The sequence below is a fragment of the Urocitellus parryii genome, chromosome 2 (assembly GCF_045843805.1).
Source record: "Urocitellus parryii isolate mUroPar1 chromosome 2, mUroPar1.hap1, whole genome shotgun sequence".
NCBI lineage: Eukaryota > Metazoa > Chordata > Mammalia > Rodentia > Sciuridae > Urocitellus > Urocitellus parryii.
The window spans coordinates 188596621-188740799 of NC_135532.1; the positions used below are offsets into that span (position 1 = coordinate 188596621).

Sequence of the window (144179 nt, forward strand, 5' to 3'; positions counted from 1 at the left end):
TAACCCCTCTTCAAAATTTTTCTCTGCTTTCTTTTTTCCCTAATAGCATTCATCACCCTAGCTTTGTATGATGTTGCTATTAATTGTTAATAAAAATATTGTTAATGCTTTTATGTCTCCTTTATTTATATTCCCCACTGAGCACCATGCTCCAGATACATGTAGCTTCAGATGTATACCATTGCCATAATCTGCTAACTTGCTTCTCCACCCTAGCTGTTAATATGGTATTCTATTCTATTTACATGCTGCCACCAAATTACTCTTTATAGAGAGCAATACGGAAATCACTCCTTGGTTCAGAAAACTGTTGTAAAATCTCAATGCTTAAATGTAAAGTTCCAACTCTCTCTGGCCCTAGTTCACCTCTTGACATTTTGTCTACTACTTACCTTCCTCACTATACTCCTGCCACCTGCCTGTCACCTCTCCTGCTGCAAAGTTTCTCCTCTACAGAAGAAAGAAGCAAATGTTTTCATTAAAGATCAGATCATAAATATTTGAGGCTTTATAGGGCATGAAGTCTGTCACAACTACTCAAGCCTGATCTATTCAGACAGAAACAATTATTCCAAGAAATAAATGAATGAACATAGATGTGTTAGAATAAAATCTGAATTTCCCACATTTTTATATGGTACCAAATATTATTAATTTTAATCATTCAAACATATTAAAAACCATTCTTAGCATAAAATTTCATAAAGAAAAAAATTTTAAAAAATGTTGGAACAGCTTTGGTTCATGGGCCATAGTTTGCCAACCTCCTTTCTATATATTATTTTACCTAAGTCCTGCTCTTCTTTCATAGTTCAATCTATTCTGTGAATGTCACCAAATTTGTTAGTACTAAGGGTTCTATCTTCTCCTTATTAAATTTCATTCTGTTTATATAAAAAATTTACCATATTGTATACCTCTGTCCATTACTATATAAAGCCAATCCTACAACATAGACATAGAACACTCTGAGAAAAATCTTGGCCACAAGATGTCACTAAATTTCCATATTCTTGTTTAAGATATTATTATAAGTTTCTTTCCTTCAAAGTAATCAGTAGCAGTATTTAAGTTCTGAACAAAAAGAGGATAAATGTGCTTTGATTCTTTCTTAATTTTAAAAGAAAAAAATGACTAGGAAAGAAGGCATGAGAGAAAGACAGTCATTTTGCTGTATCATCTTAGTTGTTATGAGCCTTTACAAATTTATAAAATTTAATAGTAAAATGTAATACAACATTTAAATGGAACTAAAATTTAATAATTTTAAGTTGTACTGTAAAATGCAAAATCTATTGCAAAAATTAATTTATCAAAATCTTCAGAAAATCAGTAACTTTTGTTTATATGAACAAATCTACACATTAAAGCAAATTTACCTTAGCAAATCAAATGTTTATTCAACAGAGCTCTATGTAGCCCTAAGACTTTTTTATTTCTCAAGTAAACTTAGTCTTGAAAAAAATTACCTTTGCTAAGTCATTCAATATTTATAGTATTCACTACACTGTACGTATCTTGAAGAGTTGTTTATTGTAATGATGCATCTTTTGTGGGTATAAGTTAAATTTATACAGATTAATAATAGTTAAGAGAACTGAAATTTCTCAACATTCTAGATATTCAAGATATGCAGTCTAACTCAAATTGGACATCAAGTTATGAATATTAACTATTTCTTCAATTTTCATAGCATTTTCAATGAAATTTTTTAAACCACATTATTATGTATTTTAAGAACATTTTAAGTAATCATTCTAACTCTGGCATAAGTAGACACAAATTAAGGTCAAACTAAAAAAACCCTGGCAATTCCTAATGGTAAAATATCATTTTACCTGAAACTTAAACTAAACAAAAATTTTTGTTTCTATTTTTCTAATGTTTTACTAAAAAAAAAAAATTTCAAACATAATGGAAAGTTGAAAGAATTATAAGTGAGCACCTGTATAAGATTTTACTATTCACATTTCAGTGTACTGACTTTATCATGTCTATCCATTTTATCTTTCCTTGAACCCATTAATTCATCTTATTTGTATAAACATGTCAGAGTAAATTGCAGATATCAACATATCAGCATACTTCCTGATTCATGTACCCTAAATACATCAACATGCAAATTATTAAAAGAATTAACTGGGAGGTTATTAGATGAACCCTAATCTGTTGCCCTAGATTCTTACGCAAACATACCAAAGTCCAAGACACATAAATGGTCCTATCCTACGAAAACAAAAAACAAAATTTGAGCTGAACCAATCAGAAACTTTCAACTAACATGTAACTAGATACACTGGTAATCAGAAACTCTCAATTAACCTCTGGCTAGAAAATTTACCAGTGAGAATCTCCCAACTAATCTTAACTAAGGCCTTTAAAGCTACTTTCACACTTTAAGCAATCAAATATTTTCTGTCTTGCTTCTATGAATACCTTGTTTACCCTTGACCCAGAGCCCCTTCAGTGGAGCCCAAAATACTTATAGTTTCATGTTGCCCGACTTATAAATATCTGCTAAAATAAGTTTTTAAAATTTTAACATCGCCTAGTTTTAACAATATCATCAACTAGAGTTTAATACTTCTTTGTGTGTTTACATAAAATTTACATACACTACAATCCACAACTCAAATGTGTACTTGCTGAGTTTTCAAGAAATACATATAACTTCACACAATAAAACCTTATCAAAATATAGAACATGATGGTTATGATTTTGATTTGGAATGTCCTTCAAAGGTTCATATGTTGAAGAATTATCCCCAATGAGGAAGTGTTCAGAGGTGGGCTTCTGGAACATGATTGGATTATGGGGGTCTGACCTCATCAAAGAATTAATTCATTGATAGGACTCATAATTGAATGAACTATTGGAAGGTGGTAGAAACTATTGGAGGTGGGACCCAGCTGAAGGGAGTTGTCATTGGGAGTGTTCTCTTGAGGACAATACTTCTCCCTGACTCCTTACCCCCACGCCTTTCTCTCTCTCTCCTTCCTAGCCACCATGAGGAGAGCCATTTTGCTTCACCACACTCTTCTGCCATGTTCTGTCTCAACTCAGGCCCAAAGCAATATAACCAGATGGACTGAAGCCTCGTAAAATAAACTTTTCCTGGGGCTGGAGTTGTGGCTTGTGGCTCAGTGGTACAGTGCTTGCCTAATGTGTGAGTCACTGGGTTTGATTCTCAGCACCACCACAATAAATAATCAAAAAAAAAAAAAAAAAAAAAGGTCCATTGACAACTAAAAAAATCTTGAAAAAAAAAACAAAATAAACTTTCCTCCCTTGGAGTTGTTTTTCTCAGTTATATCGTCACAGAAACAAAAAGCTAACACAACCACTATTGCCTAATGAAGTTTAAGTGATTACAATTTTTTACTCACACATTTAAATTTCACACTGCCATCAAATTTCTTTTTATTTACTGTTCTATTTGTTTTAGACCTTCTTCCTAAATAGTCTTTTTTTTAAGAGAGAGAGAGAGAGAGAGAGAGAGAGAGAGAGAGAGAGAGAGAGAGAGAGAGAAGAAAGAGTTCTCAGCGGACACAACATCTTTGTTTGTATGTGGTGCTGAGGATCGAACCCGGGCCACACGCATGCCAGGTGAGCGCACTACCGCTTGAGCCACATCCCCAGCCCCTAAATAGTTTTTGATTTTATTTTTAAACTGGTCCTTTGTGTTAACCTGCCATAAGGCCCACTGGCCTTGGAATCCTAATTTAGAGCAGTTTCATCTCTTGACTATTAGGGGTATTGTTGTAAAAGATCCTTTTTTTTTTCCTATAAAAATTTATGCCAATGAGAAAATTTCCCATTTTTGATGAGCAATTTTTTCTCTTAAACACAAGGAATATGAGTGTGTGCAAGTACAAATACAAAAGAAATACAATATTCACCATTTTAATGGTTATGGGCTATTACCTGCTAAGTCATTCCTTCCTGCAATTTCATATATTTTACCAGTACCTCAGAATGTGATTGCATTTGGAGTAAGACTTTCAAGAGGCAAGTAAGATTAGAGGAGGTATTTAGGGTGGGGCTCTAATCCAATGAGATGGTTGTTCTTATAGAAAGAATATAGGACACTTTCCCTAAGCCCCTGAATCCCTTCCTCTAACTTAAACCCAGAGATTAGGCATTTCCAACTTCCTCATGGTATGCTATCTTTAGCTCCATGTTTCGTCCAACCAAAGAAACTCTTAGAGCCCTTTCCAACACTACAAGCACCAACATTAATGCAGAATCTCTGCTTTGTGGGCTTGTATCAGTAAATTTGATCTGATTCAACTTTATGTTCCTTCCATCATAGCACATCTTTAGAGTCATTCCCCACACACATTACTCAGATTTCTGTTCATATAAATTAGAGAACTTACATATGATAAATTTATGCATTCACTAATTATAACAGTTAATAAAGCTTTATTTTGGTAAGGAAATAACAAAGAACATAAAAATCATCTGATGAAAATCTCCCCTATCCTCGAAAACAAATTTTGCAAAAATATGTCCTTACGCTATATACTTCTAGAGGAAAGATCATTCACTGATAAACAATGTTATTCTGAAAATATAATTGTGTAATTCATAGAATTTGAAGCCCTCTCTCTCTCTCTCTCTCTCTCTCTCACACACACACACACACACACACACACACACACACACACAGGGCAAGCAAACTCTACCAATGAGTAACACCCCCAGCAGAAAATATGTTTTTAAGTTTTCTCACTCTGTACTGAAAATATTTCAAACTGAGCCTTGATTGGATGGAAAGTAAAAGCAGAAAGCGAAGTGGAAACTAAATCGCCAAACACTAAGGTTATGAAAGGACAGAAAAAAGGGACCTTGAATGGCTGCTAAAATACAATTGACAATTTCACTTCAATTATTTATATAAAAAAACAGATTACTGATTTTTAAAAAAATACATAAAGTCAGGTCAGCAGAGGCATATAACTTGTTGAAACTTGATAAGAATGATGTATATATTACTATATCCTTATAGCAATAGGAAGCTTGTCACTCTTCTGCAAACATGCTGAGAGGAGACGTGATTTACAAACTTTATTTTTGTGTGGTACTGGGAGTGAACCCAGAGCCTCATGCATCCTGGGCAAGTGTTCCACCCTGAGCCAAATTCTCTGCCTCAATTGTGTGTGTGTTCATTTTCATTTTGAGACAGGGTCTCAGTAATTTACCAACTCTGGCCTCAAATTTGCAATCTTCCTGCCTAAGCCTCCAGAGTAGCTGAAATTATAGGCATTTGCCACCTTGTCAGGCTGATTTACAAAGCTTACTATTTTTCTAATTGACCTATGTAATTCTTTTTCAGCCACATACTTTCTCAATAATCCTTATGCCTACTATCACAAAAAGAAAAATCCACCTGCAGATAATGTTAAATGCATTCTCAATCTGTCCTTTGTATTTACCCCACAGGAGTATTCTTTCATGTTCCCTGCAGTATTTGGACGTGGTTTTGAATAAGCCTCAAAATGTATTGTTTCTGAAGCAAGTGGAAACATTGAAACAGTAGGGAGAAAAATGAACCTCTGCAGAACTGAGCCATTCGCATCTTAAACTAATCCTGTCTCCTTGTCATTAAAATTCACATTATGAACCTGGAGGAATGGCTCTTCAAGACAATGGATTGGTTGAAATGTCACTTGAGCAAGGTACCTAACATCAAGGGAAAGGCCATTACTAATATATCAGAGAAATATTTTTTAATTTCATCCCTTATCTCAAAACCTCATGTGAGCACTTTTCCTCTAAGCAGTCACTATCAGAAGAGAAAAACAATGTTGTAACTTCCTGCCCAGTGTTTCCCAAAGTATTATAAAATAATGCAGATTTAAGCACTCAAAACTGATTATATTTCTACTCCTTCCAACAATGCATTACCATCTTGATAGTATTTTATTACACTTCTTTTTAAGAAAAAGGGGTGTCATTGTTTTTTGTATAGTCCTTTTACCCAACAAATATCTTCAGGGCTGCCCAAGTAGCTGGTGCTTCATCATTAAAGGTAATGATCTAATCAGTCTAGTCCCAAGGACCTAAGTTTTATGTCTCAGGACAGTCTATAATGGGTTTTCAGGGATAAATGGAACAAGAAATTAAGAACTCCTCATATATTTAATACACATGTCAAATAATGATTTATACACTTCACATCAGTGGTTTTGTCTGAAAAATGAAATATCTTTTCTAGTACACAATAGGAATTGCTCTTCCATGTTGTCACCAAATTATGCTATATCCTTTTGATAGAACTTTTCTAAAAGCTTGTTTTATTATATTTGTTATTAATGTTGAGACAGTTTTTACAAGCTTCTCAGCAAATGTCTTATGCTTGACTTTAAGGATATTCTGGATGATGTGTCTACAATTTTTTACTCATTTATCTTGCATGACAAATTTGAAACTGGAATGTTATTATTTAACACTTGCTCAGGAAATAAATTGTCTTAATAAATTCACTTACCAGAGAAATCAATGTGTTTTTAAAATAATGTGAACACTGATTGATGACATATAAATATTTGACAGACAATATGATCCGCTGATCCATAGTGAGTGGGTTGCAGACCAAAGACAATTTCATATAGTCATCATAATCTTGTTTGTTTCAGCTATTATGAAACATCAGTCACACAAAATCTGCACGGCACATACTAGTTTTTTCTACTATCTACATTGTGGTATTGTTATGAATAGTTGAATTCACTGCTATTTTTATCATTTTTCAATAAGTGAATTTAGTGAATCAGAGATGTAACGGTGTCATCTATGAAATGCAAACTTACCAAGCATTCAAATTTTAGGAAAGATCATTAGTGAGAGTGATGATGAACACCCTGCCAACTTCATGTTGGCTGACCTTAAACTAACCAACCCAATGATCTACAACCAACCAATCATGCACCTATATAAGATATTTAACTTTTAAATTTTATTTTAAAAAAAAGTTTTTTGTTTTTTTTTTCTGGTACTAGGGATTGAACACAGTGCCTCACACGGGCTAGACAAACATTCTACCACTCAGCTACATCCCTATCCCTTATAAAAACATTGTTAAACTTAATGGAATTTTCATGAAAATAGTCTTCCATTTAAATCTTTAAAAATATGTAACTTAATTACCCAAGATTTGTAAAATATATATGAATTATGTGGGAACCTACTTTTTGTGCGGTTTTTCCCCCTCTCTGAAACTGCCAAACTATTAAATGTAGACTGCCAAGGACAACAATTCTTTTAGCAGCACTGATCTAATCAAGAGGGTAGGATTGTACTATCTAAAATAAACATAAAAGATGACAATAGTAGAAAAGCATCAACAAAAGATTACAAAGAAGCATTTCATAATAAAATAAACTCTTTAATAAACAGTAAACATTATTCTGTAAAAATTAAACAAAATGAGAATTGTATAGGAAACCAGAAGAAACAAACAATATACCGAATGCCTCCTGTTAAAAATACGTAGCACATATAAAGTACTCAATAAATGTTTACCAACAAGAATGTTAATAGTAAGAATGCTTAAAGCATGAATGCATTCTTCCCTACCCCTACTCTTTTCTTTTCTTGGTATTGAGGATTGAACCCAGAGGCATTATACCAATGAGCTTCCCAGCTCTTTTTATCTTCTATTTTAAGACTCCGTCTCACTAAATTGCACAGGTATTGAATTTGTGATCCTTCTTCCTCAGTCTCCCACACAGCTGGGATTATGGGTAGGCACCACCACACCCAGCCATTGATGCATTCTTTAAAATCAACTTTCTCTATCCTAAATTCTTGCTCTAGTATAAGCTGCTCATAAAAGGCCTCTTGTATAATTTCTTCTAATTCCTAGGAATTTAATGATGTCCAGTGATTTAATATTTACTCTACTGACAGTTCCAGCATTAAAATCCTTGGTATGTTTATATTCTGTTGTTTATTCTTGTTTCTGTACTCTGGGTTCTATCATAAATCTGACTATTCTATTTAGTGCACTAAGTGTTGCAAAACCTTCTGTTTTAATAAGCAAATGTTTTATTAAACTTCTTGAAATAACTTTAAATGATTTTATGAGCAGCACCATCCAAGGGCCATGCTTCCTACAGAAAAAGTAGGAAAAATCTGCCAATGTCAATCTTAAATATTCGCCAACTTCTATGTTAGTCTCTTAAAAGGAATTAACTATATTGGGTCATTTTCTTAATATCTTCATTTTCCTCAAGTTATAGCAATGGAGTTACATCTGGATAGACCCAGTATAAATTGAAAATATCTGAAGTCAGAAATGCATTTAATACACCTAATCGACTGAAAACAGCTTGACCTAGCCTACTCTGAATCATCCTCAGATGATTAGAACACTTACAATAGCCCCCAATAGGGCAAAATCATCTAACACCAGCCTATTTTATAATAAAGTGTTAAATATTGAATGCTGTGTGGAAAGTGAAAAACAGAGTGAGTTATTCTGTGTAAGCCTGGGAAAAGATCAAAATTCAAAATTTGAAGTACAGTATCAATTGAATGTGTATTGCTTTCACACAATCAAGTTGAAAGCTTAAGTCAAACCATCATAAGTTGGGGACCATCTGTACTGGCAGACTTTAATTTGGCTTTCTGTCAAATCATTTTGCACTTTTCTTGACTAAAACATGGAAATATTGCCAACACATGCAATAAGGCATAAAAGTTTTAACAAAACTAGTTTCAAACAGCTTTGAAATTTCTAGTGATGAGAAAATTTTTAAATATTTAAATGTCATACCTTTTCATTTTCTATATATGATATAGAATATCTTTTATTTCATTTTGTTTTTTCCTTCCTATGGTCAAAATATACATATTACCCACATATATACATAAAATGTATTCATGTATATTTAAGGAACACAAAGGTTTTTAATGAGCATTACTGATGAGGAAGCCAGATAATAATTAATTTCTTCAACAATAGCCTACATATTCCTTTAAAGTAACATTCAATTTCCGAGGTGGTATACAATCACAAACCATGTCACTTTAAAATCATACCAGACCTCAGAAGTCATTTAACTTACATGGATCATTTTTACATATGATGAAATCGAGGATGAGTTTAAATCAGAATGGAAACAAAGTACAAGAAAGAACATTAGCTTTGCAGTTTAAAAATATGATGAATTAAAAAAAAAAGCCAAGATGTACGATTCTCACAATATGCTGCTTAACATCAGTTTTTTCATCTTTTACAACAGCATATTAAGACCTTGATAATTCTATTACAGTGTTGGTCACGTTACAGCTCACATGTCATCATTCAGGAAGATAATTCTGTCTTTATTCATTAAAGAAATATTCACTGAGTACCTAATACATACATATGCTAGGCACTGTCTTTGACAGGGAAAAGTCTAGAAATATACAGGGCTATGAATAGAAAGCAGCAATGTTTTTTTCAGTCTTGGGGATTAAACTCAGGACTTCATGCAAGGTAAACAAGGACTCTATCACTCACTGAACTACATTTCCAGCCACTTATTTCCTTAATCTGTCTTTTAATATCTTTTGAATACCTACTTTCCGTGCAAGTAATGAAAATATAACCATTACAGTTCCTGATCTCGTTTTAAAATCTAACAGAAAAGATAATTTTGTAAACTGGCAAATAATATCTAAAGTGTTAACAATAAACTAAACAAGATGCTCTGATAAACAGTAACTGAGGATTTACTTAAGAAAAAACATTTAAACAAAAAGTCCTTAAAGATGAAAATGAAGCAATCATGTAAAAAGTTTGGGAAACAATATTCTAGGTAGACATTATACTCAGAACTCCTACAGAGAAAACATGCCTGACTTATTGAAGAAACAGTATTTAGATAAACAATATAGGTCAAAGGCATTGTTGTTTTGGAAAGAAGACAACAAACCAGCAAAGGACTATCTTCATACTGAAGATAATGAGTAAAAAGGGTCCATCAAAACCTTATATATAATTTGAAGTCTGGGTATAAATCTAGGCTGTAACATTATCTATGACAGTTTAGAAGTCACTCAGTCTTGTTTTCCAATAAAAGATGGATAATAGTATCCGCCGCCTACAGCTGTCTGCAGGATTGAATGAGTTAAGACACTCAATATACATAGACAAGTAACTGACATATAACTGGCATATAAAAAAAAAAACACTTCAAATTTAGCTATTACTCATCCTATGCAAGACACTTAGGAAGAGAAGCTTGAAAATAACAATCACCAGTTCTTAATATCTACAACTTATGAAGACAAAAGTAACCTATATGTAACTATCTGAGAACAACTAAGCATAATACCAATATTTGCACAGTAAATGATGAGAGATGGAAAAGATTAATGTAAATTTATAGGCTAAATGCTTCAATGATAAGGATTTCCTCAGTAGTTATCTTTTCGAAAACACTGAATAAGAAAAGTAACACAGTTGGCAGTGGGTGATCTTTCTTTCACTTCTTAAGTATAATAATTCAAATGTAACTAATTTCATACTTGAGATTTAGAGTATCTATACAGTGCAGATGAAAATTACTAACCAACATTTCACTGAATGACTCATTAAAAATAGTAATGAGGAGATTTAGCAGTACTAAGAACAGAAAATTTTAGTCCAACAATTTCATGACTAACACAAATGGTTCTAGAGTAAATATCACATATAATTTAACATTTTTCTGAAAGAATGTTGGGAAGGCTCATGCCAGAAAAAAATAAAGCTCAATGCATTTAGCACATTCTGCTACAGTATGAAAACTTTTTCCTTCCAACTCTTAAGTGATTTGTCAAAATACACTGTATTCTGTATTGACAATCTACATGTATTAGGGCAGGCAGGGTGGCACACTGTAATCTCAGTTACTAGGAAGACTGGGGCAGGAGGTTGGCATATTTGAAGCCAGTTTGGGTGATAAATATTTAGACCTGTCTCAAAATGAAAAGGGCTGGGGATGTATCTCAGTGGTAGAGGGCTCCTGGATTCAATCCCCAGAATTGGGAAGCAGAGGGAAGGTCTACATGGCTATTTGTAGCCATAGAGCTATTTGTATTTTCAGTTTTCTTCTTTCTGATCAAATAAAAGAAACTATCTGAAGCCTACAAAGGGACTAATGAACCTCTCACCCAAACTAAAAACCACCCAAACTCAGAGGTTGAGATTTGAATTCAACATAAATTTGAGCAAATGGCCTATTTAAGTATTATTTTGTCTTACATTGATTTAGTGACTTAGAAATAGATATTTAATGAATATATATCAAATAAACTTGAAAGACCCCAGATTCAGAAAGTCTTATTTCCTAGCATTGCAACTACACTGTCTGTATCATTGTAGTTAAATGAGGAAGGTGAGAGATATATAGTAAGATCATATATGTAAACTATGCATCAGCAATGTTCATATTTTAGAAATCCTTCATGAGAATTACCAATATGCATTGATCCTCAGCACCACATACAAACATCATCTTAGGATAGTTTTGATAAAGATCTTGAAAGTATTACATTTTTCACACTTTATCACTTTTTCCAAGGCATGTTCAATATTTGACACTAAATTATCTTGTCAAAATAAAATAAATCTGAATATTTTTATGTTCCACTCAACAGCATTTTGACAGGTTTTATCTTCATAGCTAACATCTTTGGAAAAGCAAAAACCATGTGAGACTACTGTACATTAACAGATTTCCTAAAGATTATCCTTTCATCTTGAATATATTGTCTTAAGTCCATAAGCTAGGACTTAAGACAATGCCAAAAATTTTTACTTCTGAACATGTTAAAGCAGTAATCTGAAGAAATATAACAGCGAGAATTTTTTTAACATGGAGAATAATGTCTATACTCAATGTGCTTTAGAAAAGCCCATAAAATTACTGAAATATTCAAAAAATTTAATATTATGTGCTAACATATTTCTTCTGGGAAGAAACAATATATCTTTCATTTTATTTTTCATAGGACTTATTACTACCCCCTAAAACCAACTTAAGAACCAAGGGCATAGTTGAGCGGTAGAGTGTGTATTAAGCAAGTACAAGGTCCTCAATTCAATCTTCAGCACCAAAGAACAGTGAAGAAAGTCATCTAAATATGTGAAAACAGAGATCCTGTTCAATTTTTTTTTTTTGAGAGAGAATTTTTTTTAATATTTATTTTTTTTTCAGTTTTCAGTGGACACGACATCTTTGTATGTGTTGCTGAGGATCAAACCCAGGGCCTGAGCGTGCTACCGCTTGAGCCACATCCCCAGGCCCCCTGTTCAATCTTATCACCTATTAAACTAAAAAAAAATTTTGTGAAAAATGGTTTCTGAAAAAAAAAATTAATTTTTTTTTCTTTATACCAGTTCTTTACATTCTTTTCTGGTGCTTTTATAACTTCTCAATGGGACTAGGTAATTAGCTTTCATTCAGAAAAAAAATGTCACCATTTGATAACACTGGAGTATTTTCCTGACCTGCCAGTGTTTGCCAGTTGCAAGTAGATGGCTTTTTCCTATAGCTTGGTATTTTAGCAAGACATATGAAATATGTATTTGGCATTTTAGGTGCTTGTATGACATCCTAATATAACCACTGCTTACAATTTAGTTTTAAAAGATTTTAAAACATTATCAATGCCGCAGTCTGGCTGGGCACAAAATCATGAGCCACTCAAGCAGGAACAAACTTTATTTCCAAAACTCCCTCGAAAATGCCAAGCATGTGGCCTTCTCCCAGGACACTACACCAACAGGAAATCCCTCCTCCGGAATTCTGTCCTACTGCACTTCCCCAACCAATGGGAACTCTCTGGGACTTTCCCAGAGCTCCAAAGTAGCAGGCTGAGGTGGACCACAGGGGTCTAATCTCCAATTGAATGCACATCTTAACATAATCATTATCATCTCAATGGCTTGCTGGAGTCACCTTTCATCCAAAAATGCCATGCCTCATTCCTACTTGGCTATGGCTCTCAGCAATTATCTAGTAAACTATTTTTAATTCTAACAAAAAAAGGTATTTAGCCATATATGCCCTATTATTAGGCTATGGCAAACCAGCCTGAAGAAAATAAAAGTTCAAATAATCCCCAACTTTGACTACCCAATTATCAGGCATTATGTGTAGTGTTGCATTCTATACTATCTGACTGCAGACTTTCCAAATGCTATTTGGATATAACAAACCAACACAGACTTAAAACTAGTACCTCTGCCATCCCCAAACATAAACAGACTAATGTGGTGGCAGTAAAAGATTTCAAAGGACACTTTTAGCCATTATTGAGGACTAAATCAAGCTCCATATTTCATGAACAGATTTTAATTCCTCCCAACATTTTCTTCCCAGTACTGCTTCTTCAATTCCCTTGTATCTTCTGTAGCATTAGTGCTCTTAAACATATCCCAATCACCCTGAGCTTTCAAGGTCAGTAGTTCTCCTCTCAAATCTATTAGTTAGGGGCCCAGAAGTTTCTGTGTATCCACATATAAAATTCAAACAGATTATATGACCAAAAAAAAAACAACACTGACAAGAACAAAACATAAATTATTTTTTTCCCCGAGTATGTAAGCTTTTTTTGGCTCACACATTTAACTATTCGATTCAACAAGAGGCCCTACTATGTTCTCAGATGTGGGGATTCACCTCCTGGAAAAAAAAAAAAAAAAAACGTCCCAATCCACTTAAGTCTAGATTTCAATTTTTAAGGCTGATTAAAAATGTGAAGAAACTGCAGCTTTCCTTGGGCTTTCTACAAATTCAAATATGCGATCCTGAAGACAGCTAAAGGAAATCCCTGCCCACCTGAGCATCTATAGTAATATTTCTGCACTACCTGACATCAATAGCAAAAGAGATGAAGTGTTTTGAATTTTATCATTTATTTAGAATATTTATATTTTATAATGGTACTTTAAACCTAGGAAATAAAACTCTAAACCCAAGCAGTTATAGGACAGGTAAAGATGGACTTATGACCTGATTGTCTAGCTTATAAAAGTATGAGATAATTACTTTTCAGATGACTGTTTTCGTTATTACTAATTTTTTTTATACCAGTAGTGTAACTAGCAGCAAATTTGTTTTATTTCAGCTCAATGTCTAAAATTTTATCTAAGAGCAAGACAAATGTAAAGTAAATCTAAACAATACACTATTCTTACACAGACAAAAGGGATTTCCCTCCTTTACTCTTATTTTTATGACATATCAATTTGTATTCCTCATAAGAAGCATATCATTAAAAAAAAGTGTTTTCCTCCTGCTTCCAATATTCATCTGTCTCCCCTAGATAATCATGAGCAGAGTTAAATGTCAAAACTTAACACATATAAAACATCATTATATTATCCCATTAAATTTTTTCCTAAATGTACTTTTATGAATCACAATTCCTAACTAAATCCAGTATCAGCAAATAGTTGTTGGGTGATGAGAAACTTAAACTTTAAAGCAACTACATAGTTGCTTTAAATCTGGCAACTCAAACTTATAAGTCAAATCTTATAACACAAATTAGAGGTGAAAACTAAGTTTAAATTATACTGAGGATATATTATGCATTTGCATATATGCATGCCCATGTTCTAAGTTTGTTTTTTTTGGGGGGCAGCGGGGGTCACCTCTATCAATATCAATCAGGAGGAAACAGTAATTCATTTTTTTAAGTTGGATCTAGGCACACCTTAAAAATTTCAACAGTTACTTTCTTTTATATGGTGCTACAATAAATACTCTATAAAACTGTTGGCTGAAGCCTTGGTAAGAATAAAGTCTGTTTTGAGGATAGCATTTATCATTCCCCAAAAAAGTTCAGAAAACAGTGCATATTAAAAGAGACTTTTAGCTTGGATCAGAGCAGCCAACTTTGAGAAATGGTTCTATACTTATATTTTTCTCCCTCTGCTAAATTTTTGGTCTTTTGAATGTTATTTGAGTTTTCTAAAATGACAATACTGAGTTGACATTAACCATCTCTAAAATATCTAAGATTTTTAAAAACAATACTGTACTGAGATGCATTTGGAAAATATTCAATATCCAGACCTTGATCAAAGTAAATGAAAAACTTAAAGAGGATAGCCTAGAACACTACTAATCCTTTGCTGTATGGAAAATATAGATACCAATAACTACTAAGTGAAAATTAAGATATTACCTGGTTTCTAAGGCACACAGTTATATACAACATCTAAAGTGGGATTTATTTGATAAACTGCAGTAAGCTCTCCAGAACATTTGATGAAACTCAGGTAGAAATAGGCCAAGTATTCACATAATGTGTCAGTCTGTAGTCCAGAAAGCATTTGAACTAAAATATGTCAATCCTTACATCTGAAATAACTTAGAAATTACTGATGCAGTATTTGAAAAGTTTCCACATGGAAGACTTTTTAAGCTGATATAACAGTGCTCAATGCTCTAGAGGGTTAGGTAAACTCAATTCTCTTTTTTTCTAACAATGCCTCATTTCCACTACATAAAGCTTGGTCTCCAGTCCCACTATCCACTGTTTGCCTTACAGTAAGTTTTAGTTCGTTGTCACCACACGAAGTGATTACATTATAAAAGGCCTCTAGGTCACTCTGTTCAAATTTAACAGCTGGTTTCAGTGTTGTTCCAGGAGCAAGGGAACTTTCTCCAACAATTCTCAGATTGATAAATTTGATTTTCCAAGTATTTTCCACAAAAGGGCAGCGGATAAGTCCAAAAATTTGTTCAAAAATGCCCATACAAGTGTTCCCTCGATGAACAGTGCCCGCAACACCAACCATAACTAACCCATGTGCGGAAGAAGCACATTTTAGTCCACGGGAATCTAGGTTGGGGCTGAGAAAAAGAAATTCTTCTTTTACTAGTGACAATAAACGAAGGCTTACAATTTCTGCTCCATAGTAGTCTATCACATTTTGTTCTGAAGTATTGTAATAAAACCTAAGTTTGACATCATGCCAGAAGTGTTGTGGTCCCCATTCACCTTGAGGTGAGCCCAGAAAAGGATTCTGAGAATTAAGAAGTTCAAAGAACCAACGGCAGAATTCTTCTCCTAGGCGACGAAAATCAACTTTTTCAGCATTTTTTCCTTCTTTTGCCTGCTGATTGAAAAAAAATAAAAATAAGATTTACCTCTTATAACAACTTTTCTATTTAGTTAATGTATTGATTACAAGAAAGGGAAATGAACTACATGTGAACTGACTGAACTCATTATGCATAAAAAGTAATTTTCCAAAAAGGAGAAAAAATTTTCAGAAATTTCCAGCTTAACCAGCTGAAAACTCAGTAAAGTTTAATGAAGGCTAGCTGGCCTCACTGGCATGCCCCTGTGGTTCCAGCCACTGGGGAGCTTGAGGTAAGAGGATCTCTTGAGCCCAAGAGTTGTTTGAGCCCAGTCTGGGCAACATCCTGTAGCCTGTTTTGTTTTTTTTTTTCCCCCTCCCATGGAAAGATATATTAAAAAAAAAAAAAAGATATGACAGCGGAATGCATTACAATTCTTATTACACATATAGAGCACAATTTTTTTTTCATATCTCTGGTTGTATACATAGTATATTAATGATGGTGGAATAAGTATACACACGTATGAATGATAAGGGAACACCATGTTCAATGCCCATGAATTTGACGTTTTGGATGAAATGGACAAATCCCTTGAAAAATGTCATAAACTAACAGGGCCCTTCAACATCAGCATGAACAGTCAATAATAATGACTTATACAAGCATTTTTTTTTTTTCAGTTTTGGCAGTGCTTTTACAGGTGTAGATTTGTCAAAGCCTTCAAGCTGTATGCTTCAAATAGATGCACTTTGTCATATATAAATCACATTCAATTAAGGTGATAATAAGCATTTTTATGTTTTTAAACAGATACTCTAAGCTGATTGAAATAAGTCATTTTTTTCCTATGACTGGAGCTAATTTTATTATTTTTTTTACAAAGGAAATATTACTCCAAAATTATACTTGACATACCTGCTAGTCTCGATCTCGTTCTCCTATGTATTCCACACATCAAAGTACCTCATTGAGATGGTAAAAAAGCCTATGCTTATTGAATGTCTGCTATCTAATATGCTAGATATAAAGCCTGGCACTTAAGTATTATTTCCTCCCATCTTCACAATATGCCTTAACACAGATATTACTATAATTTTTTTTGTGTGTGCATGCTGGGAATTTAACACAGGTCTTCATACTTGCTAATTTTACACTATAAACACACCCAGAACTAACCCCATCCAGCCTTATTATAACCATTTTATAGATGAAGAAAACAAGGCTCAGAAAGATCAAGTTATTTGCCTAAGCTCATGACCTATTACATGCCAGACCTTAATATTAAGTTACATGTGCATGATTTCAAAATCCATTCTCTTGTTAGTATGTTAAGTAAAAAAAATCTTTAGAAGATTCCTAATGTGAAGGCAAAGGAATCACCTACAATTCACTGAATAAGTATTTAAATACTCTCTATAAAATGCTCAGTGGATACACAAGAAATAGGAATAGCCAATGTCAGCTGAAGAAAATCACCACAGGATTTTTTCTAGTCAAAAACTTTAAATTTCTTTTATTTTGCATTGATATCAAAGAAACTCTTAAAAATGAAAAAGAATTTGCCAAGCCCAGTGATATATACCTGTAATCTCAGCAATATGGGAGGCTGAGGCAGGAGGATCACAAATTCAAAGCCAGCTTAGTAACTTAGTGAAGCCCTAAGAAACTCGGGGAGACTCTGCTTCAAAATAAAAAATAAAAAGGGCTGGAAATGTAGCTCAGTGGTAAAGAAAACCTGGTTTCAATTCCCAGTAGCAAAAAAAAAAAAAAAAAAAAAAAGAAAAGAAAAAAGGATTTATAATGGTTTTTTTTAAAAAAAAAAAATATTAGAGAACTAGAGTCCAAATTCAAATTAAATAAAACTTACAGTTTGTACTCTGAAAGTCTATTAGTCTTCATTGATAATAAATGAAGGAAACATTTTTTTTCCTCTAATAAGTCAATAGACTATTATACATGGGATTATCTACATAGTTTTAAACGGAAAAAAAAAGGTTCAGAATGTAACCACAATATCTGATTTACCTGCTGAAAGAGTCCGAGGTCCTCTGTCTTTGTAACTGGCTCCTGTGTTTCCTTCAGTTTCAGTTGCAATTGCTTTTCCCAGTAATCTTTTGTATGCTGAATTAGATTGTGTTTTTCAGTAGTTGGAGGTATTACCACCCCCTGTGTTGCCAAGTACTTAAATATGACTTCTCGGTGGACTTTTTTACGTTTAAGAAGCTCTTCTACACTTTGACTATACACTAATATTGCACGAATAGCATCTAGAAGAAAATTGCAACGATTAACAGAAAATCACGAGGTACTTGTAAATGTGACTAATGTCAGCAGAAATTCTATCAAAAAACATTTAAGCTCTTGTCATGTTATTTGCTTTTGCATGAGATAGCTATTATTTTTAAAAAATAGGAAGTGGATTGTCATTTTTGTTTTTTTAAATTCATTTATGCTTTAAACTTCCCTTACCCCTCAAAAAATATCATTGCTTACTATTGTTTCCCATGAGTAACAGTAAAATATTCAGATTATTTAAAAAATTCATCTTTTAAGAAAAAATTGAGCCAGAAATTTTTTTCAAGAGATATAAATTTATATCAACCTCTAAAAATCAGTAAAATTACAGTATTTTAGGTGTCAAATAATTTTAGTTCAATTTCCTTATTCCACAAACAAAACTGAAAACAGGAGGTATCAAAAACCATATTTCTAAGATATGGCAGATCCAGGACTTCTTTTTTAATTAAAAAAAAAACTGCATATAAAACAAACCAAAGAATATTTGTGATGTGTTAGGTATACAGAAAGGCAATATACTATACTCCCAAATACATACCTTATAAAGCTCTTGAGACAGGAAATTACAAGTATTTTTAAGGCCCTACCTCACCCCTCCCTGATGCTACTACTCTCTCTTCTCATCCATCTCAAAGTAGCTACTATCTTAGATATTTTCATTTCCTGCTGTTTTCTATATAATTGTATAGAATATGTATTCCTAAACAATATATTTACAATATTTTTAAATGTTATAAATTCAATCCATTAATAGATGTAGTTTTCTATAATCATCTTTTCACTTAATGCTTTTTAAAATTAATCTGTGGACACATGTAGCTCTACTTAATTCATTTTCACTGCTTGATTATAGCTAATTATGATTATACTACAAGGTTTCTATTCTTGTTTAGAGACTTTACTGTGCCTGTCCTATACAAACACTGCAACTTTGAACATTCTCATACATATCTCCCACTACAGAGAGGGGTTAAGTAATCTCTGGGAGCTTGCTAGAAATGCAGAATTTAGAGCGTACCCCAAAACTACTGAATCAAAAACCTACATTTTAATAAAATCCTTGAGGAATGGTAAATTTAAAGATTTGAGAAGCCGAGGTTTAGAGGATGTCTCTCATCTTTCATTTTAAGAGATAATGTCAAACTCCTTTTCCAAAGTCATATTCTAATTTACATTCCTCCATTACTTGTCAAAGAGTTGCTGCACCTGGCACCAACACTTGTGATTTGTATTGCTAATGTTTTGTCAACCTGGTACACAGAAAAGACACACTGTGTTTTCGACTTTTATTACTTTTTTTACAGAGGTTGAATGTTTTTCTTTCCTGGAATGTCTTCAAATCATGCAAACAATTTTGAACAGGGACGTTTTTATTTTTTTTACTTATTTGCTTTACTACCAATTATATCTAGCAATTTTAATCTATTACAATTTTGAAGTTAAAACTCACCATGATTGTTAAGAAGGCGATTAACAGGCAAATATAAACGATGAAGAAGTATGTTAGTCTAAAACTATTTTCAGTCTAAATTCTTAGGTGTATTCCTTTAACGTTAAACCTAGAAATATCTACCAAAATGTGTACTACCGGGCTCTGAAAGTAATTCTTAGTACACAAAATATTCTCGGGAAAATTTTGGCTCCTGAGAGACAGGCATTCAAACCATTTTCCTTTTCATTACAGTGACTTGTTTTACGTAAAAGAAGAATCCAAAGCGTCTGTAATACCGGCCCCACTCCTGGAAAGCTTGAAGAAAAAAGCCTGAGAAATGGCAGCTGCCTCCTCAGGAAATTGAAACTGAGAATAGAAAACAGTCTGGCTCCCCGGAAACGTGAAAAATGATTACTGCCATGCTCCGAATCCTCGAACCAACCAGCATTTGCTCACAACATCAAGGATGAAAACCTGCAAGCTGTACCATTGCCGGCGCCACCACGTACCTCCAGGACCAGGCGGCCGGGGTCTGTGTGTAGTTCCAGAGCCGCTGAGCAGCGGCCGTGACCCGGATCCGCAGAATTCCGCCCAAGCATGACTAGAGGACCAATACCAGGCGGGCTAGGCTTCCAATCCCTTCCACTCCCACGCTCCCACAAGCTTGGAGTCTGGGTGAGGTCTGGGCCGCCCTCGGGGAGAAGGGTCTGTCCTTACCTTGGCGGTCCTCAGGGTACACTAGGCGGTTGGTGACGGTGTCGCATAGGGCCATGATCTCGTCGTTGTCCAGTAAGCCGAGCAGGTGACGACAGCCCTCCATCTCTAAACGGCTAAGACCCGACATCTCGACCCCCGGGAAGGGGGGAGAGGACGACGCCAATACTGTTGTCTCTACCGCCCACCGGGCCCGCGCCTTAGCAACAGAAACCGGAAGTGCCTTGCCCGTCGTTCGCCGCCGAAGGGTCTCAGGTATTCCAGGCCCCTGGGCGGAAGTGATCGCTAAAGAGGTCAATTAGGAAACGCTGTGCTCCCGACTTGTGGTTCCGGGCTGTCTGGGAGCAAAGTTCCACCTATCCCGTTTAAGAGAAGCTCAGCGTTTCCACGGAGAACATCGACCTTCCATAAGAGAGCTGGGTGCAAAAAGAATCCCTGAACGCGTCAGGAGTCCCTCCTCTGAAAGAGCGCCTAGGAGGGCTACGCAGGTGCAGGTGCGTGGAAAGCCGGAGGCTGCCAGGCGCAGGGCGCGCTCCCGTGATGCCGTGGGGCGGTCCAATGGAGGCGGCTCCTCCCCGCCCACGGGCCCGGCCCCCGGGAGCTCTTGAATGTCTTCTGTGGCCACTTCAGAGCTGGGTGAGCCGATAGTTTAATATTCTTAAGTTACATAAATTAAAATAATCGTTAACATTATACTTTGAAAAGTTGAAAAAAAAATGACAGTCACCTGTCGAATCCCACGTCTGACCACTTCCCAGCTGACTCCCCTTTCCAGCTGGCTGGGATCTAATACTGCCTTCATTCCACTAGTCGCCGGCTCCATCCTAGGCAATGTAAGGTTAGGAGTTCTGGAAGGCTGGTGGCCAGGTTTTACTTCGCCGTTTACTTAATTGATTGTGAGCTAGCTCCTTAAACTTTTTGACCCCCCAGTTTCCTGTCTCTAAATGAATCTAGTAGAGATACAGTGTCTGGCTCCTAATAGAAGCTTAGTATATGTATATTAGCTGTTAGTAGTAATAGTATGACAACCCACATATACCGAGAGAAAAACAGCCATGCTCTTCTAGATTAGGAATCACACTTAAACACATTCCTTGCTTCTGCCTTCTGGGTTTTATCTATACTTTAGTTGGGTTAACGTTTAGCGACTTCTCATTTAGTAGATGAAATGTGCAGCTTCTAAATGCCAATATGTGAGGATCCAGGTGAGCAAATGTTAGCACTTTTAAACAATAGCTAAATGTCATAAAATACACCGTATGATCTTTAAAACAAGGCACGGTTAAATTACCAATGGATGTTATTTGGTGTACCATTTACCCATTATACACCAATTCGGTTTTTTATTAAGCATTGATGAATTTCTATTTTACTACTTACTTAAGATTGTGAAAAATCAATATCTCTCTCTCTCTCTCTCTCTCTCTCTCTCTCTCTCTCTCTCTCTCTCAGAGCTTTCAGGAGTTTTTCTAGCAAAGAGCTGTAGCCAGGCATCCTGTCACAGGTCTGTAATCCCAGCAACCCAGGAGCTGAGGCAGGAGAATCACAATTTTGAGGCCAGCCTGAGCACCTTAGAGAGTCCCTGGATTCAATTCCCAGTAAATAAGGGGGAAAAGAGAGATAAAATTAAGCGCTTATTTCTACTGGTGTGGGACCTCATGGAAGTCATGCCTGATTGTCTTTTTATTCATTCATTACTTCATTTAAAAATAATATTTATTATGCAGCCAAATGTCAATTTGCCAGGTATTGTTCTTTGTACTGAGGATAAACACAAGGCCTTTGGGGCTTGCATTCCAGTGGAAGGAAACAGAATATAGACATGTAAGAAACTGTATACTCTGCTGGTAGATGTTATGAAGAAAAATAAATCAAGAAGTTGTAAGGAAAGGCTTCTCAAAGTGACATTGAAAGAAATGTCAGAAGGAAGTGAGAACATTCCTAGGAATGATCTAGGAAAAAGAAATTGTACAGATTTTGTAGATGAAGGGATGTTCTTGGCACAAAGGAAGGAGGTATACGAGCCTGGAGTAGCTCAATCCTTAAGGAAGACAGTGATTTTATATTTATTTTGATTTTTATCAATGGTTTGTAAATCCCTCCCCAGAGCAGGCCATAGAAACTAGAATTTTTCTTCCCCAACATGGATCATAAAACCTCTAATCTTCTGCCTCTCTGTCTTAGAACTGGTGATAAAGAAATTCTTTGACCTACCCTTGTCTGAAAGTTGGTGGTAAGACCTTCCTCATTCAAAAGGGGTCTTGTCCCATACCCTGGAGGAAGGAGTGCTGCACAGAGTGGCCAAGAAGAATGCTTAGCAGACAAACCAACCCCACTCCATCTGTTAGCATTAGATCACACCTCTTTTGTTGAGTTACATTTTGATGTGGTTGTTTAAGCTTCAGTCATGTTTGTGCAGTGAAGTCTCCAAAAAACAAGTTTCCATGAAGAGTACACATTCCATAGAGCTTGTGACTAGCTGAACAAATGAAACTTCCTGGAGGTTGGCATATCTGGAGAGGACATGGAAGCTCTGAGCCTCTTCTCCCAAAGTTAGACCTTTACAGTTCATCTGTATCCTTTGTATATCCTTTGTAATATCCTTTGTAATCAACTAGTAAATTTAAGTGTTTCCCTGACTTCTGCAAACTACTAGAGCAAATTAATCAAACACAGGAAGAGGTTATGAGAACATGATTTATAGCTAATCAGTCTGAAGCAAAGATAAAACTGGGGCTTCAGACTGGTTTCTAAAGTGGATCAGGGAGCAAATAATCTTGGAACTGAGCTTCAACCTGTGGGACCTGATTCTATCTCTAGGTATAAGGTATTAGCATTGAATAGAGGACACCCAGCTGATGTCCTCTACAACCAATCAATTAATTTTGCCACTGCAAAATTAATTGATTGGTTGTTACAGGGGTCTGGGGAAGGATCTACTGTTGAAAGTAATCTGTATTGTGAATATATTAGGAGAAATAGTTTGAATTAGACTTTATTTTTCCTGAATGTAGCACTATTGACATATCTTGGGAAGGATAATTTTTTTGTCATAGGAATTGACTAGTGCATTGCAGGATGCTTTTGAGCATCCCTACCTTCTATCAACAAGGTGTTAGTAACCACCTCCTTTTAGTTGAGATAATAAAAAATACATCTATTGTTGCCATATGTTAAAATCACCCCCAGTTGAGGACCTCTGATATAAAATAACCTGTCAAAGTGTTATCTGAGATAAATGAAATGTTCTGTGTATGTACTGCCAAATAATAGTAGTCATCAGCTACTGATAGCTGTTGAGATCTTATAATGTGGCTAGTACAACTGAAGAACAGAACTTAAAGTCTTATTTGAATTTCAGTTAAATCATAATAGCCACATGTGGCTAGTGGCTATTGTATTGGATGATACTTATACTGTATTGTTTGTTGACACCAGTAGAAGATGAGTTCTGTGAAGCAAGGATGTTTGTTTTGTTCCAAAGACCGACACATAGTAGGTATGCAATGAATATTTGTTAAATAAATGAGTGAGTTGTAAAGTCACTTGAGGATTTTAAGCTGAGGCATGGAGTAATCTGACTTATTTCAAACAGAATCACACTCTGGTGGTGAGAAGAATAGAATGAAGGAAGTCAAGAGTGGAAGAGCCAAGCCCAGAGGCCCATACTATTCCAGCTATTCAGGAAGCTGAGACAGGAAGACCATAAATTCAAGTTATACCTGGACAACTTAGTGAATTATAAAAAAAAAAAAAAAAGGTCTAGGGATGTAGCTCAGTTATAGAACAACTGGGTTCAATCTCCAATACCACAATTAAAAAAAAAGTAGAGGATAAGGGTCCTCCAACTAGGATACTACCATAGTAGTCCAGGTGAGAGAAGATGGTGGCTTGGGTGGAGGATGTCATAGGAATGACTACAAGATTTTAATTGGTTTGTACCATAAGCACAAACCATTTACTGAGAGAAGGAACACTGGACAAAGTATATTTTAATAGGAATACAGAATAATCAAGGTCAGGCTTGTGGAGCAATGGTGATACCTAAGAAAGATTGAATTAGTAAAGGTGGTGCAGGAGGAGGCTGAAGAATTACCTGCGAGGGAGAGCAGTAGTGAAAAATGCATAGAACAAAGTGGCATGATGAGGACAGTTGCCGTTGTCAACATGACTGGAGCCAAAATTGGGACAGTAACCATAACAAGAGAAATTTAGCAAAATCATGACAAAAATCAGCACCATGCCCCTAACAGACTTAATTCTTATAACCTTGCAATTCTTATATCAACTTTTATAGATAAGGAAGTCTGATTTCAGTGGAATATCCTTAATTCCTTAGGTTTATACTATCATAAAACTATCGTGCTAGAATTTTAGTACAACAAATCTTCATGCCTGTTTGACTGTTTTCAGTAAATATTACACTGAATTCTTTCTTGAACAAAAATAAAAAAATATTCTCCAAGTTTGAGCAGTTTGAGTTATTAGGTCTTACTAGTTAAATATCTATTCACCCAACTGTAGTTATTTAAGTACCAACTAATGGGAAAATTTAAATGTCTTAGAAACAGTTCCTGAGAAGGATCTTATTAATCTAAGAGGAAACAGATTACTTTCTGGTGAAATAAAATTAACTATATTACTCTAGATCTGTGGTTTTCAAACCTTAGCTTACACAAGAATTACTTGGAAGACTTACTTGTTAAATGTCAGATTGGTTCTCAACCTGACCAATATTTAGCATTTCTAACAATTTCCCCAGTGATGCTGATTCTGCTGTTCCAGGGTCCACACTTTTACGAATCACTGCTAGTAGAAGATAATGAAATATCAGTCAGACAATGAAATATCTGTATCAGACTTTATCCTGACTCTGAAATTACTGATCCTCAGGCCTTGCTAGCCCTTTCTATTTGCATATATTAGATTCACCCGTTTTCTATATTTGTAGGGAAACTTACATGGCAGAATGGAAATATGGTTTTAGGACACTTATGATTTTCATTCCCACCTCTCCATTTATTAACTGTGTGATTTTAGTTGGTCTTTGAGTCTTGGTGTCTGAAAAGCAGTGTTTCTGTTTATGCTTGAGTTAACAAGCATAAATTATAGAGGTACTACTACATAGAAAGTAGCTGATACACAGTAATTTAGTAGAATAAAAGAATTTCTTCCCAATTTAGAGGACCTATCAAAAAAGAATGAACCTCTTATTTTTTTAATTTTTATTCCATATAATATTGGATTGACTCCACTTAAAATTGATATATAGCCCCAACTTCTGTTGCTGATATCCACTGAGTATTGAAATCAATAAAAATCTGATATTATGCTAGGTGCTTTGGTATTGATATGATTTGATTGTGTCCCCCAAATGCTCATACCAACACCAAAGCATCTAGCATATTATAAGATTTATATTGATTTCAAAATCAGTGGATAACAGCAATGGGGGGGGAGTTCCATCCTTGGTTTAATGATACCAAGGTAGTTGAACTCTTATGAAATGATCAGCTCATGGGGGTACCACTTTTTTTTTTGGAAGGAATCAGTGTAATTCTCAAAGGAGTTGGTTGGCTCCTGAGATACATTTATTATAAGAGTGAGCCTGGACCCCCTCCCCTCTCTTTTGTTTCCTTGCTGGCATATATGCCTCCTTTACACACTGGTTCCATTTCTGTCTCTCCACATGTTGTGATATATCCAGGTGTGGCACCATGCTGTTTAGTGCTTCGAACCACCAGAATTGTGAACCAAATAAACCTCTTTTAGACTTTATCCAGTGTCAGATATTCTATTAAAACAACACAAAATAGACTAAGACACAGTGAAAAGCAGCTTAATTGGGTTATCGTTAAAGCATACTTAGTAACTAGAATTCTTCAATTCTAGAAACTTGGAAGTTTCTGGAAACTTCAAGAAAGTTATATAAATTCCAATAATTTGCCCAAATATCTTAGTACATTCACTGTTCAAAAATAGTTCACATTTAGTCTAAGATTATATTAATGTAATTATGTCACATTTTATTTTATATGACACAATTTTTCTCCACATTTCTTATCGGTACATTACAGTTTTATATACTGGTGGCTTGTTACTTATTTGTACATTCACACAATACATAATATAATAATATAATTTGCCCAATATCACCAGCACTTTCCCCCTTCCTTACCACCTCCCACCTCTTGGTTCCTTCCCTCTTTTGATATCCCTTTGATTTTCATGTGAATTGCATCCATTTTTCTTTTCCTTTTTCACTTCTAGCGTTCTCATGAGAGAAAACATACAGCCCTTAACCTTCTGAGTTTGACTTATTTCACTTAACATAATAGTCTCTAGTTCCGGCCATTTGCCTGGAAATGACATAATTTCATTTTTATTTATGGCTGAATAAAACTCCATTGTGTATAGATACCAGATTTTCTTTATCCATTCATCTGTTGATGGACACCTAGGTTGACTGTGCTGCAATAAACATGGGTATGCATGTATCACTGTAGTATGATGATTTTAATTCTTCAGCATAAATACCAAGGAGTGGTATACCTAAATCATATGGTGGTTCCATACCTAGTGTTTTGAAGAACCTCCATATCAAATACCAAGGAGTGGCATAGCTGAGTCATATGGTGGTTCCATGCCTAGTGTTTTGAAGAACCTCCATACTGATTTCCATAATGGTTATTTTCATTTACAATCCCATCAACAATGAAAAAGTGTTCCTTTTTCTCCACATCCTCTCTAGCATTTATTATTATTTGTATTCTTGATGACCACTATTCTGACTAGTGTGAGATGAAATCTCAGTGTAGTTTTGATTTGCACTTCCCTAAAGTTGTTGAACATATTTATGGGGAAGCAGCCAGCACCTTGCCAGGAGCTCCTTTTTCCTCCCAAGAAGATATAAGCCACCAGAGAAAATAAGTCAGAAATAATTGAAGTTTTCAAGTAGAGCACCTGATAGATCCAGCCTACACAGGAGCTGGAGCTGGACAAATAAAAAATGGCTCCTGTAGTTCATTTAACAGAGTACATCAAAGGCAAAGATAAGGTTTCAGGGTTGGAGTTGGAGTCTTGCTTCTTGATGTCTTGCAGTCAACAGGTCGATTGGCATCTTGGCAAGTCACATCCATCTCTGAGAGGCTATGTGGCTGCAGTAGGTCACCCCCATCTCCGTTGCTGTGTGGGACCTGGGAAAGAGCTTGGATAGGGCTCATAATATGTCTGAGTGGTCTTGGCCAGAGGAAATTTCCACTGGAAGTTCCCAGATGCCAGATTCTCCTATTCAGTAAGCTGTGATGCCAAAATAGTTATCTCTTCACATTCCTAATTATTTCCTTTGCTGTGAAGAAGCATTTTAATTTGATGCCATCCCATGTATTAACACATGGCACTATTTCCTGAGCTTTAGGGGTCCTATTGAAAAGATGTTGCCTGTGCCTCTATGTTGGAATGTTGACCCTACATTTTCTTCTAGGAGTTTCATAATTTCTGGTTTAATTCCTAGATCTCTGATCCATTTTGACTTGATTTTCGTACAAGGTGAGTGATAAGGGTGTAGTTTCATTCTTCTACATGTGCATAACCATTTTTTCCTGGCCCAGTTTTTTTAAAGGCTGTCTTTTTACCAATGTATGTTTTTGACATCTTTGTCACGGATCAGATGACTATAGATGTGTGGGTTTGTCTCTCTCTATATATATTCTATTCTGTAATTTTGGTCTATATGTGTGTTGTTATGTCAGTAGCATGCAGTATTTGTTTTTATAGCTCTGTAGTATAAATTGAAGTCAGGTATTGTGACTGTAGCTTTTTTCTTTTCTTTCTTTCTTTCTTTTTTTTTTTTTTTTTTTTTTGGCTTAGAATTGCTTTGGGTATTCTGGGCCTTTTAAATTCATCCAAATGAATTTTAGGAATTTTTTTCTAGTTCTGTGAAGAATGTCATTGATATTTTGATGGGGATTGCATCAAATCTGTATATTGCTTTTTGTAGTAAGCCTGTTTTAACAATATTAATTCTGCCTATTTACAAACATGGGAGGTCTTTCCTTGTTCTCAGGTTTTCTTCAATTTCTTCCTTCCTTCAGTGTTCTATAGTTTTTATTGTAGAGGTCTTTCACTTTCTTGGCTAGATTTTATTTATTTATTTATTTATTTATTGGCTATTGTGAATGCAATTGTTTTTCTTTTTCTTTTTTTTTTATGCAAAACTCTTTATTGTAAATTTCACAGTCAATTGATTTTCATAAATGTTTTCATTGATCTTTGCCAAACATCTGTATCCAGAGACAACCCATGGTTACAATTCAACTCTAGGTGACAAAAATTAAACTATGAATAAGCACTTGATTTCTATTTAGCTTAGCAAAGAAGCCCTTCACATCATTGATGAATGAATGTATTCAGACATAATATTAGCTGATATTTCCATGCATGTTAACAAATAAGATGAAAGTGAAACAATAAAGACACATTGGAACCTTGCTCGATCATCAATGACACCCATGAATCTTTGTTGAATCAGATAATGATTTCCAAATACTGGACTGGCAGGATATGTCTTTAATTATTTTTGTGCTATTCACAGTGTAACAGCTATAGATACTTTAAATTTAATCTGTATCATTAATGTTTTCGCCATCGCTTTTATGAGTAGAATATCAACAAAACAATAAATCAAGCCCCTGGTTTATAGTGTTTGCCAATTTCTGTGGTGTAAGTATTCCTATCGTTTCAAGTTCTCACTGTGACACCCCAGAATTGGAAAGAGAATTGGAAAGAGATTCCACAATTTCATCAACATCTGGTATTTTTACCACATAAATACAGGAGACATAGCCTCAAGATCAGAGCTGAGAGTAAAATGTAGTACAATAATTAGGAGGTGATGAGTTTTGAGAAGTTATTTTCTTTGTTTTTAATATCTTATTTAATTATAAGCTTATATAATTTCACTTTTTTTTATTTTTTATTTTTTTTTATTGGTCTTTCAAAATATTACATAGTTCTTAATACATCATATTACACGGTTTGGTTCAAGTGAGTTATGAACTCCCAATTTTACCCCGTATAAAGATTGCTGAATCACATCAGTTACCCTTTCATTGATTGACATATTGCCTTTCTAGTGTCTGATGTATTCTGCTGTCTGTCCTATTTTCTATTATCCCCCCTCCCCTCCCCTCCCCTCCCCTTTTCTCTCTCTACCCCTTCTACTGTAAATCATTTCTTCGATTTGTATTATCTTGTCTTACCCCTCCTTTCCTCTTATATGTCATTTTGTATAACCCTGGGGATCGCCTTCCATTTCCATGCGATTCCCCTTCTCACTCCCTTTCCCTCCCACCTCTCATCCCTGTTTAATGTAAATCTTCTTCTCAAGCTCTTCGTCCCTACCCTGTCCTTGTTGACTCCCCTTATATCAAAGGAGTCATTTGGTATTTGTTTTTTAAAGATTGACTAGCTTCACTTAGCATAATCTGCTCTAATGCCATCCATTTCCCTCCAAATTCTATGATTTTGTCATTTTTTAATGCAGAGTAATACTCCATAGTGTATAAATGCCACATTTTTTTTATCCATTCATCTATTGAAGGGCATCTAGGCTGATTCCACAGTCTTGCTATCGTTAATTGAGCTGCTATGAACATCGATGTAGCAGTGTCCCTGTAGCATGCTCTTATTAGGTCTTTAGGGAATAGACCGAGAAGGGGAATAGCTGGGTCAAATGGTGGTTCCATTCCCAGCTTTCCAAGAAATCTCCATACTGCTTTCCAAATTGGCTGCACCAGTTTGCAGTCCCACCAGCAATGAACAAGAGTGCCCTTTTCCCCACATCCTCTCCAGCACTTATTGTTGTTTGACTTCCTAATGGCTGCCAATCTTACCAGAGTGAGATGGTATCTTAGGGTGGTTTTGATTTGCATTTCTCTGACTGCTAGCGATGGTGAGCATTTTTTCATGTATTTATTGATTGATTGTATGTCCTCCTCTGAGAAGTGTCTGTTCAGGTCCTTGGCCCATTTATTGATTGGGTTATTTGTTATCTTATTGTCTAATTTTTTGAGTTCTTTGTATATTCTGGTTATTAGGGCTCTATCTGAAGTGTGTGGAGTAAGGATTTGTTCCCAGGATGTAGGCTCCCTGTTTATCTCTCTTATTGTATCTTTTGCTGAGAAAAAACTTTTTAGTTTGAGTAAGTCCCATTTGTTGATTCTAGTTGTTAACTCTTGCGCTATGGGTGTCCTATTGAGGAATTTGGAGCCCGACCCCACAGCATGTAGATCATAACCAACTTTTTCTTCTATCAGATACCGTGTCTCTGATTTAATATCAAGCTCCTTGATCCATTTTGAGTTAACTTTTGTGCATGGCGAGAGATAGGGATTCAGATTCATTTTGGTGCAAATGGATTTCCAGTTTTCCCAGCACCATTTGTTGAAGATGCTATCCTTCCTCCATTGCATGCTTTTAGCCCCTTTATCAAATATAAGATAGTTGTAGTTTTGTGGATTGGTTACTGTGTCCTCTATTCTGTACCATTGGTCCACCGGCCTGTTTTGGTACCAGTACCATGCTGTTTTTGTTACTATTGCTCTGTAGTATAGTTTGAAGTCTGGTATCGCTATACCGCCTGATTCACACTTTCTGCTTAGCATTGTTTTTGCTATTCTGGGTCTTTTATTATTCCATATGAATTTCATGATTCTTTTATCAATTTCTACAAGATATGCTGTTGGGATTTTGATTGGCATTGCATTGAACTTATAGAGAACTTTTGGTAATATCGCCATTTTGATGATGTTAGTTCTGCCTATCCATGAGCAGGGTATATTTTTCCATCTTCTCAGGTCTTCTTCTATATCTTTCTTTAGGGTTCTGTAATTTTCATTGTATAAATCTTTCACCTCTTTTGTTAGGTTGATTCCCAAGTATTTTATTTTTTGGGGGGATATTGTGAATGGAGTAGTTGTCCTCATTTCCTTTTCAGAGGATTTGTCGCTGATATACAGGAATGCCTTTGATTTATGCGTGTTGATCTTATATCCTGCCACTTTGCTGAATTCATTTATTAGCTCTAATAGCTTCTTTGTAGACCCTTTTGGGTCTGCTAGGTATAGAATCATATCATCTGCAAATAGTGATAATTTAAGTTCTTCTTTTCCTATTTTTATGCCTTTAATTTCTTTCGTTTGTCTAATTGCTCTGGCCAGTGTTTCGAGGACTATGTTGAACAGAAGTGGTGAGAGAGGGCATCCCTGTCTTGTACCAGATCTTAGAGGGAATGCCTTCAATTTTTCTCCATTTAGAATGATGCTGGCCTGTGGCTTATCATAGATTGCTTTTACAATGTTGAGGTATGATCCAGTTATCCCTAATTTTTCTAGAGTTTTGAACATAAAGGGATGCTGTACTTTGTCGAATGCTTTTTCTGCATCAATCGAGATGATCATATGGTTCTTATTTTTAAGTCTATTGATGTGGTGGATAACATTTATTGATTTCCGTATATTGAACCAGCCTTGCATCCCAGGGATGAATCCTACTTGATCATGGTGTATAATTTTTTTGATATGTATTTGAATCCGATTCGCCAGAATTTTATTGAGGATTTTTGCGTCAAGGTTCATTAGAGATATTGGTCTGTAGTTTTCTTTCTTTGAAGTGTCTTTGTCTGGTTTCGGAATCAGGGTGATGTTGGCCTCGTAGAATGAATTTGGAAGTTCTCCTTCTTTTTCTATTTCCTGAAATAGCTTGAAAAGTATTGGTGTTAGTTCCTCTTTAAAGGTTTTGTAAAACTCTGCTGTATACCCATCCGGTCCTGGGCTTTTCTTAGTTGGTAATCTTTTGATGGTTTCTTCTATTTCCTCTATTGTTATTGGTCTGTTTAGATTGTCTATATCCTCCTGCCTCAATCTGGGCAGATTATATGACTTAAGAAAATTATCTATGCCTTCACTATCTTCTATTTTATTGGAGTATAATGATTCAAAATAATTTCTGATTATCTTCTGTATTTCTGAAGTGTCTGTTGTGATATTGCCTTTTTCATCCCGTATGCTATTAATTTGGGTTCTCTCTCTTCTTCTCTTCATTAGCATGGCTAAGGGTCTGTCAATTTTATTTATTTTTTCAAAGAACCAACTTTTAGTTTTGTCAATTTTTTCAATTGTTTCTTTTGTTTCAATTTCATTAATTTCAGCTCTGATTTTAATTATTTCTTGCCTTCTACTTCTTTTGCTGTTGTTTTGCCCTTCTTTTTCTAGGAATTTGAGATGAAGTATGAGATCATTTATTTGTTGGTTTTTTCTTTTTTTGAGGAATGAACTCCAAGCAATGAATTTTCCTCTTAGAACTGCTTTCAATGTGTCCCATAGATTCCGATATGTTGTGTCTGTGTTTTCATTTAACTCTAGGAAGTTTTTAATTTCCTCCTTGATGTCTTCTAAAACCCATTGATCATTCAGCAACCTATTGTTCATTCTCCAAGTGATGCTTGATTTTTCCTTCCTTCCTTTATCATTGATTTTCAGTTTCATTCCATTATGATCAGATAAGATGCATGGTATTATCTCTACCCCTTTGTATTGTCTAAGAGTTGCCCTGTGACATAATATATGGTCTATTTTTGAGAAGGTTCCATGAGCTGCTGAGAAAAAAGTGTAACTACTTGATGTTGGGTGGTATAGTCTATATATGTCAATTAGGTCTAGGTTGTTAATTGTGTTATTGAGTTCTATAGTTTCCTTATTTAACTTTTGTTTGGAAGATCTGTCCAGTGGTGAGAGAGGTGTGTTGAAGTCTCCCATGATTATTGTATGGTGGTCTATTAGACTCTTGAACTTGAGAAGAGTTTGCTTGATGAACAAAGCTGCACCATTATTTGGGGCATATATATTAATGATTGTTATGTCTTGTTGGTGTATGGTTCCCTTGAGCAGTATGAAGTGTCCTTCTTTATCCCTTTTGATTAACTTTGTCTTGAAATCTATTTTATTAGATATGAGTATGGCCACTCCTGCTTGTTTCCGCAGTCCATATGAGTGGTATGATTTTTCCCAACCTTTCACCTTCAGTCTATGAATATCTTTTCCTATCAGATGCGTCTCCTGTAGGCAGCATATTGTTGGGTCTTGTTTTGTGATCCATTCTACTAGCCTGTGTCTCTTGATTGGTGAATTTAAGCCATTAACATTTAGGGTAATTATTGAGATCTGGTTTGTTCTTCTAGCCATATTTGTTTATTGATGTTACTAAACCTGATTTATTATCCACTTTGACTCCTTTCCCCCCTTTACTGTCCTACCTCCCATTGTTGGTTTTCAATGTTATTTTCCATTTCCTCTTCCTGTAATGTTTTGCCAAGGATTTTTTGAAGAGATGGTTTTCTAGCTGTGAATTCTTTTAACTTTTGTTTATCGTGGAAGGTTTTAATTTCATCTTCTATCCTGAAACTTAATTTCGCTGGATACACGATTCTTGGTTGGAACCCATTTTCTTTCAGAGTTTGAAATATGTTATTCCAGGATCTTCTAGCTTTCAGAGTCTGTGTTGAGAGATCCGCTGTTATCCTGATTGGTTTACCCCTAAATGTAATCTGCTTTCTTTCTCTTGCAGCTTTTAAAATTCTCTCCTTATTCTGTATGTTGGACATCTTCATTATAATGTGTCTAGGTGTGGATCTCTTATGATTTTGCACATTTGGCGTCCTGTAGGCTTCTAGGATTTGGGATTCTGTCTCAATCTTCAATTCTGGGAAGTTTTCTCGTATTATTTCACTGAATAGACTGTTTATTCCTTTGGTATGGAGTTCTTTGCCTTCCTGTATCCCAATGACTCTTAAATTTGGTCTTTTGATATTGTCCCATAATTCTTGGATGTTCTGCTCATGGTTTCTTAGCAGTCTTGCTGAGCTGTCTATGTTCTTTTCCAGTTGAAATACTTTGTCTTCATTGTCTGATGTTCTCTCTTCTAAGTGATCTACTCTGCTGGTAGTATTCTCAACTGAGTTTTTAAGTTGGTTTACTGTTTCCTGCATTTCTAGGATTTCTATTTGTTTGTTTTTTATTACCTCTATCTCCCTGTGAAATTGATCTTTTACTTCCTGGATTTGTTTGTCGATGTGATCTTTCATTGTCTGATTTTGCTGTCTCATGTCTTCCTTGAGACTCCAGATCATCTGAAGCATATATATCCTCAACTCTTTATCTGACATTCCATCTGTTGCAGCTATTACCTCTTCTAATGTTGAGTTGACCTGCATTGCTTGTGGTCCTTTCTTTCCTTGTCTTTTCATACTGCTCACGTTTCTTTCTGCTTGGTGCAACTGTTGTGTTCTTGATTTTTACCCCCTATTTATTTATATTGCTCTTGTATAGTTGGGAAGTCTCCCTTGCAGGGCGGGTAGTGGCTCTGCTCCTCCTCTAATTAGGGTGATCTGTCTACCCCGATAATCGGTCGCAGGTCTGCCCCCCTGCAGGCACGGGTGGCGACTCTGCTCTGCCCCCACTTCAATTGTGGTGACGTAACTACCACGCCCTGGGGTCGTTGGTCCTGGTCTGGATGTGGGTGGCGGTTCTGCTGGGTCCCCACTCCAATTGGTGTGACGTGTCTACCGTGCTGGCAGGCCTCTAGGCCTGTAGGTCGCAGTTCTGCACAGCCCCCACTCCCAATGGGGGTACCTGACTACCTCTCCAACGGGTCGCTGAGCCCCCTCCGGACCCGGGCGGCGACCCTGCTCCACCCCCACTCCAACCAGTGTGACGCGACTGCCTCGGTGTTGCGTGTCCACTGCGCTGGCAAGCTACCTGGCCTGTCTTTCCAGTGGGCCGCACGTCTGCCTGCCCTGTTTGCTCCGATGGCAGCTCTGCACAGCCCCTACTCCAAATGAGGTTGTGCCTCCCAGGGGAGCCCTGATGGCGGAGGCTGACTACCGGTTCGGGTGGGGCGGGCCAAACCCTTCGGGTGTCAGCCGCTTGCAAAAGTGGCCGCTGGCCTCAGGACTTCACTTCTGCACCCTCCGTGGGGCCACCTGTGGAGCCAGGTAGCTGTGGCCACGTGGTTAGGACCCGGGCAGGTGAAGTGGCTGCTCCCAGAGCGAGCTCTAGGCCTCCCAGGGGAGCCCTGATGGTGGAGGCTGACTGCCGTTTCTGGCGGGGCGGGCTAAACCGCTCAGGTGTCAGCCGCTTGCAAAAGAGGCCGCTGGTTTCAGGTCTCGACTTCTGCACCCGCCGCGGAGCCACCGTGGAGCCCAGTGGCTGTGGTCGTGTGGTTAGGAACCGGCCGCGTGGTTAGGAGCCGGGCGGCTGAGGCTGCTGCTCCCAGAGCGAGCTCTGTGCCTCCCAGGGAAGCCCTGATGGCGGAGGCTGACTGCCGTTTCTGGCGGGGCGGGCCAGACCGCTCGGGTGTCAGCCGCTTGCAAAAGTGGCCACTGGCCTTAGGACTCGACTTCTGCACCCGCTGTGGGGCCACCTGTGGAGCCAGGTAGCTGTGGCCACGTGGTTAGGACCCGGGCAGGTGAAGTGGCTGCTCCCAGAGCGAGCTCTAGGCCTCCCAGGGGAGCCCTGATGGTGGAGGCTGACTGCCGTTTCTGGCGGGGCGGGCCAAACTGCTCGGGTGTCAGCCGCTTGCAAAGGTGGCCGCTGGTTTCAGGACTCAACTTCTGCACCCGCCGCGGGGCCACCCGTGGAGCCCGGTGGCTGTGGTCGTGTGGTTAGGAACCGGCCGCGTGGTTAGGGACCGGCCTCGTGGTTAGGAGCTGGGCAGGTGAGACTGCTGTTCCCAGAGCGAGCTCTATGCCTCCCAGGGGAGCCCTGATGGCAGAGGTTGACTGCCGTTTCTGGCGGGGCGAGCCAAACTGCTCGGGTGTCAGCCGCTTGCAAAAGTGGCCGCTGGTTTCAGGACTCGAATTCTGCACCCGCCAGGGGTCCACCCGTGGAGCCAAGTAGCTGTGGTCGCGTGGCTATGAACCTGCCACGTGGTTAGGAGCCGGGCAGGTGAGGCTGCTGCTCCCAGAGCGAGCTCTATGCCTCCCAGGGGAGCCCTGATGGCGGAGGCTGACTGCAGGTTCGGGTGGGGCGGGCCAAACTGCTAGGGTGTCAACCGCTTGCAAAAGTGGCCCCTGGCCTCAGGACTCGAATTCTGCACCCGCTGCTGGGCCACCTGTGGAGCCGGTTAACTGTGGCCACGTGATTAGGAACCGGGCAGGTGAAGTGGCTGTTCCCAGAGCGAGCTCTAGGCCTCCCGGGGGAGCCGCTTGCCGAGCGGCTGATGGCTGTGGGACTATACCTCTGTGCCTGAGAGGCTGTCCAAGATCCACTTCTCTGGGACGAACTGTCACTTCCAATAAACCTACCAGTTCACGGCTGCTCTCCTCTTAAGGGAATTATGCTAGAAGTTCCTCGATAGGTAGGCTGCATCTGTTCAGGTGGGTCTTTCTTATCCCGTTAAAGTGGAGACGTTGGAATCGCTGCTTCCTCGCCGGCCGCCATGTTGGATCCCCTGCAATTGTTTTTCTGATTTTTTTGCATAAATAGATTTATGTGATGAATTACATTTATTGGTTTGTATATATTAAACCATTCTTGTGTCTTTGGAATAAAACCAACTTGGTCCCTTGTACAGTCTTCTTAATATTGAACATGACTTGCTAGTATTTTACAAAGTACTTTTGCATCTAAAGTTCATCAGGGATATTTGTCTATAATAGTTTTCTTGTATTGATGTGTCCTTATCTGGTTTTGGTATGAGTGTGATATTGGCTTTATAGAATGAATTTCGAGCCTGTAGGATGTGACTTTTACAAACAATTTACAGTTGGGTCTCATTTTTTAATCCATTCTGCCAGCCTATGGCTTCTAATTAGAGTTGAGACCACTTACATTACTACAGAGAGATGTTTATTAATTCCTGGCATTTTTATTTACTTATAATGAGCTAGATTCTTATTTGTTTAGCTACTCTTCAAATGGAAGTTGTTCATCTGTGAACTCTTTTGAGTTTGTTTTTGATTTCTACTGTATGGAGTATTTCACTAACTAAATTTTGTAGTGCTTGTTTAGTTGCCATGAATTCTTTTAATCTCTGTTTATCTTGGAAATTTTATATTTCTCTTAAATTTTGAAGGATAACCTTGCTGGATATAGCAGCCTTGATTGAGTTATTTTCTTTTGGGACTTGGAATATATCATTACAAGCCCTACTGCCTTTGAGAGTTTGTACTCAGAAATCATAAATGATTCTGATTGGCTTACCTCTAAATGTGACCTAATCTTTTTGCTTGAGGCTTTTAAAATTCTATTTTTGTCCTGTATATTAGGCATTTTAATTATAATATGTCATGAAAAGGTTTTTATTTTGATCTCGGGGTTCTGAATGCCTTCTGTATCTGAAAGTCCATCTCATTCTGAAGGTTCAGAACATTTTCTATTGTTATTTTCCTGAAGATATTAATTTATTCCATTGGCCTACATCTCAAAACCCTCCTCAATTTCAGTGATTCTTAAATTTGCTTTCTTAATGTTGCCCCAGAGTTCTTGTATATTCTGATCATGGTCACTTTTTTTCCTTTAATAATGACTGACTGTTCAAGGCTGCCACATTGTCCTCCAGCTCTGAGATTCCGTCTTCAACATGGCCTACTATAGTAGAGAAACTTTCAACTGAACATTTTATTTGATTTATTGTGTCTTTCATTTCCAAGATTTCTGGGGGTTTCCCCTAATATTTCTATCTCCTTATTGAATTTCTCATTCATATCCTGTACTTACTTCCTTATCATAAAGTTGTTATTCTGCATTCTCTTGATCACTTTTTAATGATTCTTTGAATTCTTTATTTGATATTTCATCCACATCAGTATCTTTGGGTCAGTTACTGGTGAATTATGAACTCTAGGAAGTGTCATATAACATTGTGTGCTCATGTTTCTTGTATTTCTGTTTTTGAATCTGTTGGGAGGCATTTCTCTTCTGTTCTTATGTATGGGCCTTTTTAGGGCACAGTCTTCACTTGCCAAAATGTCCTAGAATAATCTAGATTGAGACTCCCCTTGTAAGTGTGGTATCCATAGCCTTGGTGTTAATTCTGTTTTTGCTGTCAGTGGATGTCTGTAGGTGGGACCTGGGGACCTACCCCTGTCTGTTTCTTCTTGGGGTCTGGTCATTAGTTTGGATTTTCATCTTTTGTATTCTTTGTATTAAAGGGTAACTAAAGATTGAGTGTCATTAATTTGTGTGTGCAGCAGCAAGGTGCACTACCAAAAGGTTGAGTTTAGTCCAACAGCAGAGTCTCTAACCTTTGAACTTACAGTATCCATGTAGGTTCCCAGAACCTCACAGAATAGGGCAAAACAAATAATAGAACCAATGCAAACTATATATAGCATTAAAATAAATGCCCAGTTCCTATTATGACATGTATAATATTATTGCCAACAAAACAGGAATGTGAGGTCAGCAATTGTCAGTAGTAAAAACCATAGCCATGAACTAAATCTGGCTTTAAAGCATACTACTGTCAACTGTATCATCCACAGCACTACTAATTTCATCATCAATAATGATAGGGGCAGTAGTTACATAAATCAGTTTTAAAAGATAATCAAGATACAGTTAAGAGAAAATAAAAAATTGAACAGAGACTGCAGAAGAGATGTAGCATGTGATGGTAATAAAGAAGGAAGAGAACAAATACCAGAAACAAAGGAGAGAATAATAGAATTTGGCTGTTAATAGAAAAAATACAATGAAAACATACAAACCAACAAAAGATAAAGCAAGGAAAAATAACTACAGTAAAAACTGAAAATGCGAAAATTGAAGGAAAAAAGAGACAAATATATATGTATATGTCTCTGAACCAATCAGCACATCAAGAAAACACACACACACACACACACACACACACACACACACACATGGGTTGGGGGCGGGGAGACCTTAGTTTCCACTAATGGTGGTCAAAATAGTCACCAAAGATGTATGGGCATTGACTATGCCCACCTGTCTTTCCATGTCTTCTTGAGCTATGTCCTAAAAGCAAAAGCAAGGGCTGTGGGTTGTTAAACCCTTACTCTTTTTATATTGCTCTCTGAGCTGCGAGTTGTAGTAGCTTAAGTCTGAATCTCATTCAAATAATTCTCAGCTTTCCTTCTCAGCAGTATAAGGTAGAATGGAGTGGAATATACTGTCAGTTGGAATTTTGTCAACACAGACCAGATCAGTGCACTCCTAGGGTGCAGCTGCTTCAGAGTTAAGGGAATGGACTTCTGAGGGGTGGGGCTTAGGTCTAATCAGGCCTCAGGGACTGTTTTGAGTGGTATCTGCTCTAGAGAAATTTGATCAACACACCCTTAGGGCCTGAAAGTTGCTCCTATCTTTTGGGGTTCTGGATCTAAGGAGCATCCCAAGAATGGGAGCCAGTTCTCCACACATGATGGTACCCAGAACACAGCCTTCCCAGAGTTAATCCCTAAGTGTATTCATACTCCCATTCATATTTCCGGCCTACTTCTGCTGGTCATTCGAGCCTCCAGACTAAAAGAGAAGTAAGCTGGACTCCCCCTTCCTTTTTCAACATGAATCCTCCTAGTTACAATCTTCTCTATTCCTGTTTCACTCATGTTCTTCTAGGTACACCTTATGCCGCACAGTAAGCGCTGTCGGACAGAATTTGGCTGTTAACGGAAGAAACTAAACAAATACACTGAAAAATATACAAATCAAAGAATCCTAACTCTCAAAAGAGAAGACAAGGAAAATAACTATATTAAAAATGCTAAAATTGCTGATATCCTAGCTCTGCAACAACAGCCGCAGCGTGGCCACTTCAAGATGGCTCTGCCTCAGTTCTGAGGCCAGTTGGGAAACAGCCTTTTTCTTTTCAAACACTAGTGCTTAGAGCAGCCTCGGGATCAGTTAAGTTCAGGCCTCTTTTCTGATCTCAGGTTTTTATGTACCAAATCTATTCTCCCTCCCTCTGTGGTAAACCAGTGCCATTACAGCTGCAACTGGCTCAGCTCCAAGGTACTCTGTTATTTTTGGTTAATATACCCAAATTTGATTATGACATTCTGATTGTCCAGTATTGAATTTTAGCGAAATCTCTTTCACCCATCTCACTGAGGAGCAGTACTGGCTGCTTGAATCCCATGCTGCAGAGCAGCTAAGAATGTAGCCTTCCTCTAAACTGCTGTCTTGAATCCCCAATCAGAATTTTACACCTCAGAACTATACTGTTTCAACAACTTTCTCATTTGTGTAATATGTGCAAATCATGATAAATCATTATCTATACTTTCACTTGCAGTTCTATCTCATTGCATTAAAAGTGGTTATTTTTCTACACAAAGCCTTATTTTTCCCACTTAAGTGTTATGCCCAACAACTTCATTTTTGGTTACACATTATTAATTGACCTAAACATTTCCCGACTGAAATACTTTTGTAAGAATGTACTTCATTGTGATTTATATTTTAATATTTGTATGTGCTGGGGATTAAAACCAGAGCTTCACACATGCTAAGCATGTGCCCTACCACTGAGCTACACATCTAGATCTCCCTGTATAAGAGATTGAGTATCCCCATTTCTCAGGCTTGCTCCAAACTCCTGTGCTCAAATGGTCCTTCTGCTGGGACCACAGGCCTGTGCCACCATGCCCAGGATATCCTAATATTTTAGCATGACTTCAGTCTATTTTTTAAAAATTTTTTAGCTCAACCACAAGTTCATCTTTGTAGAATTACAAATATAGACATGTCCATATCACTAGACAGTGAATGAATGGGTAAGCCTTTGGTGGAGAGTTCTGGTATTTCTTTACCCCCGCTAAGCAGAGTTCTTTATCACATTGAAACCACTTACCTGAAGTGTCTTTAATAATAGAATTCTGTCATCTGTTGTTCCTGCATATGGTCATTTGTTAAAATAATGTTTTAAAATGTCTATTTTGTGTAAACTGTTTTTCTGTATTATAATGTTTATAAAAAATCATACAATAATCTGATTGTGGTAATGACAGTAACTGAAATACCCCATTCCTTTAATGATGAGACATAAAATATTTTACCTTAAATAAGCCTAATTCCTTTTGAAAGCATGTACTACATAAAACTGAACACTTGCATTATCAACAAGGACAATGTTTTATTGAACAAATCTATGTACAGTACAAAAAATTTCTTGAAATGAGACACTATTGTTGATTTATTGCAGTTCAATGGCTCAGTTTTAATTTGTACTCTTATAAAATGCAAAGTAAAATAATTTAATGTTCAACAAGGAAGCACAAATTTCCTTTCTTGCTGAATCGGTAATATCTTTCACATATTACAATTCCAAAATGCGTATGCAGCATTTACTCATTCCAAAAAGGTGTTTTACAGTACCAAATAAATTAAAAAATAAACACTATCATCCCTTTTAGGTTTTTTCACCCATACAATAGTATTAAACCAAACGTGAAAGGAGTACGGCTGAACCTTCTGTGTGATTTGAAAAGAATCACAAGTTCAATGATATAAATTATGTATGCGTTATATAGTTGGTGGTTTTTTAAAAAAAGGAATATGGCTAAAGCCCAAAGTACCAGTGTCCTTGTCCACGGAGATTCCCCTTTTCAGTATAGTCTATGGTGAGCAGCAAAAATTCAGACTTGCTCTTTTCTTGACCTCGCTGACACAGCAGAAAGTTAATATTTAATTTTTTGAAGGAAATTTTTATTCAAAACAAAGATTTGAAACTTGATTCATGTAAGATGTCATATCCTCAAGAGAAGTAGAAAAGAAGAAAACGAAAATAATCTGAGGAGTAAAAAGACATTTTCCTTTTTTTTCTGAATCCCAAATTAAAACTGTTAGAATTTTATGGACTCCATAAAAGCAAAAAGATGTAGGTTTACATTTTAGAAGACAGAAGAAAATACATTCATTCAACAGGTGTTACTTGAGAAGTGTATAAATAAAAAGAATAATGTAGTTAGTAGAACTTTATGACATTTCTTGATTTATATCAACCAATTTGATCTCTTGCAGAAAATTTTCTAACACAAAAGTAGGAGTAAAACTTTGGAGTAAAAACAAAATAATATCACGTGGAATATGTTTGAAACATCTTAGCATGAACTTCAAAATCAGTGAAAATATTAACACATTGTGGGCATATATTTATGTCAATGATTACAACTTAAAAAATTAAAAGTAAAAAAAATGTGGCAAAATTCTATTTTAAACTTCTGGAATGTACAAAGCAGAAATTTTATTTCAAAAAAACTTCATTGTCCAGATGAACCAGTTTCCAAACAAAATTTTTATTACAAGATGTATTTTTAGAATGAACTGAAATAAAACTCAATTATTACATTTTCAGTATCACGAAGTATGGAAAACATTGTCCTTTAAAGAAAGGATTTAAAACCTTGATTAGGAGTTGTTTTTATTTATTTGTTATCTACATGTAAATTCCACAGCCTAATGTAGGCTACATAACAAAACAAACTTAAATCTCATTGGAATGGACGTAATGACCATCATTGCATAGTAGTGAATGCCCATGATAAATAAACTAATATAACTGAGACGTAGTTTTTAGATCATCTGATCTAATATGACCTGGAAATCAAATTTAATAAAAGTTTGTATGCTACTCTGGAAGAAATGTCCCATTTTTTCCTAATAATCTTACTCAAAAAGCTCCAGTATTCCTAAAATTTATAGTAGTAGGATCTGATGAGATTGTCTGCCTTGAAAAAAAAATTTAACAGCTGAAATAATTGGAATAGTTGGCTGACATCTGTATATTAGTGGGTCAGTTTTTTAAAGAATTTGCCTTTGCATTTTACCTTTTTACTCCTGTTTTACATTAACATACTGTTAGGTAAAAGATCTTTAAGCATCCTCCTTTCAACAATGGGACAAATGGAAAACATCTGAGAGGGTATTTTAAAAAATTTTAAAATGTATGTTTTAATAATTTATTAAGTTAAATCTTCCTTAGGAAAATTACTGGTCACCAAGGAAAATAATGCATTAATATATCTCTTATTATGTTCCTGCTGTGCAAATTTTTGTGTAAATACTTACTTTTATATATAAACATTACTATGCAGACCAAATTCATCACTAGTGAATAAAAAACATAAGTAGTATGGCTTATTTTGGAATTAATTGTAACTAAATAAAATGAATGAATTCTCAACCTGATTCTTAGCTGACATTTTTTAAGCCAGTTATTTTCATAGGACTGTACTTAGATAACTCATACTAATGTCTGAAGGACCTTACTATGAATCATCAAGCAATGTCCTAACATTATATACAAATAAAATATCCCAGTGTGCTTTTACCATTATTCACATTGAAGAATTTGCAATTCAGTGTTTTCCTTCAACTACGTAGCCTGTAATGGTCTTAGATTCCTCCCATAACACCCCCAAATTACCAATGGTACTTTTCCATTTAACTGACACTGATGTCTTTTAAAATATAATCAATTTATATTACAAAAGTGGAAAGTGGAAGGTTCTATCAAGAGCTCATTAGCAAAGCATTGTTTTTTTATTGTTTTTTTAATTTGAAATGCTGGTATCATCATTCATTGAGGTTTGGTCTGTCTAATCAATCTGGAAACAATTACAATCTTTAATAGATAGCACGGTGATAAAGCAAGCTTTTTTCTATGTATCAGCTACTAAATTATATCACAAACCAAATAGCAGTGGTTCCTTAAAAGGTTGACCAGAAAGAAGGACATAATCTGATTATGCATGACAAAAAAACAAATTCCATTTGTAGAATGATTTACATTGTTTATTATTTTAAACCAGCTCTCCCTCCACCTCCTTTTTTATACTGGGTTAACTTTTCCTTTTCTGTAAGGCCATAGCTGGGTTATTTTTTTCCTCCGATTTGTTGCCCAAACATGTTTTCACATAAGCAAAACTGAACATGCTGCTATTAATCATCATAAAGTTTTTGAAAATGTGGTTTTCTGGATAACTGGTACTTTGGGAGTTTTATAATAACCCTTTTGGAGTCTAAAACCAGCACATCTCCTCTGCAAGTTCATTCTAGAAAATGTGCTTTGTCTTTCATCTTTAGTAATCCGAGACCACTCTAAAATTAAGGCCATCAGGGAAATAGCAAACTGATGATGCGTTTTCTTGAAGTAGTGTTTTGTGGGTTTTTTTTTCACACTACTGCTTGATCGACAGATCTTTCTGAAACATTTTTATCAGGCACCTGTAAAACAGAACATGTCTATTAATTCAAATTTTATATGTGTTCAAAAGGAATTCTAAGTCAGATTCCCATTTAACTCATACCCTTAGTCAAAGGATATTACATTAATAGAAAGGCAAGCTCTTTTTTTACTCCTTTTTGTTTTCTTTCAACTATTTTCTTACTTCTGTTTTTTATAATACTCAACTTCACTTGATTTATATTCTGGCATGCAGCTAAAAAAGCATTTCCATAAAAATTATTTTGTTTCTAGAAATTTTATTACATGAAATGTTAAGAAAAGCCTGTGATACAGTGGAAAAAGTAGGATAAAATATACAAAACTTTCATTCAAGTCCTGGCTTTACCAAATTACTTTCCTATGCCTATGCAAAACTTGTGAATTTCAGTTATGTGATCTATAAAACAGGAATAGAATATCACCTAACAGTGCTTGTGAATTAAAGGAAGTAATGTGTGGGGTGGTGCTTTATTACATATGTTGTGCAAATGTTAATTATTTTAGCCCCATAAAGATGTATTATACCTATATTTATGGAACTTCATATTTCTACAGATAACATCTACTGAGAACATAGAAGACTTACTTTCATCATCTGAATCAAATCCAAAGAGTGTCTGACATTTCTTTTGTGCAAGGTGAGCCTCAAGTGCTTCAGCATTACAGTAGGTGGTCAGGCATTTGCCACATCTTAATCTTTTCACTGATTTTTTATAAATGTTATCTTGATCAGAACAGGCATCTACTCTATCAGTCAGAAATTTTCTGCGTTTTGGCATACTAAGGTACCGTTCATCAAGGTAACTAGGAGGCAATGGTCTAACATATGGCTTTGTTAAAATTAAGCCATATGAAGTATGTTCACTTGCAAGATTTGGTTTGGATGGTGCCTGAGATACTGGCAGGGTATTATGTTCTTGTGGTACAACAGAGGGTAAAATAGAACCATTTTCTGTCCTGATTCTGTTTCCATCAGTTTTCAAAGCAGGATCTGATGAAACTAGAGGTGCTTGCTCTATTTCACTGTGTCCATTGACTAAATCACTAATACTACAACTATTCTCTGAATTTGGCTCTATGTCAGGCATCTTTTGGTCTATCAAGCTTATATTTGAAACAGTGTCATCAGAATGTTCATTTCCATTCTGGATTAAACTGTCTGATTTGTTTTCCATACTTTCTATACATGTCTTTGGTTCTGTAGAATCTCTCCTTGATTTGCTAGTAGGAACTGGCAGACTAACAGTTTGTTTCTCATTACTAGATGAGTCTTTCTCCTGATGAATAGAATTTGAATCTGTATGAACATCCAAAAGAACTGCTTCACTTGGTTGTGCAGACGATTCTGGTGTTTTACTTAAATAATGCTGAGCCTCATGTTCATATAGCAGAGGAAGATCTTCAAAAAGCTCATGGCATTCTGGAAAACTACACTGAGCTTGAAATATCCTGTGACTTTTCGTATGCTGGGCAAGTTGGAATGGCAACTTAAATGACTCGTTGCAATTAAAATGCAAACAAAAGTACACATTTGGATAGCTGTGTCTATTAAGGTGATCTATAAAATGTTGAGAATCTTCAAACTGCCTTTGGCAAAATTTGCACTTTCCTTTGCTCCACTTCATTACTGTTTGTCGCACATTTAAGTCAGTTGGATGTACAGTCCTTGCATGTGTGTTTAGAAATCCAATTCTCTTAAATATTCTGACACAGCCAAGAGCAGGACACTTAAAATTTCCTTCTTGATCTGTAGCATATATGTCTTTTGGATGGCACACAGTTCCATTGATTTTATGAAGAACTGAAGTTTCTTGATTCAGGTCATAATCATCATCTTCATAATCACCTTCTTCATCTTCTTCCTCCCCGTAGTCATCCTCACATTGAGGTAAAGGCTCTGAAACATTATTTAAAGAAGTATCAGGATTGCCATTTTCAATAATGTTTTCAATCACATCTTCTGGTACACTTAGGGGAATTTCAATGAATTCAGCCACATGCTCAGGAATGACTTCTTTGTTTCCACCACTGGAAGCAGTCAGAGTTCCTACTTCCAAATCCTTGTTATCAGAATTTCCATTTTCAAATGAAATGGAAGGACTGGAATAATTTATTTCTTCCAAAGCAGTGATTTCCTGATCATCTTGTTGAGCTGCAGCAATTTGCTGTCTCTGTATCTTCTTAACATGATTCTTTAAATGCTTCTGCATAAGTCCTCTGTTTCTAAATTTCCTACCACATATTACACATGAAAAACTGCCTTTCTTCTGATGAGCCTGGGCATGCCTTACAATATGACCACCAAGAAATTCCTTGTTGCATAGCATACACCGATGCCTAGGAACATTGTGATCCACTTTGGAAGTGTTAAGAGCTGTAAGGTTTTTCTTTGTATTAACATGACCTCTAGGTTGCACTCCAGACAGATCATCAACATCAGTCTCTCCAGTACTCTGATCTGTAAGAGAGTCAAGCCCTTCGTCTAAACTTTGCTGTTCCACTGTCTTTTTTAGATTACCTGTAGAATTTTCCAGTGTACTTTCATTTAGAAATCTAACTGCTGATTTATCATTCAGTAATGCCACACAGTTCTTCTTAATCATTACAAAGTTCCAAAATTCAGGATCAAAAAACAATCCCTTTTTCAAAATTGGAAGTAATTCAAAACGAACACGATTTTGAACACTACTTGTGCCTTCATTATATTCTTCATCTGGACGTTTGTAAAGCTCTTCAACAGTATGATAAGCTTCTAAGGAGCGCTCTAGAAAAAATATTGAAAGCGCACAAATCCTGAGGATCTCCAAATCATTTGGCAAAAAATGTGCAATTGTTTTATAAATTAGACATTTAGTCTTAGGATCATCATGAAGGTCAAGTTGTAGAGCACAACCACAAATTTCAACACAAATTTGCAAGCCTTCTTCTTCAACCTGTAAAAAGAAAAATATTACTACTAAATAACTTTTTTTAAAAATTGATTATAGCAACTTTTAAAAAAATGCAATTATGAAGGGAAACCTTTTAGCATACAGTATTTCAAGGTGCAATTTTCCTTAATTGGTAGCTTTAACTCCTGTTTATTATTATCTTTCTTTTTTTAAAACAAGAAATCTGAAATAGATAGGACATTAGTTTTCACTTTAATTTTCAAATTTAACAAACTCAGTAACCACAACAAAATATTTCATAAGTTTCTAGTTATTACAATGGCTTACAAATGCAAGCTTGATCACTTTATTACTTTAAATACCACTCTTACATTCTTTGACAGAAGGGTTAACTTGGAAATAGTGTTAAGAAATAAATAATTTTATGCCAGGCATGCCTGTAATTCCAGTGACTGGGGATACTGAGGCAGGAGGAACACAAGTTCCAGGCCATCCTCAATAACTTAGCAAGCTTTGTCTCAAAATTTAAAAGTAAAAAGAAATGTTGAGTACCTCAGTGGTAAAGCACCCCTAGGTTCAATCTACAGTTCCAAAACCAAAAAACAAAACTATTATGGAAATTTTTATAATGGAATATTAAACATTACGTATTTTACTGTTAATATTATTTATTTTCAATACTAGGAATCAAAGCTAGGGCTTTGTGCATGCTGAGTAAGTGCTCTATTACTGAACTACCACCCCACCCCAAGAAATGTTTATCCAAATAAAGGGGAAATGCAGTGTACATGAACAGAGTTTAGTTATCATTTGGCAATCTAACAGAATATCAGAATACTAAGCCTACTGGAAAATATCTAAAAATAATTCAAACTTTAAAACTTTTATTAATTACTCAAAGACAAATGTAACAGCCTTTATTTAGGAATCTATTGTTGATCCATCTTAAGTTATAAATAAATAATTCCTCTAATAATTTGAAAGAATCTATAAATACTTAAAATCATACACACACACACACACACACACATATAAAATGTACATACATATATGGTGCATATGTTACATAGTCATACTGCCTGCATATGATTATAGATGACAGGAAAGAGTACTATCTTGCCAGCATCATGCCCTCTTAATTCCTTACATGATGTCAAACCCTGCTTAACTAATTACAGTTCCAAAAAACAGGCCTTAACTTCAGAGACTGTTCCCACTTTATCCGGGTGATAAATTCCTACTGATCTATTCCTTATTTTAGTATCAATTCTACTCTGTAATCAGTTCTCTCCATTCATTTTGGCTCCTGCCCTAAAGTAATCACTATTCTTTCTACTAAGAAAGACTTAACAATTTATATCTAAGAGGCATTTACATATTGTTTTATAATTATCTACGTATATGCCTACCTTTGAATTCCTAAATCACAGGCACAGTATCTCATTTTTTGTATCTTCCTATGGTTAGAAGGAAGTTTGGTACATAGTGACCACTGAATAAATGTTTGCACAATGAATGGTAATCAAATTTATTCTACTATCTTTTGGTTGCTCCTATAAATCCATCATCTATGGCTTGAAGTACTTTCTGAATTAAAAATTTTTAAGTCTATTACAATTAATTTTCTCACCTACATTTTCCAAGTATAACAAATTCAAGATCCACTAGTTTAAAACATAATTCCTTCTCTACCTTTCTCTTAAGTTCTGTATACATCCTCTCTCTTGACTTGTAAGATTATAAAGTATTCAAATGCACAAGTTTTTTTAAATTTTAAGATCATCAGAGAAGTAAATAGGCTATTTCCTTACCTGAAATCCTTTAGTGGTTTCAGAATGATAAACTGAAGTTACAATGTTTAGTGAAGCATTCAAGTCCCTTTAGGAACAACCCCTAACCCCTAAAATCTCAACTCCCATCCACTTCACCATGCTTCTTGTTCCCCCATTAATGCCACCAGACAGTTGTGAAAAATAAATAATAAAATGAGGAACAAGTGTTCTATAAACTACACAATTTTCTACAAATGTTAGTACTGTCCTCATCTGTTAAAACCCAACCTAAAGCATCTTCCCTTCTTTATGAAGCCTTGGCGGATACACTATTTGTGATACCTTCTTCCGAATTCACTGTTAACTATGCCCTTTCTCATAGCACTGAAACACTTGAATGATCTACTCTATCAAATAAAAGCTTTTTTTAGTAGGGCATAAACCATTAAGCATCATATTTTTAATGTTTATTTTATCTTTGAATTTTTCCTCATTATTATGTATTCTTAGGTTAACCAGACACACGAAAGTAAGAAAGCTCTATAAATAATCAGAAAAATCAACATAATATAAACTTCCTATAACACAGGCTCTCAACTTTTGGTACAAATGAGAACTATATGTAAACATAGAGATAAATAGATGCATATGGATACATCTTGATTTTTTAAAATGAAGTCTTATCAGTGGACTCAGATACTCATCATATGTTAAGTGTTCTATACCATAGTTTGTTTCTATACAAGAGAGGTAACTCTGACAATACATTTGAATAATAGTTAACTATTCAGTAAGGACACTATAAATGCAATTTAAAAATTAGAAATAAAAAAGCAAAGGAAAAACCAAACAATGCTGCCAACTTTGTATCATGGGAACACAATTACTATATGGTCATACATCTAATGAGTGATGTGATAAATACATAAATAAGAAAAAATCAAAATATATTATTAAACAGCTGTCTCCTTACATATTTAAGAGTAACTTACATAAATACTGAATTAAGTGGAGCTAGAAAATGGAGGATAGCTTTATCTTTCCTGACTTTGTATTGAGTCTTGTTAGTATTTCAAGTGAAAGTCATTAAAAAAAAACAACATATTATTTAATTGATGCCTCTTTATATATTTAAAAGTAACCCACAAAAAGTTAATTAAATGGAGCTACAAAATAAAGGGTGGCTTTATCTTCCCTATCTTTGTATTCAAGATCATGTTAATAAAATTTGAAGGGGAAAGTACAGAATTCACTTTCATAACTATGTAAAATTCATATATAGAATTATGATCATTTGCAAGTGACCCAAGAAAAACTTGATTCAGGACTATTTTTAAAACCAGGCAATGAGTTTTTATAATTACTTTAGATAAATACTTTAAATATTGTCCTTAAGTTTCAAAACATGCCAGAATTCATTGTTCCTTTTGATATAAAAACCAGTGTTAAACTATAAACTAAGCTTCTCTGTGACAGTGAACGGGTGTTCCCTATAGACGTGTAAAGGTCATTTGCAAATTAATATTTTACAGTTGGAATTTAGGATAATGTCAAAAGTGACAACATATTGAGTCATAAGAGATAATAGCTTCTTATTGAAGCAACTGTTCCCAAATTTTTAGTAAACTGACTTTTTTCCCACATTGGGAGTTTGGAGTTAGGGGAGAGGAGGATGTAATATGTGGAGAATGAAGTCTTAAAATCCTCCTTATTTTTTAATTTTATAGTCAAATAAATTTTATAAGAGATTCGAGTTTCAGTGAATTGTCATTTAAATTTAATTTAAAATTCAAGGGATAAATATATCCTATTTACCTCATCTTTAATGATTTTCATGAAAGGAAATATGACTCTCACATTAGTTGCTGTTCTTAAAAGCTGGTAGCATTGATCTACAAAAACTTGTTTTGAAGGATTAGATTTAAGCTGTAGTTTACTCCATATGAAAATCAACTCCCTGTAAATGAGAAAAAAAAGAGAAATATCAAAAATACAGTTTATTCAAATACAGACATTAGCTATCTTTCCCTGATTCTACAATGCCGATGCCCTGGCAAAGATATGCACGAAGTGGGTGTAAATGTGTATGCTGACCCCCAAACTACTTCTGCTATCTATCTAAGACTAACAGAAGCTAAGATAAAAAAGAGACCAAAAGGTACAGTTTTGCAATGAAGGAATGAATTCCAATCATATGTTGGCATACTAGAATTAGATCAAAAGAGAAATTGTAATCCCAATGTACCAATACTGATATAATTTCAAAAAGCCATAAACTTTGGTTTATCCTACTTATAAATTTAGAAACCAATGTTGTAGACTATCTTACTCTATTAAGGTACCAAAAGTAATATACATTAAAATTCTGAATAATCGTATTGATTCTGAAATTGTTTTGTATGTTTTAAATCATTCTTTTTTTTAGGTTCTAATACTTTTAAGCAGATAAGCTATGTACCATTTAAAATATTTCAGAGGTAGATTCCTTCCTAAAATATAGCCAAGCTTACAGGATAAATAAGGCTAGAAACAGTGGGTTTTGAGGCAAACATAGAAGATATAATTGATATATTTGATTATCTCATTTTAACAAATTAGAATTTTTTAAAACTTGTCATAAAAGTTAGGCAAAGCATCATAATCTAACTGATAAAAAATTTTTTGAGTGATTTAACTGAATATGTACTTTAAGCCGAGCACATAGGTATTCAATCTGTGGGAATTTGCAGCCATTTAAGCTGACTGGGCACCTTTCTTCTTGGGGCCCCAGGGTGCAATACTTGCAAACAGCAGCATCCTCAGTGATAACTCAAGTGTGTTGCTTGTTTAGATTACCCTAAGGGTCCTTTGAAAACAGGAATCCAACGGACCTTCCTGTCTCCTAGGCTGTTCATAATTGAGGGCTCCAGACAGGTATTTGAAATGCTTTTGGAAGTCCCCAGGGCACAGTGATCAGAGATTATACTGACCAAATCATCACGTCCGTCTGCACCAAGTTGCAGAACAAGGAGCATGATGTGATTAAGGTCTTAGCCAGGGCTCAAGTTCAAATTCCCTGGTCACAGAAGATTCACATCTTAAAGAAGTAGGGCTTTACTAAGTTTAATGTAGATGAATTTGAAGACATGGTGACTGAGAAGTGGTTCATCTTGAATGGCTATGGGTCTTATTCATCCTTAATCATGGTCCCTGGACAAGTGGCAAGCCCTGTACTTGTGAGGGCTTCCCCTGTGCTTCCTATCCCCTCTTTAGTCATGCCCACCAATAAATCCTACTTCCTACCCCTCTCTCCAAATCTAAGGACACTTTGATTACCATATAGTCTACTTAAGAGATAAAATACAGAAAACACAACACAGAAAATAATAGCAAGTAAAGAAGTAAAACCAAAATTCCATCTCTATTTCATACTAGCTGTGTGGATGCTCTTAAGTTTCAGTTCACCACACATCCTCCTTTAGAACATTCACCAGGTTTCACACCTTCCTTCCAAATCTCTAGTTCTCAATTCTTCCCAATCACAATAACCTAGTTAGAATTAATCATATTCCTGGCAAATTGTTGATCTTTTTCTAGATCAGTAACACTATATATTCCTCAACCCTGTTAGGTCCGAACTTGTTTATTTTCTAGCACATTTACATTTCAATTATATTTTTGCTCTCAGCTCTATCCTTCTTTCTCAGTGCTATCTTAGGCCCTTTAATTTTACAGATGTACTACTACAGTGGTTGCTAACCTGATTTGTTTCCAGCCTCCCTGATCATTATATTTGGTGCTTATTCAATGATACTCAGTGTTAACAGCAACAGAAACATGTGTGAGTGAAAAGGATCAATACTTGAGCCTTAGGTAGTCTTCTAGGGTAGTCTCCTCATTGTCGGTAAAACTGCTTCATTTATTTTCACTGTTGTTTTGTTGTTTATCCTGATTGTACTCCTCATTTCAAAGATCAGCCATCTTTCAAAGTTTCTCTTCATGAATACCCCAAACTAAAGTGAAAACTATTTCAGAACAGATCTCATCCCTCTTACCTTTTATTCCCTTCATACCTTTCATACGCTTCCTTGTATATGTTTTATAGGTTGCATTTCCCCACTTTTAATACATTATAAATCACCTCAATGACATGTTGTACAGTGGTAATAGTGGCAAGAACACGTAATTGGGGATGAAACCCCTAAATTTCAATATCACATTAAATACTAATTGGAGGTAACAGTGAGCCATAAGTTTCTGGGAATGGCTCTAATATTATACGGATGAAACTCCCATGGTCATGTCTCCTATGTGACCTCTCTTCCCACTTAAGATATTAATTCAGGAGTGGGAAACTGATCCCAATCAAGCCAGAGTCCCTGGGGTATTAACTCTAAATTATGAAATTTGGGGACTCTTGGTGTTCTGCTATCAAGAGCAGGAGACACTGAAGCAAAATGACAGAGAAAACAAATTTTTAAGTCCTTTTACTGGCTGTGCCCTTAAGTGGATGAATGGATATAAAAAATGTGGCATTTATACACAACAGAATACTACTCAGCAATAAAAAAGAACAAATCATGGCATTTGCAGGTAAATGGATGGCATTAGAGAAAATTATGCTAAGTGAAGTTAGCCAATCCAAAAAAAACAAATGCCAAATGCCGAATGTTTTCTCTGATATAAGGGGGGTGACTCAAAGTGGGGTAGGGAAGGAGAGCATGGGAGGATGATTATTTCTAGATAAGGAAGAGGGGTGGGAGGGAAAAGGAGGGGAAAGGGGATTAGCAAGGATGTAGGAATGTGATGGTCATCATTATACAAAATATATGTCATGAAGATTTGAATTTGGTGTCAACATACCTTATATACAAACAGAGATATGAAAAACTGGTATATATGTGTATTAAGAATTGTAATGTAAAAAAAAAGAGTACACGTATAATGGCATAATTTTGGTGTGAACATACATTATATACAGAGTTACGAAAAACTGTGCTGTAAATGGATAATATGAGTGTAAGGCATTCCACTATTGTCATGTATGTAAAAAATAACTAAATAAATTGGGGGGGGGGGAAACAAATTTTTTAGGAACACTAGCAATCTCCCTGTCCCTGATAGCAGTTATCTTGAGGACTGACTGTATTTCTGCTCTTCTTGTGTCTCATGTCACATTCCAGTATGCTTTCAATAAATATTATCTTTCCTCCATGCTAGTGAAACACCTCTCTTACTCCCAGACTAGTGTAAATTACAACTCCATTTTTTATTAGCTTTGTGACTTTTATCTCTTTCAGCTACAGCTTCCTTATACATAAAAACTGAGATTATTACTATTCAACATTTTTTTAAAAATTTTTTAAAATATTATTTTAGTGTTTGAAAAGAAAGACTGAAGATATATTAATTTCATTTAATGCTTTGGTTTCAGAAGTTATCAAAAGGGACAACAGATGTAGTAACTGAAATTTCAAAAATAAGATTAAAAAGCCAATGCTCACTTAACTTTTATTCAGTATTTTTATTAAAAGAATTAAGGGAGATAAATGAAACACATAAATGAAATGTCTAGCATATATTGACATTTAATCGGTAATTTCTTATGTTCATTTCTTGTCTTTGTAATTTTATAGTGCCAAGCACTAAGATTTAGTCAACAACCATTTTTACGGTGATAATCTGGTAATCTATGTATGTGTTAGGGGTGTGGGGGATTGGGAACTGAATCAGGGCCTCACACATGATAACATGAGGCAAGTACACTACCACTGAGCTATACCCCTAGCCTGATAATATGGCAACTACTATATTCCTAAATGCTGAACCCTCTTGAAGGACTGACTATAGTAAGAGAAACTACACATGGAATGAGATAAGAGATGATGGTGGACATTACAAATAAGAAGTGTTTTATGAAAAGATGGATATGAATGAAGGGAAACAGATCAACTAACTATATTTAAAAAGACATACCATAGCTCTTCAACAAATTTTAAAACAAAATGACAGTTGAAAATCATGGGAGAGATATTCTACTCAATATCATACAAATGAATGTTTAACATATTGGAAATGTATATTTTTTTTATTTTATAGCTTGTTTAAGAAAATAATTTGAGGTCCTTACAGTCTTAGGGCACAAAATGAAGGGAATTTTTTTTCTTTTTGTGTTAGGACAAAAATCTTTATTTCCCTTTTATTTCATTAAGTCATAATTAAGTCATAAGAAAACTTGATAAAATAAATATTCTAAGATCCTAATAAGTTTGCCAGAATGGGTTACCAGATGGATTTTAGTTGTGTAACAGGCAAAGCAGAAATCTTAGCATGCAGTTGTAAAACTCCATTTTGAATGAATTTATGAGATCTTATTTTTACTTGTATGTTGGATTTTGAGGGAAAACAAGAAAAAACACCTTGAAAACCACCGATAGTCCTCATTTAGAAATCTATAAAGTCAAGTTAATAAAGCTCAGTTTTCCTTTAATCAGAAGGTCCATTCAGTATACAAACACTTCCCAGGTAGCTTATAAAGGGCCCTATTAACTATTAATATAATCAACAAGTTACTTAATTTCTAAGAGAAAGCTATTACAGAGTCTACAGTCACCCTAACAACATGGGGGTTTTCCCTTAATTTGATGCTTATTTAGTAGGTAATGTTTAACAGCACAAGCTGTTGTGTGAAACTGCCTAGGTCTGAATCCTGGCTTTACTTCCAAACTGAATGGCTTGAACATAGTATTATCTACTCCATAAGACTGTGGATTAAATGAGATAATGCATATATCAAACATAAGAAGCACTCACTAAATGTTGGACATTTTTGTTATTGTTGTTATTATTAATGACAATGAAAAAGAAATGGGGATAGTAGCTTGCCCTGTTGGCTTGAGATAGAATAAAACTAGATTGTGGACCAGACACAGCAGGGTACATCTGTAATTCCAGCCATTCAGGGGGCTGAAATGATGCAAGAGGATGGCAAGTTTGAGGCCAGCCTCAACAACTTAGTAAGGTTCTAAGCAACTTAGCAAGATCCTGTCTCGAAATTAAAAATAAAAAGGAATGGGAATATAGCTCAGTGGTAAAGCATTCCTGGGTTCAATCCTTGGTACAAAAAAAAAAAAAAAAAACTTAGGTTTTTCAGAAAGAAGGGTCAAAAAGAAAGACTCTTTTCTGGTTAGAAAGTAGGAGTCACACACACACACTGCTTCCAGGAGCTGGAAGATATAGGCATTATTCCATTTTAAGTTCCCTCTTTAAAGAATAAAAATTTAACAAAGAAAAAAACAAAATAAAGCAGATCTTTCTGTTTGTTGGTTTACACTTGGTTCCATTCACTTCTGAATAAATTAAAAGACTAAAGATACCCTATTTAAATAGTTTGCTAGAGCTAAGGGCAGAGAACATTCTTATCCCCATCGGAAAAGATCTACTATTATCAGTCATGACTATATTCCATTTCAGAATACAAAACATGATAATACTTTTAAAACTACTTAAAAGTTCACGTGTCTCACCACCATCTCCTTGTTCTCTTCCACTATTTGCAATTCCAGTTGACATGGTCAATTTTTCAAATAAAAATAAAAAATTTAACTAAGAAAAGTATACTACTCGCCTAGAAGACAAGTGCACTTCTTCCTAGGTCCCTTTCTCTAAGCTATATGAAAATTTTAATCTAAAAAACAAAAATGTTCAAATATAATTTGGAACTATATGCCTTCAATATATTGTTTTAAAGAACTTAAAATTTGAAAGCACTTTTTAAAAATCCTACTTAAAACTTTTAAATAGTTTTCAAATGTTTTTTAAAAATTCATGCTCCAAAACTTAATTTCAAACATTGTTTCACTATAACACATACCTTGAAAATTTAAACAATGAGTTACACATGATTATTTTCTTTTTAAGATATTTAATTCTTATACTGTTGTTCTTTGCACAAAATTTTTAAAATAGCTTAATATTTTCACACAATATTAAAATAGCTATGAAGTCCAAACTCCTAATCATTTCTCCCTCTGGTACCCATCTTACCATTTTAATTTCTGTATTAGGAATACTTACCATATACAGTACATATCACCATTCTGGAGCTGTGGAATAAGAAAGGATTCACAAAGTTGCAAAGCTAACATAGTCTTGCCTTCTTTTTCAGTGTTACAGATGATATCAATTCCACTCTTACAGTCTGTTTTCAATAAATGCTGTGAGAAAGGAAAAATCAGTTCATCTCATTAAAAATGTCTAAAAAGCTAATTTCATTAAGTATTTAAACAGAAGAAACTACTGGCAATGATGAATTATAGAGAAATATTTTAATGTTTCTTATTTTTACTGCATAGCACCTTCATTTTATAATGAGTGCTTGTAATTTCATTAATGCCTAGAACCTGCAGGCAAGTAGTTTCCATATTGGGAAAAAATTCATTCTTTAATCTTGAAAAAATAAATAAATATGAGCATTTAGCATTTTAGTACATTAGGTAAAAGGCAAAATCACAGTGTTTTTTGCTTTTTATTTGACCCTTTCTGTCACACCAAAAGTTCAAGTAATGTTTATTAGAGAATATATTTTATTAATTTAATTATTTGTTAATATCAGGTTCTAATTCAACATGTTTTTAAAGAATGGTGCCAAAAGAAAACACATCAAGATAATGTGATCTTTAAATCATTGGTATAATGAAAAAAATAATTCAATAATAATGAGCTATCCTGCCCCCCTTTGGTAAGGTTAAAATGGTAATTGGCAAAAATCTCAAACAATACCTCACGGAATAGCTGGTCTTCCACAGGTGACATAAACAGACATGTGAAGAATGCTTGATGGAAGTACAAGTCTTTACTGATTTCTGGATGATTTATACAAGATTTAATAAGAGCCATTGCTTCAGGTATGCGTTCACAAGCAATTAGGTATCTGGCACGTAGTTCAAAGAACAGTGGATTTTCAGAACTTAAATATTTGTTCACTATATTAAAAAGAAACACTCTGTTACCCTCAAGAAAAGATTCTCTAAAACTTTGTTTGAAACTTTACCACTAAAATATGATATCTAATGAGATTAACAAGTTATTTAACTAACATTTTCTTTAGTAAACTTTATTTATGAAAAGAATTTTCAGTTATATGGTTGGAAAAATGAAAATAAGAACAATACCAAAACAGCACTCAAGAGTTTAAAAAACCCTAAAATTTAAGAAAGAGAAAATAAATTTTCCTCTTTAGTTTGATAATATGTTTCAAAGGGTACTGGCTATGATGCCTTTCTAGTCTCAGATTACATAGTTTCTCTTCCTACAGCCCATTATTTTAATTACTATAAGATTAAAAAGCTGAATCCTAAATTATCACATTAAACCACACTAATTCAGATTAATTAGAAAAGCAATATGTTAGTGAAAAAACAATAATGAGATATATTTTATTTTAAAAATTTATTTTAAAATTTATCCAAAATAGTGCCAAATAGAACTGCTTGTTAAAATGCTCATGTATTACATAAGGATAATTACTAATTTATACCTACATTCACACAGTTTGAAATATATAAGCACTCTTAACTACACAAGTTTATTTAGACCTAACAATAACCTTATGAAAGGTCTTATGATATTTGTGACATTTCTTGAGTCTCAGAGAGGTCAAATAACTTGCCCAAGGAAAAAGAATTTTTAAGTGGCAGGACCAAAACTGGAACATTTATTCTATGACTTTGAATCCAAAACTGTTTGATTACTTACATATGTTTAATCAATGAAGGGCTTATAAGTAATGTTTTATTTTGGCTTAAACATTAGCCTTGTAATTCTGGTTATGATATGATGGGCAAACACTGATTTGTAGTTAATACATAAATAAACTTCACCCTAATCTTTACTGTAATGATCACTAACTAAAGAAAAGTTTTCCATATTAATGAGGCTCTAGAGCAGCTTTTCCAGAAGCTTGCTAGTGTAGTTATGAAAGGAATATTTATTATTCTAATGTGATATGCGGTCTAAAGGGCCATTATCCCTTAGAACAACCAATAATAGGTTTGCTTTAGCTTCTACTCAGAGGCTAAAAATTCCTGTAGACGTCCAAACTTTCTTCTCCCTTTTCCTCCCTCCTTTTGAAGCTTTTGTCTATCTCCTATCTCCACTGGCCACATTTCCCAGTAAACTTTGCCTTTACTATATTAGATACTTTATACTTTTCCTAAATAATCTAACTCTTTCTCCTCAGCTTCAACTGTCTCCCTCTCCTATTTTCTCTTCTATTTTAATCCTTTTCCAAGATCCACACACATCTCTTTTGTATCTATTGGGTTCTCTACCACTGTCATATATACCTTAGTCCTTTTCTTAAAGTCTTATCTCAAATACCCCACTTTGTACTTATTCTCCTGGTTTTCTCTCTTCATCTTCTCTCACTCTCATAGTTCTACATTTGTATCTGCAGGTGGTTTATTCTTAAATATGAGAATCACAGCCTCTTCCCTCCTTCAGGTCCACTTACAACCTACCCCACACTTAACCTGGCGTAAATGGAAATATCCTAACCTGCTCAGCATAATCTGTAGTATAAAGTATCTTTCTCACCAGTCAAGGACTAACTGGTTCCAGGGTTGTGAGCTCTTTTTTCTCTGGTTTCCTATAACTTTGCTTTATAGGCTCCCTCCCCACTTTCAAATGTTTCCCACACCTTTGTGCTTATATTCACAGCTTCCAAACAAACATTCTATGTTTGGTGACACAAAATATTCTTAAGTTCAGAGCAGTTTAATAATAAGTGACCCACACACACAAAAAAAAAAGAAAAAAAAAAAGGATTAAGTAGCTGACAGACTCTCCTGACTCAAAAAGAAATTTTGGCCCACAAGGGTCACAGGAAGATTACTATTTGACAGGAGGTGATGACAAAGAAGGATATAGCTAGTAAGGGAATGAAATAAAACTGAACTTCTATTAGTAGATGAAGTTTAGAGAAATACTGCTCTATGATGGTATTTGGAATTAGTATTAAAATGTATTTATTCATTTAGTTAGTCATTCATTTATTCAACAAATACTTATATTAAATAGTTACTCTACACCAGGCACTGGACTAATTGTAGAATATACAGTGTTGGTGAGAATAAATTCAGAGTTCCAGCCTTTATGGAGTTTCGTGTAAGGGAGATCCCATGTGGTTTCATGAAAAGTTTTTATTTTTACTTTTATAAATAAGGATATTCTTTCTTAAACAGATTTTAAAACTATAACTGAAGTGATAAACTCCCTATAAATAAGTAATATTCAGTAAATACATTCTCAATTCCCATTACTTGAAATAAATGTACCTAATCTAATGTCAAAAATCAGTCTGGGCCAGATCAGAATAACAATTTAAACATTCTTCATTTGAAAATAAATTACTCCATTATTCAGTATTATAAAATAAAGAGAAATGACTACTGCTGCTCTAATAAGGAAACAAAATTGTGTTTGCTTCTCACAAATGTTGGTTTTGATTTTGAATCTCCTGAAGTACCTATCTCCTGAGATGCTGGCTGGGCTTTAAGAACAGCTTGCAACACTGGATCTTCCCATGGGCCACCATCTCTAATGATTCGCGTCACCAGTTCCAGATTCACATTTCCATATCTGCGGAGGTGATTCTGGCATTCCTAGGAAAGAAAAATCATTTTGGCTTTGTGAATTTAAAGGGATAAAAACTAAACTTGATAATCACTGCCAGTAAAAATCATTAATGGCCAAATGAAACAGCTATTAAATTATAAAAGAGAAAGGGGTACTACTGTAACATGTAGGGTGACAAAATCCAATTAGTACACAAACTGGCCTTAATGCCAAAAGTTACACAGAATGTACATAATTGGACTTAGAAAATCCCATTAAAACAAAGATGAAGTGTAACCCAAGGGAAAAACTTACAGAATGCGTCATTTCTAGGCAAAGAACCAGATTGCAAAGAAACTGAAAATTAAAATGTTTTGTTAAAATTGTATTAGTACTCAAAACTTCAAATGGCAGGCAAGAGCTGAACAAGAAGATGTAGAGTAAGCCCTGCTCAGTATGCACACTCTGGTTTGCAGGTAGACATAGGTCCCCTGCCCTGCCCTGAATTTATGCCAGATTCTAAGTTGTGGTAGAAAGCTGGAAGATGGAGAGTTCTATTCTGTCTTGTTCAGTAATTAGATATGTAGTTTGGGGATGAAAAAAAGACAAGTTGAAGAAAATCCAACCCATAATGTGAAAAATTTGTATGAGGTTTAAGATATATGTTGGAAAAAAGATACATATTGATAAAGGGTAATTTGTCTACATATCTGTTTTCTTAAGGATATGTAAAATGTTTTGGAGAATCATTATAATATGGAATTTGCAATAGAAGTTACATTTGTAAGCAACATTTAATATTTAAGAGAACCTGGTTTACTGAACTTGATTCTAATAAATTTGATTAGATTGAAATTTACAAGATTTGTTCGGCTGATTGTGCTTTTTGAATCATTATACTGTACTGTTAAGTATTGTTTTTTAAGATGTTTCAGGAAATTTAGTCTGAAAATTTCAAGATTAATTGAAGTCCCAGTGAAAGTATTATTTTTTAAAATACTGAGCTTGACACCTTAAGAAAAAAAAAAGACAACTGACAAGTTAAATTTTTAAATATTAACTGTGTATCAATTAAAATACAGGCAATTGCCTGAATTTTTTTCTATGCTCACAAATACCTCAGACATTAAAAACTTAGTAAGGTTATAAAGTAAAGATTCATTATCAGATGAACTATCAAGCTACATATTCAAAGTGACTATAAATATTTTACTTGTATTAAATAGTCAGATTCTATCATTTGAACATTCCATATTAGACTAAAAAGTGATTTCTGTATGCCACCTTAACTTCCTGGCTAAAAAAGAAGGTTTCATTTGTTTCAAAAGAAAACATGATAGAAGAAATCAAATTTTAAGCAAATGAATAATTCAGTCATATAAGTCAAAGGATTGTTAAGTCTAAACATCATGAAATAAATCTTAAGTGTTACTTAAGGATGTCCCCAAATTAAAATAAGCAGGCAAACAAAAAATCTTATAAACAGTGGGCAAGTTACTTAAGCTCTCTGTGCTCCATCATTAATCAACAGCACCTACTTTGTATGATTGTTGTGGGGATTAAATAATAATATATGGTATTAAAAAAGTGCTTGGGACAGTGCTTCATTATTAAGCATTCAATGAATGTTAACTTTGATTTCTTTTAGTGTTTTTTAACATTTTGAAAAGGTATTTTATTTCACAACACCCAGTCACCTTAACATTAAAAAAAGAGACTTCACTATTTCCACATGTGAGAGAATACATAAAAAATAAGTATAAAGTTATTGATCAGCATAACAGTTGTGAAACATAATAATGATCTATGGCAGAAGTTTCATGGTTAAAAATAATCATGAATTTTAAGCCTCACAAGGTAAACAAATACCACACACACACACACACACACACACACACACACTATTGCCCTTAAAGTTAAACTATTAGGAAGCTGGCCTTTGGTCCAATCAAAGCAAGAAATAAGGTAAACTGGACACCACCCCCTCAGACGCTGGTTAGCCTAGTTCTGCTGCTGAACCCTCAGACAGTCCATTTTTCCAGCTATCTTATGGTAATTGAGGCACAAATTATATATAACTATTAGTGTTGAACTTAGAACTGAACTTAGGCCCAAGTCAAAGTGTACTGCCTATTTCCTAAACTTGGCTAAAAAAAAGAAATATTTGGAGGTTTTGTTTAAAAATATTCTGGATCCCAACTTAAACCATTGAATCAGAATTTGTAGGGGAAAGCCGTGACAATCTATTTATTTAATAATTCCCACTTAAAGGCAACTTTGGGATAGTTGGATTTTGGAGTCTTTTTAGAGATAGGATCTCACTGTGTTACAAAGGCTGACCCCAAACTCTGGACCCAAGAAATCCTCCTGCTTCAGCCTCTTCGGTTACTGGGACTATGGACACATGAAACCATGACAGTTGCATTTGTTTTTGATGCCTACATTTAATGTACACTGCATAAATGTTGTTATAAATTATATACTATCAGTCCTTCTAATAAAAGTTAGTAAATTAGCTTGTATTCAAGTTTTCTAAAATAAAATAAATTCTAAATTGTAGCTTTGTTTTGTTTTGTTTTTTTTTATGTACATACTTTTTCTTTTTCTTTCTTTCTTTCTTTTTTTTTGTTTTTTGAGACCAGGTCTTGCTCAGTTGCTGAGGCTAGCTTCAAACTTTCGAACCTCCTGCCTCAGCCCCTGCGTCACTGGGACGGTATGCATCACCATGCCCAACCTCATATAAGTACTTCTTACATCAATATACCATTATTTTGGAAACCACTCCTATGGAAATAGCTCTTAATAGGAAACAGGAATGAAATAAAGTGCTAACTGTATGGTGCACTAATCAAATATGTTTCTTTCATAGACAGTGAAATCCTTTCCCTATACTTTTCTCATAATTAAGCATATTTCAATTTCCCTTTTTCTTACACATTGTCAAAGTAGAGTCTAAGTAAATATTTGACATTTTTATCCAACAACCTTGATTGATCTGTCCCATTTTAGTGTACATGGTGGTAACCAATGGACTAAAATAGTTTCAAACAGTATACCTAATTGTTTTATGTTTACATTTGCTCAGCAAGGATGATCTCTAAAAGGGGGTTAGTTTTTGTTTTTCTTTTTAAAGAAAGGAATGGCTAGACATCAGAAATAACTGTGAACATATTTATTATTTGCTTTGGCAACATTCGTATCAGGACTAAGGGATTAAGACTACTAAGTATTGGTATGAAAGGGATGAAAGTCAGTTTCTGCCTACTAGAGAGAGAATATAAGTGGATTAGTACTTTGGTAATGGTAGAAAAAAAAAGAAGGGGAAAAGTCATATGTAGTCAAGATGGATTTGAGCAGAGACAGATAAGAACTTCTATTTAAGAAAATAGAAATTTCAAATATAAATATTTGAAACTGCTCTTTCCAAATGCCTTGCTATAAAGCTAATATGATTATATTCTTTTAATCAGCACTATATGGTTGTTTTGTTTTGAATACCAAGAATAAGCCTTTGCCAAATTAAATCTTTAAGAAACTTTTTCCACATATTCCAGAAAGGGGTCATAGTCTACTTTTTAGTGGCAAGTCTGTAGTTCTATGAGAGATAAGTACTAAACTCTTTTGCACAAACCTTTGATTATATTTTGCTCTTATAATGCTATTACAATAAGATAGCCTTGGGCCTACTACTGCTTGGAAGATGGCATCTCACCTTCCACTCACCCAAAGGACACAAAGATAAAAATGCTATGAAGTTACACAAAAGAAAAGAAAGCTTAACTAAGGCCTAATTCTAGTTTGGGGAAAAACAGAAACAAAAACAAAAACAAACAAAAAAAGATCTCTGACTTTGACTTATACACTAACTCCAAAGTAAGGGGGATAATGTTTTCTCAAAGATTAGGGCAGGCTCATTTGCAGAGCTGGATCAGTAAAACACTTTTAGATTACTGTTTTGGTTAACATTTTAGTCATTATCTGAGTCTTTTAATTTTTAATTAATTAAAAATCCTAACATCTGTTTTTCTCTCGCTTAATAAAAGTAATATGTGTTCTTGGTTTTAAAAAAAATTAGGAAAATGCAAACAGAATCATGAGTTTAACCATTTATTTGTCATTAATACTTGGATGTTCCAGTGATATTTAATAAAGCAAGTCTGGAATGGGACTTATATCCTTCTATAGCCTGTTTGTATCTGTATAATCATTGCCCACTTAGCAAAGGATATCACTTTACACGGTTACTTCAGCTTAGCTTTCCCCAGAATATACTTGAGTCTTCCCTATCTTATTTATCCCCATTTAGTCAATACTATAATCTGAGACTTTAGTTCCAGATTATTGTGGGGTTTTTTTAACAATTTATATTTTTTCCAGAATCAGTTGGCATTAATACAAACTTCACAATAGTCATAATAACAATAGTTTACAGACTCTTATTTCCTCAGGTTAGTCCCATTTCTTTTATTGTGTAAGGATCCTAACTGTAAGTTCTTTGTTTAATCATATAGGATGCTTCTTTGTTATGCTGATAGAAGTCCTGTAGACACTTTGTTTTCCAATTATTTAACTATATATTTTTGTTGACCTCTCTAATAAACTATAGGGCTTGGCAGCTATATTATTAAATGTTTTTTTTTCCTTCGAAAATCTCCACAGATAATATTTATTTATTCTGGCATTTGTTACCATATAAGTTCATTGCCAGCCTATTTTCCCCCTTTGTGGAAATCCTGTGGGAACTTTTGTTTATTTTGAAAACTGAAAACTATAAAAACATATGCCTGAATAAAAATTATAAATTTTTTTAAAAATAATTTTCACAGATTATTTCACAGCACTTTCAATTTAGTAGTTTTATCTCCATGCAATATTTTATATTCATAAAACTTCATGGAAGATAATTTGAACTTAACCTCAGCAAGAATATAAGATCCTTTTTAAAATTTTTACCATTTTATCTTACAATGTAACTGATGAAAGTGGTATTTATTCTCTTTAATTATCTCTGTGTGTATATATGTATGTACTACTGGAGTTTAACCCAGGTTGCTCTCCCACTGAGTTTCTCCCCCTTCCCTTTTTTAAAAATGTTTTTATTTTGAGAAGGGTCTTGCTATGTTGCCAAGTCTGGCCTTCAACTTGCAGATTCCCTGCATCAGTCTTCAAGTCACTGGGATTACAAACCTGCACTGCCACATTCAACTCTTGGGTCACGTTTATCTAGAACTTTTAGAACAGAGAGGTGTTTTACTAGTGGACAGATATGTCTGTATTAATTCCTTCAGATCCAAAAAAAAAAAAAGAAAAGGGCAAGGTTTGTATACACAACAGTAATTTTGTTAATTCAGTGGCATATAAGGGAGTAAGCAGAAAGCTTCAGTGGGAGTTAACCACATTTCCTCCCCATAAGACTATCCCTCAGTATTAGAACAGGGAGAGTTTCATTTGGGTCATACTCTCATTTTCTCAATGGTAAGAAATCTTTTAGGCAGACCCATACATTCCATTTTTAATGTGAGTATAACAGTTACACTAGGATTCCTGCTTCTGGGTCTATACTATATTCCTGATACACTTTTCAGAAACACCAGCAAAGATGAGATTGGCCACATACCATATCCCCAGGATCTGCTATTTCATCCAGTCCCTGTTACATGCTAATGGTGGGGGATGGGATCACTGGATACCCCTGAAAGCTTTTTCTTTTTTTCTCTTTCTCATATATTTCCCTATTTTATCATATTCAGTCAACAAAGTATTGTTTGAACCATCACTCAATATGATTTTCAAGTCTGAGTACTTTAAAAGGCCTTTATCCTAGTTTCCAAAATTCACAATGATTTTTTCTCCTCATTTTTGCAATGTAATTTTGCTGGTTATCTAGAAGATTTTTTTAATGATAATGATGCGTGAAGCAGGTTCACCATTTGAGAAGTGTGTCATCTTATGTTGAGATAAAGAAACTTATTAGAAATCAAAGCTAAAAAGAAACTTAGAAGTCAGGAAATGGAATATCTGGCTATAAGAATGGAAGTTCATCTTGCAATAGTGCAAACAAAAATTTCAAAGAGAAATTAAAATTCTTAACTGTACAACTCAGATTTTAGGAGATCCCAAATTGATAAAATAACAGAATAAGTTTATGAGTTAGGTTTTGGTTTTACTGTAAAATCTGAAATTAAGGCATTAAAACTTGAGAATCTACATCCTGCACCAGACAGACCTTCAGAACAGTGACATGGTCATTTTGCATGGAATGCTATCAAGCACTTTACTAACTATTCAATGACACTATGCATGAAGTACAATTATCATCACCAATTTACAAATAAGGAAAACATTATAGAAATTACGTAACTTTCACAAAATGACAGAGTGGTGAAGCTGGGATTTTCACAATTGAAATACGGGAGGGAAAAACAAGAAAGTATACTCAAATCTCATAAAGAATATTAGTATACTGCAACTCCGTGTGGTCCAGGAATGGCACCAGCAATATCACCTGGGAGCTTGTTAGGATGCACACTATCAGGTCTTACCTCACATTATAACTTTCCTATTTGATTATAATCAGAATCTTAACAAAATCCTAAAGTGATCTAATATACATTAAAGTATCAACAACAGGTGTTTGCCCCATTTATGGAAGACAAAAAAAGAACTCCATCTTAATCTGGTATAATTCTACAAACAATGGATAGGAATCACTTAGAAAAATAAGACTTACACAAGTATAGTACATAAAAATATTTCAGCCAGGCACAGTGGCGCATGCCTTTTATCCCAGTGGCTCGGGAAGCTGAGACAGGAGAATCACAAGTTCAAAGCCACCCTCAGCACAAAACATCAAGGCGTTAAGCAACTCAGACCCTGTCTCTAAATAAAATACAAAATAGGACTGGGGATGTGGCTCAGTGGTTGAGTGCCCCTGAGTTCAATCCCCGGTATCCAAAAAAACAAAAAAAAATTTTCAAAAGGTAACATTAGGATTTGCATTGCCTTTTCAAAGATCAGACAAAAGACTGGATAATTTTCAAGCTTAGCAATACAAAGTTTTAGGGAAGTATACATGGATTACATGTTGACCTTTGCTAGATTTCTGGAGTTGGAGGCCTAGGAAGCAACAACGGCAGTAAACTCAATTTAGAAAATGAAGCATGATTCCCTAAGTAAAACTAAAATGGGAAGAAAAGGTGAAACCTCTCCTAGGTGTAGGAGTTAGAAAACTCAAAAGAAATTCACAGTAGGAAGAAGCCACAACCACAAAAGGGGCAGAGATTTTTTTTAAAGCAGTAGGTTAGGTTTTAGTCTTTAGAATTCAGCTGGGATTAGAGCAAGAAATAAAAAATTTAAAAAATGTGGAAAACCACAAATTCTCCCTTGAGGGATTATTTCAATAACAGAATGGAAACCCTGCTTCTAAGAGAATAAGGATGTTCCCTTTGTAAATGTTATGTTTTTGTACTTTTAAAATAGAAATACTGTCTCTCAATAACTCCAGTACACTTAGGTGATTCCCATTATCAGTGCTCAGTTGACACCTCCATGAGGTATTTCCTGATCACACCATTTAAAACATTTCATTTGTGTTTTCCCGAATACTACCAGGTCAACACTCTCAATTTCCTTAATTGTTCTTTTCTAAAATACTCTTCATTTACAAAGACCTTAGTTACTGTCTTTCCCTATATTAGAATTAAACTCTCTAATACAGAGTCTTTCTATTTTGTTTACTACTGGTTTCCCCAGAGCTTAGTGCCTGCCACATTATGGTGAAACAATACATATCTGAGTAAAAGTTCAAGTTGGATTGCCAAGAACACAAGTGTCAAAGGAAAAGTGGAATGGAAAATTACAAAGTGCCAGACACTAGAATACATCTCTAATTAGATCTTGAATTCCATAAGAACAGATATATTGATCTTCTACTATGGTAAGAATGGATAAAGTAGAAATACCAAAATAATTTATATAATACAGCAATATTCCTGTATACCATAAGCTTTTATTTTAACACCACAGTAATATATATACAATATGCCACTGATGAAGTTCAAAACATATTTTCCTTTATTCCAGCCAAGAGAAGTACTGTCAAGATAAAGGACACACAGGGAACTAGTTTGTTGCTACCCAGGTAGATGATAAAAAAGATCAAATATTCTTTTCGTCTACAGGAGGGGTCTTGAAATATTCTGTCATTCTTATCTGGATTTATTCTCTCCTACACCAGATGCATCAAAAAAAAAAAAAAAAAGCAAAAAGCTTTGCTAGGAAGGTTATTTTGAGATGAGAAAATCAAGGTATAGCTAAAGGAAAAAGGGGCATATAACAGTCAGTACTTTACTTCTATTCTAGCCAAAAATGCTTTTCACCATGGTTAAGTTCTATATATTACAGCAATAAAAAGTGAGATATATGCCAAAATGTGCATCAGAATCTACAAGGACAGTAGCAGCTCTGATCTAGCAAATGTGGAACTGGAATCTTGGCTATGAACTGCTTTGGAATACAGTTAAAAATTAATTTTAAGACCTTTCTTTATCTGCCAGTAGTCAACTAAGTGATCATAAAAACTTGCAAGCAATAAATAACCAATAAACCATTTTTAGGCTAGAATAAATGTGTACTAAATGTAGACAAAATATGTTTTACCTGGAATGATCCAAGAATATCTTTTAGGGGCTCTTCATAAAACTCATCTCTTCCAAAGAACAGCAGCAACTCAAAGAAACTCCTAGAAAGAATAAATGAATGATAACTTTCAATGCTTGAGTTTCTGATCCAGTTTAGATGAATATCAAGTGATAATAGCTGTCTAATGCTAAGCATTTTATTTTAAACCATCTGGTTTTTAGAAAAAACTATCATTTATAATTCAAATTATGTTTTCAGTTAGATTTTAAAAGAGGTAGCCTAAAAATATATATAAAAAATACTAAAGTTGCTATAGAATGGAACAATTACAATATTACTTATGCCCACAACTGCAATCAAATTTAATAGAATAGAGGGAGGTAAAAATGATGACCATGCATGGCAGGGCAATCCAAAATAGGCATAAAAGTTCAGCTCTACTCTAGTATAATGGGCCCTAAGAAAAAATTCAAAATTTTTTCAGAAAGATACAAGGAATGGGTAAAACTGATACAACAGCATAAAGCAAGAGAGTCACCCTGAAGTTCTTAGCCAACATTTATATTAGAGAACATATATTACCAACCAAATCAAGTAAATAGCACTTTTCCTCAGACTCTAGGCTTACCTGGATTATCCAACTTATAGCAGAACTGCTCAAATACTGTTACTAAATACTTTATGTCCTTTTAAAAATTCATGATGTCATAAAGAAAAAAATATGCACTATTTAGGAATCATGAACATAGAAGATTATAAAATTTCTTAATATTTTTGACAATCCTAAAGTAATGCATACAAATGACTGGCCTTTCCAAATCATAGATTCTAATTCATTTACCATATACTCAACTAGAAATATCTAAGATGTTATTATTATAAATGTTTGCCTTTAATAAAAATAAATCTTTAATAAAGACTGAAACTTTAAAGTGGAGCTGTAACTATGAGAATAGTTTTAAATTAAAAACAGTTAAAAGTAAAAATGATACAGAAAGAAATAATCTTTGCTGATTTTCCTAATAAAAAGCTTCCATAAACCATTTTTTTAAAAGTCAGCACACTAGAAAATTGGGAGAGAAAATTATTTCATAGAAAATACAGGCAAGTAGACTTTTTTCCAAATATGAAAAATGCTCTCTTATTCACAATTAAATGAAAAAACAACTAAAAAGACAAAAATCCATTTTTCCTATTCTGTTTACAAAAATAAAACTGTCAATGTCTTCTATGATGGCTCCAGTATACAGAAGCACACTGTGATACCTTGTGGAAGAGAAAGTAAATGGTACTACCGCTTTTAAGAGAAATGCATTAAAATCATCAGAATTTAATCTAGCAGTTTCACTTAGGAGTTTCATCCTCCAAATACACAACACATAAATTCAATGATATATTGTTGTGATTTAAATCTGAAATATCCCCCAAAGTTTCATGTGTTGAAGGTTTAGTACTCAATGCAGCAAGTTCATAAGAAGGGTTTTGGGGAATGGATTGGATCTTGATGTTTCTAAAGTCATCAATGATTAATCTATTGAGGGATTCATAGCTGGATAGCATTAATGGTAGGTAGTGGAAAGTAAAAGAAGAGGCCTACTTAGAAGAGGCAGGTCACTGGAGCAGCATCTTGGAAGGGCATTTCTGTTCCTAGGCTCCTTCCTAGATTGCTCTCTGATTCCTGGCTGCCATGAGGTCAGCAGCTTTCCTATGCCATGTGTTTCTACCATGATGTTTTGTCTCACCTCAGGCCCAAAGCAAAGGAGACAGCTGACCATGGACTAAAATCTGAAACTGTAGCCAAAACAAATCTTTCATCCTCTAAGTTACTTTTCTCAGGTATTTGTCCCAGCAACAGAAAACTAACACATATACATACAAGGATATACATCAAACATGCCTTTTTGTAAAAAGAGACTAGAAATCTCTTAAATATCCACAATAGGGGCCTGAATAAATCAAATATAACCATATCTATACAATGAGATACAATCTAAATGGTAATGAGAATAGGTTACTTTTATATGAATAAAGAAAAATTCCTAAGATATATTGCTAAACAAAGATGCAGACATATATTCATTAAAATAGTACCTTTTATCACAATTTTGCTTTCTACGATCAACTATATATAGTCCAAAAATATTAAATGGAAAATCCCAGAAAAAAACCATTTAAGTTTTAAATTATGTACCACAATGTATTATGGTTTGGATATACAGTGAACCCAAAAAACTCAGAATGTTTAGAGGTGAAATGATTAGATTATGAGATGGACTCAGCCACTTGAATGGATTAACAGGGCTGTAACAGTAGGCAGGTAGGTTGTGGTTGGAAAAATAGGTAACTGGGGGCATGCCTTTGAGGTTTACATTTTGTCCCAGGTGAGCAGAGCTCACTCTCTGCTTCCTGGTTGCCATGTTCTGAGCTGCTTTTTCCCTGACACACCATTCCATCATAATATTCTGTCTCATCTTGAGTCCAGAGCTATGGAATCAGCCAACCATGGACTGAACCTCTGAAACCGTAAACCAAAATAAATATTTCCTCTTCTAAGTTGTTCTTTTAGTCACAGTGATGCAAAAGTCGACTAAAACTAAAGTAGCATGATGAAATCTTACACTGTCTCATTCTATCCCAAATAGGACATGAATCATCCATCCTTTTATCCCCTATATCCATACTGTATATGCTATCTGCACTTTAGTCACTTAATAGTTGGTTATCAGATCATCTGTCAAGTTACTGCAATGATTGTGTTCAAGTAACCTTTATTTTACTTAATAATTGCCCCAAAGCACAAAAGTACTGATGCAAAGAGGTATCTGGAGACAAAACAGAAAGACAGAATACCTCTGATATTATATGACAACACTGTAGGACATGCAGACATATTTAAAAAAAATAAGTACATATGAGGTTTGTTACTATCCAAGGTTTCAGGTGCATACTGGGTGTCTTGGAATGTACCCCTCAGAGAAAGGGGTCTAACTGTGCATTATTTTTGTGCAGGAACATTCACACTAACACATATAGATTAAACACTGTCAGATTACCTTCAGATATACCCTACAACCTAGTAAAACCAGTTGCCTCTACATAGGGTGAACAAAGATTAGGGATAAGGGATGAAAACGAGAACTATTTTTCATTACTGATCAATTTGTATTTATTTTACTATTAGTATGTATGGGAAGAACCTTATCTATTCCCATTATAATAAAGTACTACTAATAATTCACATCTCTCTCATCTTTAAAGTTCTATTGTACCTGTCTCCACTCCAGCTATTCCACACTTGCCCAAAATCCATGTTCAACACAGCTACCATTGTTATCACCCTAAACGTGAAAATGATCCCACTACTTAAGAGATTACAAACTACTGTTTAAACTGTACCATCTAACGCATGGAGCTTCACAGGACACACTGGTTTTGTACGGATAATGCATTTGAAAAGCATTTTAACTGTTTGTCAATATTTTAAAATTGTGATATTTCTAATCAACCTAGATTTCTCTTGAGTTTTTGAAAAACAGAAACCTTAAAACACAAAACTTGTATTTTTCTAGGAGAGTAAGCTGAGAAGTAACCGCAAATAGGGCATGAACTCGGCCCTTCAATTTGTCAGTCTCCATCCACCTCTCTTACTTCTTTAATACACTGCCTATTTAACTTTTTACTTACATTCTCTTCCTGGTTTAGTTAGGATTTGAGATCACTGATCTACAAAAACTCCATATTTCTTATCACAATATCAGAACCTTTCTGTGATCCAAATCTATCCTTATACACTAAGTTTTTACCATAATGTTTATGCTCTCCAACCATAAGAAACTTCTCTCCATTTCTTTAAAAAATACTTATGTACTTTCAGATCTTCCAATCTATAACTTCCTCGAGATCATGCTTACATGATTTCACCTAGGAACATGACAAACCCCCTCTCTCTTCAAACATACACCATATTCTTGTGTACATCTATTCTCCTTGCATGTATCTCTATAATACCATGTCAAAATATGAGGAAGTTGTTTGTACTAAATAGAATACAGTGAGATTACATCATAATATTGAGAAAATCATATTAACTGATGAACCGATTAATTACAAAGGAGAAAGCTATATAAAGGTTATTAGTGGAAATGATATGTGTAGTGATAAGCAGTAAATTTAGAAATTAGTATGAAGATCAATATGACCTTATAAATAATCAAAATATGGAGGAGAATGTATCAGTCTTTTTGTTAATATAACAAAATACCCAAGGCAGGCTAATTTATAAGGAAAAGGGGTTTATTTTGGCTCATGATTCTTAGGTTGCAAGGTCTAAGGGCCACATGTGATGAAGCTCACCAAGAGTATTTTGTTTTGGAGGAATGTCCCCAAAGTTTGATGTTGAAAGTATGGTCTCCAGGGCTTGGGTTGTGGCTCAGTGCTAGAGTACTTGCCTAGCATGTGTGAGGCACTGGGTTCAATTCTCAGCACTGCATATAAAATAAATAAAATAAAAGGTCCATTGACAATTTAAAAAAATAAAGTATGATCCCCAATATTCAGAAGAGAGGCTTTGGGGATGTGTTTAGCTCATGAGGGCAGTGATCTCAACCCTGTGTTAATTCACTGAGGGATTCACAGCTGGATGGCTCTACTGGGAATTAGTAAAAACTACAGACCCTAGGGCATGGCTGGAGGAAGTAGGTCCCTGGTGGTGTTTCCTGGAAGGATATTTCTTCTCTCATAAGAAATCTTCTTCTCCTCTCACCCTCATCCTCCCTTTTATCTTCCCTCCCTACCTCTTTCCCCCTCTCTCTCTCTGCTTGCCATCTGCTATAAGATGAAGAGCTTTGCCCTACCACACCTTTCCACATATTTCAGTCCACCATGGACTGAAACTTCTGAAACTGTGAGCCAAAATAAAACTTTCAAAAGTTGATTTTTCTCAGGCATTTGTCTCACAACAGCAGAAAGCTGACTAAATCACAGGACATCATATGGCAAGACAGAAGGAGAATGCATGGTTGGTGTGTGTCTGTGTTGTCTCTCTCCAGTTTTATAAAGCTGTCTAGATTCAATTATAGAGACTCCAATGACCTTATCTAATCCAAATCACTTTCCAAAGGCCCCACCCCTAAGAATCATAGTTAATTAAATTCCCACCCTCTTAAGTCCTCACAATGGGAATTAAATTTCAATACACAAAGACTTGGGGGACACTCCAACTAAATCTGAACCATGGCAAAAATGTAGAATTATTGTTTGCATTATGTGAACATGAATGTGGACCTGTGTATGCTCCACCACTAGCTACTTCAATAATAAAACCCAACTCAACTATAATATTTAAATGTGAAAAATACACATGGTAAATAAATAAAAGTAAATAAAAGCAAAACAAAATGGTCTAGCTATTTCTGCATGAGGGAAAGATTCAGGAAACTCATGAAACATTTGGGGAAAAGGCCAAAATCATCAAAGGAAAACTCTAGATTATATGTAGAAGTAGAAATGTCAAGTTTCAATGTGATTTACTAACTCACGCAAAGCATGAAATAAATGTTTAGGGATAAACTTATCTAGTCCTCATGGAAGAAAACTTCACAGGGTACAGGTATTTTCAAAAGTCAGAAAAACATTTTATGACAAGTAAATATTACTTGAAATTCAGATAAATAAGGTATTAATGGGACATGGTCACATCCATTTGTTTACATTCTGACTATGAGTGCTTTCACACTACAATGGTGGAATTAAGTTGTGGCAATAGAGACATTATAGGTGAGAACCTAAAATATTTACTCTCTTTACACTTTCATGGTCTAGAGGGTGTAGAATCACATCATATGAATTTGAATCTTAGCTCCAACATTTATTTACTTGATGTGTAATCCTGGGAAAATTACTTAGTATTTCAATACCTCAGTTTTAGCTATAATATAGAAATAATAATAATAGCTGCCTCTTGAAAGAAAAGCACTTGAAACAATCCCTGGAATTTAGTCCTAAAGATGTTTGCTGACAATAGTATAGGCATAATGGGAGATGATTCAGTTCAAAATAAAACAAATCATAAAATAAAGCAAGTCACACATTTTTTTGGTTTCCTCATACATATAAAAGTTATGTTTATACTATACTCAGTGTGGTGTGTGATAACAGTATTCTAAAAATCAATGTACAGGGTTTGGTATATAGTTCAGTTGGTAGAGTGCTTGCCTCCCATGCACAAGGCCCTACGTTCAATTCCCAGCATTACAGAAACAAACAAAAAAAATCAATGTACATACCTTAATGAAAAAATATTTTTAAAAAAAATATTTATTTTTTTATGTGTAGATGGACACAACATAATGCCTTTATTTTTTTTATATGGTGCTGAGGATCGAACCTGGGTCTCGCCTGCGTGCTAGGCGAGTGCTCTACTGCTGAGCCACAATCCCAGCCCATGAAAAAATATTTCTATTGCTAAAAATTTTTAATGATAATCTTATTAGACTTCAGTGATTCATTCTTTTTGCTGATGTGAGGGTCATGTCTCAATGTTGAATGTTATTGGACAGATCAGGTCAGTAGTTGCAGAGGTAAGGTGGCTATGGCAATTTTTTTTTTTTTTTTTTAAAGAGAGAGGAGAGAGAGAGAGAAAGAGAGAGAGAAAAGAATTTTTAATATTTATTTTTTAGTTTTCGGCAGACATAACATCTTTGTTTGTATGTGGTGCTGAGGATTGAACCTGGGCCGCATGCATGCCAGGCAAGCGCGCTACCACTTGAGCCACATCCCCAGCCCCTGGCAATTTTTAAATAAAAGATCATAATGAAGTTTGCCACATCAAGTGGCCCTCCTTTTCATTCAGAAAAGAGGTCATTGTAGCATGTAATGTTGTTTGATAGCACTTTACCTATCAAAATATATCACATGGTATAACATGAAGTAGAATTGTTGTCAGTATTGGAATTAATTCCCTCAAACCTAGCTTTATCAACTACATTTACATAATATTTTAAATCCTTTGTTGTCATTTCAAATATGGTGGCAGTATTATAACAAGAATAGATTCCATCTCAAAAAATCACTCTTTGAGGGCTGGGGTTGTGGCTCAGTGGCAGAGTGCTTGCCTAGCATATGTAAGGCACTATGTTTGATTCTCAGTACTGCATATAAATAAATAAAATAAAGGTCCATTGACAACTAAAAAAATTTTTTTATTAAAAAAAAAAAGCATTCTTTCCTTTCCTTTTATTTTCCCCCTCCTCCTTCAAGACAGGGTCTTCCTATGCTGCCCAGGATGACTTTGAAATTCTGGACTCAAGCAATCCTCCTACCTCAACTTCTGCAACCTGACTAGAAACCACTTTATTTATTCATGAGAAGCAACTCTCAATTCATTAAAATTTTACCATGAGATTGTACCAATGTAGTCATATCGTCAGGTTCCAAGTTTAATTCTAGTTCTCTTGTTCTTTCCACAACATTTGCAGTTACTTCCACTACTGAAGTACTGAACCTTTCAAATTCATTCATAAGTTAGATTCAGCCTGTTCAAAACTCCTATTAATGTTGCTATTTTGATCTCCTCCCATTTATTGCAAATGTTTTTAATGGCATCTAGAATGCTAAATCCTTTTTAGAAGGTTTTCAATTTACTTTGTCCAGATTCATCAGAGGAACCACTGCCTACAGCAGAAAGCCTTATAAAATATATTTCTTGAATGATAAGACTTTAAAGACAAAATTACTCCTTGAATGATGGGCTACAGAATGGTTGGTATGTTAGCAAGCATGAAAACATTAATCTCATCATATGGTTCTCTACCAAAGCTCTTAAGTAAATGAGTGCAATTAATGAGCAGTGATTTTAAAAGGAATATTTTTTACCAGGCAGTGGTTCTCAAGAGTGGGCTTAAAATATTCAGTAAACCTTGTTGTAAATAGACACGCTGTCATCCATTGTTGTTACACTGATAAAGCAAGAAGAGTAGATTGAGTATAATTCTTAAGGGCCCTTGGACTTTCAAAATGGTAAATGATCTTCAACTGAAACTCACCAGCCAAATTAGCCCTAACAATATTAAATCTGTGCTTTGAAGCCTGGTACTTTTCTTCCCTAAGAGTTCAAGATAGCTTCTTCTTTCATTACAAAGTTGATTCATCTACACTGGAAATCTGTTCTTTGGTATAGCCAGTGCTGTAGTTTTTAACTTAAGTGTCCCACAAAGGCTTGTATGTTAAAGGTTTGGCTTCCAGCCTATAGCAATATTGGGAGGTGGTAGAACTTTTAAAAAGGGGGCTGATTCATAGTGGGGTAAGGAGGGGGAGCATGGGAGGAATAGATAAACTCTACATAGGGAAGAGGGGTGGGAAGGGAAGGGAGATGGAAGGGAGTTAGCAAGGATGGTGGAATGTGATGGACATGAATTGGTGTGAATATACTTTATATACAACCAGAGATATGAAAAATTGTGCTGTATATGTGTAATAAGAATTGTAATGCATTCCGTTGTCATTTATTTTTTAAAAATCAATTAAAAATTAAAATAAAATAAATGAATTAATAAAATAAAGGTCCAACAACAACTAGAGAAAAAAAAAAAAAGGTGGCACCTAGTGGGAAGTCTTAGCCACTGAGGGTGTGTCCTTGAATGGGATTATGGGACACTATTCTCTTTTCCTTTATTTCCTGGCCACCATGAAGTGAACAGCTTCTTCCTATGCCATGTACTCCTGCAATAATGTTACTGCCTTGTCACAGCCTCAAAGCAACAGGAACAACTGACCATGGACTGAAACCTCTAAAACTGTGAGTCAAAGTAAACCTTCCCTCTTTTAAATTTGATTATTTTAGGTATTCTGTGTTAGGGTCTGTAATAAGTCTGGATGGCGCCTGGCATTTTGCCAGAGGGAGTAATTTGTGAAGTGGAGATTCCTTATTGGTTGACTGCTGTATCTAGTTAATGTTAATTAAGATAAGCTCTGTGTAAGATATATATACCCCTCCTGTCCTACAATAAACGGCTCCCACTCCTGCTGTATCAATCTACAAAAGTTGCTCGTCACCCCCCGGTTATTTTGCTGCAGCCGGACTGCAGCATTCTGTTTCAGGAATAGAAAACTAACACAATCACCTTCTAGATAACTTGCTATAGCTTCTATATCAGCACTTACTGCTTCACCTTGCACTTCTGTTATTAGGACAGCTTCTTTCCTGAAACCTCCTCAACCAACCTCTATTAGCCTCAATCTTTCTTCTGAAGCCTCCTTACTCAAGTTTGAATCTTAGTTCCAACATTAGTCTTAGTCTTCCTTACTTAAGCCTTTCAGAGAACTGAACTGATGAGAGTCTTCCTCCAGATTCGCCTTTGGTGTAAGGGAATGTTGTAGCTGTTTTGATTTTCTATCCAGACCACTAAAATTTCTCCTCATGAGCACCTGTGTGTTAACTGCAATAGCACTTTTAATTTCCTTCAAGAACTTTTCCTTTGCATTTACAACTTGGTAAACTAGAACAAGAATCCTAGATTTTGGCCTATCTCAGCTTCCTTTACTACTATTAATTGACATTATTATCCAAGTTTCCTTCAAAAAACTATTTAAGTTACTCTGAGATTTGTTCCTCTCCACTATACATGTCAGTTTTGTTGAAATATTACATCAATTTTGCTTCTTAAATTATGAAAAATTTTTTTAAAATATCTGGTTACTTTTCAAAAATTTCCAAAATACTATTATCACTAATATTTATATCAGCTTTTATTGTTATTTAATAATTTGTTCCTCTAACATGTTTAACATAATGTTTAATATGTTAGTAGTCTATACATTAATTAATTGTACTCTTGAGCAAAATCATAGCTTACCTAGAGTCATTTACTTTAATTAAGAATTATCCAAGATGAAATTACCTAAACAAAATGAACAAAAATGATTTGTAGTGGGACAAATACTTATAAATGGTGTGCTTTTTGAACTAAAAAATAGATATCCCATACATAACCATAATACCATTTACAACTTAATTTCCTGTCATCAACCAGTATATTCCTATTAGCTATGCAAGCTTAACTATGTTACTGAAATCCTTATTGAAAATACTAACTATAATCTGTCTTTTGTATGCTCAGAATTTAGGCCATACTTTTCCATATCTTACAAATATGGTATCAGACTTCCTTAAATTTATAGACAAACACAAAGTATTTGGTAATTATAACCAGAACTACTCTTTCTTTCTGGATCTCTACAGTCCATCAGTAATTTCCACATAAAAGTATAAGAATGAGGATTTGCACATTTACCTACCATAGGAAATTACATTAAATCATAATACATAATTATTCAAATATAAGATATCAATTTTCCAATTTAAGTCAAAGAAAATTAGGTCTAAATAAGTCAATAATAGAATAAAATTTCACTATCCACGCTTTATAACACTCAATACTTAAGAATTTCTTCTATATGTATTAACTCTAAACCATTGCTATCTTATAGCTATTTCTACTCAGTGCTACTTAACATGAACAAAGAGCATTTACTTTGACATATTCAACCTTCCATCTTTAACATATTTTCACATGTTTACTGGGGAAGGAAAAGATTCTAGGTTCTATTAATGATTATGCCCCTAAGAATAATTTTAAAACTAAATAAAATAGTGGCCTTTGCCTTGACTAAAAATTCAAATATATTCAATATACTCTTCTCACCGCATTTCTGGACTAGGGAAAATGGCCTGTCTGTTCTTGGAGTTTATGTGGTGTGAAAATTCTCAAGCCAGGAATTTAGTTAATACTGGTCCTGAGCTAGTAATATCCCCCCAGAACCCGGTTTAAAATAAAAAAGCAAATCCTTTCTGCAGAGCTCTTGTTCAATCCAGGCTTCAATTACTAACATATTCACTAAAAATGTACACATTCACCTTGTCAATAAAAATAGCAACAACAAAACCCACAAAATACAAGGAAACAGCACCGTTAGCAAGTGTCAATAGAGAAAAGTTAATTTACAAGGACTTAATTTATTAAAATCAGAGAATATAAAATTTGAGTATCACAAAGTTTAAGAAATAAAAGCCAGGCACTTTGGACCACAACTGTAATCCCACGTAATCAATCCCAGCAACTTGGTACACTGAGCCCAGAGGATGGCAAGTTCAAGGCTAGCCTCAGCAAATTAGGAAGGCCCTCGCAACTTAGTGAGACCCTGTCTCAAAATTAAAAACTAAAAGGACTGGGGATGTAACTCAGTGGTGAAGCAGCCCTGGGTTCAATCCCCCATTACAAAAACAAAAAAGAAAAAGCAAAAAACCTGTGGTGAGATCAGAGGCAAACAAAGCCCATTTTCTGAGTGAAATTTAGATGTGTAATCCTATACCATGGATTATAAATGGCATAATTTATACCAGTGGAATAAACACTAGGAATACTTAGCAAAATTACAACCTGCTCATCCTTTTGTCCAGATTCTTATCAATCTAATGACAGAAAAAGCAGAAGGATAAATGCAAAAAGATATTAATCATAGCACTATTTTCAGTAGGAGAAGGATGGAAAATACCCAAATACTTCAGTAAAAGACAAGCTGAATACAGTATGATACATCTACACAAAATGGTATGAACTATAAAAATGAACTTTGAATAGTCTGTGTTGTTATAATATCCAACATATAATAAGTGTAAAAGAGCAGGAGAAAGTATATACATGTATTTACCCAAAAGGACACAGAAATAGTTTTATAATTTTTAAGTTGGATCTTATTTTTCCATCCAACTAATTTGTGTTTTTAATAGGAATTTATATCATTTATATTTTATGTAATTTGTGATATGTTAAATTTAAAACTTAATGTTTTGTCTGTCTTATCTGTTCATATGAATCTACAGACACATTCATTTTGACTTTTTCTTTCACCTTCTTTTACACTTAGTAATTTTATTCCATTTTTTCCTCCTTTTTGGCTTAATGTATCCACTAGCCCAGGTTGTTCTGTAGGCTGACCTTAAGTTTTGTAAAATTTGCCAGGTGCATACCTGTGTAATCCCAGCCACTTGGAAAAGCTAAGGCAGGAGGATCACAAGTTAAGGGCCAGTCTTTGCAACTTAGCAAGACTCTGTCTCAAAATAAAAAAAGAGCTTGGGATGAAGTTCAGCAGTATAGTGCCCCTGGGTTCAATCCCTAGTACCCTCAAAAGAAGGAATTTTTATAAAACTTATAAGGGAATGTAGCCACACCCATTCATTTATATATTTTCTATGAATACTTTTGTGCAAAACAGAGTTTAAAACAGAGATCTTATGGGTCATGAGTCTAATATTTGTTTTTCTAAAAGATATTTTTCCTTCATCATTCCTCTTTGGAAAGTTGTTATTTCATTGTATTCTGACTTGTATAGTTTCTAAAGAAATATCTGCAATACTTCTTTAGTTTGAATATGATGCCTCTAGATGATTTACTGCTAAGTCCTTAAGTGTTTGATAGGGTGGAGGGTTTTAAAAATGATCCTGCTTGGTGTTCTCTGAATTCCTGGATCTTTGAATTGATTTCTCTCCTTATTTTAGAAAATTCACAGACATTATTTTGTTAGTCTTGCTTCTGCCTCATTTTCTCTTTTCCTTATGAGATTCTTTAGTAGACATAGTTAACAGTTTTGTATTTTCCCAAAGTTCCTAGTAGCTATATTCTGGTTTCTTTTCTCTTTGCCTTTTAGTTTGGATGATTAATCCACATTCAAAATTCATTTTTTCCTCCACTGTATCATATCTACTAATGAACCAGGAGATTCATCTATTGCTGGTTTGTTTGTTTGTTTCCAGCATTTCCATTTAAATCTTTCCTAAAGTTTCTCTCTGGTTAAATCCCCAATCTGTTCAAGCACACTGACCATCATTTCCACCAGAGTCCTTACAGCTGAATCTGGTTCTATTAATTGCTTTGTCTCTTGATAGTTGGATAAGATGGTAGAGAATGAGATGCACACTATTTGTGCTTAGAAACAGGAGTATCTTTTCTTCTCCTGTGCCTTTTATTATGAAACATTTGAGTTAAACTACTCATGAGTTTAACTGGCTTCACATTGCTGTTTTATTGTTTTTAGAGTGGAGATTAGGTTGCCAGATAATATTTTTTTTTAGGCTCATCCCACAGGCCACAGCTTGTCAACCCCTAAGGTAAAGATGAATGATATTAAGTAAAGAAAAGGAATGTATAAAAGATCTCAAACTTTTATACATAAGAAATACAATGTCTAAGATACAAAGTATATTACAAGGGACTAACAGCAGATTAAAAACAGAAGATACTATTCATAAAAGCAAGACAGAGAAATAGAAACTTTTAAATAAAACACAAAAAAGAAAAATAAAACTAAAAAAAAAGCCATCAATAAGCTATAGGAAAAGTGCTAGTTCCCTTCAAATGGTATTTCTGAAGAAAGTATAGTAGTGGTTTCTAAAAAATGGAAAATTTGAAGAAATTTTGAAGTTGAAAAATACTATAACCTCACAGAACAAAGAAGCTTAAGATCAGGAAAACATAAGGAAAAACCACATAAGACATGTTAGAGATTCCTTAAAATCAGCAATAAACTTCAAACACCAACAAGAACATGAAAATGCCTGCTGCATGATGGTAAAAAATATTTATATTATCACAGACATGATAAAAAATATATAATAGCAGACAGCACATAAAAAGATGCTTAGCATGAATAGCACTGAGGTAATACAAACTAAAACCAAAAGAAAAAGATAAATAATAAATGTTACTGTAGGTGTGGGGAAACTAGACCTTCCGTAAGTATTCGGTTAGAATTTTAAACAGTACAGTCACTTTCAGTAGAGTTTAGAATTTTATAAATGTTAAACATAAACTTACACATCTAACAATTATATTTCTAACTATCTAAGAGAAATGATCTGTTGACACAAGACATATATATAAATGCTTATAACCAAAAATATACAAATAGCCATCAATTGGTTAATGCATAAACAATTGATACCTATTCAAAAGAATATCACTTAGGACAAATAGAAATGAACTATTGATATATGTTACAACATGGGTAAGCCTTAAAGAACTTTCTGTGGCAGAAGATCTAGTTCAAGGGTAGAACAGTTGCCCAGGATGTGAAAGCCTTGGGTCCCATCCCAGCATCACACACGTTATTCTAAATGAAAGCAGTCATATTAGACAGCTTTACAAAACTCTCCCAAATATTTTCACTTGTGCATAAAAGCACATTATATGACATGAAGAAAAACAGCAACTCTAGAGAAAGAAAATAACTGTGGTTTCCTTGAGCTGGATAGGCACTGGTGACTGCAGATGAACATGAGGGAGAGCTTTGGAGGTTCATAAAAATGTGGTAAAACTAGATTGTGTTGATGGCTACACAACTCTATAGATTTACTACTATATCATAAAATTATATACTTACAATGGAAAAAATTAAGTATATGAAAATTACATTACTTAGTAAAATTAGGAATGAAGTGATAACTAGTAAGAGGTAAGGAATAGGGAGGCATAATCAAAACAAGATTGGAAGTATACTGCTAATTGCTAAAGCTGGGTGAGATGTAAGGATGGTTCTTTATATTGTTCCTTCTACTTTGGCGTATGTTTGAAAATAATCATAATAAAGTTTTGTTTTAAGACACTATATTGACAAAGGTGTGAGGAAATGGGTGATCTCTTAAATTGCTGGCAACAATATAAATTAGAAATTTACTCAACCTTTACAGAGGAAACTTGGCAATATTTACAAAAATGACAAATCTCATCTCTGATCTCGAATTTCACTCCTAGGCTAGGCAAATGAATAATAATTCATTAAAGGATAATTGATTATAGCAAAAGATTGGAACAAAACTAAATATCCATTAGTTAGGGACTAGTTATAAGACAGACACTCTATAGCCAATTTAATGACTGATGAAGCTCTTTCTACACCAATAGGGAACAATATCCAAGTCTTAAAAACAGGTTCAAAATAAAATGCATAGTATATCAATATCTGCCTAAAATGATGAAAAGAATATTATGAACACTTTTCTTCTGTAAGCATACAGTATCTCTGGAAGGAAATGAAAATAATTACATCAGTTTACTACTATAATGGAAACTCACATAAATGTAAATGGCAAGGATTTATCACTGCATATTAAGCATCTTCTTGAATTATAAACAGATATTATCTACACAAAATTTAAATAAAAAGTAACAGAAATAATATGTCAAGCCTATCAAACTAAATTTGAGACTCTGATTTACTTCTAGAGTAGTCAATCTGATCTCTGATATTTCTCATGCTTTAGTTAATTTTAGTTTTTCACTTGTATGTCCCTGGTTGTACTATTTGAGATTAAAGAGCTACATGGAGAATAAAAGTGCAAGAGCAGAATCGTTAATGAAAGGGAAAAAAAAAAAAAAGCAATAGAAAATTTTTAAAGCAGCCACTCCAAAATACCACATCATATACATTGAAACAGCCAAGAATGACAGCTGATAGTTCATCCAAAAAAAAAGACAGTAAATGGACATCTTTAAAGTCCTGGAAGAAAAAGGTAAACAAAACAAAACTGTCAAACTAGAATGCAATAATTAGTGGAAATGTCTTTTTTTAAAAAAAGTCTTGTCAGTTATACTGAAATCAGAGTACTTTGATGATTGGTAAACGAAGGTCATAGCAGAAAATTGGAAATCAGGAGGAAGGAAGAAATGAGAGTCTTTCTTGTTTTTACCTTATTCTCATTTCTCCCTTGCCCCTATGTTTCAGGATTCCCTTATATCTCTTCATAGATTATATCTCTTCATAGATTCCCTTTCACACAAATTGGCTGCTTCTCCTCCTCAACCATCTCCTGGTCTCTAGGGTCTCATAACTTCTCTTTGTCCTCCTATTCAAGAGCTAAAGCAATTTGAATAGTTGCTAATATCTAGGTTCATCACCCTCTGTCTCTAGATCTTCTAATACCTTTAAAACTGGTTCTAAGAATTTAATTCCCTCTACTGAATCACCTTGCACTGGCATATCTTACATTTTCCTAACTAGGTATTTACTGAAATCTTAATTTTAAAAAAATGAAAAAGAAAACAAAAATGAACAAGGAGGAAGTAGTTTCTTTGCCCAATTCTATAACTAAAATGAAAACCTTTTTCAAGATATCAAGGCTTAAGAAAACTGTAGCCTATAGACTTCAACTAGCACTTAAACATTAAAAGCATACATAAATTTGATGACTTGACCAAGATGGAATGCCTGGAAACATTTCTGTATAAGCAATGATGAGCAAAATCTTATCATTTATTAATAATAACAAAAGCATTTCTTTTTATTTGTCTTACTTCCTTCTACAGTGAAAGCTAATAGTATCTCATTCCAGTTCTAGAAACCAAAAAATATTAGTGGAAAAGAAGACTGTACTTTTTTAGTAATCTGAGTTAGCACAAGATTAAGGCATTCAAATATCAGAAAAATTCAGAAATAGATTCATACCCTTATAACTATATACATCATCTTCTAAAGAATAATTGTTCTTCCTAATAGCAATAGCTTTTAGCCTACTTTTTTGCTGTCATTATTTTGTATCTACACTGGCCAACAGAATTGTCAGACTTTTCTTCCTTTAGTTATAGCAGAAAAACAATAAATATCATTTTTCCAAAACTGTACATGTACATTCCTCTAGATTTTGATGTACATATATCCTGTTCCTATCCATATTTAGTATATCTCATCACATGATCATTTTCCATCCCTGCCAACACAAATTTACCACTAGATTATTCCCTCTCTGTGCCCATAAAAATGACTACAGTCTCAACTACTTAGAAAAATTAACAGAAGAGGCAAAATAAATAAATAAATAAATACAGAAATAAAGATGTTTGTTACAACTAGCACTAATTGAAATTTTGAGCTTCTAAACATGACCAATACAAACAAATGTACATAGGTTTATCTAATATTAACTTAAGCTATAATACATCCTGAAAACAAAATATCAATGTAATAGTAAAGAACAAAACAATAAGATTTTGGGAAAAAAAATAAATAAATAATTAGGGTCACCTAAATAAGTAGTCCTAAATAAAAGAAAAATATCTTTCTTCTCAGAGAAAACAAAAACAGGCTACACAATCTGTATTTCTCTCTCAAAAAAAAATGACACCTGCCACAAATAATCAGTAAAGATAATGGATGCAAATTGAAAAAGGTGTTGAATAGAAGTTGGTCAATATAATTAAAAAGAGTCAAGAAGCATTAAGAATATTCTATGTGGTTAAGAAGGGATATAGTGATTAGTACCTACCTCCCCCACCCAACTCCACACCCCACACTCAAACAAATGTACCTATAAAACTAGTTCTTCTCCCTTTAATTTCTAGGCTATTTCCTAAATTGGTTGAAGCCTAGATCTAAGTTGTATATGCAAATAAAACTTCATTGCAGTATAGCAGAAACTAAAGTTATGCATAAATGCTACATTCGAAATATAGTACAATTAAGCAGTATAATCAGAAAAGATTAATGATCTACCATTACATGCATGAAGTAGCCCAAAAATGCTAAGAGATTAAATATACCTCCTTACTTCCGTGAAAGAGAAGGGTCTTTGGTCTTCTAAGCACATGATACATCAGGACATGAACTTTTTTGTCTTTGCCACTGCACATACAAATGCTACTAGCTGAACTAGTTTCCTCATTCAGTGATGCTTGTAGACTAATGGCTTTCAGGCAAATATCTACTGTTCCATCACTCATCTCTGCCTGGAATGTTGAAATCTGTGAACATTTACTTTCCTTTGGGCAAAAGAAAGCTAGGAAAAGAGCATTAAAATTTGCTTTTATTTTATATAAAATGAGTAAGCTCTATGGTCTCTGCCTAAGGGTCCACAGGTTCAAAATGTTTGGCTTCCTTTTACCTGTGAAACTTACAGTATTCAATCAATCTAAAACAAAAAGAAAGAAAAAAAAGAATTTAATTAACTCAGTTTTGCAAAAGTAGCCCAATTTCTCAAACCTCCGTTTCTTATCTATAAAGATGAATCTTCATTTCTTTAGAAAATACAGCTTACAAAGAACCAGAAAGTTAGACAATTACACTTAAAGAATTCTCTACGTGACTATTCATTCCAAATCATTTGAAAAAAAATACTCTGATAATAAATAAAAATATAATCCACTTTCCTTCCCTGTAAAGAACACCTTAATAGAAGCTTTGTTTTCAAAGTCTTCTAGCCTACAGAAGGATGATCTTCATATAAATGTAATTACAAACTGGGCAAAGGATTTTATGAAAGTGGGGCAAAATACAGTAACTTCCATATTTTACATACAACAGGTATTTTATATGTATAAAATAATTACATAAGACAGAAACTTAAGATATTATGTAATAAGTTAATTCCTTGGCACACATATATACTTCTACTATAAGTATATAAAAATGTTGAATATAATGATGCAAATTATAAAAAAGAATTCTACAAACACATTCTAAATTTAATAAATTGTTAACATTTGACTTCCTGGTCCAGGTGCCTTGAATGCTGAATATGATTCTGCAGCTCCTTCATCTAAGTTATTCCTATCATTCCTTCAGAGCTCAGCAAGAGTTCGTTCACCCAGAAAATTTTCCCTGACATCCCAGACCAGATCAAGTTCTTTGTTTTGTTCTCTGATTACTGAAAGTATATCAAAATTGCAACTATATAACATAACTGCTGATTTACTATTCTGTAGCTCTTTAAAGTCTTTCAGGAAAAAGACCTATCTATCTTATTTCCTATTTTATCACTTGAACCAAGCACAGAGTTTTAGAGAAAATAAATGAATGGGTAATTATGGAATAATTGTTAAATAAATCTTTGACCAGAAAATTCATCTAGGTAAAATCTGCCATTACAAACTTACTGCTCTTTTAATACAACCAGCATTTAGCTAATTCTCCATCTTTCTTCTGACATGGAAAATATAGTTCACTAGAAAACTGGAAGTTAAAGTAAATCCTAAGAATACAGAACATTTTCCTTTTAAGAAACATTACTACTGCTAGGTGTGGTGGCACATGCCTGTAATCCCAGTGGCTCTTGGGAGGCTGAGACAGGAGAATTATGAGTTCAAAACCAGCCTCAGCAATTTAGCAAGGCCCTAAGCAATTCAGTGAAACCCTGTCATGTGACTCAGAAGTTAAGCACCCCTGGGTTCAATCCTCAGTACCAAATAAAATAAAATAAAATAAAATTACTACTTAGTAATCCAGATTACTAATTTCTTTCACCAAGCATTCTCCATCTTAAGTAAAATTTGATTCTGCTTAATATTACTTATTACATGAGCAGTAGTAAATAATCTAGCAATAAAACAGAAATCAGTATATGATATTTTAAATAAAAGTAAACTTTTGAGAGGTCTAAAAGCATTTTTACATTACAACACTATAACAAAGATAAGGAGGGAATCCTAATGGGCACTGAAAAAACAGAATAATAATAACTGCTTAAAAATAATTTATTTCTTTTATACTTATTTTCCTCAACAATCAGTAGAGAATAAATGGAACTATTTTAGTAGTCTGTATAAGATCATATAAAAATGTTCTTTGAACATCTATTTTTGTCTACCAAGCCAGCCTTCTTTTACACAGCCTCTCATACTTCTTGAGGAAGCTGCTTATTTCTCTAACATCTTTGTGGTTGGGGGCTACCAATGTAGTATCCTTGTTTTCTCCAACCATGGGGTGGACTTGTCATTAGAACAAGTCAAAAATTTTACCAATTCTTAACTGAGTGATTAATCCAAGTGGTGGACACATAATACAGGTTGGGCCAGGTATTTTCCCAAGATATTTGATTGGAAGTAGTGGGGTAAAGGTATTTCTTCTCCCTTGTTTAATAAACTAAGCTTAATCTTCTTTTGTTGTTGTTTGTTGTATCAGAGCACTTAAACCACTAAGCCATATCCTTACCACTTTTTGTTTATTTTGAGACAGGGTCTTGCTAAGTTGCTTAGGGCCTCTCTAAGTTACTAAGGCTGACTTCAAATTTGTGATCCTCCTGCTGCAACCTCCTATACCACTGGGGATTATAGGCGTGTACCACCATGCCTAGCAAAGTTCAACCTAGAAGTATCAGCAGCTCTGAAAAAATTAAGCCAAAGGAGCAAAGATGAAAAAGGAAAAAAGAGTTCTAAATGATATTTTATTTCCTAAACTCATAAGATCCTGAAATGAATTCTAGTTCTTACTTTTCCATGGTTTAGTAATCTAATAAATCATTTTTTTATTTGCTTAGTTAGTTTGAGTAAGGTTTTTCAGTTACAATCACAAAGTCCTAATATAGTCCCATATTCCTTTAGGCATCACAAAATGAATACAAAGAAAAAAATTTTAAGTGATTTTTTTTTTAAATACTGTCTCAATTTTACAAATGTAAGCAATGTTATACTCTAAATTCTTCCCTTTTACAATTTTAAATATATACAGATCAATTAAACATGTACTGTTAAATTTTGTTTGTTTTATATTCTTGATTATTTATTATTTCTTTATATCTTTATTTTTTTCCAACCTTAAATGTTAAACATATTTTCTTAATTTCAGTCTCATTTTTGCTATCTCATTATTCCTTTCACATAGCACAATGTTGTTTTAATGTTTTTATAAATATACATATATATGTATCTTCTCAAATCTCTTAAAATGTTAATTATAGATTTTATATTTCATTTTAATATTTTAGTTTTTGAAGCATTAACACTATTCTTCCAAACTCTTTTTGGTTTGCCTTCATTGTATTTTTTTTCATGTTGTTCTTCAAATGTCTGATGATTCCTGAATATCCATTAATATTTAAAAATAGGGCCATAAGCAAGTAATTAGAAGCCTTGTGAGCATATCTAGGTTCCTTGACTAATAATTTTTTTCTTTGTGGTTTTAAGTAATTAGCTATTTCAATGAAGTATACTTAAATGCCAGAATGTACAGGTCTATGCTCCAGTATCATTTAATTTCTTTGGGAGAAAATGAAAGTAATAAATACAGTTCCCTACTCTACCCTGGCCCTAAAGCCTAGTGACTGAGCTAAATGAAAAACCTGCAAATCCTTTATCTGCACACTCCTAAAATATCTCATTCTCCATAAAATTTTATATCCACCATGTTCCAATTCCATCCCTGTTGGTGGAAGGAGGAAAGACAGAAAGGATTCCTACTTACAGAACAGGGAAGTCTTATTTTAACTGATACACATAGTTTAAAAAAAAAATGTTTTACAAATAACCAATATGTACAACAAAAAAATAAATAAAAATGAATACTAATCCTAACCCTGATATTTTCTATTGCCTAAGTAATGGTGATAAATACTTTCACTATTATTGTGTGAGTAAAACTTAAAGCTAAATAAATATAAACAAATAAAAGTTGTAACTTGTTTCCATGGTTTCAATTATCTCTCCTCTATCTGCTTTCTGAACTCAAGAATAATTGTGGTTATCTTTCATTTGATAATGATCCTTCTCTATTCTCTTTACACTCTTTCTCTTTTACTTCTTTGGGATAATTTTAATGGACACCTGGGAGGACAAAGACGAGAAATTCAAGTGCCCAGTTTGTAATCTTCAATTCACTATTCCCACAGACATTAAAAAAAAAAAAAAACATTTTCCTAACCTCTTTCTGGCATATCTTAAGGTCCCTCTGCTAATTACCATGGCCTCAATTGCTGGGACTTACTATTTGATTTCAAAGGCAATCTGGGGAATTAAAAAGCAAATCCGAGTGCTTATAGTGATCAGAAGAATCTATGTGTCAAAATTCGATTTAACTCTAACACTAAAGTAAATTTTTGTTTAAATATTCAAAATTAAACCTAAATACTTCAGTGAGGAAATGAAAAAAAAAAAATTTAGGGCGCATTTAAGGAAAATTTTCTTCAGAAGAAGAAATAATCAAAATCAATCTCTCAAATACATCAATAAAAATAATATACTTATTTGAAATAAAAGAGTACTTACACAGCAAGACTACTCAAAACATATTGTACGTGCTCACATTCATCTGGGAATGATGCACTGGCGGACGTAAAACAACAAAGTGCTGTCTGAAGAACCTGAAGTTGTGGCAATGGGACCTGCCATCTTCCAGCATAATCTTCAACCACCTGAAAGGGAAGCAATCCAAAAAGTACGTTACTGTAGAAAATGTTCTCAACTTTTCAAATTTAAAGATGTGAAGAAAATTTACTGGATAAAGTAAAACTTTAGTTCAGCATGAACACAGATGACCTGAAGGATGGGGGAAAGTCCTATATCATTTATTTTCATGGCATACATCTGAAAATAAAATCAATTACTAACTTTAAAAACATGTAAACAAAACAGCATATGAATGACTACTATTCAACTGTTAAACTTTACCAAATTTCTAACAAATGCTCTTCATGTCCTATATCCAGCTATTTAATAACATCCAGCTATTTAATAATTGGTTAAACACCAATTATTAAATATTAAAGTAGCTACAATATAGTAATAAAGAAAATGAGGAGTGTGTGTTATTGCCATCATTATTATTTATAAGGCTCTAAGCATTCTGTCAACAAACGAATGTTATACATTGGTTGTGAATATTTAACAGATATCCTATTATTAGGAAGAGTCCAGAATACAGTCATTCATTTTTTTCTTTTGCACTTTAATTTTCCTTTATTATATTTATAATTTACTGTGGATGACTAATACTTATCAATATTCCTTCTGTTGCCATCAGCACTGAAAGCTGCTTTGTGTCTGGGTCTTCCCAAACCACGAAAGTAAAGAATTCTTTAAGTTCAACTGAATTTGGAGGTACTGAAATTCTGATTTATTTTGCATTTATCTTATACAGAAACCTGATCTGTATGAGGTATCAGGGAAATGAAAATTAATTTTTAGAATCACAATACATATAAATCACCTAACCAAGCTCTCCAGGCCAGATGGCTTTTATGTATTTATTCATTTATTCTAATTAGGTATATATGACAGAAGAATGCATTTTGATACATTGCACACAATTGCAGAACAACTTTTCATTTCTATGATTGTACAGGATGTAGCATCCACCATATGTGCAGTCATACGTGAACCTAGGATAATGATATCCATCTCACTCCACCATCTTTCCTGTCTCCAGGCCCCCTCCCCACTCCTCCCTTCCCTTTGCCAATCAAAGTTTCTCCATTTTTCCCATGCCCCTCCCCTGTTATGGATCAGCATCCACTTATCAGAGAGAACATTTGGCCTTTGTGTTTTGGGGAGATTGGCTTACTTTCCTTAGCATGATATTCTCCAACTCCATCCATTTACCTGCAAATGCCATTATTTTATTTTCTTTTAATGTTGTGTAATATTCCATTGTGTATATATACCACAGTTTTCTTTATCCATTCATCTACTGAAGGGCTTCTAGGTTGGTTCCACAGTTTAGCTATTGTGAATTGAGCTGCTATAAATGTTGATGTGGCTGCGTTACTATAGTATGCTGATTTTAAGTGTTTTGGGTATAGACCGAGGAGTGAGATAGTTGGGTGAAATGGTGGTTCCATTCCAAGTTTTCTAAGGAATTTCCATACTGTTTTCCAGATTCGTTGCACGGATTTGCAATCCCATTTGCAATGTATGAGAGTGTGCCTTTTCCCCCACATCCATGCCAACATTTACTGTTGTTTGTATTCTTGATAACTGCCATTCTGACTGGAGTGAGATGAAATCTTAGAGTAGGGTGATTTGTATTTCCTAATTACTATGGAAGTTGAACATTTTTTCATATATTTATTGATCAATTGTATATCTTCTGAGAAGTGTCTGTTCAGCTCCTTAGCCCATTTATTGATTGGGTCGTTTGTTTTTTTTTTTTTGGGGGGGGGGTGTTAAGTTTTTTTGAGTTCTTTATAATTCCTAGAGATTAGTGCTTTGACGTGCGTGTGGCAAAAATTTGCTCCCAAAATGTAGGCTCTCTCATCATTTTACTGTTTCTTTCGCCGAGAAGCAGCTTTTTAGTTTGAATTCATCCAATTTGTTGATTCCTGGTTTTATTTCTTGTGCTTTAGGAGTCTTGTTAAGGAAGTTGGGGCCTAATCTGACGTGATAAAGATGTGGGCCTACTTTTTCCTCTATTAGGTGCAGCATCTCTGTTCTAATTCCTAGGTCCTTGATCCACTTTGAGTTGAGTTTTGTGCATGGTGAGAGATAGGGGTTTAGTTTCATTTTGATGCATATGGTTTTCCAATCACCATTTGTTGAAGAGGCTATCTTTTCTCCATATGTTTTTGGCACCTTTGTCTATGAAATAACTGTATTTATGTGGGTTTATCTCTGTGTCTTCTATTCTGTACCATTGGTCTATTTTGGTGCCAATACCATGCCATTTTTATTACTATAGCTTTATAGTATAGTTCAAGGTCTGGTTTTGTGATGCCTCCAGTCTTGGCTCTGTCAATTAATTTCATGAAGTTCTTTTCAAAATTATTCATCTTTCAAAGACACATGTAGGGAACAACCTTGAAAATAGAGATGATGTTTCCCTCCAGAGCAGTAAGCCTCAACTGTCCAGAATAAAAAGTCAGACTCTTCTGCTGAGGCAAGGTCAGAAGACATGCTTACAGAACATTATATAAGATTAGGGTTCCTTAAGTTTGAGGTTCCTCGGATGGAAACCTACTCAATTCATTATCCATCTGGGCCACTCATATCAACCACATGAGACTTGAAGGGCAAGAGCAACCATCATAAACATGGAGATCAAGCTGTTTGCTGGGCCATGATAATAAGAGTCCTTTTTTCCTGAGCAAATGTTTTAAGTCTTCTGCCAGCATTCATGAAATTGTGGAAGGCTTACCTGGATAAAATCTCAGAATCTTTATAATTTTCAACAATTCCAAATGGTAATACCTGGTACCCTGAACATTTTCTACAATTATCTGGGAACATATTCGGATAAAAAGTAAAGCTAGAGGGGATTATTTCTGAAAATCTGTATCTCTTCTAGATCTTGTGATTCTCACTAGCTTAGAAAAAATAAAAAGTACTCCAAGCTATGCTTGCCCCAAGTAGGATCTTTCCAAACCATTTATGTCCAGTAAAGAATGAATATCAAATAAACAATATGAACTTGTTTCCAAATTTTCTCTTCATTAGGATCTCTGGCTAACTTTATTGTCTCTTTCAGGCCACCATACCACTTTGGTGCCACATTAAAAAAAAAAAAATAGATTTTTGATAACCTCACAACTTTCTATCTCCAATCCCAAATAGTTTCCCCTAATTTATGTCTACTTACACCTTATTCATTTCCAATTTATGGACTTCATTTCTCCCTTAGAAGACTTCTATTTTCTCAGGTTATGTTTTTCATTATAGCCACCCTTATTTACCACTACCTTGCCTGATCTAGCTGAACCCAAACCTAACATAAAAAAAAAAAGTCCTGGTAAGCAACATCTCCAACAGGTTTGCTACAATACCCTTGAAGAGGCATAAAAAAAAAAATTAATGACATTTCAATGTATTTTTACACTAATGTCATGCAGTGCTAATTCACTGTAACACTATCTCTCTTTGAAATATTTTCCTTAAAATATATAAACAATTACACTGCCCTATTACTTGGAAACTTTTCTCCTACTTTGAGTGCTACTATTAGCTTTCAGCAAATGGGAGCTGATACTATGACATCAGAATGTGAATGTGCTTTACCAGGCCACAGTGCAGAAAACAACATATCTTCCAATTTCTTTTTCATATTTTAATAACTAACAGTCTTAACATAATGATAGATAAGAATAATGCTGAAGTTGCTATAAACAATAGGAATGATATTTACCTAGATCTTAAAAATCTATCCTTACTACAGTTCTGGATTCTTAAAGAAAATGGTGTTTAAAAGTGGAAAATCAAAGTCTGCAGTCCTTTAGGGATTGGAAGAAACCCTTTCCTCAGCCAAGAATGGTACTGCACACCTAAACACAGTGATATAGGATGGAGATGTAAGAGGATGGCAAGTTTGAGGCCAGCCTCAGCAATTTATCAAGACAGTATTCTCAAAATTTAAAAAGGAGTATGGATGTAGCTCATTCATTCAAACCCCAGTCGAACGCCCCCAACACACACACAAAAGAAACAAACATGTCATCCATGTTCCTTTTAAATATAGTTCCCAGAATGGAACATAAGACTCTAGACAATTCAATCAGAATCAGTGGGCTTATTGCATCCCTGTTTTTGACCCTATAATTATATCTATACAGTTTGAAAATAGGTTTTACAAAAATGCTATATATTTTCCATACAGATTACTATTAAATCAGTTCTTCTGTATCCCCTAACTTTCACTTTTCCCTTTCCTGGTGTCTGGCCCAAACCTTCAGTCCTACCTACATATCTAGGTAATACATTAGTTTTTACTCCTAGTTTGTGTTGCCAGTCACACAAACTCTGAAAAGGAGAATTTTATTATCTTGACACATCAAGGTTGTATATAAAAAAATAATTCACACATAATAGAGCCAAATTCAGATCCTTCAGTATATATTAAGGACAATTAACAAATATCTTTTTAGCAAGAGTGATCAATTACTAACACTAATCCACCTCCTCATATCACCTTCTTTCCATAAGAATGTCCTGAAAAACTTTTGTAAAATAAAAAACTGATGAAATCTATATATCCCAAGGCTGTCACATCTCCTATATCTTTTACCAGTAATCCTATTTTTTTAAAGAGAGAGGAGAGAGGAGAGAGAGAGAGAGAGAGAATTTTAATTTTTTTTTTTTTTTTTCAGTTTTCGGCAGACACAGCATCTTTGGATGTGGTGCTGAGGATCAAACCTAGGCCGAAGCATGCCAGGCGAGCGTGGCTACCGCTTGAGCCACATCCCCAGCCCAGTAATCCTATTTTTTAAGAAGTAGAAATAAAAACTTTCAATGATCTGATTTAATGATCCTGAAATGACCAGCGATCAAAAAAAAAAAAAAATCCTTTTCTAAGTACTGACTTCCTTTTATTTAATAAACTTCAGTATTCTACTCCATGTTATACTACTTTTAATAGTCTTCGTCATTCCCAAAACCACCTTTTAAAAAAGCAGAGTATTTACCCATATCTAGATCTATGACATCTCTTCAGTTTTCTGTTTCTTCAAACACTACTATAATTTTATACAAAATGTTCCTTGTTCCCCACAGTATACTAAGTTGTCATTTACCTGAGAGATTTATACTTATTTTGAAACTCATACCAGATTTACTTACATATTTTGGTCTTTAATTCTTTTAGCCACAGTTAGTTCCTAACTTGAAAATCATTCACCTTGTGAGAAAACATATTTTTAAAATGAAGTAGTTATATTTTTCTACCCAAAGCATTCATATTCATTGATTTAACAGAAGATAATGAACACACACAGGAAAGAACAAAATTCAATAAAGTCATACCAAAGGAACTCATTCCATCCAAGAGGAAAGAAAATATATATCAAAATCCTACTAAATTAGTTTAGCACAAAAATCAATCAAATATACATAAAAGTTTAAAACAAAGGGTATTATACTTGCTAATACAAGAATTCTAGATTTAGCATTACTATATTAAATGCAAATTCACTTAATAAAATAATTCAGCCCATGAAGTAGTTTTTACTGTCACAATATCCACCTAAAATTCAATACATAAACAAAATAAAGGGTTTCTGGTAAGTCATGAAAAAAATACAGTACAGTTATATGCTACAAAGAATTACCTCCACATTAAAAATCAACCTTGGCTTTACAGCAGACTGCCATTAAACACACTGTAAATAAGATTTTGAACAAAGATATTTAGTATTAGTATTTAAAACTAATTGTGACTTCTGTTTTTCCAATATTCTGCTAAGCTGTAGTTTTGTCAGTCTGTACTTGAACAATATACAGCATTTTTCATTTATTTTTCATCCGTGTTATTTCAATAAAGAAAAGGTATCTCTATCTCAGAAGCAGTGTATTTTTATATTATTCTCACAATGGGAAGTTTTTGTATGCTTTATGAATAAAATGAGGGACAATGACTTCCCATAAAACATAAGTACATAACTTTTCCTTCTTATTGTGCCTATCAACTTCATCTATAAGCCAAGGCAAAGAATTAGAAAGCAGAATTCCTATACTGGTAAGTGAAAGAGAGATGAGAAGGGACCAGTAAACCACAAAAACCCATTAAGTATTCTTCTCCTCTATCTCAATTCTTCTTTTTTTGTCCTCTTCCAGAATTCTGGATATTTAGGAAACTACTTCTCTTTTTTTCTCTACACTCTCACATTCATAAAATAAGAACTTAGTACTTTCTCAAAAGTTATCACTGTGAGAACAAATTTCATCCTCCCCTAAAATTCCCTTACTATGATCATATAAGTAAAACAAAGTCAACAATACTAGTGAAAACCCACTAGCTCCAGGACAAGGTTAATGTACAGGTTTTATTTGTCTTTTTCTTGAGTTTTCTGCATTCACTGCATGTGAGGCAGCTTAAGACCTATGCATGGTAGCCTGGGAATCTGTTTGAAAATTTGACTTTCCTCTTATGAATACATCATTTTAAAGGCTTTAAATAAACTTTGACCCCTGTCAATTATGTGAGTTCCCATTTGTTTTGAAAATAGAGGGGAGAGTATATAGTAGTTAATGTTTTCTTCATAAACATTATAATTGGTACCTGAATAGGGAAATCTAAGAATACATACATAAGGAGTAAGGGATGATCAAATTAAAATGAGAGGTGAACAAACACTAAGTACCAGGTTTGCTCAGTCTCAAGATGAACTAAATCTGTTTAAAAAATAAAAGATATACTTACATTAAAATAACAGAAGAAATAAAGAAAAATAAGATTAACGTGGGGAAAGGTAGGAATTTCCTTAGGAATATGAGTTCGCTCAAAAGCTACATTAGAAAGATACCAAAAGAGAAAAATGATTTATATACCAAACTAACTGGTCTTAAAAATGGAACAGGGAGGAAAAGAAACATTATAGTTGTTATTTATAAGAAAGGAAGAATAATTGGTTCCGATGGTACCTGACTGAGAGACAGAAGTTAATTGTAGGATGGAAATATCAAGATTGAACCAGACCAGAAATCTAAGTGTGGTAAAATGCTCTTAAAGGAAGATGGAAAAAATGATAATAAGAGAAAGCAAAAAAACTGCACCTTGAAAACTGAGACTACCATACAAGGTAACATAAAATCTGTACAGCTTTGAGAAGTAAAAAAGAAGTGAGAGGGCTGGGGCTGTAGCTCAGTTGCAAAGAGCTTGCCTAGCATGTGTGAGGCATTGGGTTCAATTAACAAAGTAAAGGCATTCAGTCCATCTACAACCACAAAAAAAATAAAATAAAATAAAATAAAATAAGGGAGGGAGATTATCTTAAAATACTGAACCATTTCAGGTACATTTCTTGTTAACAATTATTACAAATGGCAACATCATACAGCAAGGTACTATAAAGGAAAGTGCACCAAAAAGTTAGGTCTCAGGAGTGAACAGGAAAGGCAAATGTTAAAGAGAAACAAAGAGGTCAGTCCTAGGTTCAATGTTTGGGCTACCAAGATTTTCTAAAGTAAGGAAGATGACAGTGGGCAAAAGTTTTTGATACTGAAAGCTTTTGGATGAATTGAGGACTCCTTGACTTTCATCTCTGTATTATGGAAGACACTGTAAGAGACTGAAAGAGCAAAAAGAAAAGAGAAAGGAAAAGAAAGAGGCCAGCCAGACTTTAGAATAGCCGAAAATGTAAACAAAAATAAAAACCAGTTATGTTTTTCTAAAATGACATGACATATCCTACTACTGCTGAAAGCAATGTGATAAGCAGTGTAAAAGAAATGTTTATACTGCCAATAAAGTTTAACAAATTATGAAAGACCTAGAGCAATTAAAAGCAGAGTTTTTAAAAAGGACTAAGAAAAAGAAAAGACCAGATATTATCTTCACTGGGCTCTAAAAAGCATAAACTTCAGAAACAATAACAGGTAACTGTTGATGAGTTTTACTGGTAAAATTAAGGTACAAGTTAAGAGGTCTGCAATTTGGTACAAAAGATTGGCACCATGCTAAGGTTGAAGAGAAAAACTGACTAGTTACCCTATTTCCAGGGCATTCTTCCTCTTCCCTCCAATATCATTAAATCATACTGGCAAAAGTAATGAGAGTCAACTGTACTATATGCTAAATTCAGGGAATTACTAGTGTTTCTAGATTTAATGAGTATTGGACTGCATTCAATAATAAATATTTCACCTACTGACCTTCTGAACTCTTAAAAAACAAAAAGATTGGCATTTAAATAATTATCCTTTAGTGAGGTGAAGGAAGCCACCCAAAACAGAGGAAGACAACCTAAGCTACAGCTTGAAAAATCCTCACCTCTAAACCATAGAGGCACACAAGAGACCCTTTGGTTTAGATGAGGCAACATTCTAGAAAGGAAGGAATTTGAGATTTTAATCTTTGGACTCTAGATTTTCTTCTTGTAAAATAGGAGCCATTCACTCAATCAAATTTGATATACTGCCTTTCAATTGAGTAAATATGATACATTTAGTCTCCTGTACCAAAGCTACTTACATCCCCAAATTACAACTTAAAAGAAAACTTTAAACTTAAAAACTATCATGAGGAAGAGATGTAGCTCAGTAGTAGAGCACATACTAAACATACAAGGGGCCCTGGATTTAATCCCCAGCACTGAAGGAACAAAAAAACAAAACAAAAAAAAATCATACCTAAATTAAATAAAACAGAAAAGCAGCCTCTATTCAAAGTCCATTTAAGTTTTATAGTTCAATAAACTTAATTATCAGTTACCTTAAAATTAATTGTTCTAAATGGGAAAGATATCCTGAAGATTAATTAATGTACATTATGGCTAATGATTAACAAATTCTGTTATTCCTTTCTTTTTTAAAGAAACTTACTAACTTTTCTAATCCAATAGAATGAAAATCATAGTGTTAATTTAGATGTCTTAATTGTTCCCTCGACCATCTACTTTATTACTAATATTACTACCATATACCGATATTCAGATAAAAAACTCAATGCAATTTAATAGAAATCTTAGAATTTCATAGAATTCTTTTGTCTTGTTTTTATAATCAACAAGATTCAGCTAAATTCTTTATTTCCACTATATTTCCTGAAACCACTCCTGCCACTCCATTTTCACTGCAATCATTCACCCAGGCCCTTGGTCACTCCATTTCTAAATAATTAATAAAGTTTCCTTTCTTTGTGTAGGTAGTTCATTCTTTAACTCCTCTAGTCTACCTTAAAACATTTTAAGATTAATTAATGATGACACTGCTTTGCTCTACAAAATTTAAAACCCTAAGCCAAGATCCAGATCAATACTTTTTCCCCAATCTAATACCTACCAATAATTTCTACGTTCTAGTTCAGTGGATCTTAAAACTTTAGTATGGATTAGAATTAGTATCAGAACCTGGAAGGCTTGTGTAAAACATAAATTGCTGAACCCTCGCCCCAGGGCTTCAAATCATCTGCCATTGTGGGAAACAAAAATTGCATACACACTCTATATAAACACAGCATAACATGTAAGAAATCAAATAAATTAAATAGCATCTTGACATATTTCCCTTTCCTAGCTACATATTTTGGGAGTAGGTACTTAACCTGAGTCTCAGCTGCATCATTCATAAAATTAAGATAAAATAGTACTTATAAAATGGTTGCAAAGAATAAATGAGAATCTAGGACAGGAATTGACATATTTTTTTCTTAAAGAACCAGAAAATAGTTTATGGGTCATACATCCTTCACCCCAATTACTCAATCCAGCTATATCATGAAAGCAGTCACTGAAAAATATAGAAATGAATGGGCAAATTCCAATGAAGCTTACTTGCAAAAATAGGCAGCGCTACCTATGGATTACAGCAAAGGTTTACAACTTTTGGTGTGTCTGGATTGTTGTTGCCTTATTTGTTTGTATGGCAAGTTTTAAAATTAAGAAAATCATAAAAAATCTTGGACTAGCTCACAAAAGAAAATGGAAATTAAGTTTTTACAAGTAATTTCAGAAGGTTCAAGACTTCCTGAAGTATGCAAATGGCTCTTATGGATTATCATCAAGAAATCCTGTCCTAGTGAAATAATTCATCTGATTTTTCTTCAAAACACTTTTCCTCTAAATTTGGGATGTGACTATGCTGGGAATGGATTGAACCATAGTCAAATTATAGAATTCCTGTTACAAACAAATTTTTACTCTAGTTCTTTGTGTTTTTTGTAGTTACCATTATATTTTTTTCTAGATCATCACACAGTTACCTAAAAACAGTTTTATGGCTGAATAATATTTTAGTTTTTGGAAGTTAAAAATATACTCAATTATTTTAAAGATTCTGGTTGCTTTCCCATTTTTAACTCATTATTTCATTAATTATAATTAATCTTATAATGAAAAGCTTTATTTCCAAATTTATATTTTCTAATATAAAGTTCTATTAGAAAATATACATTAATATAACATAATATATAATATATAGTTTGATAAGAATGATTATGTCAAAAGGTATAAATTATTATTCAGATTTCTAATATACTGTGATGAATTGTAGGACAAAGGTTGTGATTTTTTTTTTACTCCCCCAACTGAAAATGAGATAGGCATTTTTTAACCACACCTTCATGAGCATGGAATATACAAATTTTAAACTTTACTAATTCTATAATCTGGGAGAGCTCTGGGAAGTTTTTCAAAGGATGGTAATAGAACAAATTAAATAAAATCCAAAAATGTATTATCCATTTTGATTTTGTAGGATTACTCAATGTTAAATCTAAAATATGGGAAAGTAAAAATTTAATCATTTATAAACATTTAAAACGTATCCCATACCCTCCTGCATTCAAAACACAAATAACTTCTATTGTTTGTAATCAGAGCTTTAATCAGAGAATAACTGCTATAGTAAGGCACTGCTTCCAAGCATATCCCATTTAAATGGATTAAGGAGGAATATTCAAAGAACTGAGAATCACTTCCTGCCAGGAACTTCTAATATCTTTAATTTTTTTTTATCTTTCTTTCATGTTCATGAACATCTTCAGTTTTTGCTGCTATGGGTCGTTTTTACTGTTTAATCAATATCCATTCCACTACTTCAGCTCAATCAATATTAATATGCTACAATATCAAATAGATGCATATCTATAATATGCAGATACTATAATACATACCAAGTAGATATTCCCAGGTATAATACAATGTATATGTGTATTGTACTAGGGAAGTACACAGGCTGATTCTTGGCAGACTGGCTAGGTTCCAGTCTGATTATCACATACTAGCTACATGACTTAGTCAAGCCACTTAATTTCTTATCTTAGTTTCCTGATCTGTAAAGTGAGAATAATGTCATATTCCACATGGGTATGTGGCAGATTAAAAAAAAAAAAGGCTAAGTACTTTTCATACTTTCCAAGGCATAGAAAACACTGAAACCATGAGTTATAGTTATATGTTTGTATACATACAAAACATCCCAATGTAATTTCCAGATATTAAAAACATAATATACACACATCAATCATCAGTGCTATAGTTTGAATATTTCCCCCACAATTTCATATGTTGAAAACTTAATCCCCAAACCCATGTATTGATGGTATTTGGAGACAGTGCTTTTGGGAAGTATAAGATCACAAGGATAAGACAATCATTATGGAATTAGGAGTTTTTATAAGAAGAGAAAAACATAAGGATACACCCATCATTGCTCTTTCGATGTAATGCTTTCCTCATGTTTTACCTCAGCAAGAAGGCCCACACCAAAAGCAGCCCATCAATACTGGACTCCTAGCCTCCAGAACTGAGAGAAATGTTTCTTTCCTTTTTAAATTACCAAATCTACAGTATTCTATTTTAAACACAGAAAATCATCTCAGACAATTAGCAGTAGTAAGAATTTAAGAATTTAGAACACTGAAACTTTAGAGTAGCAAAAATACTGGTAACGTCATTTAATTCTAATTGTAGAAATATGTTAATAAACTGACTACACATATTTTGGGGATAGTACATACATACATATAAATACATATTTTCACAGTACACACAGCAGTGCTTTGACCTGTCTGCTAATATCTACTCATATAACGACTTTTCCTTCTGTCTTTTCTCCCTTCACTTCTCTGTGCTGTTTGGCCACAATGGGGCCAGAAAATTATTCTCTTTTTTTCCTCAAAGTTAACTAACCAATTAATTGCAGAGTATCACTCAACCCTGAATGAATGAGTCATGTTCTCCATGTCTTCACCTAGTAAGCACTGATAAACAAAGGTACAAACTAGTGGTCACTCTACAATCATAATTACCAAACTCTAATAGTGCTGAGGTCAGTTCAATCTACTTCTCAAATTATCATCTTAGACCTCCATTCTCTTTAATCTCCAACCACCTAATGCACCTAATGCACTTTCTTAACAATGTAAATTGTTAAGAAAATTGTTTTCTTTCAGTGCCTTCTGGAATGTTACATAATTTTTTCTTTAGCCATTATTGCCAGAATTCCTATCTTCATCCCAGTGCCGGTGAAGACAAAGATAACACTAATCTACAGTTTCTGCAATAGCCATCACTGAACTGCTTGCAGAACTTGCCTAGACTATGTGTCACTTGTATGCATTGTGAACTCACTTGTATGCATTGTGAACTATCTGTTGGTGCAGCGACTTGTGGTAGTGCTGGGGTATTTTTGCTGATGATGTCATCGGTGGTACAATTTTTCCAACAAGAGCCATCAATTGGCTTGGAGTATCTTCCTCCCTTCTGCTTGTCATGACAAAGACCTCTCCACAGGTGTGGCTGTATACTGGACCGGTAGTCAATGACGGGTAAGATCCAATTACAATGATACCAACCTAAGACAGGAGGCTGAAGCCCTGAGGTCAGCTCATCCGAAGACGGGTAAGGACCATATGTAGTACTGGACAACCTAAGGCAGGCACGGTCCCTAAGCCACATGCTTGTTGTTTAAACAGAGAGGGGGAGATGTTGAGAGCCACAGCCAAAGGGGCCCCAGCAAACTTCCAGCTGCCAGCAAACAGTGAAGGGTGCTTGAGGACCATATGTAGTATTGGACAACCTAAGGCAGGCACGGTCCCTAAGCTCATCCGAATACGGGTAAGGACCATATGTAGTATTGGACTGGGATGAAGATAGGAATTCTGGCAATAATGGCTAAAGAAAAAATTGTGTAACATTCCAGAAGGCACTAAAAGAAAACAATTTTCTTAACAATTTACATTATCTTGAAGAGAATTATTAAATATAATGAAAAGGAAAGGTGAAAGTAAACAGATCTGTTAACCTCCTTTTTTGTTTACATATTAAACAATTCTTAACAGTTATTTACCCAATTTAAATTAAACCATTTAAATCACGTGAATAAAAAAAAATATTTGGATCCATTTTTTCATGAGCGCTCATCATATATGATATATGGACATACGTACATTCAAACATATAACACATTCAAACATATAACACTTCCTTCCTTTCAGGAATTTTCTATTATTATCACTTATTTCTTCTCCTCCTTTCAAATGGCCCTTCTAAAGGTGTTAAACGAACCCAATTTATTTAGTTTAAATTTCTTCCATTCAATCCACAATCCTTCTCATTACTACCCATATCCTTCCTTCTCCTTTACACATTATATATACTGCCTCTATTTCTTCATCTCCCATTCCTCAAACTACTCCAGCATGACTCGTGAACCTATCACGAAGTCCTTTCTTGGGGTTTCGAAAGGTTCCATGTTAATATAACTGAATCTCAACAGCTTCTGATGCAGGTTACCACTCACTCTATCCTGATACATTGTCTCACCTTGCCTTCAGTGAAACTATAGTTCCCTGGTTTTCTCTAATCTCTTCAATCCTTCTCAAACTTCATTTGAAGCCTCATCCACTCCTACTAGGCCATTTAATTTTGGAGTTCCTCAAGCTTCAGTATTAATTCCTCTTATTTCCCTACTTGATTGTTTTTGTCCCTTGTGAGTGCATTCACACATCTGGCTTCAGATAACAATCACACAGCTCAAACCTCCCTTATGAGCTATAATTTCTGTAAGTCCAACTATCTTTAAAATCTCCTTGTTCAAAGCAAAAGTACTTTAAATTCAACATGTTCAAACTAAACCAAAGAATCTCAGCAGAGCTCAACTTGTCCAAGTATCCACATTAGCATATCTACTATGTATCCCCAAAGTCTTATATAAGTGACAAGCCTCAACCCTCACATCAATGATTTTATTACTGCTCAGATAAAGAGTCTGGGTTATTTTCATATTCACTGCTGCTTTTGAGAGTTGAAGGTATAGAGTCTTAATGTGCTAGACTTTAGGAATAGGAACACAAATCACTCTCCTATCATATTTAGGTTGCTACAGTATCTTCACTAGCCCTAAAATCCTGAGGAGTACATATTAATATACATTAAAATGGCATTCAATCAAACAGATTTTTATGATCAAATTCTTTCAAATACTTCACCAGACACATATTTTATCATAAATTTCTTGAATTTAAAGTTCTTTCTTGTTTGTAACTGTTAAGGTATAGTTTAGCACATTTTGGCAGGAAAAAAAAATCAGTGCCAACATTAACAGTACAACTGGTGCCTTACTTCTTTTTGGCAGAACTACAAAATGATGGTATCATTAAAAATCTTAAAAGTAACAAACTCCACTTAAAATATTTTCTTCTACCATTTTATCTACAAAATTAAAACTGGGGATAGGACCTTATACATACTAGGCAAGCACTTTACCACAGAGCTACATCCTTAGCCTGAGGGGTTTTGAGTTTTTTGTTTTGTTTTGTTTTTTAGTACCAGGTTTTAAATCCAGGGGCACCCTACCCTTGTGCTACCTCCCCAGTTCTATTTTTTATTTTGAGATATGGTCTAACTAAGCTGCTGAAGCAGGCCTCTATCTTGATCCTCTTGCCTTAGTCTCTCAAAGGGCTGAGAATACAGGCATGTACCCCCACCCTTGGCCTGGAACAGATTTTTTTAAGAAATGCAATGAATAGTTATTTAGAATGGTGGATATATATCTAATGCAAGTTTTTGTATAAATAAGTTATTTAAGTTTAGAATCTAATTAGTCAACCTAAATGACCTTTATTAAGTTCACTTAACCAATTCTTTAATTAAAAAAAAAAAGGCAGTTCACATATTTGAGGGAAATAACAAAATTTCATCATACTCAAAATAACTGAATTGTAGAAAATAATCTGTGAAGCAGGAAAAGAAAAAAGTATTATTTTATACCTTATTTTTCCTTTGATTATAACAGAAGTAGGTTTAATCAAAAAAATCTAAGGAAATAAACAGGTTTAAGAAAATATATGGTATAAGAAAAAGAATGATCTAGGGATGTAGCTCAGTAGTAAAGTAGTTGATATATAGGGCCCTGGATTCAATCCCTAGGACCACAAAGAAAAAAAATTTTTAAAGCAAGAAAAATAAAATTCAGTAATAAATGTACCACTAAGAAGTCACCCACTGCTAACAATTAGGCATAATGTTTTTCAGTCTTTTTTATTAACAAAACTTAAATCATCTGTGTCCTGTCTTTGCAGAAATTAAAATGACATTCAATCAAACTAGAGGTTGAACATCCTTAAATCAAAAATTCAAAATCCAGAGCTCCAAAACCTGAAACTTTCTAAGTGCCAAAATGGTACCACAAGTCAAAAATTCAACATCTGACCTCAGGTGACAGATCAAAATAAAAAATGCAAGATGCACCAAAAATATCAAATAAAATTACCTTCAGTCTACATATATGAAGTATATATAAAACACGAATGAAGTTTATATTGGGTGTTGGGTCCCCCCAAGATATCTTATTATGTACATGCAAATATTCCAAAATCTAAAAAATTCCAAAATCCAAAATACTTTTGGTAACAAGCATTTCAGATAAAGGATATTCAACTTGTATAAAAAATTTCCCATATGAAAAAATATTATTTGTCTTTGGGGGTGGGGAACACAGAATTCCATTATATGTAAAGCTCTTCTACCATTTCTCATTAAGATTATTTTTTTTCAATGATTTGTTATTATAAATAATATCACTGTGAACAGTTAGAATTCAACCTGAAAAGCACTAAAAAACAATAATACTTAGTTCCCCAAATATAGTCATCATGATCTAAGATTCATTTAAATTTTTTTTCCTAGTAAAAAAGTTAATGGTTTTCCATGAAATTCACCTTTTATGAACTGGAAGTATCCAAATGTGCCAAATTTTAAAAACAATTTTTTAAAAATCACTTTAAAAAAAACAGCTAAAAATTTTACTTTGCAATTTAGAAATAAAAATAAAATAACTCTGCCAAAGGAATACATAAAGTAAATGGATGCAATGAAATTATTTCTAGCTCTGAATACAGAACAGGTCAAGAACACTCTTGCAAAAGTAATAAATCACTGTAGTTACTTTTAATATTTTTTCTTTTCATCATCTTTCGTGTCTATTATTCTTTACTGAGCTAGAAAACTAATTTGAGACTTCTAGTTAAGTATGGCAGATTGAACACACATTTACTTCTGTTCCCACTTGCAAACTCCACTAAAATAACAGTAAAATATTTTTGTTTTAAAAGACCTAAATCCACAAGGACAAAAGGAATTAGAAAGGAGATGACTATATTTGGGTAGCTAGAAATTAGATGGATGGGTGGTAACTGGCTAAACAGACCTAAGAAACTGAAACCCTTTCCATGAGTGGAGAGAATTTAGGAATTGATTTGTGCCTCAAGAGCCTCAGAACCCCAAAAACTCTCAGGAATTTGAGGCACCACATACCTCTAAAAATGGAAATAAAAGCAAAATGAAAGAGAGAGAGATCAATTTAAAATGTTCCCAAGACTCCCTTCATAGCAAAACAATGGAAACTACCTCCTAATTCTCTAGGGAGGCTGAAAATTAATTTTCTGGAGAGAAAGAAATGAAGTGCAGAGGGAAGTTTGAAAGAAAGGAAGTATGGAGAAAACAGGATAAAATCAAAGTGTACATACTGAATATCCTGAAAGTCAAAATGGTCATGTAGTCCCTACCTTCCTCAATTAAGTTTACTGATCAAATGCACAATTAAAGAAAAAACAGTCAGGTATGGTGGGGCACACCTGTAATCCCAGCCACTTAGGAAGCTGAGACAGGGAAGATCCTAAATTGAAGGCCAGCCTCAATAACTTGGAGAGGCCCTCAGCAACTTAATTGAGACCCTGTCTAAAAATAAAAAATTGAAAAGACTAGGAATGTAGGTCAATAGTAAAGTGCCTCTGGGTTAAATCCCTCCTTTTTAAATAAAGAAATATATTTATAAACATGGAGGTAAATACTAAAAGAACTAAGAATTATAAGGATTGCCTTTGAAAAGTAAGAAGTAGAGAAGGAAAGAGAGCATGACTGCTAGTTTTTGTACACTATGACTCTTCCCACCATGAAAAGTTAGTTATATCTATAATTCCTATTCTTATTTTCTTTCTTCCCTACTAGCAAAATCATAACACATGCACTAATCAGGAAAACACAAAAATTTGAACAAAAAATTTCCTACCATTCTTTTCAGATGGGGATAGTTAAACAACCTGGAAAAAGTCAATAAGTAGGATTTGAGGCAAATGATTTTTTTGTTTATCCCACAGAGATGCCTATTCCTACCACTTGGAAGTCATACGTGATGGCCTAAATTTTAGCAACAATTTTGGGTCAAGAGACAAACTCAGGCTAGGGAGGCAAGGATGACTGATATGTGTAAATGACAATACAATAATGATAAGACTACAATACCATCCCTCTACTTACTATGTAAGACTTTTTACATAAGAAATAAATGCCTACCTTGTTTAAGCTACTTAAGTCAGATTTTTATTAGCAGAAAAATGCAAGTCCTGATATTTGGCCTAGTATTTTTTAAATAATGTACATGGATAAAACTAAAGATACATTAAAAGATAATTTCAATTAATAGCAAAAATTGGTAAAAACTTATTATACAACTTAAGAAACTACTTCCAAACTAGAAGTATTATGTAAATTCTATACAAAAACTAAGAGGTTTTCCCCCCAATTAATACCTCTAAAGAGACACACAAGTTATTTTATAGAAATAATAAAATTTTTTCTGTGTTACAGTGCCTACAAGAGTTCATCAAAATTTTTTTAAAGAATCATTAATTACCCTTTGCCACATGGAGCATTAAACATATAAAATATCCACTAAGCGTCTCAAAATAAAAGTATAGCAGAATTTCTCCACATAAGCATTATTAATATTTTAGACCAAATTATTATTTGTTGGAACTCTTCTGTGCATTATAGGACATTCTCTGACCTCTACTTACTTGCTGCCAATAATGACAATTAAAAATATTTCAAGGTTCACCATATGTAGTGGTGCACATCTGTAATCTATCTCAGCAACTTGGGAGGCTGAGGCAGGAGAATAGCAAGTTAAAAGCCAACCTCAGCAGCTTAGCAAGACCCTATCTCAAAATAAAAAATAGAAAGGGCTGGGGATGTAGCTGTGGTAAAGCCCCCCCAGGGTTCAACCACCAATACCCAAAGATAGACAGGTAGGTAGGTAGGTAGGTAGGGAAATAGGTAGGTAGACAACCAATCAAATGCCTACCCCCCCAAGATGCAAAATTTCTAACAGAGAAAATGTAGTTGCTCTGCAAATCATTGGTTTCACCAGGAGCATCTGGTTATAAACAGAAATAGAACAGAATTTAAGAATTGTAACATTTCTAAATTTTCTCTTAAGTGTATTGTAGGATACAAACTATAAACTACCTTCATATTAGATTATCTCTAATGCCCCTTTTAAACTCAGTCGATTTCATATGACAGAAATATTAATAGCTTCTATTTAAGCCTATTTATGTACTAAGTATTGTACTAAGCACTTTATGTGCGCTGACTCATTTTATACTCATGACATCCTCATGGGATGCCTATTAAGACAACTGTAGTACAAAATAAATTTAAGGTCCACATTAATTAACATTTAAATGTGTTTCCAGAAATATTTATTATTTACTGTATTCATTCTGCCACCTAAGAAGAAAGTACCTTAACTTGTTTAGTTTACAATTTTTCAATATATCTGGTAACAAAATAAGTTTAATTATTATAACCTTCAGGAATTCAGGAAATGTTCATAGCACCTAATAAGTCAGAGAAACAATAATGATCTGTTTCTTTAAATACTTTTTCCCATTATGGCATAATGAAACAATACTTTTTAAACTTTTTATCCATGATTCCTTGAGTACTTGCAGGAACATTTTTTTCTTCCCTTTGTACCAACTTGCCAAAAATAATTTTTTTCACTTTATAATTATTTGAAGATTATCTGTAATTTTAATCTGCTTTTCAGTATATACTGATGACTAGGTCCAAATCCCATCTTGCCCAGCCCCTGGAACCTACACAAGTTAACTTGTTCAGGCCTAAATTTCAACTAAAGGCTAAGAGTTAAACGTCTTTAAAAAAAAGTTACTTTCCCTTACCTTTCATCATCGAAGCAAATTAAGTATTAGTTAAGAGCCTATTTTATGTAAACATTTGTTTAGAATCTACTCATAAAGGCAAAAGGAAGTATGTGATAGGGCAGTTAGTTCAATGTTACAGATATCTTCTGTTTTAATTCTCATTACGATGACAGACACAGGACCTATCTTCAAAAGAAATGTTCCTTTCTCTCTCCCTTCACCCACAAAACTAACTGCCAAGCATTTTGATTCATATTTCCCTCTAAAAGGAGAAAGATAAATTGGAGCTTTTCTTCTCAATACCATGGGGCTGTGAGTATATTTCATATATTGAGTTAACTGACACCTACCAAGTGCATGTTATCCATTTTAAAGATTATCCCTGATTAAGTCATTTTCTAATGAATACATATTATTTAATATTACTCTCAGTAAATAGTAGAAATTTAAAAAGAAACAATTTAGGAAATTAGGTTATATAATCTAGTTTTCATACTGATAAAACAGAAGTCCTAAAGTAGAACTTTATTAATCAGTAGACAAAATCCAACTTAATACAGGTGATTCTTTTTATTCCATCTACCAGTCTGAATATAAAAAAATAACTTCACAAAACTCACCTGCAAGGTAGAACCAAAACAGAAATTCAAGAACAGACTCTATTGGTAATCTAGAGTATTATAAAATAAGTAGTTCGATTTCAGATAAAAATTGTTAACATGAAAGTATGTCATTATAACATTCACAATTTAACAGTACAAACAAAAGCCCATTAGGTTCTTCCCACTTAGTTTTATCTTCTAGGATATTCAGCAGATAGTAGAATTTTATAAAATAGTCAACTTTGTTCTTAACATTTTTACTGTCAATGATCTGCCAGTTTCTCACAAGCTAAATTTGTTCATTTGTTCTTAAAATTGATTTCAAGAAACAAAATAAGAGTAGTTAAAAGTTCTCCAAAATACTCTGTTACAGTTTCAAATTCTTCAGCAATTAAGGGTTATTTGATCAAGTAAGTAATAACAATAATATGAGCAAAACTGTGCTGTAGCTCAGTGGTAGAGCTCAAACCCTAAGTTCAATCTTCAGCCTTCACACACACACACACACACACACACACAGGCACACAAGGTCAAGTTGCTTTTTAATGACATAAAAAGCAAAACAGAAAAAATTGGAGCAACTTTTTTGCCCCTGAATACATTAACAACATCAACTATACACTAATTTTCAAAAGTTTAAAATTCCTGCTGATAAAGTATACCATTAATATGGTTTCTAGAGGTAAAACAAGTGCTCTGAAAATAAGACACTGAACTTCTAAATCCAGTGACTGTCAATTATCAAAATAAAAATACATTTTCAAGAAAATCACTAAACACAGAACAATGCCAAAAAAATTTGACACACCCTTTATACCAAGACAATTTCAATCTTCAAATTATCAATTACACTAAAGGCCAAAAAAAAAAAAAAAAAAAGACAACTTAAACTCAAGCATTAAAAACTTACCTGAATATGCCAACTTCATCCTTTTTCTTTCAATGTTTAGAGGGGTATAAAAATCAAATGTAAGTAAAAATGATGTCCACTTGTTAGCTTTATTTCATGCCCGTTACTAGAAAGAGATTAAATTATCTGATCCAAACCCTTACATATTTACTCATTTAACCACTATCCCTAATTGTATAGGAGGAAACTGAAGCACAGAGGGGTTAAGAAACTTACACAAGGCAAAACAGCTAAGAAGTGGTGGAGCAAGGATTTGAACCCTGTAAATCCAAGATATAAATTTTAAAAGGAGTAGGATGAACAAGGAATATTTTTTGCAAAGTAGTTTGCAAAATAACGGTATTTTAAATGAGAACAAAACATTTAAATAATAAATGTATGTAGGTAAGACTACAGATTATCCAAACTTGTGAACAAGTAGGTTAGTACTATATATGTATTATTTTAACAGTCAAATACTAACCTACATCCAATCCTAATGGCAGTCTAATTGAGTAAAGGGAAATAATTTACTGTCACTGTTTGGACACTGAATTTTATAGGCTAAACAAAACACACCGTAATTTAAAGGACGATGGGGATGGGGATGGGGATGTAACTAGAGCAATAGTTTAAGGAAAACGACTTTCTCCATGAGCAGTTAATTAGTAAAGAGTGCGTGTGTCAAGAGAGGGAGGTAAGGAAAGGAACGATGACAATCATACTCCCTTAAAGCCCCCCACCCCGGGGGTGGGGGGGGGGGACTAAATCACTGAGGGTCAGAGCCAAAACAAACTGGATGACTGACCCAGCGGGATCTAGAAAAGGGATGACAGGGAGACCCCCAACAGAGGGGGAGGGGTGGCGGTGACAGGAGAGGCAAGAGAGAAATGACATGCTTCCTAACCCCATAAAAGAGGAGTACACAGAAGGCAAAGGGCGGAGAGGGAAGACAAAATGTTACCCGAGGTTCCAATGAAGTGAGAAGGAACAGGGTAGAAAACAAGAAAGGCGGGACCCTTGGGCAGGAAGGGGTCTGTTTGGGGCAGAGAAGGCACGTCAGAACAGAGCTTTCCGTCCAGCTGACCCTCCTTCTCCCCAGTCTCTTCTCACCCCCAAAACTCTCACTTTCCCAACAACCGTAAACCCACAAGTCACTCTTCTCCCCGTCCCCCACCCAGAGCCTGATAGGTACAGGCGGGGGAGGGGGGGTCACCCTCACCCTCCTGCTGGACTGCAGAAGCGATTACCGAACATAGCGCAGATTGGTGGACCAGAAGGCCACGAGACGCAGAGAGGCCCAGAACCCGGGTGACAAGTCCGGGCGGCCGACGGGCGCCTCACCTGACAGAAGCGTCGGCAATAATCCCGACTGCTGATCCCGACGCCGTCGCCGCCGCCACTGCTGCCGACACCAGCGCCACCTCTGCCGTCGCCCACAGCTCTAAGCCCTATGGGGCCCGGCGGCGACTCCACAATGGCCACGAGCTCTTCTCCGAGGCGCTCGGCCTCCTGGTCGCTCTCTTCCTCCGCCATGAGGCTCTCGCCGCCCAGCGCGTACCAGCCCCTGCGCCGCCGCCGCTGTAGCTGCCTCGGCTAACCTCCTCCTCCTTTAGTTCCCTCCCCCTTCCCTCCGCCCCTGCCGGACAGGGGCCATTCGGATGGGCTCTACTTCCGGCTCCGCCCACCCACGCCCCCAGTTGTCATTGGAGAAATATAACCGCCAATCATACTCATTCCCGCCCTTGCACAACTATTGGTTAAGTCAGCCGTCTGTTTGATACAGCCGTGGTCTGTTGGTCAATGCTGCTCGGCGGTTGCTGGGGACCGCCTACGGGCTCTGCCATAGGCGGTGCAGGAGGACGGGGCGCGGCGGGGGACACGGCGGCCGCCGCGGGGCTCGAGCGGGCAACGGCGTCGGCGGCGACGGGTCCTCCTCCTCCTCCTCCTCCTCCCTCACCCCCTTGCACCTCCTTTTCTTCCTCTTTACTTTCCGGCCGGATCTCGTCCACTTCCCCTAACAGCGGCCCGGATCTTACGGTACCGTAAGCTTGGGAGGCCAAGGGTGGGCCCGGCCGTTGGTGTGGGCTGTGGGCCCGGGGCCTTGGGTCCCGAAGCGGGAGCCGGGGGCGGGGCCGGGTGCCGTTGTCGGCGGGAGGAAGAGGGAGGAGACGGGAAGCCTGACAGCGGCCGCCTCCGCCAGGCGACTACCGCCTCCTCCCCTGAGACGGCCGCCAACTCGGCTGTCGAGTTCCTGGGCCCACAGCCGGCAGCTGAGACATGGCCCTACCCAGCTAGCGGGTGGGCGCGGTGGGGCGCCAGTGTGCTGAGCTCGGCGCGGGAGAACTGAGTCTAGACGCCAGGAACGTCCCGCGCCCCGCCTCTCCCCACCCCCGCCGGAACCCAGGGGCCTGGGGAGCGCGAGGAGATGTAGAGCGGGACGGAAAACCTAGAAGATACGGGGCTGAGAAGTGTCGGGGTAAACGTGAGGATCGAGTTGGTGGAGTGGAATTAACTAAACAGAGGTTTTAGAGACGCCTGCGTTGTAGCCGTTGATTTTCTTTTTCATATTTTTATCCACCTTTCTTTCTTTCCCCTCCCCCATTTTTCTTTTCCATTTGTTTTCCGTGTTTTACAGTAAAGGCATGACTTCCCGGCACCTCAGGGAAAATAGGGTGCAAGCCCAGAAACTATTTCCCCACCACCACTTGTTGAAAAACTGATTTGAAGGCGTCTCCGGGTGTGAATAAACGGAAAGTGCCAGGATTTGATGTGTCTCAGGTTTTGCGCTGGAGACCCTTCACTACTAAGTATCAAGAAAAAAAACTGGAAACTAATCCGGTAAACATTTAAACTTGAAAACTTCTAATGAGCTTCATTTTGATCTAGTAAATTAGTTGCTGTTTTTCTTTTGTTCGCTAATTTCTACTGTCAACTTTTTAAACTTCATCGTTTGTTTAAAATATCCTTATCTTCTATTAAATACATTTGTTATTTGGGTCTGTCAACTGGAGCATCCTCTGCTGGGTGAATAGCTGTCTCTGCAGTAACAGAAACAGACTTTTTAAAAGTTCCAGGACATTGGAAAGTGTAGGCCTTTCACCTTAGCACAAGTGATTGAACACTTTATACTGCAAACAATTGCATGTTTGGGTATTGTTTCAAAATTTGAAATCAAATATTTAAAGGTAGAATACTTTTCACATAGAAAATAGAATTTAAAACATAACTGAGTACAGATATTTAACGTTTTTCATGACTACCTTAAAGACATTGATCATAATCAGGATTAGTTTGTTATAGGAGTGTAAAATACATACCATTAACTTAAGGTATAAACATGTAATGATAACTTAGTAAATACTGAGCAGGAATCTTATCTGTCTTCTTTGCCATTACAAACCTATAACCTAACACTGTACACTAAAACTTTTCAATGCAAAAAATACAATTTAAGCCTATTAAAACCTAGATTTTATCATAATTTTCAGAATTTCTGCAAAATGTTAAGTCCTCTGGATTGTGTCCAGAGATGTCCAACACACTGACAGTTTAAAGTTCTTTGGAGTGAAAATTCATGTTACTCAGCTATTAATTCTGTACTGTGGAGTAATACAATGTACTAGTACATTGTTTGTGATTATTCTTAGAAAACATAATTCTTCAGAATATACTTGGGAATCTTTTTCTTAACATTGTTATACAGAACAGAGTTCTGATTCAGTTTTCTCAAATTTATTTTAATATTTTATAAACAGGGAAAAAATAAGACTTAGCTAATCATTTTTCACCAACTAAAGTATATTGGTTATCTCAGGTCACCAATGCCTGTAATTTATGTTTTTAACATTTAGTCCAATAGTCATAAAAGTTTATAATTAGGATAAGTTGATAAATTATTAAGTTGCTTCTAAATTGAGTAACTATTTGGACAAATAGTTAAGATGCTCATTTGCTTTGTTTTCCCCCCTCCTTTTTTGGTGTTTAGAATTAAACACAGGTCTTCACTCCTGCTAGGCAGGTGCTCTACCATGGAGCTACATCCCTAGTCTTTCATTTACTTTTTCCATCATCCACTTTTGAATGATCATCTATCCTGTTGGACACTATATTAAGTCTTTGATTTTATCTAAATTATTAGTTAATAGTGAAATAAATATTATCTAATACAGTTGTTCATGGCATAATGGCAAAAGGAAACCAAGCATGGAAAATAGAGCACTTTGCATATCTTGGATTATCATCTTTCAGAAAACTTAGGAGTTGTATACACGCATTAGCAAATAACTTACTTCAAGCTCTATATACTGACTTTAAAATTTAGTGTCATTGTTGCTGTTAACTACATTTGGTTTATATTCGTTCTTATTTTTTACTTGGTCTTCTCTGAATAATTTTTGAGAGTACATCCCTCTTCATATAGAGTTATACCAATTTAATGGCCCACATGTTAGAAGAAACTTTGTACACGGTTGAGTTCCTAAAATAATTTGCCCCAAAGTTCAACTTTTTATACTTGTCCCGGAAAGAAGCTCTTTTTTTTTTTTTTACTTTTTTAAATATTTTTTTAGTTGTAGATGGACATTATGCCTTTATTTGGGTTTTTTTTTTTTTTCTTTCATGTGATTCTGGGGATCAAACCCAGTGCCTCACACATGCTAGGCAAGCGCTCTACCACTGAGCCACAACCCCAGCCCAAGAAGCTCTTTTAAACTCGAACACATATCTAAATTGGATAAGATTAACATAATTAGTACTCGCAAAGTTTACTTTGATTAGGTTTTCCTGAAAGATAGAGACATATGGGATAGTTTGAGTTCTTCCATAGTTCTAATTTATTCAAATATCATTAATAAACAAAGAATTAACCTAGTTGTTAGTGTAACTTTCTCTAGTTTTGCCTTTCTGTAACATTGAATGTTTAGTTAAGATTTAATGGAGTCTTTTAATTTGAATTAAGTTTTATGAAGTCTTTAATCTTAAAATGTTTATACTGAAATGTTTATACTTTGCCTTTTATTGTCAGTTACTTCTAAAATAAACTTTGTCATGTACTTGTTTTTTGTCTTGAAAGAACCTAATTCAGGATTAAAATGGAACGATTTGTAGTAACAGCACCACCTGCCCGAAACCGTTCTAAGACTGCTTTGTATGTGACACCCCTGGATCGTGTCACTGAGTTTGGAGGTGAGCTTCACGAAGATGGAGGAAAACTCTTCTGCACTTCTTGCAATGTGGTTCTGAATCATGTTCGCAAGTCTGCAATCAGTGACCACCTCAAGTCAAAGACCCATACCAAGAGGAAGGCAGAATTTGAAGAGCAGAATGTGAGAAAGAAGCAGAGGCCCCTAACTGCATCTCTTCAGTGCAACAGTACTGCGCAAACAGAGAAAGTCAGTGTTATCCAGGACTTTGTGAAAATGTGCCTGGAAGCCAACATCCCCCTTGAGAAGGCTGATCACCCAGCAGTCCGTGCTTTCCTGTCTCGCCATGTGAAGAATGGAGGCTCCATACCTAAGTCAGACCAGCTGAGGAGAGCATATCTGCCTGATGGATATGAGAATGAGAATCAGCTCCTCAACTCACAAGATTGTTGACAAGGAGGTTACCACCGTTGTGATCAAGATAATAATGTGGAGTATTAAAGTTATGTGTTGATTGTGTGGTTCATTTTTATATTTATTTCATTTAAAATCATGTGATGCAGAATAGTTTTGCAATGTGTATATAGTTGCAGGCAAAAAAGAAAGAAAGAAAAAAAACCTCACTGCAAAACTTACTATTAATTAATTTTAGTCACCAATGGTATAAAGCAAAACTTAGGTATAAGAGTGTGCTAGGATACCTGAAGTCTGATGGTTATCTTTAAAATTGATGGTTTTTCTCCTGAAATATTTGTGCATGAAAGAACAGCCCTGCTTTTTTAACCCTGTTGCCATGTATGATTATTCCTTGTGAGATTACATAATTATTTGGATTGATGACTAGCCTAGGAAATTGAAGCTGCTGCCAGGCAACACCACTTACAGTAACTTAAAGAAATTATTTCTGATTAGAGGATCCTCTTCAAAATGGAAGAGATGGTGGGAAACTGTTCTTATATCTTCAGATCCCTAGTAGAAACGACTGTTTATTTTGAACAGTTTTATTTGTATATGAAATACTTACCTAAGTACCCTTCAGTTCCTCATTCTTTTCTCCCCCTTTTTTCAGGCTTGTATTTAGTTAGCAGCTTCTAGTGACCAAAAGACTAAAATCTTTCTTTTAATGTCAGTGCCAAAAAAATATTGGAGATTTTGCAGTGACAAGATTTTAGTCTCTTATTATAAACACAAACTTTTGAACCATAGCTTTCATTTTAAGCATCATCTTAAATTTGTCTTGGTGTCACTTCAGGACTGATGTTTTAATTTAAACTGGTAGATATTTCGTGGTTGAGTTTCCTCTTTTTATGGAGAATTAGTAGTAACTTTTTGGCTGACAGATAAATAATAAAGAAATTGCTTTCTACACTTTTAATTTTTCCATAAAATTTTATAAGAGTTTATTTAGGTAAATAGACTAGACTAGAAACAAGTTTACTTACTTTCGTTTTTATCTGCTTTGCCTCTGGTGGTATAAGGTCTTTAAACATGAATGGTAAACAATTGTCTAGAAAATCTGGTGAGACTTTGTAGTGGAGATCTAGCAGTATCCTGCATAGCTGTTTGGGTGAGGAAATAATCAGTTCTGTTAAAGGTCAACCATGTTCAGAAAATGATCTCTTCCTGAACCTCACTGTCCTATACGGTTGTCAGAGTAGTGTAGCCCAGCTAGGTTCTCTCCATCAGAGATCCAAATTATAGTTTTTAAAAATTTAACAGCTGAAAACTTGAACCAGAGCTTTATTAAAAATTGTTAGTTGTTTGAAAACATTCAAGTTAAAAATATTGATAAAAATTTGTTTCTATTACAAAGCAGTGACAAATGATGCCCTATGTTACTTTTAGAGGGAGTTATCTTTGAGGTCATTTTTACCATATATCTTCATTTAAAAACAGAAAAAACCAAAGTGAGTAAGAAAATACTAAACATCTTAAGTGTCTTAAAAATTTAAGTTCCTAATTCAAATGGTCAGAGTGGCTAATATTAAATTTTCTTTTCATTTTTAAAAGCCTGCTACCAAAATCACTTTGTCAAAATTTGAACTTTTAATTTTTCTCATGTTTGGTTATGTTAAAGTAGCACAATAAATGCTTAGAGTAGTGCTCTTATTGGTAAAGCACATACACAAGGAGACCAGCAGCAAAACAACCAAAATGTGTTTTGCTTTTACTTCTTGAAAAGAATTTGCAGGCAACCATGTTTAATTTGAATTTTTTAATATGGTAGAAGATCTAAGAAGCTAGGAAAATAATTGAGTTATCTAGAACATTTTCAGAATACAAAAGTAAATTTATATATATAATCATTCCAATTTTTTTGAAACTCCTTGTGATTTAGACTACTCCCTGTTGTTTGGGTATTATTTGCACTACTATTAACTATGTAGTGGAAGACCAAATTAGACCCCAGCAAACTGATTGATGTTACACTAGAAAAATCAGTAATTCACATTTGAGTTTCTAGCAGTTATTTCTTATTTGATGATAATTTAGGTCCTGTGTATTTTATTGTGTTCTTTCACTGTTCCCACATTCACTGTATCTAGGGACATAGTCCATTCTGTTAAGATTATATCATGTCCTTAGAAGACTTTTCCATCCTAAAGTGGGGGGAAGGGGTAATATTAGTGTTTCTTTACTGATTATGAACCGTTCATTCCCTGAAACTGGTTAACTTTGTCTTGTGGTTAAATAAGAATGATTGTTTTAGCCTGCTCAAACTGATAAAGATCCATGAAACCATGATTGGCATATGTTAGGTAACAAATGAGAATGTCCAAGAGGCTCTGGAGGTAGAGTGAACATGTGTACAGAAGCTTTCAATCTTAACTATATAGTGTTAGTGTGATGCTATCCTATTGGAAAAATAGCAACTTTTTTCTATTTTATAAGTTGTATGCATAAACATAAGATTTGTAATGTTTCATTTATAAACTGCCTTCAACACATGCTTACATGTCAATAGTATTTTCCCAAAGTATGGTAGTATGTCTTCCAGAATCTCACTATATGCTTACAGTAAATAGTTCCTAGCTTGTTGAAATGTTGAACATTTAATTGGTTTCTTTTTGATTATATGGGGCATATAACAAGCCTGAAGGACATTGTAATCATTTTTACAGGGTGAAAATTCAGAAAGATTTTGTATGAGAGCCTATATATATAGTTACTTTATCCATTATCATCTTTGATTAAGGCTTTTTTTTTTCTCCCCCAAATGCTACTTCCAGTTAATGCATTTGACCTACCGAATTTTCAGGGACCAGCAAACCTTAAAAAAGTTCTTCATCTTACCTGTTGTAATCACCTAAGTATCAGTTTGGGATTATTCTGAAGTATTAATTGCTTAAAAGCTATTTTAAGTACAGTTGGTAAGATGGCCACTCTGAAAGTTCCTGTTAAAACTTTTGCCTAAAAGAATTTGTGTGTGTATCTTAATGGAAAATACCTACAAGCAAAATAAAATTTAAGGTGGCCCAAAACAAAAGCCACAGTTTACCATTGATGCTTAGTCTTTGTAAGGGCTCTCTGTTTTGACTCACTTCAACTGCCATTTAATGAGGGCAGATAACCTTTAAACATGTTAATTTGATTGATTTACATGGAAGGTTAGTTCTGTAATTTCATTTAAAATATTACCTAAAATTGCTTTAGCTTCTGGTCAGCACTGATTAAAATGTGAATAGTCAAGTGGCTCTTTTAAACCTTGGTTTATATCAACCCTTACTATCATAGATTTCTGAGGTAAATACAGTTCTTATCTAGTGGTATTTTACTTGTATCCGGAATACTGTATTAATTAAAATTTTACTATGTTAATTTTTGTATTCCTGTGCTTATTTTTTGTTGTTGTTTTGCTTATGCATGTATCCTTAGTATAAATGTATTGCTTTTTAATGAGGTTTTGTCTTTGTGACTTTTAGAAATAAATTTCAAAAAGTTGTTTCAGAAGGTTTTGGAAGCACATTTTATTTTGCAAGCCAATGACAAATATAGTTCATAATTTCAAAAAATCAACAGATTTTATTAATTGACTTATTTTTCTCCCAGTTAAATCTTCCCTTTTTAGTTTTAGTCCTTATATTTATTATGTCAAACCACACATCATAGCTACAGACCTTTTTTACCCAAAATAATACAGGTAATATTTAAAATTAACCAGTGCTTTAGTAGGAAACGTTTCAATTCTCTTTTTAGGAATGGTGATTAGGAAACAAAGGGCTTCATTTGCATCTTAGAAAATTTTTTTTTTTTATTTTTGAAAGATCTGCTTTATTTTGACCACTTGAATTAGGAAATTTTTCAAAAGAAATTTGAGGGGGTAGTGGGTATTACCAGGGGTTGAACTCAGAGGCACTCAACCACTGAGCCATATTCCCAGCCCTATTTTATATTTAAATAGAGACAGGGTCTCACTGAATTGCTTAGTGCCTTGCTTTTGCTGAGGCTGGTTTTGAAGTGAAGATTCTCCTGCCTCAGCCTCCCTAGCCCTGCTGGAATTACAGGCATGCACCTCCACACCAGGCAGACAAATTGTTTTTTAATAGTTTTAATACCTCTGCCACTTAGATTTCTCAAGAAAACAATTTTTTTAACTAATTTTTTCCTGGAATCGGTGATAAAAAAAATACATCTGGTTTAATATCACTAAACCATCCTGATCTTTATTTTTCCTAAGGAATTTCTTCACAACTACTAATAAAATGTGAAACAATTGGATGTATATGTCTCTGGGTCACATACTGTTTTTACTTTTCTTTGTGTACGTTTGAGTTGTATCATGTGTCTGTACTATTGTATGTCATTCTGCAAGATTCTCTATCAAGACAAGCTAATGTTTCACTGAGAAAGCTAAAACTAGAAAGGAATCGTGTGAAATTTATCTTATGTATGACATGACTCACATCTAATTACTGCTTCACTGTGTTAACTTGAATTCAGTGGTTTAATATCCTTATTATTGAGAGTGAATGCTCCTAGCTCACTTTTTTAAAAAGTGTGGTTTTTTTTTAAAAACATGACAGCAGAATCCATTTTGATATAATTTACAAGCATGGAATCCCATTCTTTCAGATGTGTATGTGTCATTTTCATACATGTACATGAGAAAATATGTCAGATTCATTCCACTGTCTTTCCTTTTCTTGTACCCCCTCCCTTCCCTACATTCCCCATTGTCTAATCAATTGTATTTCTATTCTTCCCTCACCTGCTTCCCCTTATTATGGGTTAGCGTCCACATATTAGAGAAAACATTCAACCTTTGATTTTGGGGGAATGGCTTTCTTCACTTAGCATGATAGTCCATCCATTGCAGACACATATTAATAAGTAATTCTTTAATTTATGGCTGATTAATACTCTGTTGTATATATATGTCACATTTTCTTATCCATTCATCATCATTCAAGACTATGTTGAATGGAAGTGGTGAAGGTTGGCATCCCTGTCTTGTTCCAGTTTTAGAGGGGATGTTTTTAATTCTTCATTTACAATGATGTTAGCCTTTGTTTTGCCATATATAGCTTTTAATGTTGAGGTATGATCCTTTTATCCCTATTTCTTCTAGTGTTTTAATGATGCATGGATGTTGTATTTTGTCAAATACTTTTCCTGCATCTGTTAAGATAATCATGTGATTCTTGACTTTAAAGTCTATTTATGTGATGTGATATATATACTTATTTCCATATTTTGAACCAAGCTTGCCTCCCTGGAATGAAACCCACTTGGTCATGGTGCACTATCTTTTTAATATGTTTTTATATGTGGTTTGCCAGTATTTTATTGAGAATCTTCGCATCTATTGGTTTGATGTTTTCTTTCCTTGATGTGTCTGTCTGGTTTTGGTATCAGGTGATATTGGCTTCATAGAATGAGTTTGGAAGAGTCCTGTCCTCAGCTGATTTTGGTGTTAATTTGATTTTCTTGGGACTTAAGATGTAATGTTAGCTTATTTATTTGGCATCTTTCTATTTTGTTAATGTATGAGCCCAGTACTATGAACTTACCTTTTAGAATAGCCTTTATAGTATCCCAGGGATTTTGATATGCTGTATCATTATTCTCATTATTTTCATTTATATCTAAGTATTTTTTTCAATTTTATCCCTGATTTCTTCTGCTATCCATTCATCATTCAATAATGACTTAGTCTCCAGGTATTAAAGCAATTTCTATTTTCATCTTATCATTGATTTCTAATTTTATTCCATTAATATCAAATGTAATGCAGGGTATTATCTATATTTTTTTTTTTGTATTCGCTAAGAGTTGCTTTGTATCCTAAAATATGCTCTATTTTAGAAAATGTTCCATGTGTGGCTAAGAAGAAAGTGTATTCAGTTACTGATGGATGAAATAGTCTATATATGTCTGTTAAGTCTAAATTATTGTGTTTTTTAGTTCTTAGCTTTTTAATTTAGTTTTTCTTTGGATGATCTATCTATTCATGAAAGAGGCATGTTAAAGTCACCCAGTAGTATTGTGTTGTGGTCTGACTGATTCTTAATATTGAGAAGGGCTTGTTTGATGTATATAGATTCTCCATTGTTTGAAGCATAGATATTTACAACTCTTATTTCTTGTTGTTTTATGACTGCCTTAAGCAGTATAAAATGGCCTTCTTTGTCTCTTCTGATTAACTTTGGCCTAAAGCTCACTTTATCAGATATTAGAATATAAACCCTGCTTATTTATGAGATCCATGTGAATTATAGGTTTTTTCCCATCCTTTCATCTTTAGTCTGTTTATGTCTTTACCTATGGGGTGAGTCTCCTAGAGGCAGCATATTGTTGGAGCTTTTTTTTTTTTTTTTTAAATCCAGTATGCCATCCTATGTCTTTTCATTGATGAATTGAGTTCATTAACATTCCAGGTTATTGTTGAGACATGATTTTTATTTCCTGTCATTTTTATTTATTTCTAGTTAATAAGTTGGATTAGAGTCTTCTATGCTATTCTTTTACCCTCATTTCTGTTCTCCATTTCTTCCTTATGAAATATTTTGTTGAGTATGTTTTGTAGTGCCAGCTTTCTCTTTGTGAATTTTTTTAAAATTTTGTTTATTATTAAAGGTTTTAACCTCATCTTCAAATCTGAAGCTTAATTTTGCTGGATATAGTATTCTTGGTTGGCATCCTTTTTTTTTTTCAGAGTTTGGAATATAGTATTCCAAGACTTCCTAGGTTTTAGGGTCTGTGTTGAAAATTCAGCTGACAAGTTGCATGTTCTGAAATTGCATCTACCTCATCCCAGTCCCCATTCGCCACCCATCACCTTCAATAATACACCTATAGTAACACAAACTCCCATTTCAATATAATACTGCATTGTTTTAATGTATATTTGTACACTACCTGTAACTTTAAAAAAATAAATCAAGATGTATATATAAAAAAAAAAAAAAAGAAAAAGAAAATTCAGCTGAGATCCAGATAGGTTTACCTCTAAATGTAACCAGTTGCTTTTCTCTGTATGCTTTTGAAATTCTATCCTTATTCTGTATGTTAGGCATTTTTATAATAATGTGCCTAGGAGGGACCTTTTGTAATTTTGTATATTTGGAGTCCTGTATGATTCCTGTATTTGATTTTCCATTTTATTCTTAAGATTTGGGAAATTTTCTGTTATAATTTCATTGAAATAAATGTGCATCTCTTTAATTTGTACGTTAGGCAGGGCCTTCATCTACCCCTATGAATCTTAGGTTTGGCTTTTCAAAGTTATCTCATATTTCTTGGAGATATTTTTCATGGTCTCCTAACATCTTTTCTCCATGATCAACTTTATTTTCAAGATTAGGTACTTTGGGCTGGGGTTATGGCTCAGCAGTAGAGCACTCGCCTAGCACATGCGAGGCCTTGGGTTGGATCCTCAGCACCACAAAAAAACAAATAAGATAAAGGTTTTTAAAAAAAGATATGTACTTTGTCTTCATTGACTGAAAATCTATTTTTCAAATGGTCTAGTCTATTGGTGATACTTTCCATTGAATTTTTAATTTGATTTATTGATTCTTTCATTTCAAGAATTTCTGACTGATTCTTCTTCAAAATTTCTATTTCTATTTATTGAATTGATCTTGCACTTCTTGTATTTTCTCTGTGATTTCACTCCTTACATCATCTTTTATCTCATAGATCAGCTTAATTATAAACTTTCTACATTCCTTCTCTTACATTTCCTCCACTGTAATGTTGGTAGAGTCCACTATCGAGTCATTCTGGCTTGTCTGGGATGGTTTGTTCCCTTGATTTTTTATATTGTTTGTGTGTCTACCCATATATCCATCTGAATCTGCAGAGTTTCTATTCTATGAGCTTTTAGTAATCCTGTAGGTTTCCTTTGCCTCATAGATTTGGGGGGAGCCAAATAATTATTACCAATGTATATACAATATAAAGCACTAAATTAAGTACTTAATTCCTATTATAACACTTATAATGTTAAGTGACACAATAAACTAATGGGAGGCTCAGCAATTTCTATCAGCAAAGATAGCTATCATAAATTATATCTGGCATAAAATCAAACAATAGGTGTTATCTATGACTTCTGTTGTATTAATTGTTGCTATAGCATTAGTGATGGGGTCTGGCATTTTTATAAACCAATTAATGTTAAAAGAAGCTAAGAATAGTTTTTAAGAGGAAAAAAGAAGAGATCAGAGAGTAGAAATGGTTTGTAGTTCCAAGATAGCAGAGATGACTGTAGGATGGTTTGTTTATGATGGGGGAGGAGAAAAAATAGAAGTAAAATAATTAAAGGAAGAGTGAAAGAGCAATAGAGTTTGGCTGTTAGCAAGAGAAAATAGAGAAAAAAGAAAGGGAAACAGAGTTGTGATACAGACAATATAAAATCAATCCAAAATATACTAATCAAAAAACCCTAACCCTCAAAAAACAGAATAAGGAATAATAATTACCTTCAACAAATGCTAGAAATGAGGAAGCAGAAACTATATGTATAAATGTCTACCATGTATCAATCAGTACACACTCAAAAACAAAACAGAACAAAGCACGGAAGAATGAACAAGAGTATGTACTCCCTCCCTGTATATGCTCCCTGTCTCCTAGTATCATCCTGCTGAGAAAGGAAGCTTCCTTTTTCAGCAGGATGGTATGGGGAACAGTGGGAGATGCTGTCTACTCCCCTTCCAGAGTACAGATGTTGCTAGGTTTTGTGTGACTAGAAGTGAAGTTCTTAGAGGCAGGGATTAGGTCCAAATTGCCCCAGGCATATCTGGTGTTATTGAATCAGTCAGTGCACCTCTAGGATTGTACAGCAGGAGTCTCCCCAGGGCTCCACTTGTGGGAAGAGGGAGCCAGTCCTTTGCTGCTTCTGTCTCTCATGGATACTGCCTTTCTGGCTTCCTGAGGTCCCATCCAGATTCTCACACCTTCTGCGGCTGCGGGGTTCAAGGGAGGGGAGGGAGGCAGGCTCTCTCCCGTCTCTCCACCAAATGTTAAGATAATTGACAATGGGGACACTGAATTGGGCAATGGGAGTACAAAGTTCTGGAATAACAATTTCTTAAAATCAATAACCTGTATTACCCCTGAGCAAAATGGTCTTTGTGCCAGAAATTCTCCTGATTTGCTATGCTCCGTCTATATCCTAGGGCTGGCATCTGCTGGGTTGATGTATTGGACTCAGTTCCAAACTCATGGATCTAAGTACCCAGTCTGAGTTGGCACCACTGCAGCATGAAGATACCAAAAATGTCTGAAGCTTTGGCTCCTCATGCATAACAGGCAGACCCAGGATGACATTTGTGTACCAGTTTAATGATCCAAATAGTTTCTGAGTTGATCAGGGCAGACTGCCCTACCAGTTCCAAGATTCTCCATGCCAAGACCGTCCACAGCACTTTTTAGTCTTTTCCGACCTTTTGTACTAGTTTTCCCTACTCTTACTAGGAGCTCAGCTCCAATTCTGTTCTTTTCCTTGTCTGATGCACCCGAATTTTCCAGTCTCCAAGGCTGTCTGTCCATTATTGAGTGTAAGTCCCTTTTTCATCCACCTCACAGATAAATATTTTTCCTGGTGCTTGAGTCCCATGTGAGGAAAAAGCCAATTCCCACTTGTTCCCCTAGCTTGCTCTTATTTACATGTTGGAATCAAATGATTTTAAAAACCTTTATTTTCATATTCTTGGTCAAACTTGAAAACTAATATGCAATCAACCAATATTTACTGAATCTCTACCACATGTCTGACACTATTCTAGCCATGGAGGGAACATTACAGAAAATAAAATTCTGTGCCCTCAATGAGTACATATCCTAATCATGACTCATTGTCACAATAGGGTGCCCCCTGAGGTGGGGGGGGGGAAATCTTGGTCTTTCTATTAACTCCTTTAAAGCATTTCTCATGAAACTTGTTGCCATCCAAATGATTAATACTGGTTTCCTGTGAATCCTCAAAGTCTTGATATGTTAAGAAAAACAATGAAAACTGATAGTTTGCAGATTTTTTTTAAAGGTATAAAAATCTATTCAGGATGGGATTTGCCAATTTAAATGTAAAGAACCTGATACAGACATTTTAATAAGTTACCCAAAGTAATTCATTAAAGCCAAAAATTAATTGAATATTCACTATCAAGATAGGATGTGCCAAACCACACAGTAACTACTAATTACCATAGTCCAGCAGTCTGATTTAAATTAGCAGCTAATAGATGCTAAAACCTTTCCTTTTAAAACATGGAAGGAATCCCTGTATAATAGAAGATCTTGTATTTATATTCATTTCCCTCTGAATTTTTTTTATTTTTACCATACTCATATAGTATCTATTTAATAGTAATAATGTTCAATTTTATGTATTCTTTTTAGGCTATCAAAGGTCACCTTTATGAATGTATCATACATAAATAAGTTAGCTAATTTGTAAAGATACAAGTGAAAAAAGATTCACTTTAATTGTAAGCAGCTGCAAATATTCTAAATGTTCAGCAATAGGGCAATGGTTGAAAATAATGGCACATCTTTATTACAAACTATTCTAGTTATCTAAAACTATGGGCCAGAGGATTTGTCTGGACTAATTGCTAAGTTAAAAAAATTCCAATGTATTTTCTCACTTTTGAGAAAAAAATAGAACAATGCTATATAAGAGTAATACATTTGTCTAGGTGGGTAGGCACACACCAAACATTAAGATAATTGACAATGGTGACACTGAATGGGCAATGGGAGTTGCCATAAAAAAATAATTACCTGTTTTTTATGCACTTCTGTATGGTTGATTCATTCATATCAAGCATATGGTGTCTTTGTCACATACATTAAATATGAAGCAACTTTTATTGAAATGAGTTCACATAATAGTTATACCCAAACAGTAAAGAATAACAGTATTGCATAATTCATCTAACTTATTAATGAAAATAAAGACCTTTAATTCCTTAATTTTCTTAAATTTTATTTATTTCAATTGTTGGACAAATATTTTAAAGTAATTTTTTAAAAAATTATTTACTTTCATAAAATTTAGCTGCACATTTACAAAGTTGTATTTCTTTCTCTCAAGTCATTTATTACTAAATAGGTAATAAGGAGTCAATTTCAAGTCTAAATTAATATCTTCACAATTTATAAGTAATCTACAATTTCTGTTGTTTACAGTAGTTTTATACATTACTCCATTGTATTCCAATAGGACTTTAACAAACATAAATTTAATCACTGCTAAAATTCTGTACCTGTGTTTCAAAATATTTCCCATTAATGGAAACCTTCAGAAATGTCTTCAACTAATGGAAATAAGAGAAATGTCATAGAATATCATTGGGTAATTCTTTATAACTTACAATGATGTCTAAATATCACTTCAATTTCCTACTTTAGGAAATCTGTATCAGATCAGAATTAGAACTCTAAGCACGATAACCATTTATCATCTACTCCTCTCCAAGAAGATTGTTATTCCAGAACTTTGTCTTCTAAATATTCTTTTCCTACTGAGGGATCACCCAGAATCTTCTTGCTTCCTGACACAATAGTAGTTTGCTCCTCAGTGTAGTAGTGACATACAACAGTCAAGGTACAGCCTTTCCTTCTATTAATGGGTGTGTGTGTGTGTGTGTGTGTGTGTGTGTGTGTGTGTATGTTTTGGTACCAGGGATTGAACCAAGGGGTACTTAACCTCTGATCCACATCCCCAGCCCTTTTTATTTTGAGACAGGGTCTTACTAAGTTACTTAGAATCTCACTAAGTTGCTTAGGGCCTTGATAAATTGTTGAGGCTGACTTTGAACTTGTAATTCTCCTGCCTCATCCTCCCAAGCCTCTGGGATTACAGGTATGCACCACCACACCTAGCATGGCCACATGTTCTTAATCTCTTTATCATTTCTTTTTTCTTCTAGTTACTCCTCATCTCTTCCCTTTGTAGATTCTTAATACTGAAGATCTGGCTGGTAAAGAATCAACTGACTGTGAGATCAAAAGAGTTCTAACAAATTCATGCCTAGAATCCTTGTAGTCATTTGTCTACTTTTTTAGTTGTACCCAAAAATGAAGCAGATTTTTGTAATCCAATCTCCAAAAACTAACAAAATGTCACATGTAGACGTTTTTATCAAGTCATACATGAACGTGACTCCAGATTCCACAGTTCTACAGAATTAGGTATTATAATAAAATTTTCTACCATGGTTGTTAGGCAATTAACCTTAAATTCATTTGATGAATATTAATGGGTTTTTCAGATGGATTTTTTTTGTCTATTAACCAGTACTAATGAAGCTACAGCTATAAATAGCTTATTGATTTAATTTTTAAAATAAGGTTGTAAAGAGTATCAATTATTATACAAGAAATAAAACCCAGATCTTTTGAAATTGTATCTAGCATATTTTGATTTCATTTCTTTTACTTCTGTATTCTTTATTAATTTTTTTGTCAAAACATTACCTACACATAGTTTAAGAAATCAGATAATGATAAATGATCATAATCATTAATCCCTGCCTCACTCTCTCACTCTTCCTTCTTCTTCAATACCCTTCCCCCAAGTTCACCTACTTTAAACTCTTAGCTGATTCTTCTGATTCTTACATTCATGTTTCCAATAACATGCTTACACTATCATTTTTGATTTGTCACTTTTAGACATAAAGCTTAAAATGAAAATTTTGTGTTTTTCATTATTATCTCACACTTTCCCCTAACATAGTTTTTTAAAATCAAAAGACTTTTCAATTTTAATGACCATGTATATGATTGTCCACCATTGAACCAAATAGTATATTTTGATTCTTTTCATTATCACAGCATTTTAAAATTTTTCTTAAATTTATTGATGTTATCCTTTTAAATTTGTGTTTCACTAATTCCAAGACATATGATAAATACCAATAAAGGATCTTTCTAATATATATAGATAGATAGATATAGATATATAGAGAGATTATATAATATAATATATATAATATATTATATATATATATATATATATAAAATTTCAATTTCCTACTTTAGGAAACCAGTATCAGATCATAATTGAAACTCTAAGCCTGATAACCATTTATCATCTATTCCTTTCCAAGAAGATTGTTATTCCATAACTTTGTCTTCTAAGTATTCTTTTCCTACTGAGGGGTCACCTAGAATCTTCTTGCTTCCTGACACAATAGTAGTTCTTTGCTCCTCAGTGTAGTAGTGACATACAACAGTCTTTTCTTCTATTAATGGATATGTGTGTGTGTGTGTGTGTGTGTGTATTGAGCTAATATTTTCACTTATTTTTCTATGAATTTAACTAATTTTTCTGAAGATCTTTCTTTCCAACCTTCTGTTTTTCCTCTCAAACCTGAATGCATTTTTCTCTGGGTCCACTATAATGGTTATCCTGGCATATCTCTTTGTCTGACTGCTTTTCTGGCTAGATCCTTTCTTTCTTGTTTCCCATATCTTGTGTGTGTGTGTGTGTGTGTGTGTGTGTGTGTGTGTGTGTTGCTTAAAATTGAACCCAAAGTCTTGTGCATACAAAGCAAGCATTCTACCAACTGAGCTATAACCCCAGACCATGTACCCCATATCTTATGTATTACTTAATAGATTTCTTGGCTTAAGCACACACTAAAAAGCTTCCTAAGAAAAAAAAATACATGGAAAGTATAACTAAAATTGACCTTTTTACCATCTCATGTTTAATTGAAAATCTGGTGGGCTGGGGTTGTGGCTCATTGGTATAGCACCTGCCTGGCACAAGTGATCTTCAGCACCAAATAAAAAAATAAACAAATAAAATAAAGGTAATGTATCCATCTACAACTAAAAAATTAAAAAAGAAAATTTGACTAAGCAGGTTGAAAATAATTTTCTTTGATAATTTTGAAAGCACTGTTCAAAAAATATAAATAACAGCATTATACAGTCTTTTAAGATACAAGTTAGATTAAGAAATTTAGATCTTTTCTCAATCTTTGCTAATATATAATGTGATTTTATGTAATTTTTAAGTTATGTTTATAATATAAATATTTACTGCTACAAAAGCAGCAAAACAGTCATCCCAGGATTACCACTGCATGGTCTAGAGAAAAGCTAGTTCTGATTGGAGTACAAGGAAAGAGGTTGAGGAAAGAAGATCTTCACAAAAATAAATAAATTAAAAATAAATATATTATTTTATTTTTATATTATTACATTGCTCATCTACACTCCTCCATTTACTTTATTCTGCTTTTGATGTTTTCTGAACATTTACTTTTAATAGCATCCCATTTAATTTTATGATTATAGTATTTTCTTTTACTTCTCTGTAACTATTATAAACTTCTAAAAGCTTTCTTCTGCTCCAGCATTGTCTCCATTTTCTCTAGGTCCTCTATTCTTTCTTTTCTTATTTTTGAATATCGGGGATGAACTTAGGAGCACTCAGCCACTGGGCCACATCCCCAGTCCTATTTTGTATTTTATTTACAGACAGGATCTCACTGAATTGCTTAGCACCTCGCTTTTGCTGAGGCTGCTTTGAACTCATTCATGATCCTATGGCCTCAGCCTCTCTAGCTGCTGGAATTACAGGCATGTGCCACCATGCCCACCTGACTAGGACCTCTATTTCTGTTTCTTTCACTGTCTTTTTCCAATTAGAAATGTTATTTAAGTATTACTTGGGTGCTTGTTAATACTGAAGGAGTAAATAGCTAAATGGAATCTCTGGGTGCATAGGTGAGACTTGGCCATGGGTAATTAAAAGTCAAACACAATTGTTGACAAATGCTAAAAGTCAGTTTTTGAAAATATTTGATCTAATATTTTCAGTTTCTTTAGTCTTGAAGGGAGAGGCTTGAAAAAGATGTATAATATGCCCAATTACTGACATTCTGAGATCAGATGAGTTAGGGAGCTGTTATAAGTTGAATTGTGTGCTCCCCAAATTCATATGTTGAAATCCTAAGCTCCAGTACCTCAGAATGTGACCTTCTCTAGAAATAAGGTTGTTGTCAATGTAATAAGAAAAGGCCATAATGTAGTAAAGTGGACGGTTAATTCTATACCATTGGTGTCCTTATAAAAAGGGAAGAGTCGGACAAAGAATAAGACAAGCACACAAGGAGAACACTCTGTGAATGTGAAAGCAGAGGTCAGAATGATAAAGCAGAGGCCAAGAAACATCAAGCCGGGAGATCATTAGCAACAAGGAAAAAGCATGGAAGAAATTCTACTCATTGCCTTCAGAAAGAATCTTCAGATTCTTCAGAAAGAATCAACCACGGTGAAACTGTGGTCTTGGACTTCTTGACTATCGAACTGTCAGACAGTACATTTCTGTTCTGTAAGAAAACCAGTTTGTCATGTGTGGTGAATTGTTGTGGCAGCATGACGATAAATTTCATATGGTTTAATATGGAATGATTCTTTTAATTCCTTGTGTTGGCCCTTTACATTCTCATCACCCTCTTGATGCAACTTGCTTTCTTCAAACTGGTATTCCTCTGGTCCTGATTTTCCTAGGGACCCACTCCCACCACTCTTCTTTGCTACTAGATCTATAACTAGACTCAAAACCAGCACACTCCTATAAGTGAGGTATGAAGTGTTTCACATGAAACACTTCATACACTTTAAAGGACTACTTGAGTTTTCTAATTAACATCAGCAAGAACCTATGGAACACATGGAAATGGACAACAAAAATGTGAGACAATGATGAAAAAGATTTAAAGTACCATCAGGCCAAAGTTGTTAATATGTTGCAGCTAAAGGTGGGGGCTTACGGAAGTCAGATGATTAGTGGAGTTTTAGTTCAAATCTGTTTCACAGTGGATCTAGTGGGTTCCTGCATCCATCCTGTGGTTATTTTCCCAGTTTTAGGGTATATAGTTCAAACAGACATACTTAGCAGCTAACAGAATCCTCATGTTGGAACCCTTATCCAGGCAGTAAGGGCTACTATGGTAGCAAAGGTTAAATGGAATGATCTCTAGCTAAGAAAATAGTAAATCAAAAGCAATATCACTTTTCTGAAGGGATTATGGATATTCATGCCCCCAAAGGCTTAAAAGATGCAAAGGTACTGATACCTACCATATCCTCATTCAATTTGCCTATTTGGCCTGTGCAGAAGACAGATGAATACTGCAGAATGATAGTTGGTCATCATAAGCTTACCAGATTGTGACTCCAATTGCAACTGCTATGACAAATGTGGTTTCATTACTTGAGTAAATTAACACAACCCCAATAATGAGTATGTACTTATATGGAAGATTTTTTTTCTACATACCTGTCAATGAAGGCCATCAGGAACAGTTTGATTTTATTTATTAAGGCACCTTCATAGTCCTTCTTCTTAGCCACATGCCAAAATTTTGTTCACAGGGATTTTGATTGCTTTTCACTTCCACAAGATATCGTAACATTGGTCCATTTCATTGATGATACTATCCTGAATGGATTTAGTGATCAAAATATAGAAACTACCCTAGACTTAGTACTAAATATATATTCTTATACACCATGAATAAAATAAAAAAAATTGTAAGTTGAAAAATGGTAAGTCAAACCATCATTAGGCAGGGACCCTACTTGCAAATAAGGTCACATTTACTAATACTAGGACTAGGATTTCAGTGTATATTTTTAGAGGATGCAATTCAACACATTTTAAAATCTTGACTCATTGACTTGGTGCATCAGTCAAAAAACTCTTCCAGGTATCACACAAAACCAAAGGTATTGATAACATTAATCAAAATGATCAATCAGGTGATCCAAAGAACTAAAAGAGGACATTGTAAAAAATTGACTATTATGAGAATGTATCACACAAGAGGTACTATACCCACAAGAAAAAGAACAGACTGCAATGAAAAGGTAGCAAACAGGATAGTGTATTTCATAAAAAATAAAAAATAAAGTTGAACAGTCAATGCCAAGTGATGTGTTTGGCAGTTAAAGTTATAAACTCTCCCAACCAGTTAAGCAATGGGCAAAGAAAAGATTACCAGAAAAACTGAAAGTTTAAAAACATGAAGGAAGCATTTAACATGGATATTGTCTATCATATAAAAGTATCAGAAAGTCAGAAAAAGAAGAAATGAAGGGGATATCTAAATAAGTAATTGAAGAAAGGTTTCCATAACTCCAAAATCACAAGTGTTAAAGGTACTCCAAATGTTAAGATAAAAACAAAACAAAACAAAACAAAACAAACGCAAACATACCAAAAACTTTGTTATAGACAATTAGTTGTGAAGTTTCAGGACTCTTAGGACTCAGAAGAATTTATAAAAGCTTCTATAAAGAAAGAACACTATCCATTAAAAAACAGATGCATTGCAAATACCGTAAAGTAGTGTGTGCATGATATTTCCTTGCTTTGTGTCTCATGATTCAGACAACTCTTTATGAGAGGCAGTGCTATAGCATTGGATGGTATTAGATATCAATAGACCAATTTCTTCAAACTGCCAACAATAAATTATTTTGAAATTTCAAATATATACTTACATAAGCTAGAATTCAGTTGTGAGATCAAAAATAAATAACTTTCTGACCTGAAAAGTCTCCAAAAATTATCCCCCACAAAATCTCCCTGGAATAATTACAAGAGAATACTTGGTAGAAAAGCTTTAAATGAATATAAGAAAGCAGAAGATATGATATTATACAAGAAAGCACATACAACATGCATTTCAGTATTAGTATTATTGATGTAAAATGCTTAAAAATGGAAAAATATGGTTATAAAACTCCTGATATCAAAATTTTAGAGAGTGGAGTAAAACAATAGAGAAAATCTAAAAATAAGTAAAACTTTAGAATGTACTAAGACATCTTAAAAAAATCATAACTTTTAGTTGGTGCTGTAACTATTAGATATTACTAAAAATATAAATTTGTACATAAATACAGGAACAGGAACTAGCAACTTCCAATCCCATTAATGGACATGAAACTTAGAAATTCAATCAATCAAACAAATCCATAAAGAAACCAGAAAAAGTAATGGAAAAGGCAAAATATGAATGGCAAGAACAAGTCCAAATATATTGGTCATTACAATATATGTCAAAGTTTTCTATTAAAAGAGTATTAGATGTATAGTTTTAAAAACTCTAGGTATGGTTGAAAAGAACTGTTCTAAAATTTTACCAGAAGTTTGAAAATAATATATTAATCTAATGCTGAGAAGATCAAACATTTTTACAATTTTACAGTAAAGAACCAATAGATTTCACAATCATAAAATAAAAAAGAGTAGTTTTGTGTTGATAAAAAATATTATATTTTCCTTCTACCCCTTGCTAATTTCTCTCTCTCTCTCTCTCTTTATTGGTACTAGAGATTGAAACCAGAAGTACTTAATCACTGAACCACATCTCCAGCCTTATTTTATTTTTATTTTGAGACAAGGTCTTACTAAGTTGCTTAGGGTCTTGCTGATTTTCTGAGGCTGGCTTTAGAACTCTGGATTCTCCTGCTTCAACCTTCTGAGTCACTGGGACTACATGCCTGCACTACTACGCCAGAGCTACAGAGAAATAGTTAAGGAGACCCCAATAGGCACTCATATTGCCTTAAAATTTATGACATTTTTTTGTGTGTTTATTTTTTATGGGTATATTCTGTTCACAGTTAGCTTAAACAAGAAATAAGTATTTCTCACAGTTCTGGAGGGTGGGAGGCCCAGCTTCAAGGTGCTGGCAGATTTGTTCTGGTGAGGACAGGCTTCTTGGTTTGCAGATGGCCATCTTTATGCCATATCCTCATATGGTGGCAGATGAGAGGAGCACATTCTTGTGTTCTTCTTATAAAGACATTAATCCCATTTGTGAAGGTGCTGTCCTTGTCACCCTGTCACTTCCCAAAGGCCCTACCTACTAATACCATCACATCAGGTATCAGAATGGCAACATATGAATTTTGTGGAACACAGTCATTCCACAGCATTAAACTACACAGACCTGACAAAACCCACAAGATGATGTGTATGGCTGGACTGCATTTCCCAGCCTACTTCTCTAGGTGGTGGAATTCTGACTGAGGGAAGGTGAATGGGTGGTGAATGTTATCCTCTTTCATGCAATCTTCCATTCAGCCCACTGCTGGCTCAACCCTGGGTTCTAGAGAAAAGAAGAGTCACAAAACAAAAGGAGTTCAAGAGGCTGACTTTGAGGTTCCACAAAGGTAGGAGGAAATACTGATAGTATCTTGTCATCAAGAAAGATTTCTTTCTACAGAAGTAGGTAGTAGATCTTCAGAGTAGTAAATGTTTTCCTTCTTTCAATTTGCTAGTATTAGCATCATAGAAAGATACACACCTTCATTCCACACACCTGTGTTCTGTTTGGTCAAATAAGAGTCCTTATTATATTATATATGACAATTTTTTTCAGCGTTTCAATAATCAATAGATTTCTTCATACTTATGAGAGAATAAATTTCTTCCTAATTTTATCTATTTATGAGTGAATCATTTATATATCTGTATATTTGATGTATATTTGTGTGTGTGTATGTGCATGTGTGCACAATTTCTAATCGTGGTTCACCATGCTATATTTAAATTTCTGGCTTTTTTTCCCCCCCTGATGTCATCTTTGTGCCTTTCTAGGAATTTGTCAATTTCATCTAAGTTTTCTAGTTTGTTAACAGAAAGTGGTTCATCACATTCCCTTATAATCTTATTAATTTTTCTAGGGTCTGAGTAATACTCTTATTTTATTCCTGATTTTAATAAACTGTCTTGATAAGTCTTGATAAAATTTATTAATTTTGCTGATATGTATAAAGAAGCATATTTTTGCTTCATTGATATCCTCTATTTTTTCTGCTATTAATTTTTTGATTGATAAGAATTATAGATATTAATGGTATTAGAAAAGAAGTGGAGAGAGACAAGACAGAACTTCGGAAGGAAAAGTTAGTTTTTAAAAAAATGAGAAGCATGAATATCATTTGGATTGTGCTATAAGACAGATGTTGATAGATGATTAATAGATGTTTAAGTTTTAAAAAATTTGCCTTCCAGAAATTCAGTAGTTTCTATGGTTTGGTAATATTCTGGATTAGGTTACTTTGGCATTTTAAAATAGTTTCTGCTTTTCAGTTACCTAATAAAATTCCTTTTGTAGAAAATACCAACACAAAATATATAGGCGGTCAGTACAACTAAAGATCAGCAAGCTATGGGTGATAGTTCTGTTCTGCTTGCCTATAAGTTATTTACATGATTTGAATGAGTTCCTATAAACTTCTCTGAGCCTCAATTTTTACTTCCATGAAATGACAAGTGTGGTCTATGTAGTCTCTAAAATATTTTTTGATGTAATGATGAGAAAAATTCTAGTGTTTACTGAGATGTTGAAAATGTTGGTAATGGTAGCACCCACAACCAGCTTTTAGAAAAACAAAAACTCCAGAAGTACTTGAGCAATTGGAGGCTCAGAGGAAAGAGGAGGACAACTATAGGCATTATGCAAGTTCTTCCTGAATTAGTAATTTATACTGGTGTACAACAACTTGAGTATAAGTGTCTTAGAGTAAATTTTAGAAGTAGTGATATAAAACATACCATAGAGTAGTCATAAGGTAAGATAAAATGTGATATAGGAGTAGTAATCTGAGAACAGAGAGGAACAATAAAAAATTATTCTTCCTTGTGGGTTTGAAAAAAAATATGTTGAAGTATATCATCTCCAAGCAAAAATTGCTCACAGTTAATTGGGCCATGTGGTGGATTAACAATTACCTAAAATTCACTGAAATTCCTCCTATCCATAGGAGAAGATCTACGTTCCCTCACTTTTAAAACATAGTGGACTCTATGACTTCTTTGACCAATAGATTATGGCGAAGCAATGTTTTACTGTGCCAGTCTACAGAACTAGACCTAAAGAAGTCAGCAGCATCCACTGCCTGTTTCTTGAAAATCTTCATGGGAACGCTGTGTTATTATATGAAATTTGACTACCTCACAACCATCATACTGGAAAGGTCACATGTTGGTGCCATGGTCAACAGTTCTGTTCAGCTGGACTCAGTTCTGTTCAGCCTTTCCTATGAAGTTGCCCGTTATGTGAGGGGATGATCTTTAATAATTTCCATGCCACCACACCAATCAGTTGTATAAAACCCACTGACTCAATCATTCCCACATGAAGCAGAAGAGTCTGTTCACAGACTTGCTCCACTTCCTTACCCACAGAATTGCAAGATGAAATGCAATAAAATTGTTGCTTGACACTGCTAAATCTTGGAGTTATTTGTTATGCAGCAATAGATAACCAGAACAAGATGACTAAAGATTCTTAGAAGTAGGTCCTTTTTCCCCCTGAAGTTTTATTTGATGTGTAGCATCCTGGGGAGACAGCTTATGAAATCAGATTTTCTAATCTTAGGTCTTTTTCATGATTTCTTGAATGTTTCATTTGTAGGAATTCTGTTGCGCTTATTTTTGATCTTTACTTTCCTATTTTGGGGTGGCTGCATGCCAATCTGAGGACAAGAAATCCTTGTCCAATGGGAATCTAGGACCTACTAGATAAATTCCAACAACTTTTTTAATTTCCAAACAGGCAATTTCTACCCAAATATTACTGCTTCCATGATTGACAACATGTTCAGAGTAGGAGAAATTCCACTTTTATTTTCTAACAGCTGAATTTACATAAAAGAGCTAGACTTTTGAAATAGAATTTAGTTTTACCAATTATATTGATCCTGTTTCACCTTAGGCAAATTACTCAAATTTTCTGAGCAATAGATGTGTTGTCGTCATCGGTCTTCTTCTTCTTCTTCTTCTTCTTCTTCTTCTTCTTCTTCTTCTTCTTCTTCTTCTTCTTCCTTCTTCGTCTTCGTCTTCTTCATCTTCATAAAATGAGAACAATCTTTATCTTGTTATAAAGTTAGTAACAAGTATAAACATAAAAAGCATGTGCCATAAAATAACTTAGCAATAAATATGACATATAAACATTTAGGATGTAAAGAATTTGGCCATTAGAGTAAATTTTTCCCAGGTTCAAGTTCCAATCTGCTTCTCTTTCTGTTCGCTTCAATAATTCCTGAATGCCTATCATATTTCAGCTCTGACCTAGTCACTGGAGATACAAAGATAGGTTAGTCACAGATTCTGGCATTGATGAACTCATGGATTGAGGAGGAATTTAGAAATCAAATCAGATAAGTAAAACCATCTAGCGCCACACTTGACTCATTGTAAGGTCTCACCTATACATAGTGTGTTATAAGAGCAGGGCACAAAATACAGAAAAGTTACCGAAACGAAGAATGATCAGTATGGAATTCAGGAGAGACTGCCCTATACGCATGAAGACAAATGACATGAGATAAATCATGTTCTGAAAGTCACAGTGAGAGGAGATGTTGAGAACAAGGAAAATGTTGTTAATTAAAATCTAGGCCACAAAAATCCATGTGAATTACATACGCAGAATTAGCATAAGCCTTAGATAGGCATGTTATAAAAGGCTTGGTAGAGAATGCCATTTCTTTTGCTAAGAAGGTTTTTAAAAAGGTAAAACAGAGCAGTTGGTGCCAGCGGAGTGCAGAGTTGCCAAATTGGGCCATTACACGGTGAGAAAATGAAAGTGAAACTAATCAGAGTAAACTCTCAGTAGCCCAGTTACTAACATGAATGTGCACATGTGTGTGTTTACATGTGATCTACCACACTCACTAAAGTCAGATAATTTCTACTCTCATAGACATACAACACCTCCTGACACATATTCAGCCAAAGGCCTATTACAGGCAAGATGAGGAGCATTACAAGGGAAAACTGAAAAACAGAAGACAGAATTCTCACTGAGCCCCATCTGCACCATCCTCCAGGCCCTTCTTCCAACCTCTTGAATTTCCCTGTTACTTTTCCAGATATAAGAATTCAATGGAGGATATTTAAAAGAAAATGTTATGCTATAGTCACTTTTGTTGGCACTTCATTCATGCAGAAGTATGAACTGAGTACTAACTGTATTAACTGTACAAAATCATGCAAATTATATTTTCAACACAAGTGACTTTTATGAACTATTTTAAGACCAATTACAGCCTTAATAACTTGTGATCCTGAAGCCAAGATTTTTGGAACACAACTAGTTTTGCCTAAAGGAACATTTTATTTTATCTGTGTTCCAGACTTCATAACCAAACTTAAATATGTCTGTTTTTTTTTGAAAATGAGATTTATTTAGGATTAGATTAGCAAATACTGATATGCCTCTCTTCCACTATCACAAATCTTGAAAAAAATAGAAAATGCATGAATAATTAATTTGGTTATTGTGTTCTGTTAAGTATCCAAAACAGAGGTAAATAATATCTTTTTAAGAATCTGGGGGCATAAGTAAATAAATATTTAGATCCTGACTTAAAATATCTTAAGATATTTCTACTTTAAAGATCATTAAAATATTTTAAAGTAAAAAAGGTAATTGAAATATTAAAAGCATAGATAGAAAGCTAAGCTTTAGGATCAGACATGATAATTTTTTTTAGATATTTCAATATTTTATTGACTCTTGTTTTTCTGTGGTTTCTAGTTTTCCTATTTATATATGAAATTCTAAAATATTTTGTATTGATAAAGTTGATTCTAATGCAATTTAAGGAATTTTTTATTCTTCTGAGTACCTATTTAAAAAATTTTTTTTTTGCTTCCTAGGAAAATATTTGTTATTGTATGATCTGAATAAATGTTAAGAATTCAGAAATACAGAAATACATACCTCAAAGATTTATAAGAAAAAATATATTATGTTTAACTATTTTGAAATACAAGATTTCTGTATTTTCTATTGATGAATCATCTAGTGACTTTTTTGGGGGAAGGGCGGGTAGTAGGGACTGAAACCAGAGGTACTTTACCACTGATCTACATCTCCAGCCCTTTAAATTTTTTATTTTGAGACAGAGTCTTAGTTGCTAGGGGCCTCTCTAAATTGCTGAGGCTGACCTAGAACTTGAGATCCTCCTGCCTGAGTCTCCTGGAGTCACTGGGATGACAGGCGCATGCTATCATGCCCAGCCAAACTCTTGACTTTTTAACACTGCATATCATTCATCATTGTAACTCATTTGGTATGATAATATTCTATGAAGTTTATATATATATATATATATATATATATATATATATATATATATAAAACTTGTAGGTGAACACAATACCTTTATTTTATTTTTATGTGGTGCTGAGAATCAAACCCAGTACCTCATGCATGCTAGGCAAGCACTCTACCACTGAGCCACAATCCCAACCCCTCTATGAAGTTTTAAATTGAATAAATACTTGAATCCATTAGGGATTCAGAATACTATGGACAAACTTTGCTCACAGGAAAAATGAAATAAAGCCCAAGGAAATTTTGACTCAGAAAGCAAATCTGAAATCTTTCAGAGATGTCCATTAGTGAGGCTCTATGAAAGGGCATGATCTTTACATTATATAAAATATAATTTCCATGTGTTTTAGTCAGCTTTTTTTTTTTCATTATTGTAATTAAAAGACCTGACAATAACAAATTTAGAGGAGGAAAAGTTTATTTTGGCGTTCACAGTTTTAGAGGTCTCCACCTATAGATGGCCAACTCCATTCCTCAGGGCCTGAGATGAGGCAGGACATCATGGTGGAGTGTGGCAGAGGAAAGCAGCTGGCAACAAGGTACCCAGGAAGCAGAGAAAGAGAGCTCTGCTCAACAAGGACAAAATATATACCCCAAAGGCATGCCCAGGGACCCACCTTCTCCAGCCACCTTCTACCTGCCCACAGGTATCACCCTGTTAATCAGGAGAGTAAAGCACTGATTGGGTTAAGACTCAGCACACAATCATTTTACCTCTAAATTCCTTGCATTATCTCACAGATGAATTTTTTGGGGATACCACATATCTAAACTATAACACCATATCATATAATTAATCAGTAATAGTGATATCATACTGTATATTTTTTGACCTCTTAGTTTTCAGACTCACCTTTTGGTTTTTTGTATTTTAAATTTTTATTAAAAATTGTGGCTGTTTACTACATTGAAGAACAGTGACTAGACAGAGGGAATTTACTATGGATCATGCATTGTCTATTGAGCCCAGAACATGTAGCTAAAGCAATTACAACATAGCCCCTATGCAATTACGTTTCTGCTATGCTATGGTTGGAATAGGATTTCAGTGTGCTTTTCAAAAGTTCATGTGCTAGGAGCTTGGGTCCTCAGTGTGGTAATGCTGAGAGGTGGTGGAAACTTTAAAGAGATGACATCTAGTAGAGGTGATCAGGTTTTTGTGGATGCCCTTAGAAGAGATGGATATAGCTCTGTCAGGACCTGGCTAGTTCCTGTGAGAGTGAGTTGTTATTAAGAGTGGGGCTGACCTCTGAATCTCCCAGTCTTGCACTCCTGCCAAAGTGATGCCATCTGACTTGAGGCACTTGCCACAGATCTAACAGAGGCACTTTCCTGAACTGAAATTTTCAGGGTCAGAAACTGTGGTCTGAAGAGGCAAAGAAGTATGCCTTGAATCAAGAAGGTTTATTGGGGTATTTTATGACAGCAACAGAAAGCAGACTAGACAATCATATATATGCCAATTATTTCTTCCTTAAAGAGCTTGGGACCTTTAGCCAGAGAATCTCTGGGTCTCTGGAGCACGTTTATTCAGATGTAGAGTAGACTGGACTCTGTAGGGAGTTATTGCCCATGGAAATAGCTCTCAACCAGTAAAGAGTTGGTGAGTAAATATCCCCTTGAATGGAACAACACTA

At 34.6% G+C, this 144179-nt stretch overlaps 3 protein-coding genes, 1 long non-coding RNA gene and 1 other non-coding gene across 7 annotated transcripts; 3 read left to right on the forward strand and 2 right to left on the reverse strand.

Moving 5' to 3' along the window:
• Positions 1 to 7417: 7417 nt before the first annotated feature.
• Positions 7418 to 20791, reverse strand: C2H3orf38 (chromosome 2 C3orf38 homolog). The gene is made up of 3 exons (XM_026393995.2): positions 20528 to 20791; positions 18106 to 18347; positions 7418 to 16112 (listed from the first exon to the last, which is right to left on the reverse strand). Exons 1-3 carry the CDS (start codon positions 20652 to 20654, stop codon positions 15447 to 15449), a joined length of 1035 nt encoding a protein of 344 aa, XP_026249780.1. The 5' UTR covers positions 20655 to 20791; the 3' UTR covers positions 7418 to 15446.
• Positions 20792 to 21097: 306 nt separating this feature from the next.
• LOC113186527 (uncharacterized) lies at positions 21098 to 46118 on the forward strand. Its single transcript, XR_003301300.1, has 3 exons — positions 21098 to 21160; positions 45326 to 45408; positions 46035 to 46118. It is a non-coding gene; the product is annotated as an uncharacterized LOC113186527 (long non-coding RNA).
• Znf654 (zinc finger protein 654) lies at positions 41704 to 114393 on the reverse strand. Of its 2 annotated transcripts, XM_026393993.2 has the most exons (9): positions 114123 to 114393; positions 91688 to 91833; positions 69687 to 69768; positions 60940 to 61075; positions 58194 to 58396; positions 57489 to 57628; positions 51249 to 51390; positions 45357 to 47703; positions 41704 to 44769 (listed from the first exon to the last, which is right to left on the reverse strand). In XM_026393993.2, the coding sequence occupies exons 1-9, from the start codon at positions 114312 to 114314 to the stop codon at positions 44762 to 44764; spliced, it is 3396 nt and encodes a 1131-aa protein (XP_026249778.1). In that variant the 5' UTR covers positions 114315 to 114393; the 3' UTR covers positions 41704 to 44761. The 2 variants fall into 2 exon arrangements, with proteins under 2 accessions (XP_026249778.1, XP_026249779.1); XM_026393994.1 differs by lacking the exons at positions 91688 to 91833; positions 114123 to 114393 and adding an exon at positions 87254 to 87488.
• Positions 52157 to 52292, forward strand: LOC113186537 (small nucleolar RNA SNORA70). Its single transcript, XR_003301303.1, has one exon. It is a non-coding gene; the product is annotated as a small nucleolar RNA SNORA70 (small nucleolar RNA).
• A 227-nt stretch (positions 114394 to 114620) lies between the features above and the next one.
• On the forward strand, positions 114621 to 118670 carry Cggbp1 (CGG triplet repeat binding protein 1). 2 transcript variants are annotated; one of them, XM_026393999.2, is made up of 3 exons: positions 114621 to 114823; positions 115417 to 115619; positions 117853 to 118670. In XM_026393999.2, exon 3 carries the CDS (start codon positions 117872 to 117874, stop codon positions 118373 to 118375), a length of 504 nt encoding a protein of 167 aa, XP_026249784.1. In that variant the 5' UTR covers positions 114621 to 114823; positions 115417 to 115619; positions 117853 to 117871; the 3' UTR covers positions 118376 to 118670. The 2 variants fall into 2 exon arrangements, with proteins under 2 accessions (XP_026249784.1, XP_026249783.1); XM_026393998.2 differs by having other exon boundaries at positions 114621 to 114818.
• The last annotated feature ends 25509 nt before the right edge of the window (positions 118671 to 144179 follow it).

Excerpts from the sequence above, each read along its gene's own strand:
- Znf654 (XM_026393993.2), bottom strand. The coding sequence starts at position 114,314 with ATGGCGGAGGAAGAGAGCGACCAGGAGGCCGAGCGCCTCGGAGAAGAG. Across the intron at positions 57,629-58,193 it reads AAGACCAGCTATTCCGTGAG|CATTTATTGAAAACAGACTG; the intron begins GTATTGTTTGAG and ends CCTTTCTCACAG. Across the intron at positions 47,704-51,248 it reads TGAAAATCATTAAAGATGAG|GTTGAAGAAGAAGGCTTGCA; the intron begins GTAAATAGGATA and ends TTCTTTTTACAG.
- C2H3orf38 (XM_026393995.2), bottom strand. The coding sequence starts at position 20,654 with ATGTCGGGTCTTAGCCGTTTAGAGATGGAGGGCTGTCGTCACCTGCTC. Across the intron at positions 18,348-20,527 it reads GTACCCTGAGGACCGCCAAG|ATGCTATTCGTGCAATATTA; the intron begins GTAAGGACAGAC and ends ATTTTCTTCTAG. Across the intron at positions 16,113-18,105 it reads ACCTCGGACTCTTTCAGCAG|CAGGCAAAAGAAGGAAAAAA; the intron begins GTAAATCAGATA and ends TTTTTCAATCAG.
- Cggbp1 (XM_026393999.2), top strand. The coding sequence starts at position 117,872 with ATGGAACGATTTGTAGTAACAGCACCACCTGCCCGAAACCGTTCTAAG.